Below are 122,034 nucleotides of genomic sequence, written 5' to 3'. Positions count from 1 at the left end.
TCTTTACTGTGGAGCCAGCGTCGTTAGTAGGCTGTAGGGAGGAGATATGGCCCACTGCTCCGATCTGCACTCATTAAAATGAAGCTGAAACGTTAAGAGAGAACCAGACAGATACCATTTTTTAACAGCACACACCTTAGTGCAGTAAACTAAGCACACCGCATAGTGAGGTGTTGGTGCTTGGATCAAAGCGATACCAAAAGAGATACCATATGATTGCTTATGACCTTATGACCTGACCTGACCTGTCTAGCCGATATGTAAGTTGGTGCTTGAATGTAATAGGTGCTCCTATCTGGCCTTTCCTGACCTTAAAAGTTTAGGCTAGTTAAGAACAAGTTCTCATTTACAACTGCGACCTGGCCAAGATAAAGCAAAGCAGTGTGACACAGACAACAACACAGAGTTACACATGGAGTAAACAATAAACAAGCCAATAACACAATAAACATGTCAATGACACAGTAGAAAAAATAAAGTCTATATACAGTGTGTGCAAAAGGCATGAGGAGGTAGGCAATAAATAGGCCATAGGAGCGAATAATTGCAATTTAGCAGATTAACACTGGAATGATAAATTAGCAGATGATGATGTGCAAGTAGAGATACTGGTGTGGAAAAGAGCAGAAAAGTAAAGTAAATAAAAACAATATGGGGATGAGGTAGGTAGATTGGGTGGACTATTTACAGATGGACAATATTCAGCTGCAGCGATCGGTTAGCTGCTCAGATAGTTGATGTTTAAAGTTGGTGAGGGAAATAAAAGTGTCCAACTTCAGCGATCTTTTGCAATTTGTTCCAGTCACTGGCAGCAGAGAACTGGAAGGAAAGGCGGCCAAATTAGGTGTTGGCTTTGGGGATGATCAGTGAGATATACCTGCTGGAACGTGTGCTACGGGTGCGTGTTGTTATCGTGACCAGTGAACTGAGATAAGGTGGAGGTTTACCTAGCATAGACTTATAGAGGACCTGGAGCCAGTGGGTCTATCGAATATGTTGCGAGGGCCAGCCGACTAGAGCATACAGGTCTCAGTGGTGGGTGGTATAAGGTGATTTGGTAACAAAACGGTTGGCACTGTGATAGACTGCATCCAGTTTGCTGAGTAGAGTATTGGAAGCTATTTTGTAGATGACATCTCCGAAGTCGAGGATCGGTAGGATAGTCAGTTTTACTAGGGTAAGTTTGGCGGCGTGAGTGAAGGAGGCTTTGTTGCAAAATAGAAAGCCGATTCTAGATTTGATTTTGGATTGGAGATGTTTAATATGAGTCTGGAAGGAGAGTTTACAGTCTAACCAGACACCTAGGTATTTATAGTTGTCCACATATTCTATTTCGGAACCGTCCAGGGTGGTTATGATAGTCGGGCGGGTGGGTGCGAGCAGCGAACGGTTGAAAAGCATGCATTTGATTTTACTAGCGTTTAAGAGACCACGGAAGGAGTGTTGTATGGCATTGAAGCTCGTTTGGAGGTTAGTTAGCACAGTGTCCAAGCAAGGGCCAGAAGTATACAGAATGGTGTCGTCTGCGTAGAGGTGGATTAGGGAATCGCCCGCAGCAAGAGCAACATCATTGATATATACAGAGAAAAGAGTCGGCCCAAGAATTGGACCCTGTGGTACCCCCATAGAGACTGCCAGAGGTCCGGATTTGACACATGCCCTCCGATTTGACAGACTGAACTCTGTCTGCAAAGTAGTTGGTGAACCAGGCGAGGCAGTCATTCGAAAAACCAAGGCTTTTGAGTCTGCCGATAAGAATACGGTGATTGACAGAGTCGAAAGCCTTGGCCAGGTCGATGAAGACGGCTGCACAGTACGGTCTTTTATTGATGGCGGTTATGATATCGTTTAGTACCTTGAGCGTGGCTGAGGTGCACCCGTGACCGGCTCCGAAACCGGATTGCACAGCGGAGAAGGTACGGTGGGATTCGAAATGGTCAGTGATCTGTTTATTAACTTGGCTTTCGAAGACTTTAGATAGGCAGGGCAGGATGGACATAGGTCTGTAACAGTTTGGGTCTAGGGTGTCACCCCCTTTGAAGAGGGAGATGACCGCGGCAGCTTTCCAATCTTTAGGGATCTCGGACGATACGAAAGAGAGGTTGAACAGGCTGGTAATAGGGGTTGCAACAATGGCGGCAGATCGTTTTAGAAAGAGAGGGTCCAGATTGTCTAGCCCAGCTGATTTGTACGGGTCCAGGTTTTGCAGCTCTTTCAGAACATCTTTTGTCTGGATTTGGGTGAAGGAGAAGCTGGGGATGCTTGGGTAGCCAGAAGGAAGGCATGGCCAGCCATTGAGAAATGCTTATTGAAATGTTGGATTATCATGGATTTATCAGTGGTGACCGTGTTACCTAGCCTCAGTGCAGTGGGCAGTTGGGAGGAGGTGCTCTTGTTCTCCATGGACTTTACAGTGTCCCAAAACTTTTTGGAGTTAGAGCTACACGATGCGAATTTCTGCTTGAAAAAGCTAGCCTTTGACTGCGTGTATTGGTTCCTGACAATGAAAATCAGGAAGCGATAGGAACTACCAACGACATGCTATTGATAACAGAAAAGTTTCAGACTATGACCTTCAGTGACTATGTAACCACTAGACTACACTATTTAACAATATATATTTTTTAACTATTGTACTCATTCTAATATTTTTCATGATGATATTTGCAGATGAAGATATGAATGAAACCACATTCCTTCTCTCACAGTGTTGTTTAAACATTCTACCCTTCGATAGGCCTACACCATGAATGGAAATAATCTTGAATAGGGCTGAATCCGGCCAAATCACTATAGAAACCTCAAATTCCACACGGTGGAAACCAAGTCGGTTTGTTTCCATGCCTACTGTACATACGAGCCTTAACTACCATAGAACTGAAATGGGGATGATCTAGAATGGTCATTCTCATTCATTGAATGCAGAGTTCCGTGTGGAAGTTAATAATTCAGTATGTTTTTCAGTGCAAGAATGTAGTTGGCTGACATTTTGGTAGGTCTGTGTTAAATCAAGTGGAATTTCTAGCCATGTCTGTTTTACCTATTTCTAGCCTCACTCTTCTCACCCCTCTCATTTTTGGCCTCTTTCCAGACCTGCTAAAGACCTGCCAGAAGCACCCCTGGGAGATAGAACTTCTTTCCGTAAGAATAATGTTTTTTTCACCTTACATTAAAGGATAGTTCACCTCAGTGGTACAAATCTTTCCTATTCATTTGAATCCTGAGACATTTACACAACAGATGCCGTGGGATATGGAGCTCGACTATAGGCCACATTTGAGGCATGACAAACTTTGGCTTTGGAGAATGAACTATCCCTTTAACTGGAAGCCACATAGGCCGTCCTATGAGAGTAAGGGAGGTGTGGAGATTATGCAGCACTGTCAACCCACACGCTGTCACGCAGCCTGTCCAGAGACGGAAGAGAGACATCCCACTCCCAAATTGTTTCTAGTTCATAAACAGTCAATGAACTAAGCAGACCCAGCTGCTATCATATTGGTGTCTATGGGAGAGTCACCCCTTAAGACTGGACTGTGACAAAAAAAATCTATGTTAAAGCCTCTTAAACATCTTCATTTATCCACCATCTTCTCCCAGAGATGAAGTCCGGTAGGGACGGACAAAACTGGACTGTGCACTGACACCCCAAGCTTGGGGATTGTGAGCTTGTGACAGATTTCTTTCCTTGTGGATGGGATGTTGTGTGCACTGTCGTCTCAAGCGTCTTCCACTCCACAGACAGACGGGATGTGAAATGCCTACTTTAGCAAGCTAGGTTCAATTGTAGTGTGCTCAGTCTGAGTGGGGGGTTATCAATGAAAAGTTCTGAACAGTAGGTAGCTTAGCTTCTTATTTCGATAAGTCTGGTTGCAGCTGTCGACAATGTAGCCTGCAGTAAGTAGATCTACATGTTCTTAGTTGACAATGCTGCAGAAGTGGTTGTTCCTTTCACAATTTCTATGGCAGGAACTTGAACTAGCGGTTAATTCTTTTTTAAACTAGGCAAGTCAGTAAAGAACAAATTCTTATTTTCAATGACGGCCTTGTTCAGGGGCAGAATGACAGATTCTTACCTTGTAAGTTCGGGGATTCGATCTTGCAACCTTCTGATTACTAGTCCAACGCTCTAGCCATTAGGCTACCTGCAGTGTGTTTACGTAGGAGGGATGTTCACAGAGAAATCAGGAGTTCTCCTTCTTTTGGACATGCCGTCAGTGGTACTAGGGGTTCACCACTTGTGGGTGGATATTTTTTTTTTATGTTTAGCTTCATTCCCAAACCTCAAGGGTAGGATATTGGATTAGGCATTCCATAGCTACTTTATTTTAGAACACCCACCCACAGGAGAGCATTGCTACTGTAAGCATTATACAGTGGGTTTGAATGAAATATACATATTAAGCCACAATGTTGTCAGCAGGATTTTTATACTCAAGTGCTGCCAGTTGATAAGTCTTGCCTTGTGCTTCTGATAGACGGTTGCTCTGACACAGGCTTGCTAGTGTGTGTAGTGTTTAATGTCAGGCAGTAGATGGATAAAGTGTGATGTGAATGGGTCAAAAGGTGAGATGAAATACAGTCTACATTCTGTACTACAATGACAGTGAACAACTAGCTGGTGTTCGTTGACTGCACACTGATAGCAGTGTTCATGGTTAAAACAGAGAGAGTAGAGAGACTCCAGGAAGGATAGGAAAAGAAGGACCTGAAGATCTGTTGATGCTGTGTTCATTCTGGAAAGTCTCCAAGTTGCAATGAGGAAACGTGCAAGCACACATGCACAAACCATACACACCAAAGTGGGAGCTGACTGAAAGTTTATTTATATTACTGTTAAAAACATGTATAAAATTGGTCCTGTTCCAGAAACAAGGCACACAATGTCAAATGTCTTGGTTCATCATCTCGATCTCAGTGTTTTAGTATCACGCATTCCCTATATAAAAACACATCCACATTTCACAGAACTTAAAATTCCGAGCAGCAAGACAACCATGCAAGAACTTGAGCGATGCAAACGGGATGCTTTCTAGTAGTACGTCTCCCTCTCCACCCAACCTAAAAGAGAGAAGATGGAAAACAGGATTTAGAGATCAATTACCTCTGGTAAAACAGGTGGACTAAGGAAGGCTGTAGCATACATAAACAATGATCATGTTAACTATCCGTGTGTGGTTCAGACGATCACGGAGGAAGACAGTCAAGTGACCGACGTCTTTAACATGGTCTCTGATAGCATACCGGTTTACTCACATCAAATGCATTTTATAAAGCCATTTTTACATTAGCAGTTGTCAATGGAGTGGACTAGACTCCCAAACGTGTCTGTGTCCACTGTCTTGCACATCTGAAAAATGTGCTGCTGCTTAAAGATTTACAGACTTCGCTTGTTTGCCAGATAGTAAGGCCGCATATTTAGGTAGCCTTTATTATCCTCCTGAGTACGAGGGAAAATCTTGTGGTTTTGAGAGCCAAACTGAGAACTTGTATGAACAAGTACTACAGATCGTCACAGTAATAACTAAAGGGATTTAGCCTCACCTCCTGGGCTGCGTCGGATGATCAGTTTTCGGATTTCATCATAAATAAAGATGAGGAGAGAGTATGGGAAGGCGCAGAACCACCAGCTGGGTCTAAGGAGAAAAGAAAAACGAAACATAAAACAACAGAACTGAAATGACTCCAGACCAGAATACACCAAGAACAGACCTTAACATTTTAAGCAACACATAGCTAAGCTTAATAGAAGTCCTCCAAGAGTTAAGTATTTTTGGTACTACAAATTATTTTATTAAGAGATGAAGTGTACCTAACTGAAGGGTCTTTACTTACTTGAGTGGGTACATTCTGAGGGCGATGCCCATTCCAGGACAGTAGGACAGGAAGGCGGCCAGGGCGGTCTCCTCAAACAGGCCGAAGATGAGAATCTTGTTCCTGAGGAGGACAGAAGCAGCATTTAAAATCAAGTCATTTCTTTGACAACAAAAACGAACAACAGCCGATGCTCTTCAAAACGGCCACTGTACTCACCTCATTCCTTGTTGGAAGACTGAGTTCCTCCTGGTCTTACAGATGATCAAATCAGCCCACTGTACAACCACGATACTGGCGAAGAATGCTGTGTGGCAGGTGAACTCCACAATCTTTCTCTGTTCATAAGTCTGATGGAAACAGTCAGCAACAGAGGGAGAAACCGTCAAAACACAGTCAGCTAATCATCTAGAATCAGACCAATCAACAAGGCTTGTGAAAACCACATTGGTGTCTGCATACTCACCCACTGCTGGCCATAGCTATCCTCCAGGTCGTTGCAAAATTTGTTGTCCCAGTCCACACGAATACCTAGCAGTCTGGAGGGTAAGAACCCATTCTCAGCAAGGATCACAAAGTATGTGAAGAACCCAGCCAAAGCCTGGATCATACCTATGGAGAGATGGGGAGACAGGATCAGATGGGTGCATTTGTATCAGATTCTATACATGTCATTCTGTCTGCTGGTTTTTCTATGTTGCATCAATCTCCATTAAAAAAATGTTTTCAAGTTTGATTGTCACATCACCAGACAGGTGCAGGAGAATGTGTTGTTTTACAGGGTCAGCCATAGTAGTAGGGTGCACCTGGAGCTTATTAAGGTTAACTGCCTTGCTCAAGGCACGGAGCAAAGATTTTCACCCTGTTGGCTCGGGTATTCGAACCAGCGACCTTTCAGTTACTGGGCCAACACTAACCGCTAGGCTACCTGCCGCCCTACAGTGATTCCCAAGGAGTATCACGTTGGTGGGAGAGGTTCGCAACCCATGATATGATGACACCGCAGTATGTGAATCCTGTCCATATCAGTGTTCCCTCTTAAGGAAAGTCCCGCTCACGTGGAAACCTCTGGTTTAAACCTATTTTTGGCTCCATCACCAAAGTGTGAAACATCCCATAATCACTCAGAGACCCCTTCTCTTATCACCAGGGAGGCTATTTCTGGCACATACCCCACTTCCAGCTGATCCCAAAACCACCCAGTCAACTTAAGAGTCTAGAATCCAGTTTGAGGTGTATGAGATGTTAATCTTTCATCTAAGAATGAAAACACTTTGTTTTGCGCAAGTCAGGCTTTGTGAAAAGCGGTCTTACCGATTTGACCGTAGGCTATGCTGATAAGTCTTTCATTCACCAGTTTGTCTGTTTTGGAGTTTCTGGGCTGTCTCTTCATGATGTCACTCTCAGCAGCTTCGTAGGCCAGGGAGATGGCGGGGACCTGCAAAGTTGAGGACGATTTCAACAATTAGAATTAAAACTGAACAGTTACCAGAGATTTAGAAAAGAAAAATCTTAAATGTACAAATTCCTCACCATGTCAGTTCCCAAGTCGATACAGAGGATGGTGACGGTCCCTAGGGGCAGTGGAATGTTGGCGATGATGAAGAAGAGGAAGGGTGTGATTTCTGGAATGTTACTGGTCAGGGTGTAGGCGATGGACTTCTTCAAGTTGTCAAAGATCAGACGGCCTAGGAAAGTGTACATACATAACGTTAGTGAAAATAATGCAGAATAGAAGGAACCCCAAACATTCTAAATCCACTGAAATGCTGCTTCTACCTTCTTCAACACCAGTCACGATGGAGGCAAAGTTGTCATCCAGGAGGATCATGTCTGCAGCCTGCTTGGAGACGTCAGATCCAGAGATCCCCATAGCAACACCGATGTCAGCCTTCTTCAGAGCAGGAGAATCGTTCACACCATCACCTGTCACAGCCACAATAGCACCCTGTGGATAAGGAGGAGAGGTGTTTGAGTCTATGGAGAGAGAAGTCTAGAGAGAGAAAACTGGTAAACACATTTTTAATTTGAAAGGAATTTATCTACGCTACAGTCACTCTGTTTACCTCTCGTGAGATAGGCCTAGTGTCTTTAAGTTGAGCTGAATATTACCTGGCGCTGGCAGCCCTCCACGATAATCAGCTTCTGCTGAGGAGAGGTTCTGGCAAACACAATCTCTGTGTGATATTTCAGGATGTCGTCCAACTGTTCAGCGCTCAGGTCCTTGAGGTCACCGCCATGGACCACACAGGCCTTGGCATCCCTGTGAAAAATGTACCCTTTATTTTATGGGAAATCCCATTGATATGAAGACATTTCTATAATGTCTATAAGCGCTCATGAGAAGGACCTGACATTCAAGCTTGAATAAGATCTTTGAAGAAGGACTTTAAAAATGAAAAAATGTAGAAACTGCAAGGGTTTTACTGTTGTTTCCAATAACATAACATTTAAAAAAAAAAAAAAATTAAAATCGCAACGTACCTAGGGTCAACTTCATTGACTGGAATGTTCAGACGAGCAGCAATGTCCTCAACAGTCTCGTTTCCTTCAGATATGATTCCCACACCCTTGGCAATGGCCTTAGCAGTGATAGGATGATCACCAGTGACCATGATAACCTAAGGGAAGGAAGGGAAGAGGAGTGGTCTGATCACAGTGGCTGCTATGTGGATTGACTGAAGAGTCGTGTCAAGTATTACATTGCCATACCTTGATTCCAGCACTCCTGCACTTTCCCACAGCATCAGGCACAGCAGCACGGGGAGGGTCAATCATGGACATTAGGCCAACGAAGCACAGATTCTCAGTTGGGAAGTTCACCTCTTCACAATCAAACTGGAAGCCCTCAGCGAACTGGTCATCAGGGAGCTGGAAATGACAGAAACCTAGACGGATACAAAATTGTGAAAATGTGAATTGAAAAAAGGAGCAAAAGCACAATTTTACACCTCACATTGGATCATTTTACAACACAGATGGAATAACAAAAATACAGTAGTATTGGCTAGTGATGGCTGAAATAAATGACTATTACCCAGCACTCGCTCTCCCAGACCACCCAGTTCCATGTAGGCGTTCTGGAAAGAGTCCTTCATCTCATCATCCAGAGGCTGTTCTTTGCCCTGAATCAAAATGGTGGAGCAGCGGTCCAGGATCCTCTCAGGGGCTCCCTTCATCACCAGCAGATGCTTGGACTCACCCTCATTCTTGTTTAGGTGAACGGAGAGCTAAGGGATAAAATTATAGGAGCAGCCATTTTGAAAACAGATTACCAGAATAGGCATAACCATATTGATCTCTGTGCCAAAGGGAAGGGTTTTCAAAGACTTCTTGAAAACTTATTTGCCCTTATTTCATGTGGCAGGGTGCCATTGCCCTACCTGGTATTTGTTGGTGGAGTTGAATGGGATTTCAGCAACCTTGGTGTACTGATCTCTCATGCCTTGCACAGACCCACAGCACAGCTCAATACACTTCAGCAGGGCAGACTCTGAGGCATCACCAGCCACATCTCTCTGTGAGAGGGAAACGAGTAGGCAGATGAAGTGGACGTGGTACGCCACTGGCGCACATTCTCTTTCACCCACTAGCACTTCCAAGTGGCCCAAGACATTAAAATAACCTCCATCAATTTAAACAGACTGAATGAAAAGGAAATCTTTGTAGATTGAGCCTGGTAGAAGACAAAGACCGTGACAAAGAGAAACTGAAAATAAGGGGTGAAATTAAGTGTGGTAATCACAGCTAGTCCAAGGTGAGATGATTAACGGAGGGAGAGGTTATATTCCAGGGGATTGCAAGGGCTGAGGCAATATGAGGCATTCAGGCAACAGGAGAGGAATTACATAAGGTGAAAGACACCCCTGTTGAGCCTTTTTAGAGGCATTACATGCTGAACTCCTGTCGATAGCTCCATGTGTATACGGTTGTCAATTCACTCTGGGGAAATGAGACACTTACTTTAAGGATAGGAATACCGCTCTGTTCTGCCAGGAAGACGGCACGGTTACACAGGCCAGCGACTCTAGCCAGGGCAGCCCAGGTGGCAGAGCTCCTGTCGAAGGAGGTACCGCTCTGGTTCTCTGTGGTGTCAGCCTCATGGATCTGGTTGTCGAACCACATGTGAGCCACGGTCATTCTGTTCTGAGTCAGGGTTCCGGTCTTGTCAGAGCAAATGGTGGAGGTGGAGCCCAAGGTCTCAACAGCTTCGAGATTCTTCACCAGGCAGTTCTTCTTGGCCATACGTTTGGCAGTCAGAGTTAAACACACCTACGGAGAAAGCCAAAAGTCACTCAACATGTCTGTCGAAACAAATTGGCAATGTACTGAAGTGTTTGGGGGGGAAAAAAGCACTCCCGAAAGACCGTACTCACAGTTACAGTGGCCAGGAGACCCTCAGGCACGTTAGCCACAATGATTCCGATGAGGAAGATGACAGCTTCCAGCCAAGAGTATCCGAGGATGAGGGACAGGACAAAGAAAGACATGCCCAGAAAGACGGCCACACCGGTGATGATGTGGATGAAGTGCTCAATTTCAATGGAGATTGGGGTACGTCCGACTTCCAGGCCAGAGGCGAGGGTAGCAATACGACCCATAACAGTGCGGTCACCAGTGTTGATGACAATACCTCTGGCAGTTCCTGCAGGAAATAACGTGCAGATTTCATTTAACAATCAGGACATCATATTGACTACTGTTTAACAGCACAGTTGACAGTGATTCAACCTCAGAAATGGTGGACATACTTTATACAGCAACAGGACTTCATCAAAGCTAGCCCAGTTATGGTTTGGTTTGGTTTGTTTTATTTGTACAACACGCCCTTGTACCAGATTTAGCTAGATTCCTAATTATTAATCTGTGGTCCCTGGGCAGAATTTATTTTTATTTGGTTTGTTTCTCATCTGAGCAACTCTGCTCTGTTAAAGTACCTTCAACACAGTTGGTAGAGAAGAAGGCAATGTTCCTTGTCTCCAGGGGGTTGTCATTGGAGTAGTCCGGAGTACGTGTCTGGGGCTCAGATTCACCAGTGAGGGAGGAGTTGTCCACCTACGTGGGGAGGGAATTAGATTAATACAATAATGAATGGCACGGACATGGGCGGAACGTGACGTATTTGGAGCAAGAGGATTTTAAAGTACCCACTTTGCAACCGCTGGCAGAGATGATTCGCAAATCGGCGGGAATCCTATCTCCACCTTTCACCTCCACCAGATCTCCAACCACCACTTGTTGAGCGTTGATGTTCATCTTCTCACCGTCACGGACAACCAGGGCTTGCTACAAGGCAGAGGACACAAGATTAATCTTTGAATGTAACAATAAGGGGGGGGGGGGGGGGGGGGGAACACCTTCAAAAGAAGTGTTTCTAAAACAGCTAGTACCTGTGGGACCAGGTTCTTAAAGGAGTCCATGATCTTTGAGCTCTTGGCCTCTTGGTAGTAGGAGAAACAGCCAGTAACAATGACAACAGCAGAGAGTACGACACCCAGGTACAACTGTGTGGGACAAAGATGCAGAACGTGTTAGAATTAAGTTAACCTCCCCCGCACAAACACCAGTACAAAAGAACTACAAAACCCAAGCATCATCTGCTTTCAATTCCATCACAATGTCAATCAAATCAACATTCTTCATCTTGGAATCTTACGTTATCATTGGCCGGCTCATCCTCCATGGCTGCCTGGATTCCGTAGGCCAGGAAGCAGAGGAGAGCGCCAGTCCACAGCAGCATGGAGAACCCGCCAAACATCTGCTTGCAGAACTTCACCCACTCAGGGGTAGTGGGAGGAGGGGTCAGGGAATTGGGGCCATCACGGGCAAGGTTCTCAGCAGCCTTAGCACTGGATAACCCCTGAGGAAATACAAAATTGGTTGTGTTACTTTACATGTTGAGACCTCAAATTAAGATGCTGTAGGAGGATACTTCATTTTAAAAGAATGGGTGCTTCCCTCCCACCCAATCTTTTAAGGGTATACCATTATCGACCCTTGCTTTTTAAAATCAAGTATATTGCTATATTCAGGCATATCTAGGTACCCCACCCTTCCCCATTCTTGAGATTCTCTTTCACGGCACGTGATAAGGAGAGAGGAAGCAAATTGTCAACACAATAATATCTCTCTGCGAGGTCTGTCAGTGGCAGACAGAGACACTGCAGGGCCAAGTCATAACTCTAATTTCACATCAGGCAGAGAACAGAGAAACAAGTCAATGGGGCTCTGGAGAGAGTCGAGGTGCTGACAGTTGCCAGGCAACTCGCTGCAAACAATGAAAACAGTGCCATCTCCTCTGCTGGGATTGAGCGCATCCTAAATCTGGGCTGAGGTGCTATGAGCCTGCTGCTTGTGAATTATTCAAAAGGACCACTCGGCTGCGCTGCTAGGTTTGGAGGCGGTAATCTACTATTCCCCTTGATCTCCCAATCATGATCAAGAGTCCATTTGTATGAATGTAAAAGAGGGATAAAGCATCTCTCGTATTGCCTCCTCCAATTGCCTTGTTTATTTGTCACATCCAACTCAATGATAACCCCCTTCTTCCACAGTTTAATAATTGGAAGAGATCCCAAGAGTCCGAAACCCATAACTTGAGCAGAACTTTGAAGTCCATCACTTGACTTAATTTTTCTATTCAATAATTGAAACTATTCGAATTGAGGAGAACCGAACTGAATTGCCCTCCAGCTGTGTTCGATAAGTAACTAATTTGTTAACAGAAAACAGTGCAGAGGAGATGAATGAATTGCCAACTGAAATGAAAATCAGTGAAGCTCCAGACTTACCTTACTAAGGTCGGTGCCGTATTTGCGGTTGAGCTCATCCAGGGTCAGTTTATGGTCATCCTATGGGACAGAGATTAGGAACATGTCACTCACAATCGTATTGCACTGCACTTCCGCACCATCGAGATAAACATACAGTACATTACATGCAGCGCCAAGCTTGACACCAAGTCAGTGACATCAACACACGAGTGACCAAGACTTGTGATTTAAAGATGAACTTCCCAGGTCCTGAAAGAGAATGAAAGTGAGAGAAGCCGACTCACCAGATCAACTTCCTTTTTCAACTCATCCATGTCCCTCTCCTTCTTCATGGCCTTGGCATTCTTCTTCTTGCCTCCCTGCTCAGAGGTCGCCGCCAGCTCATACTGTTCCCGTCCTTCCTACAGAGAGGGCAAGAAAAGATAGTTAGGAGCGATAAGAAATATATATACACAAACACATAATAGAATAGGTAGAAAGAGGCCCTTTAGAGCTCTGCCCGAAAAAATAAAATCATCACCCAACTCAAGCCCCTGATACAGAATCTGCTTATAGTATAGTTTCCCATAGTGTTTCCGAGGCATTAATAAAACCCAAGTCTGGGGGCCCAACTCTTGAAAAGGTAATTCATTGAGTCAATTAGAGAAGCACTCATTTGAACAAAGGATAAAAATGCTCATTTTTCAGGTACAAATGACTTACCAGAAGTCACCCAACAACTTGTGGGTTATTGATGTAGCATTGTTCTACTGAACGTAAGCCCAGTTATCATTTACAAAACAAACGTGACCTAGACAGGTATGGTGCAACCAGTACAAAGATAGTTGTGGCTGTCCCTTTTGGACTATCACCCAGTAGGCTTTCACCTTTTAGAGTCTACGACCTGTGCTAGATAGCACAATTACTTTCACTACTCAGCAGAAGAAACTCAGATGTTTGAAAATGGCATCTGTCTGAAGTTCATGAGGAATGCTTAATGAACAATCATGTCACAGACCATCACTTTGCACAACTGCGTCAATAAGGAGAGCTGTGGGAGGGGTGGGGCTGAGGGTCATTTCAACATACTCCACTGCAATTCAGTAATGTCAGAATATTAGGCCTTGAGGTCTTGAGTACACACAGAACTTTCTTCCTCTGGAGTCATCTCATTGTGAAAGTCCAAAATAACCCTGGCACCTCACCTTCTGCAAACACATTGTTCATTCACTCTTCCCTTTCTCCATTATCAAATCGGTCACTTTTGGGAAGAGGACAAAGACCTGTTGAAGAATGCGTGTCAGCTAGACGGCTGAAAAGGGGAGGGTGTTGGGACACTGCGGTAACAGGATAACGCACAGTACCAGATAAACATCGGTAAGGCAGTTAGCGATCATAAATGATTCAGGTTCTACTGGTGTTCAGAAGTGTTTTGGCTGTGGGGGAGAGAGCTCTACATGCTTCTCTTGATTTGACACTATGAGGTTACACAAAAGCTGCTTGACTCTAAGCAAGACAGTTCCTGGTTCAGAATGTGATCCCCAAGTCAGAGGGGCTTGACTGATAATTAAACTTTGTTGTTTGGTTACAACTGAATCCAACATTAGGGGTCCTACCAGTTTTTTTGTTGCTGTTGGAACAGTAAAGGGTAGAGGTGGAACGACAAGTCCTGCTGGAGTCCTCCGGGCCCTCAAGGAATCTGTTGTCGCAGTCCCCTGTGGTCTTTTTATTAGTTGACAGGCACACAGACTTGCCCTTCTTGAAAATGCACCCCCCCCCCCCCTACTAATACTATTTAGAAATATCCCTTTTACTTTCCCAATTGTGTACACATCCGTTATTACCACAATGAAGCAAGGAAGGGAGTTTTGGAAGTATTACTCAGCTGTCTCTCAAACGAAACAGGAAGCTACTGCACTGAAAACAGGAAAAAAAGTGTGGATGTCAGCAATTGTGTGGAATCTCTCACAAGACCAATCATGCAAAAACAACAGTTGTCCCACTACAAGTCTGAGAACAATGAGGCTTTGTACCTCTATAGAGAACCACGTAAAAACAATAATGAAAAATGGGGCAGAGAAATAGATCTTTAGAGTGACTTTATTTTGGACAAACTGTACAGTCATGGAATTTATTCAGACCCTCTTAGCAAAACACTTAAGATACCAGGCTTACCGCATTCTTATATGGGATTACTGTAATGGTTTGATCTGGGAGTGGGAGCAACACCACTGTGGTAAACATGGCTTGGGTCTGCATACCATTTCTCCCATAGTTTAGAGTAGTATATTCAACTGCGTAATCGTTGTTATCATGAACATTGCATATGGGAGTGAGTGTAATTAGTCAGGGACAGAAAGAGAAACAACTATGTGTGAAAGAGAGTGCAAGAACATAGGGTGGGTGGAGAAGGGGGTGAAGCTGGCAAGACATCCCTTTCCAAGAGGACAGAAAGTTTGAAAGAACAACTGTCCTCATAAAAACAACAGCAATAGACAGAACAGAGCCTCAGTGAGATGAGGGGCCTCTCACTTTTACGCTAAAACACCACCACCGCCAGATCAACAAAAGTTCATAAGAGACGGTCGAGCGGGTGCATATTTTACAGCCAGGGTCGAATTCCTGTGAACACCATTCCTGCTTCTGTACATGTGCCAAATACAAAAGCTGCTCACTCAAGCATATTGGCTCCTCCTCGCCCTGGGACTTTGCCCCGTTGCTACAGGCGACATAACCACACCTCTCAGATATCTGAATGGACCGAGTCACGTGTTACTCTCCTCCCCCTTTTCTCTCCCTCTCTTCAGTTCAGAAAAAAGTTCATTTATTCACAAGAAACGCATTTAAAACTCCCACCACGTCCACTGGAAGAGTCGGTTTTCCCACAGAACAAAAGATGGTGAATGCCTGTGTTTCTCCTTAAGACCCCAGGAACCACAGTTAAAAGCAGAATACGAATCAATGGGATGCAACTTCCTTTATTGCACTAGTCTGAAATGTAGGTTAGAACAGAATGCACGTGGCTATTGCGAAATGCCGATTGGGAATAGGCCTATGGGACAAACGTTTTTTTTTTACAATTCCCTCTGCAGTTGGAACAAATCGAAATTACAGTGGAGGAAACAGAAGGTGTAATAATGTGTGGAACTCTCCATAATGTTCAGGCAGCTAAGCCAAACGAGCAGAGGGAGATCGAGCAGGAGAGAGAAAGGGGCAGTGGGGGTGAGATGTGTTCTCTGTCACAGAGATGGGGTGGCGTGTGACAAAAGGGATGCCTAATACATAGTGACTGTCGAGCGGAAAGAATGTGAAATCCTCAGGAGAGAGAGCAACAAAAAATAATGTTTTAAAGAGCGCTAGAGAGCAGGTCTCTTGGTTCCACAGTGGACCCCTGGGGGGAAAGAATGGTCAGCTGAGGCCACAACCTGATAGTAGCTCAGAGATGGAACACTGGAGAGAAATATAATAACTCCCAAATTACTTCACCATATAAAAAGGCCTTGTTTTGGACATATTCTAGGCCTCATTTGTTTACAGTGGAGATTTTCCACAAGCCACTTTCCATCACACTCAGTGGTGGAATCTTTAAAACAATGACCCCCCTTGATGAAAGATGGCGAGAAAAGAAGTGGAAAAACGAAGAAAGAATGCGCCCTAATAACATTACAGGAAAACAGCCTTGTTTTCAGATCACAGTTTATTTTGAGAGATGGAAACAATAGCCATAGTATTCCATTTCAGGAAGGAACTTTTGGGCGTTTCAATTGGTTGACAGTGAGCAATTGTATACTATCATACCTCTTGATTTTCCATTTCATTACAGAAAAACTGAATTTTTCCTCCATCTGCCATTCAACCAGTTCAGAAAAATTATGCTAGCTCCCTCTGAACAGGAGCCTATGAACAATGATGACAATGCAGCAACTGGTGCCTCATCTTCACAGCGGTCTCATATACCTCACCACTCTAACCAACCCTTTGCTCCCGCCAGCCCTATGTCACCCTCATTCTCTCCCTGTACCTCTCACTCCCCCCTCTCTCATCCCTCTCTGCAGTCTCCTGGAAATCATTAGTCCGGCTGTCCAAGCATCTGTGCCTATTGTGCGTGTACTGGACCGGAGCGCGGAGAAGAGGACAGAAGAGTTGGGGGCAGAGCAGAGTGTTCACCACCATACAGGGAAAGAATCCAAAACACAGAGGTTTGCTGCTCTGCATTCACATCATACAACCAATCTGTCTCTCTAATCACCCCTCTCTTACTGTAGCTGTGAATGCATTTTATCACTGTGCCCGTGTGATCCGTTGCCCAGCAGGGAGTGGCGAGCGTTTTATATGATGCTATTAACCTCCCCGATATCCCACCAGTCTGCCATACAGTACCCAAATACAGGAGTCACAGGTAGGTAGCTGTAAAATATATATAAAACATCAAATAAAAATCACCCCAATAATTGATACATTTTCCATCACCATAAAATTGCAGGTAGTTATTTAGACAGGCGTGATGACAAAAACCCTATTGACTAAGGATTGCCCATAAAAAAAAACACACTTAATTCTACAAGTCTAGAACAATATGCCTCGATATGAGATGAATATACAACAAATCTAGTGTATTGAACAGCATTGGAGCAACTAGGAGATTTCATTTGTCTTGGACCGATTTGTATCAAATTGAATAAAAACGATTGTTTTTTGGAAAAGCGATTACTTTCATTAATACATGAGGGGGCTGTAGTTGACGTAGGTCTTCCCAAAGACACATTGTAGGCCTATCTGAACATTCGCAGAATGTGGGCTACACAAGAAATGTCATACACAACCATATGCCAAATCCATATACAACAATTAAGCCTTATGTGGAATACATTTATTTTTTAAATAGATTTTGCAGGTGCTCAAATGTTATCAAGGAACAGTTCTGTATTTTCCCCAGAGTCAGATGACCTCGTGGACACCATTGTTGGGTCTCTGCGTCCAGTATTAAGTTATTAAAGGTATTTTCGTGAGCCAATGCTAACTAGTGTTAGCGTGTTCCTATATACTTCAAGTCATTGCGCTAACGCTAGTTAGCAAATACCTTCAAACTGAACGTAGACATAAAAATGGTATCCACGAGTTCGTCTAACTCTGGGGAAGTAGATAAGGGCATCCTGCTCAAATCCAGAACTATCATTTTAAGCAACCAAAGTGCATTATTCCAAATTAGGCCATCTACATAAAAACTACGTTCAACGAGCATGACAAAAACAAATAAACACCGACGACGTTGGCGCATGGTTGAAATTGTGAATGGGGTGGACTAGGGTTATTATTCAATTTATGAAGAACAGACTTTTGTAACAGCCTACAGTCGCAACTACATTTAACCAATTGATTACGAATCTGAATATTACCTATATTTTTCATTGGGGAACAAAATTCAGTCAAGCGGGTTACAAGTCACCATGAAAGACTCATTGAAACAAAGACCATCACTTATATTCAGAAGTGGGCTGCAGGCTCTGTATGACCGTGTATCTCAAAGTAATACAAGTCACATATAGCATGTCTGCCTCCACTTCCCGCAACTCGAATTTAAACAGACCACGCCATATTTGTAGCCACTTTCCCGGCAGTTTACTTGGATGAAAATTAACATTGTATCAATCTTCAAACTTGTCTTACACCGCCAATTCTATCATCGTAGCGCTTACAAGCTTTTCTCCTTGGCGACTAGATCCAAGCTAACCAACCTGTGGATCTTCAGTATCAATGTAAAAAAAAAAAACATTTTTAACCCTAATTGACACTCGATCAAGACACGTTATGGAAGCAACTTTTGTTCAGCCTACAAAATGCGGAAGTCACTTTCCCATCGCAGGCATTTTGAAAGAAAAATGCGGCCATCTACGTACATGTGATCATTTGAAAACAACTTCGACCGTATTATCTTTTTTTAATTGATACCACTTTTGACAAGCAGCCTACCATTAAGAATTGCGTAAATTAGGCTACAGAAGCATTTCATGGAGGAGCTGGAATGTGAAGATGGAAAGAAAAAGCGCACTTACTCCACGTCCCATGTTTGCAGTTTTGTGGAGGAAAAATAAACTTATTGAACAATCAAATCCCAATTTACTTAAAAACTAATTGAAAAATGTATTGCCCCTGGATGTGCCCTTATCCACGCGTGTCACTCCTACCGGACACGCATCCAAGCTCCCGGTTTCATTAAAAGGTACAATACTTATATACAGTGTTTCTTTCGATCGTGACGTCTGCACTTTTTGCCATGGTAACATAGAATGGAGGGGCGGAGTCCCCATTATTGAATGTTTTACGATTATCGGCCTTCATAAAGTAGATTGAATCCATTGCGTGACAATGGACTTTAGTCTCTGTAACTTCAAATATTCATGAAGGAAAGTCACTTGGTCTCTTCTGTGCAGCCTTATTCATATTAGGATGAAATATCTGTCCATATCTCTCACCACTCATATTCATAATGGATACTAACCCATCCTCAATCCTCTTTAAACCTATCCTCAATCGTCTTTAAGAATACTCTGCGTGTTTTGTTTGTCCCCTTTCTCTTAATTTCCACATAGATTTAAGAATGAACATAATTTAAACACACACAAACACACTCTATTTCTGTCTCTCTCTCAATCACTCTCTCAATTCATTCCTTATTTTAAACTCATTTATGGAAAGCGATCATTTTTGTGTAAACTCCATCACTGGTTTTTAGGAAGTTTAAACTTGAACGAACCAGGCCGTTAAACCCTGTAGGATGTAAACTTCCCCTCCTGACCCTGTCATGAACACTTTGTGGACAATGTGACCTTCTCAGAAATTAATGGAAGCCTGGCAGCTTGTTGCATCTACAAATTATTAACTCTTTAACTTAGGGATCCTAACCATTAACCCCGTCTCAAGGTTCTGTTTTATGTCTTAAACTTGATCTAGGATCAGTTTGTCTTTTAGATCATAGAGAATAATATTATATGGACAGATCCTAGATCAGCACTCCTACTCTGAGGTACTTTGTGGATACGGTATGCAGGTATTTCACTGCAGAACCAGACAGAGGCAGATTCAACCACATGTCTAGGATTCAACCACATGTCTATAGGTCACTGTAATTAGTGTAGCATTCTACCTGTGTTAGATATAATAGAATGGTATAGAACAACACATCTTTATTGTCCACCCACATATCAACTTTTCCCTTTGGCTTCACCCTACAATAAGACAATTGAAAATTGTGTTAATAATGAGCATTACATACAAACTCTAATTAAAACACATTCACTCAGACACTGACTTTTCCCCCACCACTGACAGGTCAACTAAAGTAAAAGAAAACTATTTGAAATGCTAATTATATTGAATTTAATATTATTATACACAAGACTTTGCTTAATGATTCATGCCGATGTACAGTATCATCTAGGACTTGCTGTACCCAAGAAGCTGCTTGAATGCGTTTGCATGAATTTTACTTGGAGAGACTTGGTGGACAGATGGACAGACAGCGGAACACTTAGGCACAGTGTGTGTGTGTGTGTGTGTGTGTGTGTGTGTGTGGATGTTCAAAGACGGAACTAAAAATATCTCAAATTGTATATACAAGCTGTGAGCCCGATCCTATAAATGAGTTACCATGGAAACTATCACGTTCCTGTCCCCACAGAGCAAGGAGAGGAAGGGCCTCTCTCTTTATCTGCATAATGCCCCCTAGTGGGGAAGAAAAACCAGTCAACAAGTTGGTCTCAGAGTAGGATGAAGCTGTCCCTAGTAGGCCTATAGACTGATCTAAGGTCAGCTTTGCATTTGACCCATATGCAAACACAAGCCAAAAAATACAGGCTCTCTTTCATAGAACAGCACCATTGTTTTGGTTGAAGTTGCTCCCTTTTCACTGTATACATCAAACAGCAGGTGATAATAGGTTCCTTTTCAGTCGGTACCTTTGGTGAAACAACTATGGGGAGTAGCACTTTCGCGACTTCGATTGAAGAATTAAAATCACGGCTAACAAGGCCAATGAAATCCGCGCCTCGCTGGAAGCCTCGGCTTCCACAGATGATAAGCCCGAGGCTCGGATTCATTCCTTCAATTCTTCCGCACTTTACCTCGATGTGAGCAGGAACGATTCAAGCTACTAAAAACAAAATGTTTTGGAACACAAGACTATCTGACTTTGCGCCAACTAAACTGGCTGCTCACTGTGTGCGCAATAGATGTGGTAGAGAGGTCAATGGAACTCGACCAAAACAATGGAAAGTCATGGAAACGCATGGGGGAAAGATGCCGTGAGGAAAAGATCCTGAATCTCCTCATTCCCCCCTGGAAAATTTTGCCCACATTTGGGCTATTGTTTATATTTTTATTTCACACTATGTTGAGGTATAAATTGGAGTACAATGCTGTACTGTATATTTTGAGTCCTACAAAAAATGTAACAAAGCGCCTCTGCAAAGCCCTCACTCTGTCACTCAAACTTATTCCAGTGTGTGTGTGTGTGTGTGTGTGTGTGTGTGTGTGTAGGATACTTTCCCCTCCCCCTCTGAAGCATAGGCCATTGTAGCCTACTGACATTACAAGCGTGATTCAGAAATTGGGGAGAAAGATTTTAATTAGAGAAGAATGGATTCACTTTTTCAATGCTAGTTAAGGATACTATAGTTATCAGCTTTCACGTGTTTTTATTTGAATTCTGGTTCCACTCTGCACACAACAAGCCTGTTGGCTAGCTAGCTAGCTCTGGTCCAACGTTAAGCTAACTCTCAGAAGTTCAAAGACATTCAACGTTCCTTCATAGAAGCTGCTCGCTCCTCCGTAGGTATAAACGATTCAAGCTAAGCTTCCTTCTCCACCCTCTCTCGCTCTCTCCCAAACCGCAAAATTTCAGTCACATCTCGCACCCTACACTTGTCTGTCCAATGCATGTAAATAACTATAGCTTGCCCCCTCCATAGCAAGCTCCTCTATCCGCACTGATTGGTGAAGTAATTTAATGTTGAGCTAAATGTTTTTTTAAATCAATTGTAAACCGTTACTTTTTTGGGGTTTGAACCGGTTCAGAACTTTATTTTGCTGGTCGGAACAGTGAAACGGAACGGATTCTTTTTTTTTTTCAGAACCAAACGATTGGAAAATAATTTCGGGTTCCAACCACTACTTTTAATCCTACACTGTGATGTCACAGAGCATTTTCCAGGACCTTTCTTCTTATCTTTTTAACTGCAGATCATATAAATGTACCGTTTTCACATACAGTATGTAGACTCTGGTATGGTGCTGGAGATAATGAATAAACGTTCCATGAACCCATGTCTCATTCATAACTGGATAATAAAGCCTGTATCCAGTTTGGAGTTTTTAGTGAATACCATTCAGTCAGACAGGCCCTTAAGATAATTGAGGATAGGGGCTCAAACAGAGGAGAGAGGGTAATCAAATACGGCCAGATGGAATCCTTGACTAATAGCTTTGACATACCAATACCTTTTCACCATTGTGTGCATGTGTTCCGTATGACTCATTGTTTTGAAGCCATATTTGGCTTGACTTCAATGGATTTCACGTTTGTTTGCAAGTGTTTTCATATTTCCATTCTCTCATTGTTTGTCTGGCCTAGTAATCATATATAATCATAAACCTAGATCTACCTCACATACCCTCCCTCAACCTTGCTGTTGTCAGCATCAAAACAAAACAATTAATCCATCTGTGTCACAAGCCTTGTGTTTTCTATATATAACCATAAGGAGGGAGTTTTAGAATGTTATTTTAGGTGTTCTATTTTGGAATCCTACAGTTCAATAAGGATAACAGTGTTCAGCATTTCAACAGAGTATAAAATGTGCAATCCTAAATTATCAAGTGCTGAAAGGTCCAGTGCAGTCAAAAACTAGATATTCCTTGGTTTTATTCCTTTTTTTTAGGTTGGAATAATACTGTGAATTTAAGTTTAAGAGCTGTTTGAAAAGAATACCTGAAATGTCAGCCTGTTTTGGTGGTATGGAGTTTTGGCCTGCTTGGTGACACCATTTGGTAAAAAAAAATATATATATATATATATATATATATATATATATATATATATATATATATATATATATATATATATATATATATATATATATATATATCACCTTTATTTAACCAGGTAGGCAAGTTGAGTTCTCATTTGCAGCTGCGATCTGGCCAAGATAAAGCATAGCAATTCGACACATACAACAACACAGTTGCACATGGAATAAACAAAACATAGTCAATAATACAGTAGAACAAAAGAAAACAAAAAGTCTATATACAGTGAGTGCAAATGAGGTAAGATAAGGGAGTTAAGGCAATAAATAGGCCATGTGCGAAGTAATTAGAATATAGCAATTAAACACTGGAAGGGTAGATGTGCAGAAGATTAATGTGCAAGTAGAGATACTGGGGTGCAAAGGAGCAATATAAATAAATAAATACTGTATGGGGATGAGGTAGGTAGATAGATGGGCTGTTTACAGATGGGCTATGTACAGGTGCAGTGATCTGTGTGCTGCTCTGACAGCTGGTGCTTAAAGCTAGTGAGGGAGATATGAGTGACCAGCTTCAGAGATTTTTGCAGTTCATTCCAGTCATTGGCAGCAGAGAACTGGAAGGAAAGACAACCAAAGGAGGAATTGGCTTTGGGGGTGACCAGTGAGATATACCTGCTGGAGTACTAGGTTACTTCTCCCATAGATGCAACACAGTTTAAGCCTACATGTCTTACATTAAATCCAAACCAATAAATCAAAATAATTCAGACAACAAAACATGAATACAGTCTAAGCATTAGTGTTGAAGTGATGTTTATTTCAATTTGCATTATCACAATCAAGAACTCCTCAATGCAGCTGAGTGCACCATCACAGTGTTCATTGGATGTAATGATAATGTAGCATTTTGAAATGTAGTGTAATGTTGTTGGTTGAGATGTAGCAGCAGAGTGACATTGAGTGATCCTGGGGATAGCCTCTTTTTGTCAGTAGTAGGTCTCCTGTTCCACCCAACCTTAAAGAAGAGAACATTCAGAGAGAATAACACAATTAGTTAGATTTCATCTCGTCACTGAAAATCTCCATGAGTCAAATTAAATAATTTGTCCTTCCCAATACTGCATGCCATTGACATGTTATAACACAATAATTAACTTTGATGTAAAATTATCGACGCTATCTTAACAGCTTGTTTTCGTCCATAGTCCCTGAGAACTTACCTCCTGGGTTTCGTCGCAGGATGTATCTCCTACCCTCATCATAGAGGAAGATGAGCAGAGAGTAGGGTAAGGCACAGAACCACCAGCAAGGCCTGAGGAAAGAGAGAAGGAAAGAGAGAAGAAAAGAATAAAGAGATTAAGTTGAGCGTAAAACAGCGAGGTAATGCGCTTACAGGGCCCCTAAATGTCAAATGTCATTTTCTCTCTTGGTTGGGCAGTAAATGCCATTACACTTCAGTTAACTAGTCAACCCCAACTGATTCTGAGGCCACAGTAGTCTCCTCCACCCATTGTAATATCCATCCATTTTACCACTCATCCTTTAAAACGGGTGAGCTTTTGTTCCAAGCTGATATACAGAAGAGAATCAGAAGGGTCTACTCACTTGAGGGGGTACATTCTGAGGGCGACATCCATTCCAGGACAGTAGGACAGGAAGACAGCCAGGGCAGTTTCCTCAAACAGTCCGAAGATGAGAATACGGTTCCTGAAATGGGAGAAAAAAAAGGGGGAAGAAATCATGGATTTGATACCAACAGGGTGGATATCGATTTAGAAGTCAGTTGCAGGGCTGTATGCACATTAACTCCCCTCTGGCAAACAGTTCAGCTTCATCGTGACCAAAACCACCCCTGTGGCTGTGGCCCTCACCAACTGGCCAGTAGTGACCAAGGCACTATGCAATCTGTGATGCACACTGCATCAAGTATCCAACACTTAGTGACCTTGTCTAGAGGTTCTGGCCTCTTGGTGTAATGGTATAGGTGTTGGCTTGACAGTCACTGGACCTGGTTTCGAGTCCCGGTTGGGGCTACCCCCTGAATTTGCTACATTGGTGTCAGAAATGGGATGGTGGCCATGAGGTCACCGGAGAGGTGTGTACATGTCAGGGACATGCTATAGAGAAACGTGGGGACACACTCTCCCAAAGGAAGGGGGTAATGTAGCGACCTTAACCCAACACCTAGCAACCTCATCGAGCGGTTTGGTGTAATTATTAAGGTGTTGGCTTGACAGTTGCTGGACCTGGGTTCAAGTCCCCTGAATTCTCTACAATATATTTATACTGTAAATGTGTATATTCTCTCTTCCCTCTTACTCTTCAGTTCTATGCACATTTGATCAATTTTGTATATAATGCATTTAAACTTTGTGTAAATTGCTCTGTCTGTGTTCTGGCCTTTAATGTTGTCTATTGCTAGCAGCACCATATCACAAGTACATATCATATCACAAGTACAATTGTGAGTATGTGTAAATGTACTTGGTGAATAAAGGTGATTCTGATTCTGGTGATGTGTAAGTCAAGACCAGAGCAGTGAAGATCAAGTTTCAGAAAAAAACTCTTAGGACCCAGACCAAGACCACACAGATCAATGTGTGTACTCACTTCATTCCCTGCTGAAGGATGGAGTTCCTCCTGGTCTTACAGATGATCAAATCAGCCCACTGTACAACTACAATACTGGCGAAGAATGCTGTGTGGCAGGTGAACTCCACAATCTTTCTGCGCTCATATGTCTGAAGGATGCATCATAGACCATAGAGAGAGAGAGTGTGTAGAGAGATATATGGAAAAAAGAAGATTGAGAGAACATATGTTTATTACATTGGTACATTACAGTAGTGAAGATTACTGACTACTCTGTTACCAAATGTGTGGTGAACCTGTGTGCCGGCGGCAGCAGTGGCATTCACAAATGGTAGTTCTGGAGGAATAGTAGCAAGCTATTGACGAAGCCCAAAATAACGGAGAGGACTGTTGAGGCTACGGACCTGTATGTATGAATCCCTGGCTGTGACTGAGATGCTCCTTCTTTCTCAAGACCATCGATATTTCCTCTGCTGACTACCCGAAATGCAAGCTGTGCAACAACCCTGATCCGTGATCCTATCCATGACTTCTCAACGTTCTTGATACTGTATCAGATTTATTGATTTATTTTGTTATCTTGAATTTCCAGATATATACGCAATTCAGCTTTCAGCTGCCATGTATGCTGGAATAAACTAAACAAAAAAAATGGGAGAGAGATTGAAAAAGCTCTTATCGAGAACTTATCAGATCAAAACAAGGCCAATGCTAATCCGTTAGTACAACAAAAAGCAGAGTGGTGTTTGTGTACTTACCCACTGCTGGCCGTAGCTGTCCTCCATGTCGTTCATTATCTTGTTGTCCCAGTCCACACGCATACCCAGCAAATCCATGGGCAAGAACCCGTTCTCAGCCAGGATAACAAAGTATGTGAAGAAACCGGCTGTGGCCTGCATCATACCTGTGAAGAGTAAAAATGAGGAGAGTATTTTTGTCAGTGAAGAGACATTGATCAGATTGTTAATTTGCTATGAAACTGACTGGCCAACATACAACGCAACAAGACACGGTAAAGGCAGGCAAAACAGAAGAAGGGCCAAATTTACTCCTTACCAATTTGACCGTAGGCTATGCTAATGAGCCTCTCGTTCACCAGTTTGTCAGTTTTGGGGTTTCTGGGCTGTCGCTTCATGATGTCATTCTCAGCTTCTTCATAGGCCAGGGAGATAGCTGGGACCTTGAAGGTAATGATGGGAAAGATCACCTTGGTAACTTTGAAGTTAGTTCAAAGACCTTCCAAACAAACTCTAAAATGATCATGTACATTGTTCTTCATAACGCAGCAGAACACATGATCAGATTGTTCACAGAGGAGGAGTATCCACATCTGAAAGACCCACCATATCAGTTCCCAGGTCAATACAGAGGATGGTGACAGTTCCTAGGGGCAGTGGAATGTTGGCAATGATGAAGAGGAGGAAGGGTGAGATTTCTGGAATATTACTGGTCAGGGTGTAGGCGATGGACTTCTTCAAGTTGTCAAAGATCAGACGGCCTGAGGGGGAATAGAGGATGGGGGGAAGGAATAGTCAGGGTGATGAGAGAAGGATGGAAAAACCCAGCAGATTGATGGTCGTTGCCAGAGCTTCTCTTACCCTCTTCAACACCAGTCACGATGGAGGCAAAGTTGTCATCCAGGAGGATCATGTCTGCAGCCTGCTTGGAGACGTCAGATCCAGAGATCCCCATAGCAACACCGATGTCAGCCTTCTTCAGAGCAGGAGAATCATTCACACCATCACCTGTCACAGCCACAATAGCACCCTGTGGATAAGTAAGAGAGGTGTTAACAGATGTTAGAAACTCCAAAAGTGAGATGCAATCATCCTGACTGACTCATGAGCATGAATTATTTCAATAAAATAGTACCTGACGCTGGCAACCCTCCACAATGATCAGCTTCTGCTGAGGAGATGTTCTGGCAAACACAATCTCAGTGTGATGGGCCAAAATGTCATCCAACTGTTCGGCTGACAGGTCCTTCAGCTCTCCACCGTGGACAACACAGGCCTTGGCATCTCTGGAGGGTACAAATATAAGCTAAATATAGGGGCTTGTATTGGTCTGTTCTGATGATGCCCCAAAAAGGCTAAATAAATGTTGCTGTCACTCCCCTTTAAGTGTAGACGGTGTGATGACATACACTGAAATGATCCCAAACAAATTGCAACATACCTCGGATTGACCTCAGAAACGGGGATTTTCAGACGAGCAGCGATGTCCTCAACAGTCTCGTTTCCTTCAGAAATGATGCCCACACCCTTGGCAATGGCCTTAGCAGTGATGGGATGATCACCAGTGACCATGATAACCTAAGGGAAGGAAGGGAAGAGGAGTGGTCTGATCACAGTGGCTGCTATGTGGATTGACTGAAGAGTCGTGTCAAGTATTACATTGCCATACCTTGATTCCAGCACTCCTGCACTTTCCTACAGCGTCAGGCACAGCAGCACGGGGAGGGTCAATCATGGACATTAGGCCAACGAAGCACAGATTCTCAGTTGGGAAGTTCACCTCTTCACAATCAAACTGGAAGCCCTCAGCGAACTGGTCATCAGGGAGCTGGAAATGACAGAAACCTGAAAAAGACACAGAGTCAGAGACATGCCACAACAAATTCTTCATGTTCTAGACCAGTCAAACTGGATTGCGGTCACAAATAAATAAATTAAGAGTACAGATTATGATGGGACAATATACAAAATGTTTTAAGAAAGATAATTTTGTTATTGGTTTCTTTCAATTTTGAAAATGTCATGAATTGAAGGTTATTTGTTGATGTTAAAATTTAAAGTGGCAATCAGCAGTTGAAACAATAACAAAGCGGGCTCCCCACAGCTGGTTCGGTAAAAAGCTGAGGGATGGGGCTGGAGAAATGATACCCCTCATAGACAGAGCTATGGATGTAAGGATTGACCATCCATGATATCAAAATGATAGTTTAACCACGTTTTGAGGCTATTCAGTGTTGTTTTACATTTACTTTGTTTACAAACATTGGAGTAAAAAAAAAAGCTTATATTTCGGGTTATGATGGTTTACGACAGTTGAACTAATTAGGCATTTATTCAGTTATAATCTTCAAGAATCAATTGGTACTTATCAATAAGTCCAAAAATTGAGGATAAAAGATGTAGCAAATCCAGATTGCCTCATTAAGGTTATGTCATTAGATTTGAGGTGTGGTCGCAAGAAATTCTGGTTGAAGAAATGGGGTCCCCACTGAAACATTCTGAATACCACTGTTCTAGACTTTTCATTCAGTCCAATATTGGTGCCCTCTTACCCAGCACTCTCTCTCCCAGCCCTCCCAGCTCTTCATAAGCGTTCTGGAAGGCTTCCTTCAACTCGTCATTGAGAGTCTGTTCTTTGCCCTGGATCAAAATGGTGGAGCAGCGGTCCAGAATCCTCTCAGGGGCTCCCTTCATCACCAGCAGGTGATTGGACTCTCCGGCCACAATGTTTTTATGAATGGAGAGCTAGGGGCAAAATGAATTGGTTTTTGATCAGATGACACCATGAAGAGAGTTTAAATGTAAATTAGCAGGAAATGACCAGTAAGTAGCCCACAGTGCCAGGAAAACGAAAGTTCTGGCAACTTATTGGATGTCGATACAAAGTGGCCTTTCCAAGCTGATTGAGAAAAGCCATCCATCCATCCTGATTTTGAGTCTATCACACCACCTTCTACAACTCAGTTTAACCCGTTGTTAACCCACAGATACCACAGAGAGTGCATGTGGTTACCTGATATTTGTTGGTGGAGTTGAAGGGAATCTCAGCGATCTTGCTGTACTTTTCTCTCATGTCTTTGACAGACCCGCAGCACAACTCGATACACTTCAGCAGGGCAGACTCTGAAGCATCACCAGCCACATCTCTCTTGAGGATAGGTACGTTGTTCTGTTCTGCCAGGAAGACGGCGCGGTTGCACAGGCCAGCGACTCTAGCCAGGGAAGCCCAGGTGGCAGAGCTTTTGTCGAAGCAGGTACCACTCTGATTCTCTGTGGTGTCAGCCTCATGGATCTGGTTGTCGAACCACATGTGAGCCACGGTCATTCTGTTCTGAGTCAGGGTTCCGGTCTTGTCAGAGCAAATGGTGGAGGTGGAGCCCAAGGTCTCAACAGCTTCAAGATTCTTCACCAGGCAGTTCTTCTTGGCCATACGTTTGGCAGTCAGAGTTAAGCACACCTACAATAGAAAGCCATATTAGACAGTTACATAATCAACAAGTTTTGTTGTTAGGACTGAAGTTTTTGTTAAACATGACTTTTCATCAGTACTCACAGTTACAGTAGCCAGGAGACCCTCTGGCACATTAGCAACGATGATTCCGATGAGGAAGATGACAGCTTCCAGCCAACCATATCCCAGAATGAGGGAGAGGACGAAGAAAGACACGCCCAGGAAGACGGCCACACCGGTGATGATGTGGATAAAGTGCTCAATCTCTTTGGCTATAGGCGTCTTCCCACCCTCCAGACTCGTGGCCAAGGTGGCGATACGACCCATGACAGTGTGGTCACCAGTGTTGATGACGATACCTCTGGCAGTTCCTGACAAAACATGGAGAATATGGTTTAGAATCACAAAATGGCTAAGTGATACATTTCAAGTTATTTGAACTATTAAATCACTACGGCTAGTTACAGAAGTTATTTACCTTCAACACAGTTGGTAGAGAAGAAGGCAATGTTCCTTGTCTCCAGGGGGTTGTCATTGGAGAAATCCGGAGTACGTGTCTGGGGCTCAGATTCACCAGTGAGGGAGGAGTTGTCCACCTGAGTAGGAAAAGAGAATTGCATTAATACAACACTGAATGACACTAAAGGCGTCCGCATGCATCCCATCCGAAACAGTTCAGGACAGTTTGTCATAAAATATGACAACATTTTGTGCTGTTTTCATTAGTTTTGGTCTCCGGCAAGTTTTTTGGGGGCTGTTGGTGCACACACAAAAAACTTTGAGGCCAGCCGAAGTTCAGGAGCCGAAGTCTTTGCCCCTTCGTCTATCATTGGTCAACTAAGATCTCCTTAGCAAAAACATCAACATTTATGACATATTTCTTAAATTATCTTAGATTCATTCTGCCTATTTTGAGAAAGTGTATACTGGCTGTGGCATCTCAAAATGGACAAACAGTACTATTGTCACTTTTTCAAGCAAAGGTCTTTTAAGGGAGTAGGCCAGCCAAACTGAAGTATGCGGAACCCTTAGGCTACATATCTGACCCATGATCTTGGATTGTAAAGTACTCACCTTGCAGCCGCTGGCAGAGACAATACGCAAATCAGCTGGGATCCTATCTCCTCCTTTCACCTCCACCAGATCTCCAACCACCACTTCTTCAGCGTTGATGTTCTTCTTCTCACCGTCACGGACAACCAGGGCTTGCTACAAGGCAGGTGACAGGATTACAATCTGTAGACATGACAATACAATCAAGTTCTTCTCCGAGGTGTTTGAAAAGGCAGAAGTCTAACCTGTGGGACCAGGTTCTTGAAGGAGTCCATGATCTTTGAGCTCTTGGCCTCTTGGTAGTAGGAGAAACAGCCAGTGACAATGACGACAACAGAGAGCACAACACCCAGGTACAACTGTGAGGGACAGAAACGAAGAGGGAGAAAGACTATGAGACTATTACGTTACAGTTAAGTTAGAAAACCCTTTCATGCACTAGAGGCATTGTAGTTTTTGTTAAGTCTCAAATTATCTCAGAATTCTATAATTCTCACATTATCATTAGCTGGCTCATCCTCGGAGGCGGCCTGGATTCCGTAGGCCAGGAAGCAGAGCATTGCACCAATCCATAGGAGCATAGAGAACCCACCAAAGAGCTGCCTACAGAACTTCACCCACTCAGGGGTAGTGGGAGGAGGGGTCAGGGTGTTGGGGCCATCACGAAGAAGGATCTCCTTAGCCCGAGCTGAGGTTAGACCCTGGATGGGGGGGGGGGGGGGGGGGGTGAGAGAAAAGGAGAGAGGGAAAAGGTAGAGTGAAGAGAAAGGAGGAGGGAGGAAAGCAGGAAGAGGGAAGAGCAAGAGGCAGAGTAAAAGGCAGTAGAGTGATTACCTATGGAACTCAAAACCTTCCCCTCCCCTTTTGTCAGCAAGAAAATCTGTCAAACGAGCCCCCCCCCCCCACCATACCTCGCCCCGCCCCGCCCCTCATCACTACATAGTGCTTTCAATGTTCCCGTGTGAATGTGGCCCTTGTAGTGGAAATTCTGCTTAATCCCTGGATCAAATATCAACAGATCATTATCTGTGCGCCTTCACCAAAATAGTGTTTAACTGTTATCCTTTCCACACAAGACAATGTTTAGGCCTGTCCTAATTGTACTCCACACAAAGCTGATATTGCAGATATTGTGTCCCCTGCATTAGACCTACCCTATGGCTTGTTAAAAATTGTTCATGTGAATCTGACTTGCTGTCACACAAATGGAGAAAGTCTCATCCATGTGTTCTATGCAGCGTTTTAACTTCCACTCACTGGCATGTCTAATGTTGTGTTTTTATGCTGTGTTTACTATGTATGCCGCTTTTACGGCCAGGGCTCAGTTGTAAAAGAGATGTACATCTCAAAGTGACCTCTCTGGTTAAATAAAGGATTCAAAAAATAAAATGAAAAGAATGTAATGGGAGTCACACAATCGGAAAATATATATTTGACTCCAAACTCTGTGTAAACTTTAGGAAGACATAGATGTGTTTCATGTTCAAAGATTCAGTGGTAGATAGTGATGTGATCATGACTTAGAAGGCAGATGAAGTTCCACCTACGATATGACCTGGTGCCGTAACCTCCACGACCTCAATGCGCTTCAAATTACAGTCAGAAATCATCCGTAGGAGCAGCTGATACAACTGGTTTTAAAAAACAGAGGCACACACATATTCACTCACTCACCCTGGCTAAGTCTGTGCCGTATTTCCTATGAAGTTCATCCAAGGTCAACTTGTGGTCATCCTAAATAAGAGAGGGGGGGGGATAGAGAGATTGAGAAATAAAGAAACAGTTGCTAGTTGAACTAGGGAGTTCTCTCAACTTTTCCCCCATGGCGAAAGTATATGCAGCACATGCATAGTTATGAAACACATTCCTCTGACAATTTGAAATGATCCTAGGTATGATGAGGTTATGCTGCATCGGTTTCAACATAAACCAAAGATAAGTCATGTGTTTCTTTATGATGGATGGAATTGTCTGGTTCACATTTCTGCTCTGACACGTTTTTATTCTGCTCCTTGTATTTAAAAAAGCCGTTTCCAAAGATATGCTACTGTTCCTCTGAAGTTTAAACGCAGGCCATTGGGGTTTTGAAACTGCTCCCAAGGCTCACTGCAGAGTAATAGTAAGTCAATTAAAATGCTAATGAGCTTGATGCACATTTGAAACGTTGTGTGTTGTACCTTTTCTGATCCACAGAGATGAATAGGCTTACTGTTAACCTTAGTCTTTTCTTCCTGAAAATAGTTTTGATGCTATATCACACTATTTAAATCATCTCTGGGGCTACGGATTAACATTTTTGCAGCCAATTCCAGTGCTTTGATGTGTAAATTGCATTTCGATAAATGTGCATTGTTCATGTCAACTACATTAGATAAATATAGTTAGTAAATGAATAACTAATCAGTTTTCCTCACCAGGTCAACTTCCTTTTTCAGATCGTCCATGTCCTTCTTCTCCTTTGCTTTCTTCACCTCCTTTTTGCTCTTTTTATTTCCATTGTCCTCGGAGGTCGCCGCCAGCTTATAATCATCTTTCCCCTTCTGTATATCAGAAGGCACGTTAATGATGAGAGAGTGTGAACTATCGATGTGCCTCTTTCCTAATGAGGGCTTAGATAAGGAGTGCATTCAGAACTTTATCAAATATAGAACTTTATTTTAAAAACCAAGAAGCAGCCATGACCCGAGGGCTAAACTTTTAATATGAACTGCAAAAAAAGGACATATTTTTTTAAGTTGAAAGAACACAATATAAGTAAATCCTGATACTTAAAAGTGAAATCCAGACTTACTCCAAGCCCCATCCTTGCACTGCTGTTCTAGGACTCTCAATCCCAGTGGTTTGTAAAGAGAATATACTTGCTCCTTATCCTTAGAAACTCCACCTGTTACACGTTTACACTTCTCTCTCTCACTTTCTCAACGTCTCGAGTCACCCCAGAGCTCCCTGGATAGCTAACTGAGGTTTGAATATATTTATATACCCGACTGGTTTACCTGCCCAAGGGGAGGTACACAGGAGGAATGAGGCAGGTGAGTGGAGAGGGGGCTGAGGATGGGAGGGGTTGGGGAGGAGGAGGGGGATCTGTGAAATGTAATTTATTTATTTATTCAACCTTCACCTATACAGCTTGGTCATTTTGACGACAAGGCCCCTGAAAGAAAGAATCCGTCTGACGTTGACGGTAATAACAGTGTGTAGTGGAATGGAAAAGAAGTTGACAGTAATAACAGTGTGGAGTGGAATGGAAAAGAACGAGGACAATGAATGAATAAAGATCATTTTCTTTCTCTCTGCTGCACTTACTTTCTCACTTGTTGGTTGATTTGAAAGAAATCCTGCACCTTTGAAGCTAAATAATATCACGAAAAGCTGTTGAAGCGAGCATAAAGAACTGTGTTTGTACATTTATTCTCACATTTGAAACAGAAGTTGCCAGTATAGAAACCAAGGCCATTGGCCTTTGTTCGGTGGCGTGTTGGTTGTTGCAATTATAACAAACAATACTGACTTTGACCCAGAGGCCATCTTATCTGCCTTCCAACTGGACAACGTCACAGCGCATTCATTCCTTGACCTTTGCTGTCACATGTAAATCCACAGGTTAAGATGGAGGCCGTGGGGAAGAGTGCGTAACCTTGACACACTCAGGGAGAGGTTGTACTTCAGGAGGTAGGGTGGAGTGCCGCGGGTGTCTGTTTAGTAAATGTCTGGCTGTTTGTGGTTGTCAGTCTGTGGGGAGAGGCGGGTAAGAGAGATAGGGGGGGGGGGGGGGGGGGGGGGGGTGTAACACCAGTTTATTTAAATAATAGAAACATCAAAACTTTCATACTTTATTAAAAACCCAACATAATCAAATAGACTTGATTCATTTGACAAAAAAGTGTAAACCTTTAAAGTTGGTAAGCCATACTCTCTTAAATCGGCGATATGTCAATTCTTCCATAGTAGCTGTTATACCTTGTGGAGTGTAGATGGAGATTTAGAGAGGGAAATAATGACATGATAGATGGATAGATAGAAAATAGAGATGGGTAGACAGAAAAGAGAGATGGGTAGATAGAAAAGAGAGATGAGTAGACAGAAAAGGTGAGAGTTTCTGAAAGGTAGTGTGTGTTTTTAGAGATATGTAAACTGTACTGCGCCACCTTTATGTATACACGATGGGAGGTCCTCGGGACAAGTTAAGCACAGGTCTGTCAAATGATTGAGATGAACAATAGTTAACCAAAGTGCCAAGGTTTATTAACATAGAGGGCACAAACAATGGATTGACAGCAGGGCAAGAAATACTACCAAATCTCCAAGACTCAAACCTTGCATGTAAAATACTTCAAGGAGAATATCATGCAAACTTAGAGTATATTCACAATCATTGTAAGATAATATACTTGTGATTAAAAAATATTTGTAAGACGGCATACCTGATGAAACATTCTTTGTTAGATATCATACTCAATATGAAACATTCTTTGAAAGATAACACACTTGTGATAATTAGCATGCTAAAGCACACACATTAATTCTTAAGACTTGCCACTGCTCTCTAACCAAAATAACCCCCCAAAAGACAACAAGCCCTGGAAGGCTCTGGGGAAGTGGTAACAAAACAAGACAACAAGCCCTGGAAGGCTCTGGGGAAGTGGTAACAAAACAAGACAACAAGCCCTGGAAGGCTCTGGGGAAGTGGTAACAAAATAAGACAACAAGCCCTGGAAGGCTCTGGGGAAGTGGTAACAAAACAAGACAACAAGCCCTGGAAGGCTCTGGGGAAGTGGTAACAAAATAAGACAAATATACAAACAAAACATATAACAAAGAAAATTCAACTAGTTTGACTGCCAAAACAACACCAAATATTTTGCCTGAATACCAGCTCATTCGCTTCAGGCAGACTCAAACTTTTTTTTTTTATCCTACCTACCTAATATAAGGGACACAAACTAACAATAAGTAACGTTTTGCTAATACTTTCTTCATTCTTGATTCAGAAGTAAAGTCTATCTTATAAATGTCTGTGTTCAGTTGCACGTGGTTCTCCCAAAACCAGATAATATTTTTTAAGGTTTGTAGAATCCACGTTTTGCACCAAGTGAGGAGTTCCCTCGCCATAACAGCTGCCAGACATCTTGCATTTCCCAACATCTTTACAGGAACTAGTCATTTCTATGCGACGCGTCCATGGCCACGTGTAAAAATAGATGACAGCGCATCACACAGTGCGACCAAAACAAAGATCCAAACACATGCATGAGGCATTTCTCTCTCGATACGAAACTTCGATTTTTACTATCTTTCTGGATCTTCTCTGGTTTTTGGAGAACCACCTGCAACTGAACATGGACATTGATAAGATACACCTTTCTTCCGAACGAAGAAAGTATGGGCAAGAACAGGTCCTCGTTTCCCAGTTGCGATGTAACCAGATGCATCTTTATTTACGTTATTTATGAGCCAACTTTTCAAGTGTTTCCCCAAACAAGCACGTAGCGAACGTTCACTAAGTGCGTCGTTAGACCTTGTGTCGATACTGATAGGATCAAAAGAAAGGCAGCGCTGCTCTCGGGTCAGCTTTGTCCATTCAAATCTTACCTTAACATTAGAACTATTTCACAATAATGACGACAGGTCAGCTCCTAGAGAGAAATTACCACCTATGGCTGCAAAAAGGTTATTGAGGTGGTTTATTATGCTTCCCTAATAATAATGCACAAAATCACAGATTGGGCACGTTGTCACACATCATGAAACACATTGAGGCAAAACATTTTTTTTTACAGACAGTAGCCTAGTCGCAAAATAGAACTCCATTGACTGAACATGAAATAGATTTCAGTAAAACTGAACTAGCCTATAGAGGCCCGTGCAGCCGATATATCTTTTAATGCAGTCATCTCGGTTCTCATTTGAAGCATTCATTTATCCTTCACTTGTTCGTAACAACTGCAAATACTTTGGATACTTTGTATTTGTAGTCAACTTGGTTCTATAGTTATCGGCAGTCGCAGTCAGACAGATAGAATGTTGATTCTATGTTTAGCGGAGATCCTCTATGAAGACAGTGACGCGGAATGGCAAAAAAAAGCATCTAACGGTGCACCTTGGCTGCTCTACGAGTGGTCTGGATCACTCAGAGATGTGCAAAGGTTTTTCAGAGCTGCTTAACTAACGAAGGCTATGGGAAACACCTGGGCTACTAAAGCTACATCGTAAGAAGGTTCTAACGATGATATTAACGCTACAAAGGCTCTGGGAAACGAGGCCCTGGATAGTTGAAAAATTGCTTCCAACCCTTTCTACTAGCCAAGATATATTGGCAACTATGGACGAATTCACATATCGCTAACTCTGTCCAGGCCTACACAGCCAACAAAACGGTGTCAATGCTGTGTCTCGCAGACAGTGTTGATCGCGGTTCAAACCTGCGCCGAACACGTCACTGAAACACAAATCATTGTTTTACATGGCTGTCGTATACTTTAACAAGCGGTAAAACATCCACAGACCAACAAACAAAAGTTAGCTTACCCAAAGTTCGACTAACTTTGACAAACACAGCCAGCATGGATGGGTGAACAGTGAAGTGCACCGTCTCTTGTCCTCCGGGGTGGAAACAAAGATCCCAAACAAAGGTATTTATGGCATCGCTCACCTCATCTCATACCAGCCCATAGGTGCAACTGGCTACAGAGACAAGGGAGGAGGTAAATATGGAGATAAACTGTGTGTGTCTATGTGTGTGGTCCTTATTTAGAGCAAACATGACCAGTGTTTACACTTTTTAGAGGTGACCACTCCCTGCATTAAAAAAACGATTGTGGACAAACAAACACAAAATGGAACTGGCACCTGTATTTGAAATGCTTGAGCCCCATCCGTTCTCACCGTTTCATTTGTTGCTACCCAGATAACTGCAAAAGAGGTAAGTTCTTGGAAAACTGACAATCAAAGCGGAAGTGTATGATTCTGGGGCATTAGCACAGGGGCCTGTTTTCATATGTTTAATATCCCAATGGTGAATAGGTTTTGTTTTGAGAGGGAACTCATTGCTGTTGCCCTAAATTGACCACTGTGCCAATTGAATCTCAACAAGGAGACTGTAATAATCCCTCAACACCTGTGGAATTCCAGGACTCACTGACTAGAGAGAGAGGGGGAGAGAGAAAGGAAACACACACAACTGCACATAAACAGCCTCTTTGATTATGTGGAATCATTGTGGATTACACAAGGTTTAACCACCATGCATTCATACCAGTGTCAAATACCTAAACCAGGGTCATTCATATCCTGGCCTAGAGGTCTGAGCAATCATCCCATTGGCCATTCACAATCTTTCCATTCCTAATCCTACAGGGATACACATCTGATCAACCCAGATACAGTTTACTGTCTTGATCAGAAGTGAGTGAGGAAGAGGAGGGGGAATTAAAGGATGTGGGTAGAGTAGAGAGACATTCGTTAGGGAAGAGAGACTCAGGTGTGAGAGAAAGAGAGTGAGACTGAAGAAAGAGATGGTGGAGAAAACAAGAGAATGCGAGGAAGAGAGAAAGAATGACAGAAAGAAAGAGAAATACTACAGGTTTCATTGAATCATGTCTACTGGTCTCTGGTGGGTGTCCCTGTCTCCTGGTGAAGCTGTCATGTGACCAAGCTCAGCGCCTCTCATGTTTCTCTACCGCAGGATCACATCCATCATCACAAAGGGGCAGGAAAGGGAGGGAAATAACTACAGAAAGTTTAAAAGAGAACGGAAGAAGCAATAAGTGGAAAAACATAAAGAAAGGAAGTAAACAGGAAAGAGAGCGAAAGAGAAAGAACAAAAGTTTAGTCCAGAAAGTAAAAAACAGAGAATTAAATAAAGGAGAGAGTGTAACAGGGCTCTGCCAGTGCCAGCCTCCTCGCCTGAGCTGAGACTTGGCACACAAACAAAGAGCCTCTGTCCAAATCCAGAGAGGGCACACAAACAAACACACACACACAGTCACATACACAGTCACACACACACGCACACACACTTGGTGGCCTGCTGAGTGTATGGAACAGCAGGGGAACACTCTGGGGATGTCATGGGGAGTCAGATAGCAGAAGTCTTTCTCTTTAATCATCACTGAGTCCTGGGTAACACTGAGACCTCACACACACACACACACCTGCTTTTGAAAAACTAGATGATTACTTCTTGGATTACTTTTAAATTCAGAAACAACTGTAGCAAAAATTTCACACACGATTTAGAACACATTTGTTATTGTGCATGGCTAGTAAAATATTCAAAGTGTAACGTTTGGCCGATTGTGAAGAAGTATATCACTGTTTTATTAAAACAACAATACAAAACCAATATGAATAGCCGCTACCATCAGAGGTCTGGTCAAAAGGTGCTCTCGTCCCCACCCGAAACGCCGTCAGGCCGAAGCCCCCGCCCCCAGCCCAAAAGGGATTTTCCAAGGGCGGGATGGACCAAGCCCCGCCCGATGACCGGGTGAGCGCACGCATAACCAACAGGACCAGCACACACACTGTTCACACACACATCGCTCACAGTGTGAAACCAAAACACCAAACATACATAACTAAACACAAAACATCCCCACCCTCACTCCTGATTGGAGGACCTCCAACCTAAACTTGATACTGTGCATGTGTGTTTATATTTACAACCCTCATTAATTCCAACCTTCAGATCAACCCATCTTTCCCAGTAAATCATCATTCTACCATTTCCTCTTGCAATACATCCCTCCATTCTACCATGGTGTCTCACTAGTGACTTGAACCTCCCCATCTCCAAAACAAACATTTTTTACAACCATTCCTGGACCGGACTCCAAAAACAAGCCAGCGATGGACAGTACCAGAAGAGATGCTCTATTGATTCTGTTTCCACGTGGCAGTCTGCACTGGTCTGACTGTTCAATGCCCCATAAACTGAGCATTGTTTTTGTATAATAGCTTAAATTGAAAATAATGGATTGATGCATCAATTGTTGTTTTGTATATCAGTTCATAAACCCGATGCCATGGTATTGAGACGAGGAAAATCTTTAATTTTATGCTGCATAGTTGTCAAACCTCTTGACTGTAAGTGAAACTGATACATTTTACGATTTATGTTGGTCATTTTAAGACATTTTTAATTGGAGGCAAACAAACTAATTCATTACTTTCTCTTTTAAGTAATTGCATCTTCCATTTTTGTGGCAGAGCTCAGCTGAGTTGGTTATCATTTTGTATTGAGCACACATCTCCATACACCTTGATGAATTGCTTGTATGACATCATTTTACCATCGTTGTAAACAATGTCATTCATAAACATGATACTCATATACATTCTTTCTGGTTTATCTTCCATCAGTACATCAGGAGTTTAGCCATATTATTATATGAATATTAGGGGTGGCAGGTAGCCTAGTGGGCCAGTAACCGAAATATTGCTAGATCAAATCCTAGAGTTGACAAGGTAAAAATCTGTCGTTCTGCCCCTGAACAAGGCACTTGTTCCTAGGCCATCATTGTAAATAAGAATTAGTTCCTGACTTGCCTAGTTAAATAAAGGTTCAATAAATACAGATATTTGCAGTAATATATATTCTGCCTCTTCTGGAGGATAAAATTGGAAATGTAGCCAACATGGCTTCCTCCTTTAAGAAGGAGGATTATTTAAAGAAGGTTCCATTGTCAATCCACCGGAAATTGATCGTTTTAATCTTTATAAGAGCAAAGAGCCTCTGTTTAAACATAACATAGCCTCTCTTAGTAGACTACTGGAAAACCAGTTTGCATTTAGTTACAGTTTCAAAATAATAGAAGCTTTAGGAGACAGGTGTAATGCTTTGATATTGAATAGTTTTAGCCCTCCAAACTCATATTCATTATATAAATGTACTCGTTTAACTTTTACAAAAGTGTCCTCTGCAGTGGTGTGCCTTTCTTAATTTTCTGAAATCCATACTTTTCCAATAAATGTTAATCAAATACAACCACTCACTGTTTCCTTTTTGAGATTAAATTGGCACAGTTGCCTTCTTAGAGCAACAGCAATGAGCAAACAGTCTGGGGTTGTATTTGATTAATGTTTATTGAAAAAGTTTGGCTTTCAGCAATCAAAGAAAAGCAAGCTCCTGACGAACAATTGTTGTGCTGACGTTGCTTCCAGAGGCAGTTTGGAACTCCAAAATGAGTGTTGCAACCAAGGACAGACACATTTTACTGGCTACGCGCTTCAGCACTCGGCGGTCCCATTCTGTGAGCTTGTGTGGCCTAACACTTCGTGGTTGAGCTGTTGTTGCTTCTAGACGTTTCCACTTCACAATAACACCACTTACAGATGACCGGGGCAGCTCCAGCAGGGCAGAAATCTGACTAACTGAATTGTTAGAAAGGTGGCCTCCTCTCTGACGGTGCCACGTTGAAGGTGAAGGAGCTCTTCATTAAGGCCATTTTACTGCCAGTGTTTGTTTATGGAGATTGCATGGCTGTGTGCTTGTCAGCAACGGGTGTGGCTGAAATAGCCGAATCCACTAATCTGAAGGGGTGTCCACATACTTTTGTGTATGTGTATATCACAGTATATCACAAAAGTGAGTATACCCCTCACATTTTTGTAAATATTTGAGTATATCTTTTCATGTGACAACACTGAAGAAATGACACTTTGCTACAATGTAAAGTAGTGAGTGTACAGCTTGTATAATAGTGTACATTTGCTGTCCCCTCAAAATAACTCAACACACAGTCATTAATGTCTAAACCGCTGGCAACAAAAGTGAGTACACCCCTAAGTGAAAATGTCCAAATTGGGCCCAATTAGCCATTTTCCCACCCCGGTGTCATGTGACTCGTTAGTGTTACAAGGTCTCAGGTGTGAATGGGGAGCAGGTGTGTTAAATTTGGTGTCATCGCTCTCACACTCACTCATACTGACTGGTCACTGGAAGTTCAACATGGCACCTCATGGCAAAGAACTCTCTGAGGATCTGAAAAAAATAATTGTTGCTCTACATAAAGATGGCCTGGGCTATAAGAAGATTGCCAAGACCCTGAAACTGAGCTGCAGCACGGTGGCCAAGACCATACAGCGGTTTAACTGGACAGGTTCCACTCAGAACAGGCCTCGCCATGGTCAACCGAAGAAGTTGAGTGCACGTGCTCAGCGTCATATCCAGAGGTTGTCTTTGGGAAATAGACGTGTGAGTGCTGCCAGCATTGCTGCAGAGGTTGAAGGGGTGGGGGGTCAGCCTGTCAGTGCTCAGACCATACGCTATACACTGCATCAAATTGGTCTGCATGGCTGTCGTCCCAGAAGGAAGCCTCTTCTAAAGATGATGCACAAGAAAGCCCGCAAACAGTTTGCTGAAGACAAGCAGACTAAGACATGGATTACTGGAACCATGTCCTGTGGTCTGATGAGACCAAGAAACCTATTTGGTTCAGATGGTGTCAAGCGTGTGTGGCGGCAACCAGGTGAGGAGTACAAAGACAAGTGTGTCTTGACTACAGTCAAGCATGGTGGTGGGAGTGTCATGGTCTGGGGCTGCATGAGTGCTGCTGGCACTGGGGAGCTACAGTTCATTGAGGGAACCATGAATGCTAACATGTACTGTGACATACTGAAGCAGAGCATGATCCCCTCACATCGGAGACTGGGCCGCAGGGCAGAATTCCAACATGATAACGACCCCAAACACACCTCCAAGACGACCACTGCCTTGCTAAAGAAGCTGAGGGTAAAGGTGATGGACTGGAAATGCATGTCTCCAGACCTAAACCCTATTGAGCATCTGTGGGGCATCCTCAAACGGAAGGTGGAGGAGTGCAAGGTCTCTAACATCCACCAGCTCTGTGATGTCATGTGGAAGAGGACTCCAGTGGCAACCTGTGAAGCTCTGATGAACTCCATGCCCAAGAGGGTTAAGGCAGTGCTGGAAAATGATGGTGGCCACACAAAATATTGACACTTTGGGCCCAATTTGGACATTTTCACTTAGGGGTGCACACTTTTGTTGCCAGCGGTTTAGACATTAATGGCTGTGTGTTGAGTTATTTTGAGGGGACAGCAAATTTACACTATTATACAAGCTGTACACTCACTACTTTACATTGTAGCAAAGCGTCATTTCTTCAGTGTTGTCACATGAAAAGATATACTCAAATACTTACAAAAATGTGAGGGGTGTACTCATATATATATATATATATATTAGTGAACACAACTTGCTAATTAGACAGTAAGCTCCATTAATTTAATCATAGTCATTCTTTGTTGTGTTGAGCATTTCCCTTATCCATAGCTACTGTAGCTACCTAGCTACCCTACTCTGACCTCAGATTAGCTGACATAGCTTGTGAGTAGAAAATACATTTTTGCATTGTAATTTCAGAATGTCCATAATATATCTGCAGTAATCCTGGAACAATAGTGTTTGACAGTGTCACTTCAGTGTTGTGATTGGCTGTGATATAGGCCTGTCGACTTCCCCCACTGGCAAAATAAGCTGTTTTATCTCGTGGAAACCGGGGCAAGTGGCCAACGTAGGGCAAACGGTCAATGTAGAAATAAATCACTGTCATTTCCTGGTTGGTAAAATTCGACACCGTTCGCTCAATTTCTGTTTATGTAAGAAAACAAGCGCGGAATAGTGCAGGGAATCATTGTACCATCTGTGAAATATATTTTCAATAACAAGATAGTTTTTATAGCTGTTTGAAGCTGGTGGACCAAAACCGTAAGTTTCTGCCATGTTACGGGGGGGGGGGGGGGGGGGGGGGGATTTGTTTAGATTGCAACCTAGTGCTGATGCAATTCAACTAGCTTCCACAAACTGTAGGGGAGAAATTCTGAGAAATGATATGTATAACACCTTTAATGTAATCAGTCATGCACATGCTGCCTATGCCATTTATCTCGGGATACATTGCTGCTCGTGTGTTTCCGTGTGTCCACTTTACTCACTCCTGTCTTTCAGTCTGTCTTCCTGTTCGTCTTTCAGGAACATGAATCAGAGGGAGGTGATGAATGCAGCCAGAGTACTGTACAATTTCTAATCAGCAAAGGTGTGCCTCTGCTCCCTCCCTGTATAACACAGAACCACATGGAAGACATCTGACACATTGCATTAGTGATCTAATGTTGTCACTTCTGTTGACATCGAGTGAATGTTAAACAGGAAATGTCATTGTAGGGAAGAAGCACCCAGAGCATTGTTCATCATTGTTCCTCATGTCCACACACACAGGGCACCTGGACATGGTGCACTTCCTGTTTGTTAGAAGCTGGGGCTGATTAGATGCACACAACACTCATGGTGGCGTGTATGGTGAGTACACACACAGACACACCGGCTGCTGTTGGACAGCGGGGCACAGGTCAACAAACCTGCTGACTCTGCTGTGTCTCCGCTGACGCTGGCGGCCTGTAGGGGACATGCAGAGCTGGCTGCCCTGCTGATGGAGAGGGGATACGATGAGGGACACACTCCACACATAGAGGTTACACAAGAGGGCCAAGAGGAGATGGTGGCGCTGCTTTTGGCAAGAGGTATGGGCTTCTTCTCTCTGGGTATGAATTAAACCAGTGCCAGAGCTTTTGTTTAGAGACTATACCTACCATATTGACCATCTAAGCTCAGTGCTGATGCAAAATATGAAACCCTGCATATTAATTTATAAAGATTTTGTATCATTTCAGCCAGTAGTTCTGAAGGTAGTGCTCACGAGCCAAAAGGGGTCCCGAAAATGTTGCACAACTGTGTACAACGTCATCCATTTTCTGTGATATGTTACTTCCTGTATAAAACGTGTTTGTGCTTAATATCCCGTTCAATCTATCATTTGATGTCTCATTGTAGAGCCGTTAGAAGCATAACTCGAGGAGAAAGGGCTTTTTGATCTGTTCTTGTTTGTCACGTCAATACATCTAGCTACAGCACTCTCACATTTTATACAACTTGGTCTTATGTACAGAGTGGCGGTCACTCTCTCCTCAAGTCGTGTCATTACAGACTGAAAACCTTCCAAGATTTTAACGTCGGCAATTGGAAGGAAAATAAAAGTTGAACACAAGGGTAACTGAACTTTCAAACAGCCAATTTGGTCGGCAGCATGTCAAGGCCAAATTTGGGCATTTTACAGTCCATTTCCTGAATAACGTATAATTCTGAGGGTCTGGTTTGAGCATGCCAATTATTTCCAGATTGGCTCATGACATTAAAAGCTCGAAGAAGAACAGAAGGTGCCACAACATTTTAGGCCTCAGGTTGCTCATGTGGAATGGAATACAGTTGACTACTACAAGTAGTTTACAACGAATGGGTGTGTTTCTATGCGTGTGTCCGTGTTCATTTCGTCAACAATAACTATGACTAAAAATATGTGTCAATTACCTATTTTTCCTGACGAAAACGAATGATGAACATAAAAAAATGACATGAGAAAAACTGTGACAAATGAGTTTTCATTTTGTGATGTGATGACAAGAAATCCATAGAGACTAACGGACATTCAATTTGACCAGAAGCTCCTTTTTCATCTATTTAGTCCAATCATAAGCAAGCATGCAGAATATGTCATGCAATCCTCTCATTGGCAGAATGAACTTATTTCAGTTGGTTGTCTGATTAGGCTGACACAGCTCCCGAGCGGTCACTTCAGTCGCTCGTCAATCTTCTGAGAGATGTGAAGTTTGTCTGCTGTCCTGGATGGCAGGATACTTGAGAAATTGTTGGGCATTGTTTTGTTTGAGGTAAAATAAGCACCAAATCAGTGAAAATTGTCGTTAAATGTGTTTATAGACCGATTATACAGTAGACTATCTATAGACCAGTGAATTATAGACCAGTGACAAGGCTGGTCACATGAAGGACAGAGAGAGAGATGAAAAGAGAGAGAAAGAGAGTGAAAGGAGAGAGAATTGAAAGGAGAGGCTGAAAAGAGTGAGGAGACTAGCAGAATAAAGGAGAGGAAAATGAATGGGGAGAAGGAGAGAGAGAGAAAAAGAGTAGTGGAAAAGTTTGAGCTCATGAGCAGAAGGGGAGGAGGGAGAGGGCTGGCCTTCTCTGGTCACATGACCTGTCTGTCCTTGAGGAGGTCATTGCTGTCCCTTACAATCACTCTTTTTGTCTTTCTTCCCCCCTTTCCCCCCACCCCTGTCTCTCTGTTCCTCACCAGAACAAACTGAAAGGGAACTCTGTTTTCCTACCTCTCTCTTTCTCTCTCTCTTGCTCCTCTCTCTTCTCTCTCGCTTTCTCTGGTTGTTGGCAGAACTGAATGGAGGGACTCCGGTGTTACGCAATACTGCTTCCTGTAGTGCCCCCGCTCTCCTCTGTCAATGACACTAACTCAATTTCCCAATAGGCAGGTGTATTATAAGCCCCCCCCCCCCTCCTCTTCCCAAATTCCATTCTTTACCTCTTCTCTCCTTCCCTCCTCTCTGTGACTGGAGGGATTGTCCTTCCCTTGGGGCCCTGGTGTTCCCTCATGGAAAAATACTAGAAAACAGAATACTCTGAACTAAGACACACACACACACACACACACACACACTGTGACACACACACAGAAGAGAGAGAGATAGATACAGAGAGAGAACAGAGTTTTTTAACCTTTAACCTGATGTCCCCCTGAGTCAAACATCTGTAATCACACTGTGACATCTGCTCATGTGTTCACTTCATCACTCTCTGTCACGTGTGTGTTTACAGTATATGCTTTATCCTGTGATGATATGCCATTGAGGGGGAGGGGGGATCCTTAAGAGGTGTTGTTGATAGACATACAAAGGGCTAAATCCTGCTGTACAGTAGAGTAATTAAGAGGTGTTGTTGATAGACATACACAGGGTATTGCGAATGGCCATGACACACTTGAAAGTCATTTCTCATTCATGTCAAGCTGAAACAACACAAGGACACATCTCTCTCTCTCTCTCTGTATATGTATATATATATATATATATATATATATATATATATATATGTATCCCTCTTCATCTGTCTCTCTCTCTCTCTCTCTCTCTCTCTCTCTCTCTCTCTCTCTCTGTATATATATATATATATATATATATATATCCCTCTTCATCTGTCTCTCTCTCTCTCTCTGTATATATATATAACCCATGTCACACCCTGGCCTGACCAAAATAATAAAGAAAACAAAAAATACTAAGACCAGGGCGTGACAGATGCAAACTCTAAATTGACCCTGATTTAGCCGACTGCAGTCAATGAACAAGAAGTCACTGGTGTGTGTGTGAGTGTGTTAGGTTATGTTGCCACGGTGCTCTCTCCCCATGAGATAGAGCCCCTGATGATCAATGTGTGATCTAAAGAGGCACGTCTCAAATATCAACAACAAACACATACACATACACACGCATACACACGCACACACACACACAGAGCCAGAACATCCATCACCACCTCTCCATTCTATACATGAACACACACATATACAAGCAAAAATGCACATACATACACTCCACTTACACATGGTAATATATTTGCTATTGCTGTGCATTCCAGACCATAATCTCTAAAGCAGGGGCTTTGGGCATGGACAGAGGTTGCCTAGCAACAGTTAACAGTTGGTCAGGGTTGGATGGGCTAGCTTAGGTTGGTTTTTGGTGGGGATATAGAAATATACACACGTGTACACACACACACACACACATTATTTTTTTTAAATAAAAAAAGTTAAAAATATTTCACCTTTATTTAACCAGGTAGGCAAGTTGAGAACAAGTTCAATTGCGACCTGGCCAAGATAAAGCAAAGCAGTTCGACACATACAACAACACAGAGTTACACATGGAGTAAAACAAACATACAGTCAATAATACAGTAGAAAAATAAGTCTATATACAATGTGAGCAAATGAGGTGAGATAAGGGAGGTAAAGGCAAAAAAGGCCATGGTGGCATAGTAAATACAATATAGCAAGTAAAACACTGGAATGGTAGCTTTGCAGTGGAAGAATGTGCAAAGTAGAGATAAAAATAATGGGGTGCAGAGGAGCTAAATAAATAAATAAATACAGTAGGGGGAGAGGTAGTTGTTTGGGCTAAATTATAGATGGGCTATGTACAGGTGCAGTAATTTGTGAGCTGCTCTGACAGCTGGTGCTTAAAGCTAGTAAGGGAGATAAGTGTTTCCAGTTTCAGAGATTTTTGTAGTTCGATCCAGTCATTGGCAGCAGAGAACTGGAAGGAGAGGCGGCCAAAGGAAGAATAGGTTTTGTGGGTGACCAGAGAGATATACCTGCTGGAGTGCCTGCTACAGGTGGGTGCTGCTATGGTGACCAGCGAGCTGAGATAAGAGGGGAAGGATGCTTTGTTGCGAAATAGGAAGCCAATTCTAGATTTAACTTTGGATTGGAGATGTTTGATATGAGTATGGAAGGAGAGTTTACAGTCTAACCAGACACCTAGATATTTGTAGATGTCCACATATTCTAAGTCAGAACCGTCCAGACTAGTGATGTTGGACGGGCGGGCAGGTGCAGGCAGCGATCGGTTGAAGAGCATGCATTTACTTGTACTTGTATTTAAAATCAATCAAATCAATCAAATCAAATGTATTTATATGGCCCTTCGTACATCAGCTGATATCTCAAAGTGCTGTACAGAAACCCAGCCTAAAACCACAAACAGCAAGCAATGCAGGTGTAGAAGCACGGTGGCTAGGAAAAACTCCCTAGAAAGGCCAAAACCTAGGAAGAAACCTAAAGAGGAACCAGGCACTAAGGTCTAGGAGCACAAGGACAGATGCAGAGCCTCTGTCTGATGCCATTAAAAGGTCATTTACCACCTTCACAAGTGCAGTCTCAGTGCTATGATGGGTCTAAAACCAGACTGAAGCATTTCGTATACATTGTTTGTCTTCAGGAAGGCAGTGACAGCGTTTTCTAACATTTTTGAGAGGAATGGAAGATTCGATATAGGCCGATAGTTTTTAAAATATTTTCTGGGTCAAGGTTTGGCTTTTTCAAGAGAGGCTTTATTACTGCCACTTTTAGTGAGTTTGGTACACATCCGGTGGATAGAGAGCCGTTTATTATGTTCAACATAGGAGGGCCAAGCACAGGAAGCAGCTCTTTCAGTAGTTTAGTTGGAATAGGGTCCAGTTTGCAGCTTGAAGATTTACAGGCCATGATTATTTTCATCATTGTGTCAAGAGATATAGTACCAAAACACTTGAGTGTCTCTCTTGATCCTAGGTCCTGGCAGAGTTGTGCAGACTCAGGACAACTGAGCTTTGAAGGAATACGCAGATTTAAAGAGGAGTCCGTAATTTGCTTTCTAATAATCATGATCTTTTCCTCAAAGAAGTTCATGAATTTATTACTGCTGAAGTGAAAGTCATCCTCTCTTGGGGAATGCTGCTTTTTAGTTAGCTTTGCAACAGTATCAAAAAGGAATTCCGCATTGTTCTTATTTTCCTCAATAAGTTGGAAAATTAGTGTAATGGTAATGGCATTGAAGCTCGTCTGGAGGGTTGTTAACACAGTGTCCAAAGAAGGGCCAGAAGTATACAGAATGGTGTCGTCTGCGTAGAGGTGGATCAGAGACTCACCAGCAGCAAGAGCAACATCATTGATGTATACAGAGAAGGGAGTCTGTCCAAGAATTGAACCTTGTGGCACCCCCTTAGAGACTGCCAGAGGCCTGGACAACAGCCCTCCGATTTGACACAATGAACTCTATCAGAGAAGTAGTTGGCGAACCAGGCGAGGCAATCATTTGAGAAACCAAGGCTATCGAGTCTGCCGATGAGGATGTGGAGATTGACAGAGTCGAAATCCTTGGCCAGGTCAATGAATATGGCTGCACAGTATTGTTTCTTATCGATGGCAGTTAAGATATCGTTTAGGACCTTGAGCGTGACTGAGGTGCACCCATGACCAGCTCTGAAACCAGATTGCATAGCGGAGAAGGTGTGGTGGGTTTCGAAATGGTCGGTAATCTGTTTGTTGACTTGGCTTTCGAAGACCTTAGAAAGGCAGGGTAGGATAGGTCTGTAGCAGTTTGGGTCAAGAGTGTCCCCCCCTTTGAAGAGGGGGATGACCGCAGCTGCTTTCCAATCTTTGGGAATCTCAGAAAGAGAGGTTGAACAGGCTTGCAATAGGGGTTGCAACAATTTCGGCAGATCATTTTAGAAAGAAAGGGTCCAGATTGTCTAGTCCGGCTGATTTGTAAGGTTCCAGATTTTGCAGCTCTTTCAGAACATCAGCTGACTGGATTTGGGAAAAGAGAAATGGGGAAAGCTTGGGCGAGTTGCTGTGGGGAGTGCAGTGCTATTGACCGGGGTAGGGTTAGCCAGGTGGAAAGCATGGCCAGCCGCAAAAAAATGCATGTTGAAATTCTCAATTATAGTTGATTTATCGGTGGTGACAGTGTTTCCTATCCTCAGTGCAGTGGGCAGCTGGGAGGAGGTGTTCTTATTCTCCATGGACTTTACAGTGTCCCAGAACTTTTTTGAGTTTGTGCTGCAGGAAGCAAATTTCTGCTTGAAAAAGCTAGCCTTGGCTTTTCTAACTGCCTGTGTATATTGGTTTCTAGCGTCCCTGAACAGTTGCATATCACGGGGGCTGTTCGATGCTAATGCAGAACGCCATAGGATATTTTTGTGTTGGTTAATTAAGGGCAGTCAGGTCTGGAGAGAACCAAGGGCTACATCTGTTCCTGGTTCTAAATTTCTTGAATGGGGCATGCTTATTTAAGATGGTGTGCAAGGCAGTTAAAAAAAATAACCAGGCATCCTCTACTGACGGGATGAGATCAATATCCTTCCAGGATACCCCGGCCAGGTCGATTAGAAAGGCCTGCTCGCTGAAGTGTTTCAGGGAGCGTTTGACAGTAATGAGTGGGGGTCGTTTGACCGCTGACCCATTACGGATGCAGGCAATAAGGCAGTGATCGCAGAGATCTTGGTTGAATAACAGCAGAGGTGTATTTAGAGGGCAAGTTGGTTAGGATGATATCTATGAGGGTGCCTGTGTTTACGGCTTTGGGGTGGTACCTGGTAGGTTCATTGATAATTTGTGCGAGATTGAGCGTATCAAGCTTAGATTGTAGGATGGCCGGGGTGTTAAGCATGTTCCAGTTTAGGTCACCTAGCAGCACGAGCTTTGAAGATAGATGGGGGGCAATCCGTTCACAAATGGTGTCCAGAGCACAGCTGGGGGCAGAGGGTGGTCTATAGCAGGCGGCAACGGTGAGAGACTTGTTTATAGAGAGGTGGATTTTTAAAAGTAGAAGTTGAAATTGTTTGTGTACAGACCTGGATAGTAGGACAGAACTCTGAATGAAGGAATGAATGAAGGAAAGGAGACAAGGCGAGGAGGAATTGATTACTTCAGACCACTGAGATGCTCCCGCAACGAAGTCATCAGGGAATGGACATATGAGATTGTAACGTGTTGGAACATGGCTGTACTGTCTAGTCAGGAAGCCCTACAGGGCTCGATTTGAGGCAGAAATGAAGGCAATCCAATTTAATGGGAGTTTTCCTGGCGCCTGTTTTAACATTAGTGTGCAGAGATGAGTTAGAGGATCTGTCATGTACTGTCATGTTGTGTCTTGTCTCTGTCCTTTCCCTTCACCCTGTCTCCCTCTGCTGGTCGTTGTTAGGTTACCTTTTCTCCCCCGCTTTCCCCCAGCTGTTCCTTGTCTCCTCTAACTACCCATTCACCCCGTTTCCCACCTGTTCCCTTTTTCCCTCTGATTAGGTCCCTATATCTCTCTCTGTTTCTGTTCCTGTCCTTGTCGGATTCTTGTTTGTTGTGTTTCATGCCTGAGCCAGACTATCGTCATGTTTGCTGTAACCTTGTCCTGTCCTGTCGGAATCTGCCGGTCTATCTGAGCCTACCTATGTTTGGTTATTAAAGAAGCTCTGTTTAAGTTAGTTCGCTTTTGGGTCCTCATTCACTCACCGTAACAGGATCGGCCTGTCTTCTGTATCCCTGGGGGCTGAAGGTTACTGTGTGGGACGCAACACTAGCACTGACACATCTACTGCAGACACTTCTCCTCTCTCCCCCATCTTTTTCTCTCTCCCTCTCTCTCATCGCCATGCTCCTGCTGCCTGTCCCTAGGGTTCTCCTTCTCAAATCAAAATGTATTTGTCACGAGCGCTTACAGTCTAGACCTTACATGCTCATCAGTCTTGCATTGCCATTTAGTCTGTCTCGCCACCAAGGTCCTCCAATGCCCTCATATACTGTACCCCCTGGCCCACTGTTTCTCATGTGTAGACTCACACACACACGCATGCGCACACGCACACACACACACACACACACACACATACACACACACACACACACACACACACACACACACACACACACACACTGGTCATTTCACTATACACCCACTATACACCCTCAGGCACACTTTCTGTTGTGGGGAGAATAGGTTACGAGTCTCATACTTTACTGACTTTGTTTTAAAGCTCAAACACGCGCATGTTGTTCTGCTGTTCCACTCCCCCCCCCCATCTTAACCCTCCATGTCTATGTGGTACCCATAGTAACCAACTACACCACATCCCTTAGGTCCCATTCCATCACTGAAACATACCCACCCCACCCACCCTACCCACACACACATACAGACCACACTCAACAGGCACTGCACAGGTCCACTCATCTCTGCATCATTTGGATGTGCTAATCCAGCGACTCACTGAGCTGAGAGGAGATCGAGGTGATTTAAAGATCAGAGGTTTGGCAGAGACACAGGTGAACAAGTTGCAGCACAACACAGCAGTCGGGGTTAGGTTAGGAGGACGCCAGAGCAATCAATGTCTTCTTATTCACTGCTGCGACTCACTGGTTCACACACACACACATCCTTGCAGGCACCATGTGAATTGAACATCCTTGCAGGCACCATATGAATTGAACATCCTTGCAGGCACCATGTGAATTGAACAACCTTGCAGGCACCATGTGAATTGAACATCCTTGCAGGCACCATGTGAATTGAACATCCTTGCAGGCACCATGTGAATTGAACATCCTTGCAGGCACCATGTGAATTGAACATTCTTGCAGGCACCATGTGAATTGAACATCCTTGCAGGCACCATGTGAATTGAACATCCTTGCAGGCACCATGTGAATTGAACATCCTTGCAGGCACCATGTGAATTGAACATCCTTGCAGGCACCATGTGAATTGAACATCCTTGCAGGCACCATGTGAATTGAACATCCTTGCAGGCACCATGTGAATTGAACATCCTTGCAGGCACCATGTGAATTGAACATCCTTGCAGGCACCATGTGAATTGAACATCCTTGCAGGCACCATGTGAATTGAACATCCTTGCAGGCACCATGTGAATTGAACATTCTTGCAGGCACCATGTGAATTGAACATCCTTGCAGGCACCATGTGAATTGAACATCCTTGCAGGCACCATGTGAATTGAATGTGTGAGGTGTTGGTTACAAGCAGGGAGGCAACTAACCTTTTCCTAACCGACTGAAAACCAGCAGTCTGACAGGAACAAGGAGTGGTTGGGTGAACTATGAGGAGCCTAACCTGAGATATAAACACTTGTGTTGGCTCCCTGAGCCATTGGCTCAATGGGATGATAGTCTGGGGTTCAAATCCTCTGGGTCCCAGAAGAAGAAGAAGATGAGTGAGTATATTAAGAAGAAGAGTGTGTGGGAGAGACACCTGGTGATAGAGATAAAAGGATCCTCACATTGAGGAGGCTGCTTTTGGCGTTTCCACGGCGATGAGAGAGGAGGGACGACAGATGTTGGGGACGAGTAGAGAGCTCAATCAACTCTCCTCCTCTCTCTTCTCTCCTACTCTCTCTCTCTCACACACTCTTTCTCTCCCTGTCTCCTCTCCTCTCTCCTTTCTTTGTACCTCTTCACTTGTCTCCTCTCTTTCTCCATCCCTATCCTCTCTGCCCTCTGTCAGAAGCTTCTGCCTACTTTAACTAACATCGCTAGTTAGCGAGCAGTCTTCTACCTCAGTTAACACCAACCAATGACACATCCATGTCATTATATCACAGCTAATACACTGTGGCGAATGAAAGCTAGCATGTTGTCTCACACAGCTAACAACGCTACTAACTACTAAGACAACACACAGCATCAACAGCCTTATCTCTCCCACTGGTACTCATTGAGCTATGAGAGATCTAAGCCAGGCACATTAATAATGGAACACAAACAAGCAAGTGCGAGGCAGTGTGTTTGTGTGTGCATGTGTGTGAGCATGTGTGTGTTTGTGAGTGTGTGTGAGAGCATCTTTCCTGTGAACAGAAATCCAAAAAGGTTATGAACATCAGTGTCAGAAACATCTGGATTACTGTTCACCTGGAGAGGTTGGAGGTTGTTTTTTCACCTTTGACCTGCTCTTTTAATATCAGAGGCTTCGGTGCCTCAGGGATGGATGTAAATAGCCCAGTGTGTGTGTGTGTGTGTGTGTGTGTGTGTGTGTGTGTGTGTGTGTGTGTGTGTGTGTGTGTGTGTGTGTGTGTGTGTGTGTGTGTGTGTGTGTGTGGTTACTATTGACCCAACCAACATACTTGGCTTAAATCCATCAATATCACTGCTTTAGGAGAAAGAGTAAGATATATACATATGTACATCCACCTACATGCAGCTACCTACACAAATGCACTCAAGTACATATGTTCATATACAAGGATTCAGACCCCTTCACTTTTTCCACATTTTGTTACGTTACAGCCTTATTCTAGAATGGATGAAATCGTCCCCCCCCTTATTAATCTACACACAATACCCCATAATGACAAAGCAAAAACAGTTTTTAGAAATGTTTGCAAACTTTGAAAAATAAATGAAATGTGACATTTACATAAGTATTCAGACCCTTTACTCAGTACTTTGTTGAAACACTTTTGGCAGCGATTACAGCCTTGAGTCTTCTTGGGTATGACGCTACAAGCTTGGCACACCTGTATTTGAGGAGTTGCTCCCATTCTCCTATGCAGATCCTCTCAAGCTTTGTCAGGTTGGATGGGGAGCGTCACTGCACAGCTATTATCAGGTCTCTCCAGAGATGTTCGATCGGGTTCAAGTCCGGGCTCTGGCCGGACCACTCAAGGACATTCAGAAACTTGTCCCAAAGCCACTCCTGCGTTGTCTTCGCCCCAGTCTGAGGTCCTGAAAGCTCTGGAGCAGGTTTTCATCAAGGAACTCTATGCACTTTGCTCCTTTTATCTTTCTCTCAATCCTGGCTAGTCTGCCAGTCCCTGCCGCTGAAAAACATCCCCACAGCATGATGCTGCCACCACAATGCTTTACCGTAGGGATGGTGCCAGGTTTCCTCTTCAGGGCAAAGAGTTCAATCTTGGTTTCATCAGACCGGAGAATCTTGTTTCTCATGGTCTGAGAGTCCTGTAGGTTCCTTTTGGCAAACTCCAAGCAGGCTGTCATGTGCTTTTTACTGAGGAGTGGCTTATGTCTTGCCACTCTACCATAAAGGCCTGATTGGTGGAGTGTTGCAGATGATTGTCCTTCTGGAAAGTTCTCCCATCTCTACAGAGGAACTCTGGAGCTCTGTCAGAGTGGCCATCGGGTTCTTGGTCACCTCCTCGACCAAGGCCATTCTCCCCCGATTGCTCACTTTGGTGGCCAGCTCTAGGAAGAGTCTTGGTGATTCAAAACTTTTTCCATTTAAGAATGATGGAGGCCACTGTTCTTGGGGACCTGCAAAGCTGCAGAAATGTTTTGGTACTCTTCCCCAGATCTGTGACTCGACACATTCCTATCTCGAAGCTCTATGGTCAATTCCTTCGACCTCATGGCTTGGTTTTAGCTCTGACATGCACTGTCAACTGTGGGACCTTATCTAGACTGGTGTGTGCCTTTCCAAATTATGTCCAATCAATTGAATTTACCAGAGGTGGACTCCAAACAAGTTGTAGAAACATCTCGAGGATGATCAATGGAAACAGGATGCACCTGAGCACAATTTTGAGTCTCATAGCAAAGGGTCTGAATACTTATTTAAATAAGGTATTTCTGGTTTTATTTTATTTCTAAAAATCTGTTTTCACATTGTCATTATGGGGTATTGTGTGTAGATTGATGAGGAATTATTTTTATTTAATCCATTTTAGAATAAGGCTGTAACTTAACAAAATGTGGAAAAATTGAAGGGGTCTGAATACTTTCTGAATGCACCGTATAAAAAATACCTCTGAAATGTCTATGGGAAAAGGGCTCCACTGTATCCCCTTGTTCCTGTCCTTCTATGGTAAAATAACCACGTCTCCATGCTTCTTTGTATGAACAACATCCTAACACCCTTAACCAAACACCCCGCAAGAGCGTTACCATGGAAACTAGAGCCTCAGGGTCCGACCGTGGATCACAATGAATGTCTCCCCTGTAATTCTCTCTCACTCTCTCCCACTTTTTCTTTCTTTCTGATTTCCTTTCTTTTTCTCCCTATTTCTTCTCTCTCTCTCTCTCTCTCTCACTCCCACTCGCTCTCTCTTGCTCTCGCTCTCTCAAATAGAATGATTCTCCAGAGACTGATAAAACTCAAGTTGTCAAAGTACCAATGTCACACATCCATATCCTGCCCTCCTTTTATTCAAGTCTTTATTCACATATTCTCAGATGTAGCTTGCAGCACTGTCTGAGGCAGATACTGTGGTCCATATTCTCAGATGTAGCTTGCAGCACTGTCTGAGGCAGATACTGTGGTCCATACAGTATTCTCCTCTGCATATATAGACTCCATCCATACAGATGACAAAAACATTGAAAAGTTTAGATGTCAAAGCTCATGTGAAGGACAGGTCAACTTTACATGAAATCAATGCTCAATCATGCGGTGCAGACATTATCAATGGTTTTTCACCTCTCTCCAAATATGATCACTCACCACCATATGCAACCAATGTAGCATGCAGCGAACATAAGTACAGTGTGTACTTGTTTTACACTTCATTTCCATGTGACTTCAAGCAAGAAATGTAATTATCTCCGGTCCTATGATGCATTGCATTACTGCCTATTGATACACACGCATATCGCACACACACACACACGCACGCACCCACGCACGCACGCACGCACGCACGCACGCACGCACACACACACACACACACACAGCTGTTAAACAAGGTCAGTTTGTTATTTAGGTGAGTTAAAGTAGTATTAAAGTAGTAAAAAGTATTTGGCCCTGTATTCTGTCATTTTGTAGTAATTTTATTGTAAATAAGAATACAAAATGTTTCTAAAGACCACCATGATTACAGATAATCCTGAATGGATCGTCAATAATGATGAGTGAGAAAGTTACAGACACACAAATATCATACCCCCCCTATAAATGCTAACCTCCCCTGTTATGATTTAATGGTGAGAGGTTAGCACGTCTTGGTTGTATGATATTTGTGCGTCTGTAACTTTTTCACTCATCATTATTGACGATCCATTCAGGATTATCTGTAATCATGGTGGTCTTTAGACACTCCTGTGGTTTAGCTGAAGGTAGGTCAGAGTAAGTAACACTCCTGTGGTTTAACTGAAAGTAGGTCAGAGTAAATAACACTCCTGTGGTTTAGCTGAAGGTAGGTCAGAGTAAGTAACACTCCTGTGGTTTAACTGAAAGTAGGTCAGAGTAAATAACACTCCTGTGGTTTAACTGAAGATAGGTCAGAGTAAATAACACTCCTGTGGTTTAGCTGAAAGTAGGTCAGAGTAAATAACACTCCTGTGGTTTAGCTGAAGTTAGGTCAGAGTAAGTAACCCTCCTGTGGTTTAACTGAAAGTAGGTCAGAGTAAATAACACTCCTGTGGTTTAACTGAAGGTAGGTCAGAGTAACTAAAACTCCTGTGGTTTAACTGAAAGTAGGTCAGAGTAAATAACACTCCTGTGGTTTAACTGAAGGTAGGTCAGAGTAAATAACACTCCTGTGGTTTAACTGAAAGTAGGTCAGAGTAAATAACACTCCTGTGGTTTAGCTGAAAGTAGGTCAGAGTAAATAACACTCCTGTGGTTTAGCTGAAAGTAGGTCAGAGTAAATAATACTCCTGTGGTTTAGCTGAAGGTAGGTCAGAGTAAATAACACTCATGTGGTTTAACTGAAAGTAGGTCAGAGTAAATAACACTCCTGTGGTTTAACTGAAGGTAGGTCAGAGTAAATAACACTCCTGTGGTTTAACTGAAAGTAGGTCAGAGTAAATAACACTCCTGTGGTTTAACTAAAAGTAGGTCAGAGTAAATAACACTCCTGTGGTTTAGCTGAAGGTAGGTCAGAGTAAATAACACTCCTGTGGTTTAACTGAAGGTAGGTCAGAGTAAATAACACTCCTGTGGTTTAACTGAAAGTAGGTCAGAGTAAATAACACTCCTGTGGTTTAACTGAAGGTAGGTCAGAGTAAATAACACTCCTGTGGTTTAGCTGAAAGTAGGTCAGAGTAAATAACACTCCTGTGGTTTAGCTGAAGGTAGGTCAGAGTAAGTAACACTCCTGTGGTTTAACTGAAAGTAGGTCAGAGTAAATAACACTCCTGTGGTTTAACTGAAGGTAGGTCAGAGTAACTAAAACTCCTGTGGTTTAACTGAAAGTAGGTCAGAGTAAATAACACTCCTGTGGTTTAACTGAAGGTAGGTCAGAGTAAATAACACTCCTGTGGTTTAACTGAAAGTAGGTCAGAGTAAATAACACTCCTGTGGTTTAGCTGAAAGTAGGTCAGAGTAAATAACACTCCTGTGGTTTAGCTGAAAGTAGGTCAGAGTAAATAACACTCCTGTGGTTTAGCTGAAGGTAGGTCAGAGTAAATAACACTCATGTGGTTTAACTGAAAGTAGGTCAGAGTAAATAACACTCCTGTGGTTTAACTGAAGGTAGGTCAGAGTAAATAACACTCCTGTGGTTTAACTGAAAGTAGGTCAGAGTAAATAACACTCCTGTGGTTTAACTGAAAGTAGGTCAGAGTAAATAACACTCCTGTGGTTTAACTAAAAGTAAGTCAGAGTAAATAACACTCCTGTGGTTTAGCTGAAGGTAGGTCAGAGTAAATAACACTCCTGTGGTTTAACTGAAGGTAGGTCAGAGTAAATAACACTCCTGTGGTTTAACTGAAAGTAGGTCAGAGTAAATAACACTCCTGTGGTTTAACTGAAAGTAGGTCAGAGTAAGTAACTGGCTGCCAAGTGGGCGTCATATCACTGTTCTGTCTCTGGCATATCATGTTGCCAAGTACATTGCTAGTGAATGACCAGTCCTTTAGAGTACTGGTAGGGAGCGGCATGGAATCCTGGGTAGGGAGCCATGTTTGGCTGAATCTCTTTAACATTTACAAGAGCCATGATGATGCTATCTCATGACTGGTGGACCTATTTACCTTTGACCTTACAGCTGAGCACAGGTCATGGGGGATTGCCTGTCAGCATGGAACATACTTGACACCAGGTGTGTGTACACCTGGTTTACTTCTGTGTGTGTGTGTGTGTGTGTGTGTGTGTGTGTGTGTGTGTGTGTGTGTGTGTGTGTGTGTGTGTGTGTGTGTGTGTGTGTGTGTGTGTGTGTGTGTGTGTGTGTGTGTGTGTGTGTGTGTGTGCGTGCATGCGTGCGTGCGTGCGTGCGTGCGTGCGTGCGTATATCCATCCTCCCCCATCAGCTGTGTGTCCTCAGCAGGGAAGTGTTTCTCTCCTGCACTCTTCAGACGACTAGAAAGCAAACAAACACTTTCACATCTAACCGCTCAACAAAAAAAACATCTTTAAACAAATAAGGCCTCTTTGATACCCAGATATTCTACTGTATAAAGAGAGACACAGGTGGTGTTTTCATTAAGAAGAAAATACCTCCCTCTGCTTTTCCCAGAATCCTGTGTTGTTTCTCCCAGCAGGCTCTGCGCCCTGTCAGCCCATTGGGTGGCGTGGCCCGGGGAGAGATGGAAGGAGGTGGAGGAAGGGGTTAGAGGTTACAAGACTATTTCCTTTTCTTTCCACCTGTCTAGTTATTTTCAGATCAGTGCAGATGTGGAAAGGGGGTGATACATTGGCCGTGTTCAAGAGCATCAAAACGACTGCAGGTGACTGCTAATTGACTGATCTACAAATCACCTTACATCAGAAATAACACGTATTATTATTTGTATATCAGTCAGTCACAATTTACGGTTTTGATTCTCTCGAACACAGCCATTACAAATGTACATACACACGTGTGTTCGAGCGTTAAGCCTAACGAAGCCGACTGTAGACGAAAGTCGGAGAGTGAAGTTGGGGGTAGGTGCACCTGCGACACCCGAAGGTCATACAGTGTAAGGGTTTTCCAACAGCAAGGCTCATATCAATATGGCAGTGTCAACATAGCTTCTATTGTTTATTTAATTTTTAAAAATAAATATCAAAATAAACTTTTCTAACTCTAACACATATCACACACTCATAAAAGGAAAACATAACATGTTTTCATTGGTTAGAGAGACTTTCATTTGTATCCCCTGTAGCTTTAGAATCCTGGCAATGTTGGTTCCTGTTTCAGTCAGGTCTTTGGCCATGTTCACGTGGGTCAAACAAAAACATTGATTGACAAATAGCGCTTCCCAAAATCCAGGTGATGGCTGCATGGTGCAGTTGGTGAGAAGCAACTGCAGCGACTTGAAGGGCGACTTCATAAAAAACAGATTTTTGTCAAGTTAATTCAGTCGACATGTAGTCAAGTCTTTTTATAACCATAATGTAACACACTTTGAAAGGCCAACTTTGTTGGTCAAACAAGCACTCATTTTCTTTCCATCTAGTTTGCCACAGAATGGCTGATTTACGGCCTCCTGGGTGGCGCAGTGGTTAAGGGCGCTGTACTGCAGCGCCAGCTGTGCCACCAGAGACTCTGGGTTTGCGCCCAGGCTCTGTCGTAACCGGCCACGACCGGGAGGTCCATGGGGCGACGCACAATTGGCCTAGCGTCGTCCGGGTTAGGGAGGGTTTGGCCGGTAGGGATATCCTTGCCTCATCACGCACCAGCGACTCCTGTGGCGGGCCTGGCGCAGTGCGCGCTAACCAAGGTTGCCAGGTGCACGGTGTTTCCTCTGACACATTGGTGCGGCTGGCTTCTGGGTTGTATGTGCGCTGTGTTAAGAAGCTGTGCGGCTTGGTTGGGTTGTGTATGGGAGGACGCATGGCCTTCAACCTTAGTCTCTCCCGAGCCCGTACGGGAGTTGTACGGGAATTGGATACCATGAAATTGGGGAGAAAAAGAGGTAAAATTAAAAAAATTAATTTTAAATAAAAAAAAAAGAATGGCTGATTTATATTTTATAGATTTGTTCTATAGTGAATGAACCATTACCAACATTCATGAGCCTCTGTAACTTTTTCTTGTAGAACTAAACACACAGCACATAGCCTCATTCTCTCTCTCTCTCATCACCCTGCTCCTTTCTCTCCCTCCCTCCAGGCGTTGGACAATGTCCCTCTGCTCTTCTCCATCCTGGCATGTAGAAGAAGACACGGGCGCCTTGGTGCGGATCACTTTTGTCAGGGTGGTGACCAACAATGATCACTGCCCTGACAAAAGTGATCCGCTCCATACACTGATCTAAGGTCAGTTTGGTGTTTTGGTCGTAATGGTTAAGGTTTTGATTTTGGATTCATGAGCTGATTTGAGATCTGTGCCTAGGAGTATAAACGCCCTACGCAACAGACTGATAGAGAGGTAATTGATCGCCCTCTAGAGGATACTGAACAATACTGCATTGTCATAGTAGCTTGACCTCAAATAGCCAACATTGTTTTCCATAGAACACAGCATATCTTTAAGCAGTAAGGCCCGAGGGGGTTTGGTATTGGCCAATATACCCCCTTAAGCGCTGTTCTTACGCACAACGTGAAGTGGAGATCCTGGACACAGCCTTTAGCAGTGGTAGTATATACTGGCCATAGGCCTAAACCATAAACCCCTGAGGTGCCTTATTCATATTATAAACTGGTTACCAACATAATTAACAAGCATTTTGTGTCATACCCATGGTATATTGTCTGGTATACACACAGCTGAAAGGCTGTTTCTGTCAATCAGCATCCTGGTCCCAAACTACCTGGTTTATAATAGGCTATAAATATAATTTGAACTGTATGGCGGTGTCTATAGCTAGATGTTGGCTAGAAGTACAACAAAGTGTGTGAAACTCGAACGGTTAAATCCATAATTGGTGATGGAGTAGGTCTACATTTAATCTGATTCAGCAATAATAACATGGCTAATCAGATTAGCAAACCCCGTTACAAGGTTGTAACTTTATAGTAAGAAGTAAGAATATATTTGGAGTCACTTCTAGACGGTTCTTTTCCATTCGTCATAACATGTTTCCCGTGAAACTCTCAGCGCCCATTCATTGGCTAACCTACCGGTTTGTTCTACGATTTTTAGATGACGATTGATCGAAATAATGTACATCAAACAAATTGTGCGTTTTTATTGGTAGAATGTTTTAAGCCCCGCCTCTAAAAGTAACACATTATACTTTCCTTCTTCCCGGAGCAGTGCTACATATATCTGTGCTAGGGGAAACTTCACCCAAAGCCACTTTCTTAACACTGTTCCGTCCAACGTCACATTACAGCAGACATGGACCACATGATCAACTGGAAGGTAAGTCAGATATATTAATAAAAGTATATTCATTAGTAACAATTAACATATGCTGAGCATCCCATGTTGTATTGTGTTCTATAAATCGTCCCTTATTTCGCTACGAGGTCGTTGATGTCTGGCAAGCTGCCCATCCTCTCCAATGTTGTTGTGACTTGATAGTGACACTTGCTATTTGCATGGACAGTGCAGTGTTACGTTTTAAGATATTTTTTATTCTCTGTTGTTGGTTAGCTACATTGTTATGAGTGCTTTGTACAGTGACGCATATGCAACGTTTTTAGGATAGTCTTGCTATAAATACTGCAGCCTACGCAGCACCGTTTATGTGGTCTAGTTCACGAGGGTCGTCTTGAGCAGGCATTGCGCTGAGAAGCAGATGTAAAATGAGCTGACTTTTAGAAGTAACTGAACTGACAGGTTCTAATTATAGAAAGATCAGCTAATTTGTTTTGAGGTGTGTGTGAGAGACAGACAGACAGAAGACAGGCCTAGTATATGGATGGTTGCAGCTGTCCTGCCAACTATGGTGACTGTTTGGGTGTCAGCTGACTTCTAGTCTTTTGACTTTTTGGTGCGGGGGTACTTGAGAAGGGGTACAGGGAATCCCAGGGGGTACTTGAGAAGGCTCATGAGACCATAGGTTTACTGGTAAAATGCACGAGGGGGTACTTTAGGGGTACTCCGAGCAGAGCAAAATTCAGATGGTGGTACAGTAACCGAAAAAGGTTGACAACCGTTGTTCTAGAGTGTTCCTTCCTTGAGGGATGGTAAGAGGGGCTGGTGGAGAGTGACTTGGTCCTCTACTTGGTCCACTGTGCAATTGGGCATGACAGAGGATTATATTAAGTCGGACAACTTTGTTGGTCAAACAAGCACTCATTTTCTTTCCCTCTAGTTTGCCAAAGAATGGCTGATTTTATATTTTATAGATTTGTTCTATAGTGAATTAACCTGTACATTACCAACATTCATGAGCTTTCATGACCTAAACACACAGCACACAGCCTCATTCTCTCTCTCATCGCCCTGCTCCTTTCTCTCCCTCCAGGCGTTGGACAATGTCCCTCTGCTCTTCTACATCCTGGCATTGAAGACCCTGGTCTTGTGCCTGGGCTTCGCTGGAGTGAAGATATATCAGGCTAAGAAGGAAGAGGCCAAGCTGAAGATACAGAGGGCAGAGCAGAGGAGGATAGCGGAGCAGGTGCAGGAGCTCCTGGATAACGAGCTCCTGGACAACAAGAAGGATGACTGACCCGGAGGAACAAGGGAGAGTGTGAGGAGATGAAAGGTGAAAGTGAATACAATACAAAATGAGTCCATTTGGAAATCAGTCAGCAATATAGACTGGGAGATAACAATGGGTGTTTCAAAGGGTATGATGCCTTAAAGTACAGTAGTTATTGGTCAGTTTGAGCTAAACATTTCCCCTCTTTCTTCCCAGGAACTACAGTATGTCATCTGACCAGACTGGTGACCTACATGCTCCAAGGATGGGGCGGAACTCTGATTGGCTGGTCTGGGGAGGAAGTGTTGAGAATGTCTAGTTCCTGTTGGACAGTACTCACCCAGAACAGGCCTGGGGTCCTGGACATTGCTGCGGGTGTCATTCTTTTTTTTTTACACAAACTTTTAACTTCAGAGCCACCAGATGTTTCTGTTGGAGCGGCCTTTCTTTGTCACATTTGATGTATAGAGCTGAATGTTGGAGACAGTGGTGTGATGGAGAGGTGGTCAGTCTATTGACTACACATTAGGGGGCATTTCATTCGTCCTGATAAAGGAGATGAGGAAGACACTATATAGCACTAAAGTCATGTCGACTTTTTCCCCCTGGTTCGTCTGTATGATTAGTGTACTTTTGGTACTTATTTTAATGATTTTATAGCTTTTTTTTTTACTTGCTGATTATCTCCATTAAGTGAAAAGCACTTAATCAAATGTATTATTAGACTGAGAAGTCTTAGTGGCTGTACATGGCTCAGTTCCTTGCACATTGTAAATTTGGTATTGGCACTGACCCTGTTTATATAGCTTCCTCTTATTTCTGATGTTTTTCTTAATTATTAGTTATGATATTGAGCACTGCACTGTTGGGTAGAGCTTACAAGTTAAGCATTTCACTGTACTTTTGTGCCTGTGACAACTAACTTGTAAAGGTGATAGTTTGAAAGGGTGCACATCCAACTGTCACCATAGGGAGGCAGCAAAGTGCCACCAATTGGCCAGAATGTGAAGTGGCTTCAGACAGATCTTGCCTATGTTGAACATTTGATGAAAATAAACCAACACATAATTAAAACAAACCACACATTCACATGACTTTAGCGGTGAAGTCTTTATTACATGATAACTCACTAGATTATTATTCAAAGTATAATAATGAATGTCAATAGTTCAGAGTACAAAAGTAGCTAAATGACTAATGCAACTAAACTGCTGGGGTGGATAACTTCATTCCAGATGTGCTGTGATGGCGCATGCATTAAACATTTCACAGTGCATCTACACAAGCCTCCCACTACAACCTATGAACCCCCCCCCCCCCCCCTCTCTCTCTGACAGCAGCGCACACAACCAACCCTCCTACAGTAACTGCAGTTCAGAGCCCTAATGGCCCCCAGTCAGCCCCAAAATAGCAGTGTAAGTCAAGTGAGACCAGCCATACTGGCCAGGAAGATGTGCAGCAAAAATGTACAGTAAGCTATGAAGACCCATGCAGGAGGCCATCCCTGACCCATGTGATCAGCGTGATATGGCAGCCATTTCTGTCAAAGGAGGATGAACTAGGAGGGGAGTTTGTAGTAACATCTCAATGCTATGGAAGCAGATGAGTCATTATTGGAGACATATTGAACAATAAGTCCATTTCATAGCAAATTAACCTGTCAAGGAGTGAATTCCAAGAAAGTTACTCTGAAGTGTTCTGTTTACAAATGTTAGGCCTGGAGTAAAGACCATTAGGAATTAGAATATTCATGAATAATAATTAGGTTTGTGATGTCATCACATAGAATGTAATTTGTACTCCTGATGAGTGAAACATTGTAAATCGCTGAGCTAGTGATGGCAGCATTCCACAGGAGGTTGGTGGCACCTTAATTGGGGAGGACGGGCTCGTGGTAATGACTGGAGCGCAATAGGTGGAATGGTATCAAACAGTTTGACGCCATTCCATTCGCGCCCTTTCAGCCATTATTACGAGCCGGCCTCCACTGCAGCATGCGCACACATCTTATAGACAAGAAAAGGATGGATCCAGTACACAGTAGGAAATGAGTCTATAGACAGGGTTTGTTACGGGGTCCTGAATTACAAATCACAATGAATCCAAAGAAAGTTGATCCCCCGGTGTCTCTCTAGAGAGGACTACAACATCTCTCTCTCACTACCATGCCTGACCATATACAACGGTTACAAAGCAAATGAAGTAAAACGTTTTTTTTACAGCAAAAATATTCAAAACATCCCTTGCTCTTTATTCTCTGTCTACTTCTCTTTCTCTCAAGTGTCTAATATTGTTCCAAATGGAGGACGAAAGAGATATTAAATGTGAAATGATAAGAGATGAATGTCTCTCGCTCTCTTTTCCTTTCTCTCTCTCTCTCCATGAAAAGGCAGGGCTTTGAGAGGCGACTCCCCCTAGTGTTAGAGAGGATGTTTTACTTGTCCCAACAGCATCCTCCCAGGGCCAGGTTGTCATTGACTTCTGAGAGGCAGATGTGGGAGACATGCTTTGTGGATGTTAGAGCGCCCCCTCTCTCTGCCGCTCACTGCATGACGCCGGGGGTGATGTCCGGACGCCGTGTCTGGATGATTTTGGGGCGAGGGGGGCGGTTGCTGCTGCTGGTGCTTCCTTCTGTGTCGTCTTCGCCCCCCGAGCTGTCCTGCTCGTTCTCACACACGTGGACCACTACGCTGGGGGTGGTGGGGGTGCCGGTGTGCAGCTCGTACTTCTCACCTAATTTAGAGTTGGAGAGAGGACCGTTAACACTGTAGGACTGGCCACAATCAAACTGATGGCAATACAAAGGACAGCTACTGTAATTCCATCACATTGAATTAAAATCAATTCTAATTTTAGGTTCCCATCCTCATTGTAGCAAGTGTGTGTGTGTGTTGTACCTGGCCCTAGTTTGGAGATGGCACAGAGAAGGTCATAGTTGATGACGGGCACGGCGTCCGGGGCCTGCTGCCACCCCACCGGTGGCGAGGCTGGGGGGGAGATCAGGAACTGTTTGTCTGGTTTAGGGGGCTCCAGGCGGGGACTGCCTATGAGGACGGACTGCAGGGCAGACGGGGAGGGGAGGGGAAAGTGAGACAAGAGGCTCAATGTAGATCAATAAAATCAATCAGTGCCAACACTGCTGCTAGCTAAATAGTGATGAACATGTTTTTTAAATCATTTGTTTACCTTTATTTAACTAGGTAAGTCAGTTAAGAACAAAATCTTATTTACAAAGCCCCCCCGGCCAAACCCTCCTCTAACCCGGACGAAGCTGGGCCAATTGTGCGCCGCCCTATGAGACTCCCGATCACGGCGATACAGCCTGGGATCGAACATGGGTCTGTAGTGACGCCTCCAGCGCTGTGATGCAGTGCCTTAGACCGCTGCGCCACTTGGGAGCTATTATTTGTAATGCATAGCATATTTCCACTACCAAAAGATCCAAGTAACTGAAAGTATGGGGGCATTGGGTGATGTACAGAAGTCGTGTTTTTACCTGTGCGAAGTAGAGGCGCATCTCTTTGCCGTTGAAGTCGCTCTTGTGCAGTCGGAGCCGCGCCTCAGCGGCAGCCAGTGCATCGCTGAAGTTGATTCTCACACGCCGGAAACTCTTAAAGAACTGGAAGTTCACGTCCGGGTCGAAGGAGCGGAACAGAGACTCAAAACTGGCCTATAGGAGGAGAGAGAAAAAAGAGAGGGTGAGAGAGAGAAGAGAGAGAGAGGGTGAGAGAGAGGGGGGTGTGAGAGAGGGGGGTGTGAGAGAAATAGAGGGGGTGAGAGAGAGGGTGAGAGGGCGAGACAGAAAGAGAGAGGGTGAGAGAGAGAGGGTGAGAGAGAGGGGGGTGAGAGAGAGGGGGTGAGAGAGAAATAGAGAGGGTGAGAGGGCGAGAGAGAGTGAGAGGGCGAGACAGAAAGAGAGAGGGTGAGAGAGAGAGGGGGGTGAGAGAGAGGGGGGGTGAGAGAAATAGAGAGGGTGAGAGGGCGAGAGAAAGAGAGGGTGAGAGAGAGAGAGGGTGAGAGAAATAGAGAGGGTGAGAGGGCGAGACAGAAAGAGAGAGGGTGAGAGAGAGGGGGGTGAGAGAGGGTGAGAGAGAGGGGGTGAGAGAGAGGGGGGTGAGAGAGAAATAGAGAGGGTGAGAGGGCGAGAGAGAGGGTGAGAGGGCGAGACAGAAAGAGAGAGGGCGAGACAGAAAGAGAGAGGGCGAGACAGAAAGAGAGAGGGTGAGAGAGAAAGAGGGTGAGAGAGAAGGTACAGGGTGAGTTAGATAGTGATGTTGCCACACAGCATTAGTAATGGGATGACGTAATACATTAAATAGATAATGGTCTGTTTACCCAGAAATAGGCTATGCTTCTCAAAACTGCTCAGTCACCATGATCCCACAGATAATAATAGTCTAACAAACATTAACTACAGTTATGGGACTGTGGCCTGGGAGAGAACCAGCAGTGGGAGAGAAGCCCAACAAAAAGCCTAAAACCAAGGGGCTCCCGAGAGTGGCTCAGCAGTCTAGGGCACTGCATCGCAATGCTAGAGGCGTCACAACAGACCCGGGTTTGATCCCAGGCTGTGCCGCAGCCGGCCGCGACTGGGAGACCCCCGGGTTACGGGAGGGCTTGGCCGGCCGAGATGTTCTTGTCCCATAGCGTTTTAGTGACTCCTGTGGCGGGCCGGGTGCATGCACACTGACACGGTCGCCAGGTGTACGGTGTTTCCTCCGACACATCGGTGCGACTGGCTTCCGGGTTAACCGGGCATTGTGTCAAGAAGCAGTATAGCTTGGTTGGGTCGTGTTTTGGTGGACGCACGGCTCTCGACCTTCGCCTCTCCTGAGTCCATACAGGAGTTGCAGCGATGGGACAATTGGATACCACAAAATTGGGGAGAAAAAGGGGTAAAACATTGAAATAAAACCCAAGACCAGTCCAGGCACAATGACAATAAAACCAAACCGCATAAAGGCTAAATGCATTGTGATTTGAAAGGCACATTTCTCAAGTGTATGAAGACTTGTACTGTAAGTACCTTTCCCAAAAACACTGTCACCAACCTCGTTTCATATCTTCAGTCTTTCAGGCCTAACGTTACCCACCCCCGCCCTTCTAAAAATAGCTGCTGCAAAATGCTTGACTAAACTGTCCCCTTAAAATGAGGAACACTGCCCGGTTGTCATGGCAACCACGTTCAACTTGTGTGCGTGCCTGGACTTGGTGAGCGTCGGGGTCCGTCGCTAAAGAAAGACCCAGTGTGACAGGGGTCTGATAGGAGCTCAGCTCAGACCATGACGATCGCTGCATCTCATTGGTCTAAAGCAGTTTGGAACGATTAGTTCAGAGAGAATGGATCACAAGCTGCAGCCAAGCACAGATCTAGGAACAGATTACCTAACCATTACAATCGACCTCAAAGGCTACAGAATCTGACCCTAGATCAGTTTTAGGAGACATATCAGAGGCGACATATAAAGCCTTCTTACCCGGGACTCAGGCCTGTCAAACACTTCCTGGTTGGTCACCGAGGCAACCAGGCAGAAGGCGTTACACTTGGTGGTCTTGAGGTGCATGATGGGAAGGGCAGGGAGGCAGAGGCCTTTCCACCTGATAATGCGGGAGGTCAGAGTTTGTGAGGAGGGGCCGGGATGAAGATGACAGGTGTGGGGGGGTTGCGCCGCCTTCCCCAGCGTGAGGGTTGAGGGAGATCTCTTTCCAACAAAAAAATATATATATATATATATATATATATATTTTCCTGTTTCCCTTACTTCCTCCTCTTCTCTCCCTCTCTCTCTGTTTGTACAGTCCACACCCCTTTAAGAGAGCTGTAAAAGCCTGCAGTCCTGGACAAACGAAGAGCCAAAATGTCCAGTGACGTTCAAGCCGGAACCAGTTAGCTACTGAGCAGCTAGCCCAGATCCAGAGTTAGCTCTCAGGTTCCACCCTTGGCAGTGAGGTCTGTAGGACAGAGACAGGCAGCTACACGACAGCTGAAAACAGTCCTCCGTCTAGGCTGTAGAACATTCCAACGAGACTATGGGCTGCATTTGTAAAAGTCTCATATAATACAGCCTTCTGTCTGGTCTCCAGCTCTCTCTGCAGCCACTTATATGAGAGTCACAACTACTGACGTACACCACAGCCCCTCCCTCTCTCTCTTTTCTTCCTTCGTTCCATGGTTCATTCACTCCCGGCCAACCCGCTGACACAGGGGGTGTGTCCTTCCTTTCTTCCCTCCCTCTCTCCTTTGCTGACAAATTAGAGAGGCAGTGAGACACACAGAGAGAGCGAGACAGACAGACAGAGGACTGGAAAATAACGAAATCAATCTTTAGCAGACTGAAGTGTTAATCTCTTCACTCTTCTCTTGTTCTCTCTCTCTCACTCACACACACACAAAACATATGACAAATCTGTTGCTTAGTTGTGAATGGAAAATATGTGCAAATCAGAAACTGGGTCCATGACTCTGACACAATAAAACCACACACACACACTGAATCAGCTTATCGGGGCACTTGACTCTGGCCTGCTGAGCATCAGTCGTGGGTATAAATACGCCCAAGAGCTTCACTACAGAGAGACACAGACGAGAGAGAGAGAGATAGACTAAAAGAGAGAGGTGGCAGAAGCACAGAGTACATGTGAAAAAGGGAGAGAGACAGCCTGAAAAACCGAGGTCTGTGTGGAGAGTAAGGGAAGAAGAGAGAGAGATGAAGGACAACTGGTTCTTATGGAAAGTATGCAGCTGGAGGCTTGATAACACAGAAGCTTTTATGGGAGTGTTATTAATAGCACTGAGGTGCTGTGAGAGGAAAAATGTATGAGAGAGAGAGAGAGACTAAAGTAAAGGCTAAGCATGTGTGTCTATAATGTATGTGCTAAATGTAGTATACACTTGTTTGTGTGTTAGTAGTGAAGTGACAATCTCTGTGTGTGTGAGTTTGTGTGTGTGTGTGAGAAAGCAAATGTTCCAGTGAGGGAATGGAAAATAGGAATATGAAACCAAAACAGAGAGGACGGAAAGAATGGCTGAGAGCCGCCGCCCCCCCCACACACACACAATGAGTGTTATGCAAAGTGGCTCTGAAAGAGATAGTGTGGGTGTGTATGAGACTAACTAACAGGGTAGGACAACGGTCTGGAGATGGTTAACACACATACACCCTCACACACACACACACACGGTGGGATAGAGGTCTGGAGATGGTTAACAACAACAAACACTCACATTGAACCTCCCTGCAGAGCAGCTGAGGAAGAGGGAGGCAGGCACATGTTTCCATACAACACCCACAAACTTTAAAACTAGCCTACACATCCATTTTCTTAAGACTACACCCACAGGCCTACATGCAAGTTAACAGTATAGAGGTATTGTGTCTGGACCCTCGACTGACACTTTTTGACAGCACTACTGTCATTCTGCATGCAGAGATCATCAACTCTTGTCTGATATGTCGTCTCCAGCTGCTGCTACATGAAAGGTAGTGAGTAACAAATCATACTAGCCATTGGCTGTGATTGACAAGCCAGTCGGCTAGAAGACAGAACCTAGAACAGCAGAGTGTGACCTCAGACAGTGACAGGTGGAACCTCAGAACTGGTTGTATATTCTAGAACACTCCACCATTGTCTGATCTGAGTGGCAGAAACAGCAGGAAAGACCAAAGTGTCACTGATAGCTATAATGAGCACCAGAAACCAGACAGCACAGACGCATGCACACCTTTACATCAAAGACTAGACAACAAAGAGATTCTGTCCCCCCAGCACAGCGTAGAGGGAGACAAGTGCACAGAGGTTGTACTCAGGCAGAGTATTTAAAGGTGCAATATGCAGAAATCGCTCCAACATTTCCTGGTTGCTAAAATTCTAAATTGTTTGCCTAATTTCAGTTTGTGACAAAACAAGTGTAGAGAATCATTGTACCATCTAAACTGCTGAGAAATATATTTTCTATAACCAAAACTATTGGATTTTCAGCTGTTTGAAGCTGGTGTGCAAAACTGAAAGTAAAAGACGCAAAAACAATACTTAAGAACGGGAAGAATAGAAATAGCACACATAGAACAGATATACCGCTTCTTAGACTTGCATTCAATGTGAATGGCAGATCTATAACTCACATTTATATGTGAATTTGGTTGATTTGCCCCAAAAAGTTACATCATGTAGCTTTAAGTCTCTACCAGCTGCAGTCTGGCACTAGCGTGCAAGAACACACACACTACTTGCTCTGCTCTCTCTCCAGGCCTGAGGCTTTGTGAATCAAATATCTCTACCACACAAATCCCTCAGTGAGTACAGTAAGACAGTACAGGTCACAGTTTCCATGAGGTAACCTCTGGGGTGTCACGTGTGTGGCCAGTCCCTGGTGGTGACCTGTATTAAAATGACCTGTTGTAATAATGTGTGGCCCTTACTGCAGGAGGGAAGCCATTCTGATTTGGACAGGACAGTTTACGTGATTAAGGGCAGGGATGGGTCTTAAAACTAGATGAATATCTGAATAGGATGGAAACGGTGTGTGTCTTTGTCAAACATTCCTAAAGGAGAACACAGTGTTGATGCACACAGTGGAATATTCCATCACATGATCTCTCAGCTGACTCAAAGCTCCTTAAAGGACGTGACCCTCTGAAAAGAAAAACACTTTTATTCCAAACAGTCAAGTTTTTATGACCTTTACCCTGTTTCACTTCCTTCTAAGCCCAATTGATTATTCAATCATTGATCTGTGTGTGTGTGTGGCTTGACCAGCTGTTCTGGTTTGAGCACCTGTCTCACTGTTTCTGCCCCCTCCCTTCCATGGAAGAGGCCATCAGTAGGAAAATACATTTCAGCTGAATCTGACACTATTCACCAATGTCACCACACCAGCTAGGCCTCTATGTTAAACATACAATGTGTAAATTCCATACAGCATTGACTTCTGTTTGCCATTTCTCACAATAGTACTGTTTGTATGGCCCATAGTAGTGTGTAGTAGACCCATGGTGAGTTGACACTTGGTTCTCATGAACAAAAGCAACAGTGTGTGGTAGGGCTGACCCCAATTAGTTGACTGGTTGATGGTCGCCCGCGGCCAAGTTGTTATTTTCTCCTTTGTTTGGAGCGCTCCTGTCAACGTTGATTAAGGACGCGCACCTGATTATGCACTGAAGTAGGCCTATATGCTACCTGGCCTATGTGCAAATGTAGGCATATAAATGTGCCCATTTGGCGATCTGATTGTATTTCTGATTGTCTTAACGCACCACCACTAATGAGAAGTGGAGCTTCTCAGAGTAATGTTTACGTCACCTAAAACAGTAAGCAAACGAAGTCTGTTTTTACATTAATTGAGAATGACAATAGTTCCTCAATGTACACAACCGGTCAAAAGTTTTAGAACACCTACTCATTCAAAGGGTTTTTCTTCATTTTCACTATTTTCTACATTGTAGAATAAGAGTGAAGACATCAACACTATAAAATAACACATATAGAATCATGTAGTAACCAAAAAAGTGTTAAACAAATCTATTTTATATTTGAGATTTTTCAAATAGCCACCCTTTGCCTTGATGACAGCTTTGCACACTCTTGGCATTCTCTCAACCAGCTTCATGAGGTAGTCACTTGGAATGCATTTCAATTAACATGTGTGTCTTGTTAAAATTTATTTGTGGAATTTCTTTCTTAATGCATTTGAGCCAATCAGTTGTGACAAGGTAGGGTGGGTATTAGAGGCTGACCGATTAATCGGAATGGCCAATTAAATTAGGGCCTATGTCAAGTTTTCATAACAATCAGTAATCTGCATTTTTGGACACCGATTGTGGATGATTTTTTTTGTTTGTTTTTTGTTGTTGTTTTTTTTAACCTTTATTTAACTAGGCAAGTCAGTTAAGAACACATTCTTATTTTCAAAGACGGCCTAGACGGTGAGTTAACTGCCTTGTTCAGGGGCAGAACGACTGATTTTTACCTTGTCAGCTTGGGTTTTGATCTCGCAACCTTCCGGTTGGTAGGCTGACTACCTGTTATGCGAGTGCAGCAAGAAGCCAAGGTAAGTTGCTAGCTAGCATTAAAAACGTATCTTATAAAAAACAATCAACCTTAACATAATCACTAGTTAACTACACATGGTTGACGATTTTACTAGTTTATCTAGCTTGTCCTGCGTTGCATATAATCGATGCGGTGCCTGTTAATTTCTCATCGAATCACAGCCTACTTCAAACGGGTGATGATTTAACAAGCACATTCGCGAAAAAAAGCACTGTCGTTGCACCAATGTACCTAACCATAAACATCAATGCCTTTCTTTAAAATCAATACACAAGTATATATTTAAACCTGCATATTTAGTTAATATTGCCTGCTAACATGACTTTCTTTTAACTAGGGAAATTGTGTCACTGTGCAAGCAGTCAGGGTATATGCAGCAGTTTGGGCCGCCTGGCTCGTTGTGAACTGTGTGAACCATGTATTCCTAACAAAGACTGTAATAAATTTGCCAGAATTTTACATAATTATGACATAACATTGAAGGTTGTACAATGTAACAGCAATATTTAGACTTAGGGATGCCACCCGTTGGATAAAATACGGAACGGTTCCGTATTTCACTGAAAGAATAAACATTTTGTTTTCGAAATTATAGTTTCCGGATTTGACCATATTAATGACCTAAGGCTCATATGTGTGTGTGTGTTATTATGTTATAATTAAGTCTATGATTTGATAGAGCAGTCTAACTGAGGGGTGGTAGGCAACAGCAGGCTCGTAGGCATTCAATAGAACAGCGTTTGACAGCAGCTCTTCGTTGTGCTTCAAGCATTGAGCTGTTTATGACTTCAAGCCTATCAACTCCCGAGATTAGACTGGTGTAACCGATGTGAAATGGCTAGCTAGTTAGTGGTGGTGCGCGCTAATAGCGTTTCAATCAGTGACGGCACTCGCGTTGAGACCTTGAAGCAGTTGTTCCCCTTGCTCTGCAAGGGCCACGGCATTTGTGGAGCAATGGATAACGATGCTTCGAGGGTGGCTGTTTTCGATGTGTTCCTGGTTCGAGCCCAGGTAGGGGCGAGGAGAGGGACGGAAACTATACTGTTACACTGGCAATACTAAACTGCCTATAAGAACATCCAATAGTCAAAGGTATATGAAATGCAAATGGTGTAGAGGGAAATAGTCCTATAATTCCTATAATAACTACAACCTAAAACTTCTTACCTGGGAATATTGAAGACTCATGTTAAAAGGAACCACCAGCTTTCATATGTTCTCATGTTTTGAGCAAGGAACTGAAACGTTAGCTTTTTTACATGGCACATATTGTACTTTCTTCTCCAACACTTTGTTTTTATATTACTTAAACTAAATTGAACACGTTTCATTATTTATTTGAGGCTAAATTGATTTTATTGATGTATTATATTGAGTTCAAATAATTGTTAATTCAGTATTGTTGTAATTGTCATTATATATATATATATATATATATATATATATATATATATATATATATATATATATATATATATATATATATATATATATAAATATAAATATTCGGCTGATTAATCGGTATAGGCTTTTTTTGGTTCTCCAATAATCGGTATCGGAAACGGCTTTGAAAAATCATAATCGGTCGACCTCTAGTGGGTATACAGCAGATAGCCCTATTTGGTAAAAGACCAAGTCCATATTATGGCAAAAACAGCTCAAATAAGCTAAGAGAATGTGATGAAACTGACTCTCATGAGGACCGCCACAGGAAAGGAAGACCCAGAGTTTCCTCTGCTGCAGAGGATAAGTTCATTAGTTACCAGCCTCAGAAATTACAGCCCAAATAAATGCTTCATTTTTATTTTACCTTTATTTAACTAGGCAAGTCAGTTAAGAACAAATTCTTATTTTCAATGACGGCTTATGAACACTGCCTTATTCAGGGTAGGAACGACAGATTCTTACATTGTCAGCTCAGGGATTAGATCTTGCTAACCTTCGGTTACTAGTGCAATGCTGGTCAACTAACAGACACATCTCAACATCAACTGTTCAGAGGAGACCTGTGTGAATCAGGCCTTCATGGTCGAATTGCTGCAAAGAAACCACTACTAAAGGACACCAATAAGAAGATGAGCCTTGTTTGGGCCAAGAAACATGAGGAATAGACATTAGACCAGTGGAAATCTGTCCTTTGGTCTGGAGTCCAATTTGGAGATTTTGGGTTCCAACCACCGTGTTTTTGTGAGACGCGTGTGGAGGTGCTTTGCTGGTGACACTGTCTGTGATTTATTTAGGAATTCAAGGCATACTTAACCAGCATGGCTACCACAGCATTCTACAGCGATATGCCATCTCACCTGGTTTGGGCTTAGTGGGACTATCATTTGTTTTTCAACAGGACAATGACCCAACACACCTCCAGGCTGTGTAAGGGCCATTTGACCAAGAAGGAGAGTGATGGAGTGCTGCATCAGATGACCTGGCCTCTATAATCGCCTGACCTCAACCAAATTGAGATGGTTTGAGATGAGTCAGACCGCAGAGTGAAGGAAAAGCAGCCAACAAGTGCTCAGCGTATGTGAGAACTTCAAGACTGTTGGAAAAGCATTCCAGCTGTAACAGGTTGAGAGAATGCCAAAAGTGTGCAAAGCTGTCATCAAGGCAATGGGTGGCTATTTTGATTTGGTTACTACATGATTCCATATGTGTTATTTCATAGTTTTGATGTCTTCACTATTATTCTACAATGTAGAAAATAGTAAAAATAAAGAAAAACCCTTGAATGAGTAGGTGTTCTAAAACTTTGGACCGGTAGTGTATTTGAAAAATCTTTACAGCTCTCTCCCTTTCGATAACAACTCAGCGTGAAAGGGAAAAATGTCATGCTCTTATCCAGTGGAAACGTCATAAAATAGACCTACCTGATTACTTCTTATCCATTGTGCAAATAGCCTACAGCTGTGTCTGTCTGTCCAGAGCTCACTGGCACAGGAAACTGAGGGCCCAGAATATGTTATACAATATCGCAAGTTTGCTAGTGTGAGCTGGGCCAGACCCAAGTTAATAGTTGATACAATGTTTCAAGTTCATTGCAGACAGGCCATGCGTAGCCAATGTGATTTATAAGATATTTATTTTATCATGATATTTTCTACCTGCAGGCTGCAATGTTTTTATTTGTTGGCTTAATGTAGGCTGTTTTTACATAGTTTCAATGGCAATAGAATTTGCATTTTAAGTTTGTATAATTTTTATTTTCGATTTGGATAGAATTTTGATTAACCACATGACAATGATTTTGAGATACAAAGATGTTGTTCTAAATTAAATGAAACTGTTCCATGAAAAAGTGCATTTGAAAACCATAACTAGCACGCAAATCGGTAGAAATTGTAAGATAAATTGACATTGCTCATGAGAAAGGTTGTGGACTCCTTGTGTAGCCTATTACCAGCAACTACATGAGTATGGTTGGGTCAGGTTAAGGTTTTTTATTCTGGTTATGTTGATCTCTGGCTTCCTCTTGAGTCATCTGTGTCTTATTTCATCAAACAATGAGCTTAAAGCATCAGACAAGCTCAGCACATGTAATTGATTTTATTCAAACAAATAGAGTGCGTCTATATGGAAAAATAAGTTTAAAAAATTCCAATCACTCGAAAAAATATATATATACACCCAATTTGTTTTAATAAAATTAACTATATGCAGAACGGACGACTTTCGGTCAACCAATATAAATGTTTTTATCGGGACAGCCCTAGTGTATGGATTTATTCTATTTGCTTTAAACAAATTGCAAGGCATAAGGCTTAGTCTGTGGATGTGGGAATACTACGTAGAACAAAGTCTTTAATTTCTCCCCTTTTCAACTTCATCTCTTCCTGCGTATAACTGCTGTCCTTCCTGTTCCTTCCTTCCTGCCAGCTCCAATGGAAACTCTCTCTGAATCAAAGACTAGCCTACACAGAGCGGAAGAATGTTGTGTACACTGAAAAATACATTAGTCAGATTTCCAACGCAAAAACTCAGCCCCTGTGACACATTCACCTGACCTCAGGAAGGCTAGATGTTATCAGAGACTGAGATAATGGGAGTGTGTACCAGATATGCATTTTACTAAAGATACCAATCTTTGTTTATGATTTAGGCTATATCCTCAAAGTCCAGAAACGGTTTTGACTGAATAGGGCCCCTGCTTGCCAATTCTCTCCCTGCTGTTGTTCAGGAGGATCTCCTGAATGACATCTGGCCTAGTTAGAGCACACACACTTTTCCATTGTTCCGATTACAGTGTGTTATCACAGTCTACTTCCAGTGGCCTTCATTTGACTGACAAAGAGGTCACAGCCACCTCAGCCAAAACCCCTGACAAGAGATCGGTGAGAGGAGCAGCGATAACTAGACATGTTTGTGCCATATCACTTTCACTTATTGGCTAGCTAAGTGGTCATGAAGGAAAGAAGACAAGGAAAGGAAGCAGTAAAATAAACACTCTTAGGACCTTTGCCTGTGTGCATCTGTCCTTGGCTAAGCTCTCCCAGTTAGGACAGAATCTCAGTATTTCCAAGCTTCCTGTATTCTGGTCTGGTTATGGGGGAAAATCTAGTAATGTTCTTGCTGATGGAACTGTTCCAACCCCTATGGAATCAGGCAGGGGATGGAAGGGAACCATTTCCATGTGTGTGATGAGGGTGTGAGAGGTGGATTGGAACTACACAACTAGGAGCCTAAGACTCATCTTAAGAAAGATGCCAATTCTTTGGAGGAGTGGAATGTAATACTATCTTTGGATTGAACATGAGCCTGAGAGCGCACGCACGCACGCACACGCACCCGCACACACACACACATACATAAATAGGTTTAAGTTGTTTAGTAGGGAACCATTGTAATGTAATGCAAGCTTGCTTTGGTTGATTGCTTTGATCCACCATAACACACATCCTTACCTTCAGAGTTTGGTCATTGAAAACATCTTCAGTTACTTTGCATGCGATAAGGGCGTTGGGAAGGTCGGTAAACTGCACACCGACCGTTGCCTCAGCACCATCGCTCTTCTCTGATTTCTGCATCTTACTTGTTCTAGTCGCGCCAGGTTAGTTGTTTCAACTTGCAGTTCGGACCTAGCAGTCACTGTAGCTAAATATACTATGGTCCTCCGTTAGCTTTCAGCTAGCTAGCCAGCAGAAGCGCTTAGCTACTATCTCATCGCAAGCTCCTTAGATTCGTCATTAATTAATGAGCAAAAGTTAAATAACTAATGTAGCTATGTTGTTTTATGACCAAATATTTCTCAGTAAATTACATTCAAAATGCATATTTCACTAAAAACTGAAAGTACTGTTATAGAGCTGGTGGCACATCAAATAAAGGAGATGACGTCAAGGGGACGAAAAACAGCTGATGCGATTTTCCGGTTTAGAACTGTCGCAACGCAGCTTCACTGATCACTGCAATTCGGGATTGTCCAAGAGATTACATGATAACGAGTTTGACTCATACAGTCTGTTTTAGATCAGTGATGTCTACGCAGCGCTTTACCCCATTGCAAATTACTGGAACGCTCCGAAGGTGATGGCACATTAGCTGTCAGTGTTGAGTTTTAGTACACTGTCATTTTGCCCTGAACTGTTCGTTGCAAATGCCGTACTTATGTCTACTGAAGTGAAGTCTATTTACTTATACTGCCCTCTACAGTCAGTAGTAGATTATCTTTTTTATTTGAAGCGTATGATGGAAGCATCATCAATATGTTTAGATCGAAGAATGGAATTATAAAGAAAAATAATTACTAAGGTTATTCATCCTTTTGTACCAAAATTCTCTTGTGTGAATAATTACATTTGGTCAACAATGCAATCCTTTACATTCTGATGCCTCTACCTGTAGGTCTACCTCTGACTGTCAGACAGTGGTTTTATAGGTTTACTCTGCCTAAAGCCTGAAAGAGGATAAGGGATTGTACTAGGACAACTGTGGTTTACTGAAAAGCTAACTCAGGGCATCCTCACTGACCTCAGCAGAGGCTCAGCCTATGAGTTATGTTAAAGGAGAACTGAAAACTGCAAAGGGGTCAGGGGGGGTTAAAGATGGTTTGGGGTTGGGGGAAGTGTGGCAGGTTGGATGTGTTTTAGGATTGGTGGGGGGGGGGGGGGGGGGGGGGGGGTCCAGCCATGTATGGAGGCAGCCATTGGGAGGAGGAGATTGTTAGGGAAGTGGTTGAATGGATGGGGGTTGGAGTGGAGTAGAGGGGCCTGGGGTATGGGGAGGGATGTGGGATACTGGGGCTATGCTGGGCTAGGCATGGTTGTGGGGGTATAGGCTCTGGAGCTGGGCTGGGGAGATATGGGCTCTGGAGCTGGGCTGGGCTGGGCTGGGCTGGGCTGGGGGGGGGGGGGTATAGGCTCTGGGCGGATTTTAATTAGGCAGGCTGGTCATGTGGGGATCAACTTCTGAAACTCAGCCTAATCCTTGAGAGAGAGAGAGAGAGAGAGAGAGAGAGAGAGAGAGAGAGAGAGAGAGAGAGAGAGAGAGATTGTACTTTGACCAACTGGACACAGGCACTAATTACAGATTGGAGCCCCAGGCATCGACAACTAGAAGCTGTGTGTGCGTCTGTGGAACCTACAAACACACACTTATCTAACTTTCTCAAACTTGGCTTGAACTCCTGGACACATACTCGTTGGAACCTTGAACACACTCCTTCCCAGTGTTGGTCTTCCAGTAACCATGGAACAGTCTGAAGCTAATGGCCTCAGCCCGGACCTCTCCAATGGAGCCATCATCCACAGCCCTATAGGAACCTGTACCAACCCGGACAGACAGAGACAACGAGATGAAGAGGAGGAGGAGGAGGATGTAGAACTAGCAGAGGAGGTGTTAGAACTGGGGGAGGAGGTGGGTGAGGACATGGAGGACATTGGGATGGCAGGTGAGGGGGAAGGTGCACCTGATCATTTCGAAGTGACGATGCAAGCTAGCGGGAGCGGAGGAAAGGAGGGAGAGGAGGGGGAGAGGGGGATTGAAGAAGAGATTGGTTTACAGGAAAAGAGAGAGGGAGATAAAGGGGAGGGGGAGCTGACAGTGACAGTTGTTGTAATTGAAGAGGAGCAGGAGAAATCTGTAGAGGCTGTTGAAGAAGAGAAGTTCACTGAGAGAGAGGAGTCAGCAGGGGCGGACAAAAAGAGAGAAATAGTGGAGAGAGAACCTCCTCACCCCCCACCATCCCCTAGTTTACCTGAAACTGAGTCCATTAATGATGAGGTAGAGACAAAAGACGAGGACACATCTCCAGAGGCAGAAAAGGCACAAATCGTTTTGCCTATTGATGAGACAGAGAAGACAGAGGACAATGTTGGTTTGACGACAACAGAACCGCCAGCCCCGTCAACTAATGATGAGGTGGAGAGTAAAGAAGAGCTATGTAATGAGAGTCGAAAGCCAGAAACCACATCCACTACAGATGAGTTAGCGAAGGGAGAGCATAGTGGCGGTCAGGATGCAGAGATGTCCATCAGCCAGGTGACTAATGATGATGGCATAGTAAGAGTGAGTGATGAAAGTGGGAGTCAAGTGACTGAGGACTGTCAAACTGTGTCCACTAGTGATGAGGTCAGAGGGACACGACAGGAGGAAGGACAGGAAGAGGAGCCTAAACATCAGCCAGCCAATGACAATGAAGGAGAGAGTGAGGAAAGTAACAATAAATTGGCACAAAATCTACAGGTTTCACAAGAAGAAAGGGATGAGAACCAGCAGGGAAGTGAGAAGAGTACAGAGAAAAAAGAGGAGGAGGTTAAAAGCCCTGTTACAGAAGAACAGGGAGAGACAACTAAAGGAGTTTTAGAGAAAAAAGAGGAGGGGCATCAAGCGACAGAGCACCAGCCCCCGTTGTTCGTTACCAAGGAGTTCATAGAGCTTGGAGTCGTCAAGAGTCAGGCAACCACAGCTCAACAGCCACAGGATGTTGTCACTCCACCTGTTGAGGGAGGGAGCAAGAGCAAGCCACAGCTACTGATACAGCCCAATGAGAGTCAGGAGGGTGAGAACGGCTCTAAAGAGGAGGGAGGTTTACAACAGACAAAACAACAGCTACAGGTGGAAGAGGGTGACAGTGATAGGGCAGTGGAGAGAGGTGGTGGGGAGAGGGAAGAACCGCGACAGGTTGGGGATAATGCGGTGTTGGGGATGGACACAGGAGGCAGCAAAGTAGATGAGGAGCAAAAGAAGAAGGATAATGTAGACATAGCAGAGGAAGAGAGAAGAGGTGGCAGTATGGAGGAACAGACGGAAAAGGCTTTAGAGCCTGATAATGCTAACAGAGAAGAGGGGGAAGAGAAAGAAGACAAAGTTGTAGCTCAGCCACAGGTACAGATACTCAAGGGTTCAGCAGGAGCTACACAGGAGGACGATGACAAGGATTTAGAGCATGTTGAGGAGGCTTTCGAGCTTGAGGAGGAAGGAGACATGGAGAAAGAACAGAAAGGAGAGGTCATTCTGGATGAGCCCGGAGCTGCAGAGGTGGGAGGGGCTGAAGAGATGGATAATCTGGTCCCAGTCTCAGAGATAGGGACGGGAGGAGCAGAGGGAGGGGGTGAGTTGGAGGAACAGCCAGTGACAAACATTGACGATAATCTAGACTCACAGTCAGAGGGAGCGATTGAGATGGCGGAAGAGCCAGAAGATCTCATTGAGGATGAGTTTAAATCTGCATTAGAGGGATGCAGCGAGAGAGTAGAACAGCCAGGGCCTGCCACTAAGGATGAGCCAGTAAAGTTTGGGAAGGAATACACAGCGAAGGAAAGAAGGAAAGAGAAGAAAGAAGAGGTGGAGCTAGGGGTCAAAGGTCACAAAGCCTGGATAGAGAATGGGTTCCCTGGAACAGAGGAGGTGAAACGACAACTGCTGAATGAGATGCTGCTATCTCCCACAAGGCTGAAACAAGGAGAAATGAAAGAGGAGGTGACAGTAAAAAGAGTTAGGGTGACACCCCGCAGAGGGAGCAACGACTGGAACAAGAAGGCGGCCCCAGAGGAGGTACAGACCCGCAGAGGGAGCAACGACTGGAACAAGAAGGGGGCCCCAGAGGAGGCGCAGACCCGCAGAGGGAGCAACGACTGGAACAAGAAGGAGGCCCCAGAGGAGGCGCAGACCCGCAGAGGGAGCAACGACTGGAACAAAAAGGCGGCCCCAGAGGAGGCGCAGACCCCCTGGAGGAGGGAGGACTGGGCCAAAAAGGAGGCCCCAGAGGAGGTGCAGACCTGCAGAAGGAGCGATGACTGGATCAAAAAGGCCCCAGAGGAGGCGCAGACCCCCGGGAGGAGGGAGGATTGGATTAAGAAGTTGTCTCCAGAGGAGGCGCAGACCCGCAGAAGAAGCGACGACTGGAACAAGAAGGAGGCCTCAGAGGAGGCGCAGACCCGCAGAAGAAGCGACGACTGGATCAAGAAGGAGGCCTCAGAGGAGGCGCAGACCCCTGGGTGGAGGGAGGACTGGATTAAGAAGTTGTCCCCAGAGGAGGTGCAGACCCCTGGGCGGAAGGAGGACGGGATTAAGAAGTTGTCCCCAGAGGAAGCGCAGACCCCCGGGAGGAGGGAGGACTGGATAAAGGAGCTGAAGTCTGTGCTCAAAGAGGAGGTACTTTCCCCGAAGAGGAGAGAGGAGCAGGTGAAGAAAAATAAGAAGAAGGTGGTGGTCATGGACGAGGTGCCCACGTTCATGCACCAGAGGACAGAGGTGAAGATAGAGGTGAAGAAAGAGAAGGAGGCGCAGGGGGAGGAGAAGACGCCAAAGAAGTCTGTGAGGCTGCAGAGCCCAACTCCTCATGGGGAAGACAGCGACAGTTCGGACCCCCAGGAGTACGAGATCTCCCTCTATGTCAAGGTACAGTAGCACCAAGGGTTAACTATGGGTTAGCTATGACGTTAAGAACGTTGCAGATAGACCTGTGATGAATAAAGCTGACACAATTGCATCTTATGTTGCATCTTCCTGAACAGACCCCAGTGCTCCCTGGTCCTGTAGAGCTGTATCGATCAGCTGATTACCTGAATCAGGTGTGTTACCTTGCACATCCTGTGGGTGCTCTGGACCAGGACTGAAGAACACTGAGGGGTGTGGTCTAAGATGTACAGATCTCTCCGCCATTGTCTCCGTGTATTGGCATCTCCACTTGTGGCAGGATATAGTTTAGCATGTATTTAAAGTCAAGTGTAGCTTCTATTCAGGTAACGGCTACAAGATGTATCTGTCCACATGTCACAACAATACAAACCCACCCCTTCTCTTAGAAGAGGCTTTAATAAGGGACAATCTCTCTTCCTTCGCTCTCTATTTGTCTCCCTCTCTCATCTGGTAATCAAATCAGTGTTTCGGAATCCTCGAGAATTATCTACTTAGCTCGTAATGGAACTTTCCTGTCATCCTGTTCTATAGATTACAAATGGGGCTACGTGTACCGTGCTAGCTAGCATCATAGGAAAACCCATGCCAGCCACTAGCCCTAGCCCACATTTTAGCTTATCTTAGCTACTTAGTGGCTAATTATATTAGTGTCTGGTCTATGGTCATGTTCAGTTGGTCATAAAGGCTAGCTCAGACACTGTTCGCTCAAAGCCCCAAACATTGTTCTGTTGTTGTGGTTGATTCTCCTCTGGCTGGTTTAAAGTAATGCGATTTGACAACTTGAAATGGCCACCTGTCGGGAGTCGTTGAGAGAGAGAGGACGTTGTTGTTATCATTAGCCTACATTCTGTGGCCTGTTCTTCTTTACCAACTAGTGTAGCGACATGGCAACATACAATGATGTTGGCCCGGAAAATATACTGTAAGGGAGTAGTTAGCAGGTAACTTAATTTACGTCGTAATAAAGACACTGTTTGGCCCTGCAGGTCAGAGGTGGTGTAGTAAGGAAAGAAGAGGGTCTGTGTGTCTGGCCAGTAAAGTATTAGCCTGCTGGACACACTGCCATTTTGAAAATTGGTTGCTAAGGAAACATCAAGCATACTTACGGTTTGGGTGTGAGGCATGTTGTGTAATATTCCCTGTGTTATGATTGCATGTGAGGTGTTTTGTTGGGGTTGTGTGTGATTGTGTGTGGGAGTCATGTGGGAGTCATGTCGCTGGGTTGCCTGTGATCCCACTGTGATCTCCTTATCTCATCCCATTAAGAGAGTGATATCCTACTGTAATTCTACCCCTCTTTAGCTGATTGCACACACACACACGCACAGACTCACAGACACACATACGCACACACACACGCACACACATAGTTACACGGAGGCACACACACACACACACAGTCTTGCCGGCCCCATTGTCCCATGCGTGCGTGTGTGTTAGGGCATTCTAGTAGTGTTGTTGGTGAGTGTTCTGGTGCAAAATGGCTGCCGTAGCATCACCTGTGGCCCACTATCAATGTAAAGTGCTTTGAGGACTAGGTGGAGAGCACTACATTGAGCCACTACATCATTACGCTCCATTCTAGCCGCAACTGTATTGCTTTGAGCCATGCATTTCTGGTCAGAAGTCTATAAAAAGCCTGTATTAAAAAGTTACCTGACATGGTACCTACTTTGGCTCAATTGGTTGGAGTGTGGCTCTCTATAGCAACCCCAGGGTTGTGGATTTGACTCCCACATGTGCTACATAATATGTGTGCCAACCATCAGATCTCCTAGATAAAACCCCGCTAAAAATAGGCATGTTGTTATGGCGTTGTAGGTCTGGAGGGCTGCATGCCATGGACCCAGGACGTGACCAACACAACAAAGGCACATTCCAGTGTTTGATGAAGGTGCCCTGGCGCCCAGCTGAAGGATTAAGCCTTGGGGAAAATGTCCTAATATCCTGGCCTGTTCTCCTGGGGCGCCTGCTCACATAATACAATAGACGCCTTTGTCTTGCTCTTGGTGTGAGAGCAATTGTAGGTATGCTCCATGGCCAAGGTCAGGGGAGGCAGGAGGCAGGAGCAAGCTCCAACTGTGGCTTTCACCAGAGTTAGAGAGTCAAGGAAAACATGGAGGAAATTATTTTTACATTCTCTCTCTTTCTCCCTCCTCTCTCTCTCTCTCTCTCTCTCTCTCTCTCTCTCTCTCTCTTTCTCTCTCTCCCCTCCACTCTCTCTCTTTCTCTCTCCCCCCTTCTCCCCCCCCTCTCTCTTTCTCTCTGACAATAAGCTGATTATCAGGCCTGCTGGTAATGGAGCTGACTGGGGTGTCTGGGGACAATCTGGGGACAAGAGGGGGTGACAGGGCCCACTCCGCCAACACACATGCAGATATTTGACTTATTGGTCCGCTGTTGTTGTCACTATGGTAACAAAGTCACACAGCACACCTGAATGGTCACCTATTGCCATGAGTTTTGGGGTCGGAGTTGAAGTGTGATGAGTCGGACTTGGTTGTGTTTGTAATGATCTCAGTAGAAATATACATGATCAAACGATCCTCTTTATGTTGTTGACAACTTTCTACCCAATGAGGTACTTCTATGATATGCATGCACAGTATGGTTGGCTGCCTACGAGGAGTACGTTTTCAGTGTGTGTGTGTGTGTGTGTGTGTGTGTGTGTGTGTGTGTGTGTGTGTGTGTGTGTGTGTGTTTGTGTGTATGAGTGCGTGCGTGCGGGCGTGTGTGTGTGAGCGTGTGTGTGTGTGAGAAACACATTGCCCTTTTCCAACAGGGTCAGAACAGGCCTGAGGATTCCATCAACTCCCACACACTGACCCCAGAACAGACCTCACACTGTTCCGCCAGCCTACACTGACACCATACCCACAGACTCTGGGTCAGTCAGTTGGGGCCTATTGTTGCTGTTGTTTGAGGATTGATAAAAACGTATCCTGGTGTACCAAAAGAAGCTGAGTTTCTGCATTGTAGGTTGTTAGGGCAGTGAATGAGATAATTTTACTGGAATCATAAACTGAAACTTTTGCATCAGGAAGAAATTATTGTAGAGGGGCACATGGACCTGATTACGTATCTAAACAAGTTTACACGCTGTTCTCTGTTTGGCATGGGCTATTATTCATTCATTATGTCAGTACCTGTAGCTGAAATCAACACATCAGAACTACAATCTATCAAAGTAAACGAAAGACACCCACCAGACAGGGAAAACACCCAAACAGCGTGTCTATTATGCTAGCCGTGTGTGGCTAACAAAGAGGGATTGTGCTGTGCAAAACGTCTCACTGTCCTGCTCTTCATATCTAAACCCACCTCCCATCGATCTTACCACCCCAATCATGGACACCCACAGCTACAGAACCCTCAGACCCGGTCTGGTCTCAGTCAGCCCAGACAGAGACAGTAACTTTCACGAGTTTCGCTGACAGAACCTGACTGATTGGAGGCAGATTGATTTATGGATCGGGCTGTGTCTTTGGACCTCTAGGTTATGAGTCCATAAACTGATACCTTGACTTGTGTTGTCACCATGGCCTGGTTTGACATAGCAGCCAAAAAGCTGGGGTTCCCAACTATCGAGCTGTTTGTCAAGGTAAGAGTTGAGCTTGAAGTATGAAGGAATTTGATGCTGCTGGTGCTGTTGTTGTTGCTGGTGGTGGTGCTGTTGTTGTTGTTGCTGGTGTTGGTGCTGTAGTTGTTGCTGGTGGTGGTGGTGCTGTTGCTGGTGCTGCTGGTGGTGGTACTGTTGTTGCTGGTGGTGATACTGTTGTTGTTGCTGCTGCTGGTGGTGGTACTGTTGCTGCTGCTGGTGGTGGTACTGTTGTTGCTGCTGCTGGTGGTGGTACTGTTGTTGTTGCTGCTGGTGGTACTGTTGTTGCTGCTGCTGGTGGTGGTACTGTTGTTTCTGGTGCTGGTGCTGTTGTTGCTGCTGCTGGTGGTGCTGTTGTTGCTTCTGCTGGTAGTGTTACTGTTGTTGTTGCTGGTGGTGGTGCTGTTGTTGTTGTTGCTGGTGGTGATATTGTTGCTGCTGCTGGTGGTGCTGCTGTTGTTGTTGCTGCTGGTGGTGCTTTTGTTGCTGCTGGTGGTCGTGCTGTTGTTGTTGTTGCTGCTGCTGGTGGTGCTGATGGTGGTGGTTCTGTTGTTGTTGCTGCTGCTGATGGTGCTGCTGGTGGTCCTGTTGTTGCTGCTGCTGCTGGTGGTGCTGATGGTGGTGGTGGTGCTGATGGTGGTGGTGCTATTGTTGTTACTGGTGCTGCTGGTGGTGCTGATGGGTGTGGTGCTGTTGTTGTTGCTGGTGCTGGTGCTGCTGGTGGTGCTAGTGTTGTTGATGATCTCTCAGGTTTGTTGAGGACCTTTAGTGGCAAGAGATCGTCAGGGCCGATTCAACGTGTTGTGGTAGTGTGTTTTACCAGACAGGGAATAATGACCAGGGCATTTGTGATTGGGGCCTGTTGTATGTACTGTATGTATTTGAACTGTGTGTGTATGAGTTGGACTGAACCTTTTGTGTGTCTCCTACTTAGGCTGGCAGTGATGGTGAGAGCATCGGGAACTGTCCGTTCTCCCAGCGCCTCTTCATGATTCTGTGGCTGAAGGGAGTTATCTTCAACGTCACCACAGTCGACCTCAAAAGGTATGGATCATCCCATCGGCCAATACATCTATCAATCAATCAGTTGTGTTCTATATCAAGATCAACAGGGTTTTAAATACTTTCTAAAGACATTCAGCCATCAATGCTGGATGATGTTTATGTGGGTTCCCTGACACAGGAGCCCTGTAAGAACCTTGTAATAATGTGTTACCCAGGAAACCGGCGGACCTGCAGGACCTGGCCCCGGGGACCAACCCTCCATTCGTCACATTTAATGGGGAGGTGAAGGTCGACGTCAACAAGATAGAAGAGTTCATTGAGGAAAAACTCACGCCACCACGGTACTCACTCACCACTTCCTGTCTATTGCCTGTCAATCAAACAACCACTTCCTGGATTCAACTGACCAATCCTGATGTCTGATATATCTTTCTCAGGTACCCCAAGTTGGCGACTAAACACCCAGAGTCAAACACCGCAGGTATAGATGTGTTCTCCAAGTTCTCTGCCTACATCAAGAACCCCCGCAAAGATACCAACGACGGTAAGGCTTGTGTTTGTGTGTGTGTTTGTGTGTGCGTGCGTGCAAGTTTGTTTGTACTGCATGTGTGTACTGTGTGCTTGCGTGTTTACACTGTAGCCTGTGTGTCTCTGACTGTGATTACAATGTCTGTGTGTTTGCATCTCTGTCTGTCTGTGTTCACTCACTGTATACCCTGTGTGTGTGTGTGCGTGGGGGGGGGGGGGGGGGGGGTGTAGGCCTGGAGAAGGCCCTGTTGAAGTCTCTCAGGCGACTGGATGAATTCCTGAGGACCCCCCTGCCGGAGGAGATCGATGCCAACAGCACAGAAGACCCTCAGGAGTCCACACGCTGCTTCCTGGATGGACCTGACCTCACGCTGGCAGACTGCAACCTGCTGCCCAAACTACACATTATAAAGGTACTGCTTCCCAGACTACACATTATAAAGGTACTGCTGCCCAGACTACACATTATAAAGGTACTGCTGCCTAGACTACATATTATAAAGGTACTGCTGCCCAGACTACACATTGTAAAGGTACTGCTGCCCAGGCTACACATTATAAAGGTACTGCTGCCCAGACTACACATTATAAAGGTACTACTGCCCAGACTACACATTATAAAGGTACTGCTGCCCAGACTACACATTATAAAGGTACTGCTACCCAGACTACACATTATAAAGGTACTGCTGCCCAGACTACACATTATAAAGTTACTGCTGCCTTAACTACACATTATAAAGGTACTGCTGCCTTAACTACACATTATAAAGGTACTGCTGCCCAGACTACACATTATAAAGGTACTGCTGCCTTAACTACACATTATAAAGGTACTGCTGCCCAGACTACACATTATAAAGGTACTGCTTCCCAGACTACACATTATAAAGGTACTGCTTCCCAGACTACACATTAGAAAGGTACTGCTGCCCAGACTAAACATTATAAAGGTACTGCTGTCTAGACTACACATTATAAAGGTACTGCTGTCTAGACTACACATTATAAAAGTACTGCTTCCCAGACTACACATTATAAAGGTACTGCTGCCTAGACTACACATTATAAAGGTACTGCTGCCCAGACTACACATTATAAAGGTACTGCTGCCCAGACTACACATTATAAAGGTACTGCTGCCCAGACTACACATTATAAAGGTACTGCTCCCCAGACTACACATTATAAAGGTACTGCTGCCCAGACTACACATTATAAAGGTACTGCTGCCTAGACTACACATTATAAAGGTACTACTGCCCAGACTACAAATTATAAAGGTACTGCTGCCAATAATACCCACCTTAATGCCCAGACTACACATTATAAAGGTACTAGTACCAATACAACCAGCCTGCTGCCCAGACTACACATTATAAAGGTACTGCTGCCCAGACTACACATTATAAAGGTACTGCTGCCCAGACTACACATTATAAAGGTACTACTGCCCAGACTACACATTATAAAGGTACTGCTGCCCAGACTACACATTATAAAGGTACTAGGTACCAATACTACCAGCCTGCTGCTCAGACTACACATTATAAAGGTACTGCTGCCCAGACTACACATTACAAAGGTACTGCTGCCCAGACTACACATTATAAAGGTACTGCTGCCCAGACTACACATTATAAAGGTACTGCTTCCCAGACTACACATTATAAAGGTACTGCTGTCTAGACTACACATTATACTGTTACTGCTGCCTAGACTACACATTATAAAGGTACTGCTGCCCAGACTACACATTGTAAAGGTACTGCTGCCTAGACTACACATTATAAAGGTACTGCTGCCCAGACTACACATTATAAAGGTACTGCTGCCCAGACTACACATTATAAAGGTACTGCTACCCAGACTACACATTATAAAGGTACTGCTGCCCAGACTACACATTATAAAGGTACTGCTGCCTTAACTACACATTATAAAGGTACTGCTGCCTTAACTACACATTATAAAGGTACTGCTGCCCAGACTACACATTATAAAGGTACTGCTGCCTTAACTACACATTATAAAGGTACTGCTGCCCAGACTACACATTATAAAGGTACTGCTTCCCAGACTACACATTATAAAGGTACTGCTTCCCAGACTACACATTAGAAAGGTACTGCTGCCTAGACTACACATTATAAAGGTACTACTGCCTATACTACACATTATACTGTTACTACTGCCTAGACTACACATTATAAAGGTACTGCTGCCCAGACTACACATTATAAAGGTACTGCTGCCCAGACTACACATTATAAAGGTACTGCTCCCCAGACTACACATTATAAAGGTGCTGCTGCCCAGACTACACATTATAAAGGTACTGCTGCCTAGACTACACATTATAAAGGTACTGCTGCCCAGACTACACATTGTAAAGGTACTGCTGCCTAGACTACACATTATAAAGGTACTGCTGCCCAGACTACACATTATAAAGGTACTGCTGCCCAGACTACACATTATAAAGGTACTGCTACCCAGACTACACATTATAAAGGTACTGCTGCCCAGACTACACATTATAAAGGTACTGCTGCCTTAACTACACATTATAAAGGTACTGCTGCCTTAACTACACATTATAAAGGTACTGCTGCCCAGACTACACATTATAAAGGTACTGCTGCCTTAACTACACATTATAAAGGTACTGCTGCCCAGACTACACATTATAAAGGTACTGCTTCCCAGACTACACATTATAAAGGTACTGCTTCCCAGACTACACATTAGAAAGGTACTGCTGCCCAGACTAAACATTATAATGGTACTGCTGTCTAGACTACACATTATAAAGGTACTGCTGTCTAGACTACACATTATAAAAGTACTGCTTCCCAGACTACACATTATAAAGGTACTGCTGCCTAGACTACACATTATAAAGGTACTGCTGCCCAGACTACACATTATAAAGGTACTGCTGCCCAGACTACACATTATAAAGGTACTGCTGCCCAGACTACACATTATAAAGGTACTGCTCCCCAGACTACACATTATAAAGGTACTGCTGCCCAGACTACACATTATAAAGGTACTGCTGCCTAGACTACACATTATAAAGGTACTACTGCCCAGACTACACATTATAAAGGTACTGCTGCCAATAATACCCACCTTGCTGCCCAGACTACACATTATAAAGGTACTAGTACCAATACAACCAGCCTGCTGCCCAGACTACACATTATAAAGGTACTGCTGCCCAGACTACACATTATAAAGGTACTGCTGCCTAGACTACACATTATAAAGGTACTGCTGCCTAGACTACACATTATAAAGGTACTGCTGCCTTAACTACACATTATAAAGGTTCTGCTCCCCAGACTACACATTATAAAGGTTCTGCTGCCCAGACTACACATTATAAAGGTTCTGCTGCCCAGACTACACATTATAAAGGTACTGCTCCCCAGACTACACATTATAAAGGTACTGCTGCCCAGACAACACGTTATAAAGGTACTGCTGCCCAGACTACACATTATAAAGGTACCTCTGCCCAGACTACACATTATAAAGGTACTGCTGCCCAGACTACACATTATAAAGGTACTGCTGCCCAGACTACACATTATAAAGGTACTGCTGCCCAGACTACACATTATAAAGGTACTGCTGCCCAGACTACACATTATAAAGGTACCTCTGCCCAGACTACACATTATAAAGGTACTACTGCCTAGACAACACATTATAAAGGTACTGCTGCCCAGACTATACATTATAAAGGTACTACTGCCCAGACTACACATTATAAAGGTACTGCTGCCCAGACTACACAGTATAAAGGTACTGCTGCCCAGACTACACATTATAAAGGTACTGCTGCCTAGACTACACATTATAAAGGTACTGCTTCCCAGACTACACATTATAAAGGTACTGCTGCCCAGACTACACATTATAAAGGTACTGCAACCCAGACTACACATTATAAAGGTACTGCTGCCCAGACTACACATTATAAAGGTACTGCTGCCCAGACTACACATTATAAAGGTACTGCTGCCCAGACTACACATTATAAAGGTACTGCTGCCCAGACTACACATTATAAAGGTACTGCTGCCCAGACTACACATTATAAAGGTACTGCTGCCCAGACTACACATTATAAAGGTACTGCTGCCCAGACTACACATTATAAAGGTACTGCTGCCCAGACTACACATTATAAAGGTACTGCTGCCCAGACTACACATTATAAAGGTACTGCTGCCCAGACTACACATTATAAAGGTACTGCTGCCCAGACTACACATTATAAAGGTACTGCTGCCCAGACTACACATTATAAAGGTACTGCTGCCCAGACTACACATTATAAAGGTACTACTGCCTTAACTACACATTATAAAGGTACTGCTGCCCAGACTACACATTATAAAGGTACTGCTACCCAGACTACACATTATAAAGGTACTGCTGCCCAGACTACACATTATAAAGGTACTGCTGCCCAGACTACACATTATAAAGGTACTGCTACCCAGACTACACATTATAAAGGTACTGCTGCCTTAAATACACATTATAAAGGTACTGCTGCCCAGACTACACATTATAAAGGTACTGCTGCCTTAACTACACATTATAAAGGTACTGCTACCCAGACTACACATTATAAAGGTACTGCTGCCTTAACTACACATTATAAAGGTACTGCTGCCCAGACTACACATTATAAAGGTACTGCTGCCCAGACTACACATTATAAAGGTACCTCTGCCCAGACTACACATTATAAAGGTACTGCTGCCCAGACTACACATTATAAAGGTACTGCTGCCCAGACTACACATTATAAAGGTACTGCTGCCCAGACTGCACATTATAAAGGTACTGCTGCCCAGACTACACATTATAAAGGTACTGCTGCCCAGACTACACATTATAAAGGTACCTCTGCCCAGACTACACATTATAAAGGTACTACTGCCTAGACTACACATTATAAAGGTACTGCTGCCCAGACTATACATTATAAAGGTACTACTGCCCAGACTACACATTATAAAGGTACTGCTGCCCAGACTACACAGTATAAAGGTACTGCTGCCCAGACTACACATTATAAAGTTACTGCTGCCTAGACTACACATTATAAAGGTACTGCTTCCCAGACTACACATTATAAAGGTACTGCTGCCCAGACTACACATTATAAAGGTACTGCAACCCAGACTACACATTATAAAGGTACTGCTGCCCAGACTACACATTATAAAGGTATTGCTGCCCAGACTACACATTATAAAGGTACTGCTGCCCAGACTACACATTATAAAGGTACTGCTGCCCAGACTACACATTATAAAGGTACTGCTGCCCAGACTACACATTATAAAGGTACTGCTGCCCAGACTACACATTATAAAGGTACTGCTGCCCAGACTACACATTATAAAGGTACTGCTGCCCAGACTACACATTATAAAGGTACTGCTGCCCAGACTACACATTATAAAGGTACTGCTGCCCAGACTACACATTATAAAGGTACTGCTGCCCAGACTACACATTATAAAGGTACTGCTGCCCAAACTACACATTAAATCAAATCAAATCAAATCAAATCAAATCAAATTTTATTTGTCACATACACATGGTTAGCAGATGTTAATGCGAGTGTAGCGAAATGCTTGTGCTTCTAGTTCCGACAATGCAGTAATAACAAGTAATCTAACTAACAATTCCAAAACTACTGTCTTGTACACAGTGTAAGGGGATAAAGAATATGTACATAAGGATATATGAATGAGTGATGGTACAGAGCAGCATAGGCAAGATACAGTAGATGGTATCGGGTACAGTATGTACAAATGAGATGAGTATGTAAACAAAGTGGCATAGTATAGTATAAAGTGGCTAGTGATACATGTATTACATAAGGATACCGTCGATGCTATAGAGTACAGTATATCCGTATGCGTATGAGATGAATAATGTAGGGTAAGTAACATTTATATAAGGTAGCATTGTTTAAAGTGGCTAGTGATATATTTACATCATTTCCTATCAATTCCCATTATTAAAGTGGCTGGAGTTGAGTCAGTGTCAGTGTGTTGGCAGCAGCCACTCAGTGTTAGTGGTGGCTGTTTAACAGTCTGATGGCCTTGAGATAGAAGCTGTTTTTCAGTCTCTCGGTCCCAGCTTTGATGCACCTGTACTGACCTCGCCTTCTGGATGATAGCGGGGTGAACAGGCAGTGGCTCGGGTGGTTGATGTCCTTGATGATCTTTATGGCCTTCCTGTGACATCGGGTGGTGTAGGTGTCCTGGAGGGCAGGTAGTTTGCCCCCGGTGATGCGTTGTGCAGACCTCACTACCCTCTGGAGAGCCTTACGGTTGAGGGCGGTGCCATTATAAAGGTACTACTGCCTTAACTACACATTATAAAGGTACTGCTGCCCAGACTACACATTATAAAGGTACTGCTACCCAGACTACACATTATAAAGGTACTGCTGCCCAGACTACACATTATAAAGGTACTGCTGCCCAGACTACACATTATAAAGGTACTGCTACCCAGACTACACATTATAAAGGTACTGCTGCCTTAAATACACATTATAAAGGTACTGCTGCCCAGACTACACATTATAAAGGTACTGCTGCCTTAACTACACATTATAAAGGTACTGCTACCCAGACTACACATTATAAAGGTACTGCTACCCAGACTACACATTATAAAGGTACTGCTGCCTTAACTACACATTATAAAGGTACTGCTGCCCAGGCTACACATTATAAAGGTACTGCTGCCCAGACTACACATTATAAAGGTACTGCTGCCCAGACTACACATTATAAAGGGACTGCTACCCAGACTACACATTATAAAGGTACTGCTGCCCAGACTACACATTATAAAGGTACTGTTGCCTTAACTACACATTATAAAGGTACTGCATCCCAGACTACACATTATAAAGGTACTGCTGCCCAGACTAGACTGGAGGGGGTGTGGCGCTATCTGAACCACGCCTACAAGAGGGAAGAGTTTACTAACACCTGTCCTGTTGAGCGCGAAATCGAATTTGCCTACATAGATGTGGCCAAACGAATCAAATAGCGAGAGGGGGAGGAGAGAGAGACTGAGAAGGCCCAATTCCAAATTGTGTGTGTGTGTGTGTGTCTTTGTACACTCACCAGTTGGGTTGGACGGCACTCATATGTAGTGCCATGGCTGCTGTGAATGTAAGACCACTAGACAGAGGTCTGCACCCATTTCACATCCATTCCTTTTGGCGAAAGCCCTCTGTGGTGCACTATAATACAGCTGTATGGTGTCATTGAAGACACAGACACTGTTAGAAACCTAGAGTACGAACTCTAACAGCGTATAGTACTATCTACTATCTGCAACATTGTAAAACTGTCCTAAAGCAGCCATAAGCATTCATTAGAGTGTTATAACCTCTGTGTCTTAGAGGTATAGCAGAGCACAGGTAGACACGCCATACTTATATGAATATGCAACACTTTGGCCTTGATCACAGTATTAACCTATGTCTAAAAATTAACATACATATCCTTTATAAATTCACTTTTCATTAGTTTCTCCCCCGTCTTATTTTGGCTATCTATGGGTGAATAATAATCAATAGTAAAAAGCTTTTTGATGTCAAGGTCTGACTTATCTATTTGTGCGTTTTGTAAAAGCAAATCTGCTTTAATACCATTTATATCGATTTCTATTGACCATAATAGGATTGTGGGTGGGGCTTCCTGTTGAGAAGCTCACCTGTTTGGGCCTTCCTGAACATGCAGGTTGAATCGGAAGCCATTTTGATTGTGGCGGAAGTGTGTACTGTATCTCTCTATGCACCAAACAAATACTGACACAACCCTGTGTACTCGCCTTATAATCCTCACCAGAGGAGACTTTATTAAACTGATTTCAGAACAGTGATTTGTCTTTGATATTTTTGTTACCTTGCTTTGTGTATCTTTTGATGTATGACAACTGACAGACTTTTGAATATGGGGTGAACTTTCCCTTTAAACCTCAACCCAGTCACCCACAGTCACCAAGGCAACGGTACAACTGACTCTTCTGTGGAACCAAAACGTAAAAGCCCTAATATCAACAAACGTAGTTTACAGTGCCACCATGGGTTACCATGGGGACATCCTCTCCAGGAATTCTAGAGTTTTGCAAGAAGTGTGTAAATCTCTTATGTAAATCTCTACCACCAATGTAAGCAGTCCAGTAACATTACATTATACAACCAATGTGTACATAACCTTTAAGACAATAGTCTCTCAGCTTTGCGATGATGCCTCGAACCCTTTCAAATGATCTTGTGAGCCCCTCAAAAAACAGCAATACATCTGCCCTCAACATCATCTTTAGCAGCCAGCTGCACACAGTTTCAGTAATTTTGGTTATTTTGGACATATTGGTCATTCCATAATGAACAACTGAGAGAGCGAGAGAGAGAGAGAGGGAACTGTAGAAAAATAAACGTGTCTTTATTGTCCTATAGTTTTATCATGCTCGGGTCATCTTTATTAGAGATCACACACAGCGTTTTCTCTTCTATAAACGGTTAACAGACTTTCGTGCACATAGGCACAAGTACACACGTCGATGATGGGGCAACCTGATTGGTCAGTACTGTTATTCATGAGCCAATGAAAAGGTCAGTGGTGGCGCCAGGCATCCGATGCCTCGCCGCATTGGTTGCCTAGTGCCCGGGTGCAGGGTGGGGGGAATGTTGGTTTGGAGGGTACCATGGATGTTTATAGGGGTGTTTGTCAGGGTCGTGTGGAGGATCAGTTTTGGGAGCAGTACTTCCAGAAACACACTGTTGGAGAGAAAGAGAAGGAGATTAGGAAGTTGAGCAGTATCTTCAGATATTAGTAAACATGACAAAACATGAAACCAGTGACAAGGACTTCCTGATTGACTTTTGACCCCTTGCTGTCACCTCTCTTGTTGTTGGGCTTCTTGGGTTGCTGTGGGAGGGACTTCTTGAAGTTTCGGCCACTCAGGCTGTCTATGCCGTCAGTGCTGGGCCGGGATGCAGTGACGCTACCTCCAACATCCACAGGAAGCACTGTGGTGGTTTTCACTCTATCCGCCTCAGCTACCTTCAGTACAGGAATAGAAGAAGTCACACTTTAGTTCCAAGCAGACAGGAGGATCCTTTCAAATGATGTATCACAGGTACAGTATTTAACATTTTATAAAGGAGAAGATTAGGTTCACAACTTAATGTAAGATGGTTCCACACCCTGAAAGTAGTCTACGGGCAAAGACAAACTGTATTCCATGGTTACTTAATCTTTAAACAGCCACTACAAACATCAGGTAGCTTTATCCAATCGCTAGCTAGCAATCAATGGAGGTGACAGGGGCAAAAGTGCAATGTAAAAAAAAAATAATGGCCAAATCACATTTAAAGTAACATTAAACAAAATATTGAGTTGATTTGGCCGTAGAATTGAGAAAAGTTGCACTATTGCCCCTGTCACTCCATTAGATGTATTACTTTCTAAAACACATCCTGGTGTGAAAGTAACTATTCTATCCCAAGGCAGGTAGGAATATCACAAACACAAACAGCATTGATTTACCGCTTTCTTCTTCTTTCCTGAATTTCTGCCGTTTGCTGACCCTCTGGGCATCATGGTCATCCGTGTGCTCAGAGTGCTGTTGATCGCCCTGCTGAGTTCCTCCAGCGCTGACAGCATCTTCAGGATCTGGGCTCGTCTATCTGGACTGCTCGTCACCGGATCCATCTTCAATCGTCTATCCAGACTGCTGGTGGGTGTGGATGTCTTTTCTCGACCAACAGGGATGGTGGTCATCAGTGTGGTCTTCAGTGGTTTAGAAGCGTTGACCGTTGACGGTTCCGTTCTCTCTTGCACATTTGAGTCGACTCTAGCTGGACCTGTTAGCTTTATGTCTCCTGAAAGACAACATTACAGACACACATGAACATTCTGTGGTCTCAGAGTAATATTCAACACCTGGCTGAATGCCATCCTCATTCTATAATGCCTCCCATAATGATTCTGGATGATGACACATTGACCTTTCTCCTCTGTGTGCTCCATGGTGGTTCAGGCCAGGGTTGCTATTCGTAGAAAGTGTCCTACAAATAAAATGTGATTGATTGATTCCACCAAACTCCAGCAGCTCAGAGACAGACCAAGTCTCAGCTCTAGACAGTCTGTTGTGTAATGTAGACAAAATTCCCAGCCTTTCTCAGCTTTCTGTCTGTCCACGGTCTTCAGAGGGTCACTGTGTCAACTGAGCCGTATTGTTGTGTGGCCACCTTAAAGACCCTCTGAACGTCACAGCGGTCCCATAGCAACGCCATGGAATCACGCAGTACCAATGTCAGCTAGTGTCGAAGTGGAGAGTGGACACGAGCAGCTTTGAGTGTGTGTGTGTGTGTGTATGCTTGCTTGCATTTGTTTGTGTGTGTGTGTACATAGGACAAACTCAAAGGATAATTCGTCATTGTGTGGGCGAGGAAAGTATTCTAGGAAGAGAGGAGTGTGAGCCACAAATTCTTAATCTAATACTTTAATTCAGCCATCTTCATCCTTAACCGTGATCTCTCCATCCTTCTCTTCCTTCACCTTCTCCATCCCATCCCTTCACTCTCCCTTCAGCCACTCATTCTCTCCATTCCCTTCCATTCTTTTTGTCCATCATATTTTCCCTCCATGTTCCCTTTAGACCTCGACTCTCACCCATCTTCTATCCTCCCTCAATCCCTTAAGTCTCCATCCCATCCCTCCATCCCTCTCTCCTTACCTCTGTCAGTCAGCAGGGTGGGGGCTGTGTCCACTCCAGCCCACAGAGTCACCAGCACCGTCAGGACTCCCACCAACAGGACCACAGATACTTTCTGCATGACTGCACCTTCTTACCGGAACTTCTGACCGTTTCTGAACCAATTCTGACCACAGCTTCTGGGCTTCTACCACAAGTACTGGTCTGGTTCTAAAGCTCAGGTCTTCGGGTACCAACAAGGTCTCGTTTTAGTCTCAAAGAGCTGAGTTAGCTCTGTCGTCTTCTTTAGCTGCACGTTGAGAGAACATGTATGTCTCCTGGGGGTCAGTGTTCAGCCAATCATTTGGGTGTCTGTTAGTCTTCTTGTCCAAAGTCTGTTTCTTAATTTCTGTCACTGAAGTCACTAACTTGTTTGTCGTACACACACTTGTCGTTCAGCAGCGATGCGCCTCTGTGAAGAAGGCTTGTCGAGAGTGTGTGTGTGCAGAGGTGCGTGTGCAAATTTAGCTCTTGTCGCTTCTAACGTAGACCTGTCCCATCCTCTCTTTATAAACCCAACGGTTCCTTCAAGACGGGCCAAACCAACACCTCGCCGTTGCCCAATTAGGGGGCTGCTAATTTCTTGTAATCCCGCCCGCACCTTCTTAGCGGAGTGATGACATTTGGCGTGTTTGGCGTCAGGCTCGCCATTGTGTGTGTTTGTGAGTGTGTGTCAGCTCGTCGCTGTATAAGCAGTGATAAGATTCTTCTTAATGTGTTTGCTCAGGGGCCCACAGAGAAAGACTCTCTGACGCAGGAGGGCCAAAAGCCTGTCTCCAACACAAAGTTGGCCCAGACCACGCACACACACACACACACACACAATGAAAACGTTGCAGACACAAAAACACACACACTCTGATAATAATAGACATGAATTGATAACGGCACACACACACTACTTCTTTGCAAAAGCAGAGGTTAGCTTGAATCCGGCCAACAGACTGACCCCCACGCACAAATAAATACATATAGCAACAGTCACTCACACACAGCATCACCAAACACACCCACACACAATCATCAGATGCAGACAGACAGTGTTGTGTGACACACGTCAAAGGGAGATGCAGTCAAAGAGAGTCATGTTCAGTCTATAAAAGAGGGGTTTTTCTGCCTGTCACTAAGCTTAATCACACGGGAAGATGACGGTCACACTGATTGACCTTCGCTGTGATGTCAGAAAGACGTTTTGAAATGACGGGTGAGGAGAGGAGAGGAGGAGTTGAAAGAGGAGAGGAGGAGGGAGAGGAGGAGTTGAGAGAAGAGAGGAGGAGGGAGAGAGGAGAGGAGAAAGGGAGAGAGGAGAGGAGAAAGGGAGAGAGGAGAGGAGAAAGGGAGAGAGGAGAGGAGAAAGGGAGAGAGGAGAGGAGCAGTCGAAAGACATGGGCAATTTTTTTTTTTTTTTTTTTTTTTTTTTTTTAACCAGGAAGGGCTCATTGAGATTTAAAATCTCTTTTTCAAGAGCGTCCTGGCCAAGATAGGCAGCACCAAGTCATTACAAAAATGACAGACAAACAACATGAAAAACTACAAGTAATCTAGTAAAAACCATAGAATTCGAGAAAAAAACATAAATACTGAATGTTGTCGAGATGATACTGGTGAGTGTGCTGAGGAGTTTACAGCGCATCCAGAAAGTATTCAGACCCCTTGACCTTTTCCACGTTTTGTTATGTTACAGCCTTCTTCTAAAATTGATTCAATTGTTTTATTTCCTTCAATCGACACCCCATAATGAGAAAGTAAAACCAGTTGTTTATTTACATTTTAGCAGTATTCAGACCCTTTACTCACCTTTGGCAGTGATTACAGCCTCCAGTCTTCTTGGGTATGACGCTACAAGCTTGGCACACCTGTATTTGGGGAGTTTATCCCCTTCTTCTCTGTTGATCCTCTCAAGCTCTGTCAGGTTGGATGGGGAGCGTCGCTGCACAGCTATTTTCAGGTCTCTCCAGAGATGTTAGATCAGGTTCAAGTCCGGGCTCTGACTGCCACTCCTGCGTTGTCTTGGCTATGTGCTAAGGGTCGTTGTCCTGTTGGAATGTGAACCTTTGCCCGAGTCTGAGGTCCTGAGCACTTTGGAGCAGGTTTTCACCAAGGATCTACTCTGTATTTGCTCCATTCAACTCTCCCTCGATCCTGACTAGTCTTCCAGTCCCTGCCTCTGAAACACATCCCCACAGCATGATGCTGCCGCCACCATGCTTCACCGTAGGGATGGTGCCAGGTTTCCTCCAGAAGTGACACTTGGCATTCAGGCCAAACAGTTCAATCCTTGTTTTATCAGACCAGAGAATCTTGTTTCTCATGGTCTGAGAGTCTTTAGGTGCCTTTTGGCAAACTTCAAGCGGGCTGTCATGTGCCTTTTACTGAGGAGTGGCTTCAGTCTGGCCACTCTACCATAAAGACCTGATTTGTGGAGTATTGCAGAGACGGTTTTTCTTCTGGAAGGTTCTCACATCTCCACAGAGGAACTCTGGAGCCTTTTAAGAGTGACCATCGTGTTCTTGGTTGCTCTTCTCCCCCTATTGCTCAGTTTGGCCGGGCGGCCAGCTCTAGGAAGAGTCTCGGTGGTTCCAAACTTCTTCCATGTAAGAATGATGGAGGCCACTGTGTTCTTGGGAACCTTCAATGCCGCAGACATTTTTTTGTACCCTTCCCCAGATCTGTGCTCCGACCTCATGGCTTGGTTTTTTCTCTGACATGCACTGTCAACTGTGGGACCTTATATAGACAGGTGTGTGCCTTTCCAAATCATGTCCAATCAATTGCATTTATCACAGGTGGACTCCAATCAAGTTGTAGAAACATCTCAAGGATGATCAATGGAAACAGGATCCACCGGAGCTTTTATCTAAAATTTCAAAAAAACAGTTTTTGCCATTTTGTCATTATGGGGCATTGACAGTCGTGAAGAGGGCACAACAAAACCTATTCCCCCTCAGGAGACTGAAAATATTTGGCATGGGGCCTCAGATCCTCAAAAGGTTTTACAGCTGCACCATCGAGAGCATCCTGACGGGTTGCATCACAGGCTGGTATGGCAACTGCTCAGCCTCCGACCACAAGGCAAAATCAAATCAAATCAAATGTTATTTGTCACATACACATGGTTAGCAGATGTTAATGCGAGTGTAGCGAAATGCTTGTGCTTCTAGTTCCGACAATGCAGTAATGACAAGTAATCTAACTAACAATTCCAAAACTACTGTCTTGTACACAGTGTAAGGGGATAAAGAATATGTACATAAGGATATATGAATGAGTGATGGTACAGAGCAGCATAGGCAAGATACAGTAGATGGTATCGAGTACAGTATGTACAAATGAGATGAGTATGTAAACAAAGTGGCATAGTTTAAAGTGGCTAGTGATACATGTATTACATAAGGATGCAGTCGATGATATAGAGTACAGTATATACGTATGCATATGAGATGAATAATGTAGGGTAAGTAACATTATATAAGGTAGCATTGTTTAAAGTGGCTAGTGATATATTTACATCATTTCCCATCAATTCCCATTATTAAAGTGGCTGGAGTTGAGTCAGTGTCAGTGTGTTGGCAGCAGCCACTCAGTGTTAGTGGTGGCTGTTTAACAGTCTGATGGCCTTGAGATAGAAGCTGTTTTTCAGTCTCTCGGTCCCAGCTTTGATGCACCTGTACTGACCTCGCCTTCTGGATGATAGCGGGGTGAACAGGCAGTGGCTCGGGTGGTTGATGTCCTTGATGATCTTTATGGCCTTCCTGTGACATCGGGTGGTGTAGGTGTCCTGGAGGGCAGGTAGTTTGCCCCCGGTGATGCGTTGTGCAGACCTCACTACCCTCTGGAGAGCCTTACGGTTGAGGGCGGTGCAGTTGCCATACCAGGCGGTGATACAGCCCGCCAGGATGCTCTCGATTGTGCATCTGTAGAAGTTTGTGAGTGCTTTTGGTGACAAGCCGAATTTCTTCAGCCTCCTGAGGTTGAAGAGGCGCTGCTGCGCCTTCTTCACGATGCTGTCTGTGTGAGTGGACCAATTCAGTTTGTCTGTGATGTGTATGCCGAGGAACTTAAAACTTGCTACCCTCTCCACTACTGTTCCATCGATGTGGATAGGGGGGTGTTCCCTCTGCTGTTTCCTGAAGTCCACAATCATCTCCTTAGTTTTGTTGACGTTGAGTGTGAGGTTATTTTCCTGACACCACACTCCGAGGGCCCTCACCTCCTCCCTGTAGGCCGTCTCGTCGTTGTTGGTAATCAAGCCTACCACTGTTGTGTCGTCCGCAAACTTGATGATTGAGTTGGAGGCGTGCGTGGCCACGCAGTCGTGGGTGAACAGGGAGTACAGGAGAGGGCTCAGAACGCACCCTTGTGGGGCCCCAGTGTTGAGGATCAGCGGGGAGGAGATGTTGTTGCCTACCCTCACCACCTGGGGGCGGCCCGTCAGGAAGTCCAGTACCCAGTTGCACAGGGCGGGGTCGAGACCCAGGGTCTCGAGCTTGATGACGAGCTTGGAGGGTACTATGGTGTTGAATGCTGAGGGTAGTGCGAACAGCCCAGTACATCACCGGGGCCAAGTTTCCTGCCAACCAGGACCTCTATACCAGGTGTCAGAGGAAGGCCCTAAAAATTGTCAAAGACTCCAGCCACCCAAGTCATAGACTGTTCTCTCTGCTACTCCATGGCAAGCGGTACCGGAGTGCCAAGTCTAGGTCCAAGAGGCTTCTAAACAGCTTCTACCCCCAAGCCATAAGACTCCTGAAGAGCTAATCAAATGGCTACCTATACTATTTGCATTGCCCTCTACCTACATGTGTACATATTGCCTCAATTACCTTGACACGTTGACTCTGTACCGGTACCCCCTGTATAGAGCCCCTCTATTGTTATTTACTACTGCTCTTTAATGATTTGTTATTCTTATGTCTTACTTTTTTTTAAGGTATGTTCTTAAAACTGCATTGTTGGTTAAAAGGGCTTGTAAGTAAGCATTTCACTGTAAGTTCTACACCTGTTGTATTCAGCGACAAATATGATTTGATTTGATTTTGATATTGTATGTCGATTGATGAAGAAGATTTATTGAATCCATTTTAGAATAAGACTGTAACGTAACAAAATGTGGAAAAAGTAAATGGGTCTGAATACTTTCCGAATGCACTGTGTGTGTGTGTGTGTGTGTGTGTGTGTGTGTGTGTGTGTGTGTGTGTGTGTGTGTGTGTGTGTGTGTGTGTGTGTGTGATTTGTGGTTTAGACTTGTTGCTGGGAGGAGAACATTCAAACTTAGAGCATCAAGCTATTCACTACTCTCTTTCTCTGTCTGAACGGAGTCTCTCGACCGAGACTCTGTGTGTGTGTGTGTGTGTGTGTGCGTGCGTGCGTGCGTGCGTGCGTGTGTGTGTGTGTGTGTGTGTGTGTGTGTGTGTGTGGTGAGTGAGGGACAGTGTGTTCCTTTCCTATCCATTCATCATTCCTGATGGTCCTAAAAATCCAGACTGTCTGTCTCTCTTTGTCTGTGTGTCTCTCTTTCTATCTCTGTCCGTCTCTACGTCCGTCTGTGTGTCTTTCTTTCTCTCTCTTTCTCCCTATGTCTGTCTGTCTTTGTCGCTTTCTGTCCCTCTCTGGCTCAGCCTCTGTGTTTGTCAGTCTGGGTCAGAGCCTCTGCTAAAGGAATCAAATGTCAAATCTAATCAGTCTCTGTTTGGTCGTCAGAGGCAGTTCTAATTACTAATGACTAATCTACCATGAATAATGCGTAGGCTCAACATTTCCCCACCTCTCTCTCTCTCTGACGCCTATTTCGCCAGAAGACCAATGATTATTTAAATGCTGATGATATTCAATGGCAAATTGTTCTGTAACCATTATGCAGTGACCGTTTAATTATATTTCAATGACCATATGAATCAGAGGCGCAACTTTCACTGGGGATGGGGTGACATGTCCCCCCTACATTCAGAAGTTTCATTTTTGTCCCCCACAGTTTTTAATTTGGAATGAGATACAAACGAGGCAACAGTGTGCTTGAGGACCATGCGGGTGCTTCCGAGCGGTCGGGTAGGCTGTTTGGAGTGTTTATCCTACTTATTCTACTGGATTAAATATATATGAAGTGAATATATATATATATATATATATGTCAGTATATATATATATATATATATATATATATATATATATATATATATATATATATATATTTATGCCCCCACCCCCACTTCTAAAACTAAAGCTGCGCCCCTGATATGAATATCGTGCTGTAAGGTAAAGCATAACAAGGGACTTTTATAGTGGGATCTCTCTCTGCTGTTACACCCTGTGGCCACTGGGAGGCAGTGTTGCTCCTCCATAGGACAACAGCAGGTGCTTCCACTGTAGGGGGCTCCATCTCCAGCCCTGGGGAGCAACTGGGTGTAGGGCTGTGTTAGCTTCTGAAGATAATGCCTAGGGCTTTAGCTCAGCAGGCCTATAAAAAAGAAAGATACAGATTCATACTCTGTTTTAAGCCCCCAAATAGGGACATTTGGTTTCAAGGTGAGCATAGCTGACAACATTTCTGCCATTGTTTTTGCTCACATTCTTTGTCAAGCTTCCCTTTAAGGTGGTACAGAGATCTGTGTACAGCCTCTCTTTCTGCATTAGTGGTGAATCTAACACGTTCTAAAGTGATATGAGAGGAATGATTCCAACAGGAAAATAGAGAAATAGTGAAACTAAGGGAAAACGAGGGGATGAAGTGAATGACTGAGAGGAAGAAGAGAGGACCCGAGGGAACGAGGTGAGAGGGGAACTAGGGGGTTATAAAGGAGTGTAAGGGAAGAGACAGGATGGACAGATGAGGAGGGGGAGGTAGGGAAGGTCAGGGCTGAGAAGGAGAGGAGAGAAAAAGAAAAGAGCGATTTGTTTTCAGTGAAACTTGAGCGTTCTCCCCCACTTAGCAGCGCCGCAGCCCTACAGCGGAATCTATTACCATGTGTCAGGATGAAACCAGAGACTGAGAAACACAATAAGGGCAAGGCCTGAATGTTTGTGTGTGTGTGTGTGTGTGTGTGTGCACATGTGTGCTGTGTGTGTGTTGGCTATGCGCTGTGATTGAATGGAAATTACTCTATGATCATGTGTGTGTGACTGCTTGTGTGTGTGTGTGTGTGTGTGTGTGTGTGTGTGTGTGTGTGTGTGTGTGTGTGTGTGTGTGTGTGTGTGTGTGTGTGTGTGTGTGTGTGTGTGTGTGTACTGTATGTTAATAGCGTGTGTGATAGAATCAGCTGTTCATACTGCAGGGATAAAAGCTTTTAGACTGATGGAAAGTGATGGAATGGAAAGCAAAGCAGTTTGGGACGATTTAGTCTGAGAGTGATGTGTGTATCATTATCTGAGCTTGTGTGTGTGTGTGTGTGTGTGTGTGTGTGTGTGTGTGTGTGTGTGTGTGTGTGTGTGTGTGTGTGTGTGTGTGTGTGTGTGTGTGTGTGTGTGTGTTCTGAGGGCAGTTCAGTTGTCACTCTACACCCCGCGGACGCTGTGGCTCACCAGAGGCCAGTGTGGTTCAGAGGGGTTTGGAAACCTCTAACCACAGCGTGTGTGTGTGTCTGTGTGCGTGTGTCTGTGCCTGTGTGTCCAGTGTGGTTTGAATCACAGCCGCAGGCCACCGGCCTTCTCTGTCACGGTGTAGGATGGAGCCAACCGACCAGGAACACCAGCCTGCCTGCCTGCTCCCCTTGCCTTCAGACAGCCACTGATATAGCTACACGATTTGGGAAACTAGCTTCTAGATACCAGACTCCATGATAATGGAGGAAACGACAGAAGGAAAATGAGAGCATGTGAAAAGAGGTAGGACAGAGAAAATGTAAAAGATTGGAAGATAGGAGAAGAGATAGAGATGAGTGGAGAGAGAAAAGTTGAGAAGCGGAGAAGAGAGGAGAGATAAGAGGACAGATCGAGACGAGAAGAGAGGAGATATAGAGAGAGGAGCGAGAGAGAGGAAAGATAGAGAGGAGAGATGAAGATAGGAGAGATGAGGAGAAGAGAGGAGAGATAGAGAGGAGAGATGAAGATAGGAGAGATGAGGAGAAGAGAGGAGAGATAGAAAGAGGAGAAGAGAGGTGGAGGAGAGATGAGAAGATGTATGATAGATAGATAGATAGATAGATAGATAGATAGATAGATAGATAGATAGATAGATAGATAGATAGATAGATAGATAGATAGATAGATAGATAGATAGATAGATAGATAGATAGGGCAAGAGAGAGCAGAGGTCACGATCAGATGAGCTCCTGCATTTTTCAGCATTTTCTTTAAAAAACATAGATTTAGAGTTAGATAAACTTAGATTTTTTGTCAGGAACATGTACAGGATGCTACCCTCTACAACATAACCCTCACTTCAAATCAAAACTCAAAACCGACAACCTGATTTTGGACGGAATTACGGAATCACCTGGAAGATTCACAACTACCAAGGATTATTATTCTATACAGCTGTCGTGTCTTTGGCTATGCCGGATTAAGTGATATGACATGCTATTCCATAAAATAATTTCTCTGTAATTAATATTACCTGATTGAGCAAATCATGTAAATGTAATTAACTAGAGAGTCGGGGCATCACAAAATAATATTTATAGAGCTGTTATCTTCCCGAATAAACTCTTAAAGACCTAGTAATATTTTACATCAATAGCAGTCAATATTAATCGTCACCTTAATTCAGTCTCATCTGAAAGTTGTAAATTCTTGGTTATCTTCACGAACCCTGGCTAACAAGTTGAATCAGCAATACAAAATTGGGTTTAATTATTTATTTACTAAATACCTAACTAATCACACAGAATTGCACATACACATAATTAATCATAACTTGATTACAAATTACGTTATAAAGGAAAACGTCCCTAGCGGGCAGAACAGATATGACAGCTTGTTACACAAAAGAAAAGGGGCTGGGTTTGAGTGAAAGAGCGGGAAGACTGAGGAACAAAGGAAGAAGCTGTGCTATCGTAAATACAGTATCTTATGCGTTCTAAATTACCGCCCATTTGGAAAAGGAAAATGCAATAAATATTTACTCTGAGCTGTGCTTCAGTAGGTTGGTGGTAGATGGAAGACCGTGTTGCCAAACCGAGTCCTTTGTCATTTGAAGAATGTCTCTGGTGGTCAATTGGATACGTTGTAGTAACGTTGTAGTGTGATAGATGGGATACTCTGTCTGTTCCTTCCTAACCCTCGTTTGCAGCTGCTGCTGTAACTCAACGGCTAGGAGGTATCACTTCTGTAGTGAATAAGAGTTCAAAGTTCATACCATTCGCAACCAAAGCTCACGCTGATGTTGGCTTCGTTCTGTAGTTATTATCTGAACCATTCTGACATCAGACCGTCGTCCTCACATCCTCGGAAAAAGGAGGTTATATTGTCGTCAAGGCTTTATATGGGAATGGAGAGGAGGGCGTGTTTGAAAATTTTATAACCCATGACTCTTCACAGGGTTGATTGAGCAGAGCCCTAACCTTAAGAAAACCCAATTCTCACATGTTAGAAGCTAAAATCACATTTCATCCCATCACGAATAATTTCATATTCAAACATTTGAATTGAACAACAATTCCATGTGAATCCGATAACTCTGATGTGTAGACTTTCCACTGTAGAGTTTATGTCATCTGATCATTGATGAGAATATCTCAGATGACAACCGAACTGACATCATATTCATTAAGTACCACCGCATATGTTCAATTGGTCAGATTACCAGAATATAGTTCCTTTCCCCCCACCTTCTGATGTTCCCAGAATCTCTATGTTAACCAAGGGGTTTGCAAATGTAACATCAGTAGGGTAGAGAGAGGAAAAAGGGGTGAAGAGGTACAGTGGGGCAAAAAAGTATTTAGTCAGCCACCAATTGTGCAAGTTCTCCCATTTAAAAAGATGAGAGAGGCCTGTAATTTTCATCATATGTACACTTCAACTATGACAGACAAAATTACAAAAATAATCCAGAAAATCACATTGTAGGATTTTTAATGAATTTATTTTCAAATTATGGTGGAAAATAAGCATTTGGTCACTTACAAACAAGCAAGATTTCTGGCTCTCACAGACCTTTAACTTCTTCTTTAAGAGGCTCCTCTGTCCTCCACTCGTTACCTGTATCAATGGCACCTGTTTGAACTCGTTATCAGTATAAAAGACACCTGTCCACAACCTCAAACAGTCACACTCCAAACTCCACTATGGCCAAGACCAAAGAGCTGTCAAAGGACACCAGAAACAAAATTGTAGACCTGCACCAGGCTGGGAAGACTTATCTGCAATAGGTAAGCAGCTTGGTTTGAAGAAATCAACTGTGGGAGCAAATATTAGGAAATTGAAGACATACAAGACCACTGATAATCTCCCTTGATCTGGGGCTCCATGCAAGATCTCACCCAGTGGGGTCAAAATGATCCCAAGAACTGTGAGCTAAAATCCCAGAACCACACAGGGGGACCTAGTGAATGCAGAGAGCTGGGACCAAAGTAACAAAGCCTACCATCAGTAACACACTACGCCGCCAGGGACTCAAATCCTGCAGTGCCAGACGTGTCCCCCTGCTTAAGCCAGTACATGTCCAGGCCCGTCTGAAGTTTGCTAGAGAGCATTTGGATGATCCAGAAGAAGATTGGGAAAATGTCATGTGGTCAAATGAAACCAAAATATAACGTTTTGGTAAAAACTCAACTCGTCGTGTTTGGAGGACAAAGAATGCTGAGTTGCATCCAAAGAACACCATACCTACTGTGAAGCATTGGGGTGAAAACATCATGCTTTGGGGCTGTTTTTCTGCAAAGGGACCAGGACGACTGATCCGTGTAAAGGAAAGAATGAATGGGGCCATTTATCGTGAGATTTTGAGTGAAAACCTCCTTCCATCAGCAAGGGCATTGAAGATGAAACGTGGCTGGGTCTTTCAGCATGACGATGATCCCAAACACACCGCCCGGGCAACGAAGGAGTGGCTTCGTAAGAAGCATTTCAAGGTCCTGGAGTGGCCTAGCCAGTCTCCAGATCTCAACCCCATAGAAAATCTTTGGAGGGAGTTGAAAGTCCGTGTTGCCCAGCAACAGCCCCAAAACATCACTGCTCTAGAGGAGATCTGTAAGGAGGAATGGGCCAAAATACCAGCAACAGTGTGTGAAATCCTTGTGAAGACTTACAGAAAACGTTTGACCTCTGTCATTGCCAACAAAGGGTATATAACAAAGTATTGAGATAAACTTTTGTTATTGACCAAATACTTATTTTCCACCATAATTTGCAAATAAATTCATAAAAAATCCTACAATGTGATTTTCTGGATTTTTTTCTTCTAATTTTGTCTGTCATAGTTGAAGTGTACCTATGATGAAAATTACAGGCCTCTCTCATCTTTTTAAGTGGGAGAACTTGCACAATTGGTGACTGACTAAATACTTTTTTGAACCACTGTACATATTTATGTATATATATCTAATATGACATTTGTAATGTCTTTATTGTTTTGAAACTTCTGTATGTGTAATGTTTACTGTTAATTTTTATTGTTTATTTCACTTTTGTATATTATCAGATAGATAGATAGATATATAGGTAGGTAGGTGAGGGGAGGGCTCCCCTGACATGTAGTTAGCTTGGAGATGTGTCGTGTCCTGAAGGATATGGAAAGGGACAATCCTGTGATCACTGTCTATTAGCAGACACTAATGGTGGGTCCATCGATGGGTTGGGTAACACAGTCGCCTGCTTTTTAGTGCTAACTGCTGCATTCCCGCTAGCACATCAATCATTCTCGCACTCTCCCCATCGCCCCCCGACGCACAACTCTAAATATTTAATCACCCACCCCCGAAAAAAAGAGAAAAGAAAGGAAAAAGGAGATGGAGAGAGAGAAAAGAGATTGTCTCAGTTCATCCTCTCACACTGAACCACCTCTCTCTCTCTCTCTCTGTATCTCTAGTTGTCTGTTCCTATTCTCTCACCATCTCATCGATACTGAAAGGAGGAAAACTGTATGACCTTAAATTGGGGAAAGCAAACATTAATTTATTTGTATGTGTTCCGCTGAAAGTTAGACTGCACAGCAAAATGTTTCACTATATCTGGTTCCATTATGAAACATGAAAGGAAATCACACACAGGCTTCAAATCTCCTCAAAAACAGTTGACTTTGACAAGCTCCCACCTTCTTCACCCCTCCTCCTCTTCCCCTCTCCCCTCCTCCCTTCTTCTCCCATCCCCTCCTCTCCCCTCCTCCTCTCCTCTCGAGGTCAGTGGCTACCTGAGCTCTGGGCTCCAGTTGCAGCTGTAATTAAAGGGTATGTAACATCACATGGAGGGGTGTCGAATGTAAGGAAGGTGAAACCCAACTCCCCTCCTCCCTCCCTCCTGCTCCCCAGCAGAACCCTGCTCCCCATTAACGCGGATAAATTATACATACACACCCTCACTGGAAGGAGGGAGGGACAGGTGGGTGGGAAAAAGAAGGAAGGAAAGGGTGAGAACACTCTAGGACCTAAAAGGGTTCTTCCGCTGTCCCCATAGGAGAAGCCGTTGAAGAACTCTTTTGGTTCCAAGTAAAACGCTTTGAGTTCCATGTAGGACCCCTTTTTATAGAGGGTTCTACATGGAACCCAAAAGAGTTCCATGTGGAACCAAAAAGGGTTCTTCTATGGGGACCCTTTTGAAACCCTTTTATCTAAGATTGTAGAGGGAGAAAAGAAAAGTTGTGTGAGTGAAACAGTCTATGGTGATGTGTAATGTACTCAAGCAGGGTGACAGGAGGTAGGGAAAGAGAGATTGAGGGAGACAGAGGGGGGAAGAGAACCCCTCTTTTCCTTTGCTCCATCCCATAATTATCTGGCTAAATTCCCAATCTGACCCTCAAACCATCACGGTCACCTAATAATCCCCAGTTTACAATTGGCTCATTCATCCCCCTCCTCTCCCCTGTAACTATTCCCTAGGTCGTTGCTGCAAATGAGAACGTGTTCTCAGTCAATTTCCCTGGTAAAATAACGGATAAATAAAAATAAAAAATAAATAAAAATCTACAGGGTCAGAGGTCTCAGCAAGATGGGTTACTATGACAATGACAGGCGATGTCTCGGGTGATGATGTCACAGTGGGACAGATCTGGTGTATTGATCGCCTCAGAGTCCTACTGCAAAAATGACAGTACTCTATTTCTCAATTTCTCTCACTCTGTCTCTCTCTCTCATTTTCTCTATCTCTCTGTCCCACACACTTTACCTCTCTCTCCATTCTCTTTACCATTCTCTAAATAACTCTCCCCTTCTCTCCATCTTTTCCCCTCTAGCAGAACTCTTTCTCTCCCTCCTCTCTCTCTCTCTCTCTCTCTCTCTCTCTCTCTCTCTCTCTCTCTCTCTCTCTTTCTCCATCTATTCTCCTCTTTCCTTCTTTCCTTCTCCCCACAGTATGAGTGATGCTGTGGGTGGGACAGTAATACCACTGATTGGCTCTATGGTTGATTGATGGGTGCTTTAGTGGACTGAGGTCTGGCTCATACAGAGCAATAGAGGACAACAGTCACAGGGAAGAGACAAAGGCACAACGGCCTTCTACAGTCTCTGTAAATGCTATCGGTTATGCTTCAATTTACAGACCGCTATACCTGGTATTTTCCTAAAGACATATTAAAATGACAATTCATTGATGAACATGTACAATCTGGCAACAGATACATTAGTTACCAATTGATATGAATAACCCAGGAATTTACAATAAATGCCTAATGTTTTTTAATAACTGCACTCACTATCATAAATATCTGCTATGTCGAACTTAAATGACCTTAGTGGATCAGGTCTTAGACTTGCTTCCTCCCAGCTATCTATTAATAGTGTATCTCCATGGCGATATGAGAGGAGCAGTAATACCCAGGAAGTATGAGGTTACCTCCAGGCTCAGAACAGAGATGACCCACCTGACAATACCTGTAGACATCACACTGGCCAATGATATATTCCCCTACAATACCTGTAGACATCATACTGGCCAATGATATATTCCCCTACAATACCTGTAGACATCCCACTGGCCAATTATATATTCCCCTACAATACCTGTAGACATCACACTGGCCAATGATATATTCCCCTACAATACAGAGCCCTGCTCGGCACTAGACGGCCATGCTAGAGGACAATGGTGGTGATTGTTGACAAGGTAAAGGTGTGTTCTGATTAGGGTTAAGGGTCATATGTAAGGTTAGGGTTGGTGATTGAAATAGGATTAGTGGTTAGACAGCGCTATACTTCTGTCCTTGACGACCATAAAGTCACAGTGAACTTCATCCCTCTCTCTATCTCTCCATCCCATCCCTCTCTTTCTGTCTCTCTCCGTCCCCTGTCTCTCTGATTGGATATCAGGAAGAAATCTGTTTAGGGATGTCCATGTTTCCATGGTGATGGATGGCTGTATAGGACGGTGTGTGTGTTGTGTGTGTGTGCGATCAATCAAGTGTGTGCGTGCGCTCATGAGGGTTAACTTTAGCGACCCTGAGTCTGAACAGAAAACATTTCCAGAAAATAATACACTTTAGCCGGCCAGGTCTGAGAGAGAGACTGAGGGAGGAGACACAGCGGTGGCTTAATTCAACCACAAAGGAATCCAAATCGGGCTGCTAGAGATAACTTTCTCTCTCATGTTTGTATTTACAGTAAGTTATGTTCTTGTGTCTCCAAATCTTCTTCTTTACACAATTAGAACTTACTGTAAGCTTCATTGAAGACCAATCCTGGGACGATTATATGATTATTTTCTTCTATTATTAAAACGTTCTCTCTCTATGTCTCTCTTCATCATCTCCCCCCTCTCTCTCTCTCCCTCTATCTGTCTTTCTCTCCTCCTATAAGTGATTTCAGATTCCCAGTGACTTTCCAGATACCTGACCAGGCAGATCTGTAGTAGGCATCAGTAATATTGAACGTGCAGGTGTAGTTTTGGGAAGCAGGGCTGTGTTCAGCTCATGCAGTGCTTGAAGTTTACTGCTATCCAGGTCATTTAAGGGAAAGGGCTCCGGAGGGACTTAAAAAACACACCAGATGACTACATAATATCATATTATCCCATCCAGTAATAAGAGCTGGAATCATTAACAGACCTACAGGGTCCACATACATCTCTCTGGAGCATTTCTCAACTCCTCTCATATTCATATCAGCACTTTGTTTTGTTTACTTAACCTTTAAGTGTGTGTGTGTGTGTGTGTGTGTGTGTGTGTGTGTGCGTGCGTGCGTGCGTGCGTGCGTGTGTGTGTATTCCTCTGCTCCGTTTGATTACCCCTCACCAGCCCATCGTTTTGGCATGTTTGTTTTTCCGGTCGTTCCGCCGCATCGCACCCTTGCCGGTGTGTCATGGCCAAACGTCGACCGGCGAGTTAACGTGAGGTCTCACAGGACTGCTCCCGGGATCTGAGTGTGTTTGTGTGAGTGTGTGTGTTGGGTGGGTGAGGGGGTAGTTTAGGACCGTTACCACAGGAACTGAACCGTATGCCATGTGTGTGCATTTGTGTAGAGGTTCCCGGGGGTTCATAGTGTGCTGGATGAAAGTGTCAGATAAGTAAATACCCACCCACATGAGGATTATTCCTTCCACCCTCCCCATACTCTGGCCCTGTCCTGAAACCAACAGGGTGAGACCAACAAAGGACTGTGGGGGTGGGGGTCAGTGGTGATTCAGTGTTGGATAAACACAATATCTATTTATTTCAGAGGAGGGAAATGTAAATATACACACAGGAAAATTGCAATACTGTCTCCCTGCAAAACATCTTAACTGAGTCAATACTGTCTCCCTGCAAAACATCTTAACTGAGTCAATACTGTCTCCCTGCAAAACCTCTACACTGAGTCAATACTTTCTCCCTTCAAAACCTCTACACTGAGTCAATACTGTCTCCCTGCAAAACCTCTACACTGAGTCAATACTGTCTCCCTTCAAAACCTTAACACTGAGTCAATACTGTCTCTCTTCAAAACCTTAACACTGAGTCAATACTGTCTCCCTGCAAAACCTCTACACTGAGTCAATACTGTCTACCTTCAAAACCTTAACACTGAGTCAATACTGTCTCCCTGCAAAACCTCTACACTGAGTCAATACTGTCTCCCTTCAAAACCTTAACACTGAGTCAATACTGTCTCCCTGCAAAACCTTAACACTGAGTCAATACTGTCTCCCTGCAAAACCTCTACACTGAGTCAATACTGTCTCCCTGCAAAACCTTAACACTGAGTCAATACTGTCTCCCTGCAAAACCTTAACACTGAGTCAATACTGTCTCCCTTCAAAACCTTAACACTGAGTCAATACTGTCTCCCTTCAAAACCTTAACACTGAGTCAATACTGTCTCCCTGCAAAACCTCTACACTGAGTCAATACTGTCTCCCTTCAAAACCTCTACACTGAGTCAATACTGTCTCCCTTCAAAACCTCTACACTGAGTCAATACTGTCTCCCTTCAAAACCTCTACACTGAGTCAATACTGTCTCCCTTCAAAACCTTAACACTGAGTCAATACTGTCTCCCTTCAAAACCTCTACACTGAGTCAATACTGTCTCCCTTCAAAACCTCTACACTGAGTCAATACTGTCTCCCTTCAAAACCTTAACACTGAGTCAATACTGTCTCCCTTCAAAACCTCTACACTGAGTCAATACTGTCTCCCTTCAAAACCTTAACACAGAGTAAAGCAATTCCTCACACAATCATAGTCTAGTTAGTAATACAGACCCCAGAAGTCAAGAACATCTTCTCACATCTTTAATCAAATTAGATACAGTACATACATAGCACAGTACAGGAGAAGTGTAAGCAGTAAAATAACAAACGTGTGTGTCTGTGTGTGCGTCTTCGTGTGTGTGACGGAATGTGTTTGTGTGAGCTCTCTGTACCCTCACCCCCAGCAACAGAGATTCCCTGCTAGTTCAGAATACAACAACAGGATGAATCCTTGTTACTGAAGGTGGGAGGTCAGAATCTCTTTGTCCAATCAGAAGCTCTCTTTCTCTAATCCCTCCAATCACCTTTATGTCTCCGTCTTGTCCATCCAAGCAACTCCTCTGGAGAGAACGGTCCCTTCCCTCATCCATTAAAGAAAAATCTCCTCCAGGCTTTCTAGAAATACAGACGGACAGGCAGACAGGCAAACAGACATGTCAGTGGGTGAGTCTTGACTCAACAGAACTTCAAGTACAACTCACAGATAAAAGATAAAGCTTCAAGTGCAAAGTCCGAACTGAGTGCAGTGACATCATGATTTGGGCTAGGGAACAGCTATCCATATGAAAAGGTTGCAGTTTTCATTGATTGGTTTTTACAATAAGCATTTCCTAGTGTCCCTGAATCGTGTCATTGTACCACACACAGATATCTGTTAGTGCCAGCTCACGCCCATCCATTACAAGGTTCATTTCGACACTATCAAGTTTATTGATCAACGTTGAGTACATGAGCTAATCTGTCATGGATTCTTGGGTATGGGCTTTTAACTCATCATATCCCCAACAGCCTTAACCTTGAACCCTACCACCTTCATCTAGCCCTAACCCTGTACCCTACCACCTTCATCTAACCCTAACCCTGAACCCTACCACCTTCATCTAGCCCTAACCCTGTACCCTACCACCTTCATCTAGCCCTAACCCTGAACCCTACCACCTTCATCTAGCCCTAACCCTGAACCCTACCACCTTCATCTAGCCCTAACCCTGAACCCTACCACCTTCATCTAGCCCTAACCCTGAACCCTACCACCTTCATCTAGCCCTAACCCTGAACCCTACCACCTTCATCTAGCCCTAACCCTGAACCCTACCACCTTCATCTAGCCCTAACCCTGAACCCTACCACCTTCCTCTAGCCCTAACCCTGAACCCTACCACCTTCATCTAGCCCTAACCCTGTACCCTACCACCTTCATCTAGCCCTAACCCTACCACCTTCATCTAACCTTGAACCCTACCACCTTCATCTAGTACTAACCCTGAACCCTACCACCTTCATCTAACCCTAACCCTGAACCCTACCACCTTCATCTAACCCTGAACCCTACCACCTTCATCTAACCCTGAACCCTACCACCTTCATCTAACCCTAACCCTGAACCCTACCACCTTCATCTAACCCTGAACCCTACCACCTTCATCTAACCCTGAACCCTACCACCTTCATCTAACCCTAACCCTGAACCCTACCACCTTCATCTAACCCTGAACCCTACCACCTTCATCTAACCCTGAACCCTACCACCTTCATCTAACCCTAACCCTGAACCCTACCACCTTCATCTAACCCTAACCCTGAACCCTACCACCTTCATCTAGCCCTAACCCTGAACCCTACCACCTTCATCTAACCCTAACCCTGAACCCTACCACCTTCATCTAACCCTAACCCTGAACCCTACCACCTTCATCTAGCCCTAACCTTGAACCCTACCACCTTCATCTAGCCCTAACCCTGTACCCTACCACCTTCATCTAGCCCTAACCCTGAACCCTACCACCTTCATCTAACCCTAACCCTGAACCCTACCACCTTCATCTAACCCTAACCCTGAACCCTACCACCTTCATCTAGCCCTAACCTTGAACCCTACCACCTTCATCTAGCCCTAACCCTGTACCCTACCACCTTCATCTAGCCCTAACCCTGAACCCTACCACCTTCATCTAGCCCTAACCCTGAACCCTACCACCTTCATCTAGCCCTAACCTTGAACCCTACCACCTTCATCTAGCCCTAACCCTGAACCCTAACCACCTTCATCTAACCCTAACCCTGAACCCTACCACCTTCATCTAACCCTAACCCTGAACCCTAACCACCTTCATCTAGCCCTAACCCTGAACCCTACCACCTTCATCTAGCCCTAACCCTGAACCCTAACCACCTTCATCTAGCCCTAACCCTGAACCCTACCACCTTCATCTAGCCCTCAACCCCACCACCTTCATCTAACCCTGAACCCTACCACCTTCATCTAGCCCTAACCCTGAACCCTACCACCTTAATCTAGCCCTAACCCTGAACCCTAACCACCTTCATCTAGCCCTAACCCTGAACCCTACCACCTTCATCTAGCCCTCAACCCCACCACCTTCATCTAACCCTGAACCCTACCACCTTCATCTAGCCCTAACCCTAAACCCTACCACCTTCATCTAACCCTGAACCCTACCACCTTCATCTAGCCCTAACCCTAAACCCTACCACCTTCATCTAACCCTGAACCCTACCACCTTCATCAAGCCCTAACCCTGAACCCTATCACCTTCATCTAACCCTAACCCTGAACTCTACCACCTTCATCTAGCCCTAACCCTAAACCCTACCACCTTCATCTAGCCCTAACCCTGTACCCTACCACCTTCATCTAACCCTAACCCTGAACCCTACCACCTTCATCTAGCCCTAACCCTGAACCCTATCACCTTCATCTAGCCCTAACCCTGTACCCTACCACCTTCATCTAACCCTAACCCTGAACCCTACCACCTTCATCTAGCCCTAACCCTGAACCCTACCACTGTCACCTTCATCTAACCCTAACCCTGAACCCTACCACCTTCATCTAGCCCTAACCCTGAACCCTACCACCTTCATCTAGCCCTAACCCTGAACCCTACCACCTTCATCTAGCCCTAACCCTGAACCCTATCACCTTCATCTAACCCTAACCCTGAACTCTACCACCTTCATCTAACCCTAACCCTGAACCCTACCACCTTCATCTAGCCCTAACCCTGTACCCTACCACCTTCATCTAAACCTAACCCTGAACCCTACCACCTTCATCTAGCCCTAACCCTGAACCCTACCACTGTCACCTTCATCTACCTAACCCTGAACCCTACCACCTTCATCTAGCCCTAACCCTGAACCCTACCACCTTCATCTAGCCCTAACCCTGAACCCTACCACCTTCATCTAGCCCTAACCCTAAACCCTACCACCTTCATCTAGCCCTAACCCTGAACCCTACCACCTTCATCTAGCCTTAACCCTGAACCCTACCACCTTCATCTAGCCCTAACCCTAAACCCTACCACCTTCATCTAGCCCTAACCCTGAACCCTACCACCTTCATCTAACCCTAACCCTGAACCCTACCACCTTCATCTAGCCCTAACCCTAAACCCTACCACCTTCATCTAACCCTGAACCCTACCACCTTCATCTAGCCCTAACCCTGAACCCTACCACCTTCATCTAGCCCTAACCCTGAACCCTACAACCTTCAGCTAACCCTGAACCCTACCACCTTCATCTAACCCTGAACCCTACCAACTTCATCTAGCCCTAACCCTGTACCCTACCACCTTCATCTAACCCTAACCCTGAACCCTACCCCATTCATCTAGCCCTAACCCTGAACCCTACAACCTTCAGCTAACCCTGAACCCTACCACCTTCATCTAACCCTGAACCCTACCAACTTCATCTAACCCTGAACCCTACCAACTTAATCTAGCCCTAACCCTGTACCCTACCACCTTCATCTAACCCTAACCCTGAACCCTACCACCTTCATCTAGCCCTAACCCTGAACCCTACAACCTTCAGCTAACCCTGAACCCTACCACCTTCATCTAACCCTGAACCCTACCAACTTCATCTAACCCTAACCCTGAACCCTACCACCTTCATCTAGCCCTAACCCTGAACCCTACCACCTTCATCTAACCATGAACCCTACCACCTTCATCTAGCCCTAACCCTGAACCCTACCACATTCATCTAACCCTGAAACCTACCACCTTCATCTAACCCTAACCCTGAACCCTACCACCTTCATCTAACCCTAACCCTGAACCCTACCACCTTCATGTAGCTCTAACCCTGAACCCTACCACCTTCATCTAGCCCTAACCCTGAACCCTACCACCTTCATCTAGCCCTAACCCTGAACTCTACCACCTTCATCTAACCCTGAACCCTACCACCTTCATCTAGCCCTAACCCTGAACCCTGCCACCTTCATCTAACCCTAACTCTGAACCCTACCACCTTCATCTAGCCCTAACCCTAAACCCTACCACCTTCATCTAACCCTGAACCCTACCACCTTCATCTAGCCCTAACCCTGAACCCTACCACCTTCATCTAGCCCTAACCCTGAACCCTACCACCTTCATCTAGCCCTAACCCTGAACCCTACCACCTTCATCTAGCCCTAACCCTGAACCCTACCACCTTCACCTAGCCCTAACCCTGAACCCTACCACCTTCATCTAACCCTAACCCTGAACCCTACCACCTTCATCTAGCCCTAACCCTGAACCCTACCACCTTCATCTAACCCTGAACCCTACCACCTTCATCTAACCCTAACCCTGAACCCTACCACCTTCATCTAGCCCTAACCCTGAACCCTACCACCTTCATCTAGCCCTAACCCTGAACCCTACAACCTTCATCTAACCCTGAACCCTACCACCTTCATCTAACCCTGAACCCTACCACCTTCATTTAGCCCTAACCCTGTACCCTACCACCTTCATCTAACCCTAACCCTGAACCCTACCACCTTCATCTAGCCCTAACCCTGAACCCTACCACCTTCATCTAACCATGAACCCTACCACCTTCATCTAGCCCTAACCCTGAACCCTTCACCTTCATCTAACCCTAACCCTGAACACTACCACCTTCATCTAGCCCTAACCCTGAACCCTACCACCTTCATCTAGCCCTAACCCTGAACCTTACCACCTTCCTCTAGCCCTAACCCTGAACCCTACCACCTTCATCTAACCCTGAACCCTACCACCTTCATCTAACCCTAACCCTGAACCCTACCACCTTCCTCTAGCCCTAACCCTGAACACTACCACCTTCATCTAGCCCTAACCCTGAACCCTACCACCTTCATCTAGCCCTAACCCTGAACCTTACCACCTTCCTCTAGCCCTAACCCTAAACCCTACCACCTTCATCTAACCCTGAACCCTACCACCTTCATCTAACCCTAACCCTGAACCCTACCACCTTCCTCTAGCCCTAACCCTGAACCCTACCACCTTCATCTAACCCTAACCCTGAACCCTACCACCTTCCTCTAGCCCTAACCCTGAACCCTACCACCTTCATCTAACCCTAACCCTGAACCCTACCACCTTCATCTAGCCCTAACCCTGAACCCTAGCACCTTCATCTAACCATGAACCCTACCACCTTCATCTAACCCTAACCCTGAACACTACCACCTTCATCTAGCCCTAACCCTGAACCCTACCACCTTCATCTAGCCCTAACCCTGAACCTTACCACCTTCCTCTAGCCCTAACCCTAAACCCTACCACCTTCATCTAACCCTGAACCCTACCACCTTCATCTAACCCTAACCCTGAACCCTACCACCTTCCTCTAGCCCTAACCCTGAACCCTACCACCTTCATCTAACCCTAACCCTGAACCCTACCACCTTCATCTAGCCCTAACCCTGAACCCTAGCACCTTCATCTAACCATGAACCCTACCACCTTCATCTAACCCTAACCCTGAACCCTACCACCTTCATCTAGCCCTAACCCTGTACCCTACCACCTTCATCTAGCCCTAACCCTGAACCCTACCACCTTCATCTAGCCCTAACCCTGAACCCTACCACCTTCATCTAGCCTTAACCCTGAACCCTACCACCTTCATCTAGCCCTAACCCTGAACACCTTCATCTAACCCTCTGTGTGTGTGTGTGTGTGTGTGTGTGTGTGTGTGTGTGTGTGTGTGTGTGTGTGTGTGTGTGTGTGTGTGTGTGTGTGTGTGTGTGTGTGTGTGTGTGTGTGTGTGTGTGTGTGTGTGTGTGTGTGTGTGTGTGTGTGTGAGCGAGACTCTTTGACCTTAGAGTTGTTGGCATTCTCCCCTCCCTTGTGTCT

General features: G+C 44.2%; 6 protein-coding genes across 15 annotated transcripts; 2 read left to right on the top strand and 4 right to left on the bottom strand.

The window, feature by feature from the left end:
• Window positions 1-4,851: 4,851 nt before the first annotated feature.
• LOC100136183 (Na/K ATPase alpha subunit) lies at window positions 4,852-18,767 on the bottom strand (the record flags this gene model as incomplete). The annotated part of the gene is given in 22 exon segments (NM_001124459.1): window positions 4,852-5,061; window positions 5,545-5,636; window positions 5,836-5,937; window positions 6,034-6,164; window positions 6,281-6,426; window positions 7,129-7,252; window positions 7,348-7,502; window positions 7,594-7,762; window positions 7,927-8,077; window positions 8,299-8,435; window positions 8,527-8,702; window positions 8,852-9,044; window positions 9,198-9,332; window positions 9,778-10,086; window positions 10,191-10,459; window positions 10,752-10,869; window positions 10,966-11,100; window positions 11,205-11,318; window positions 11,471-11,674; window positions 12,606-12,665; window positions 12,872-12,988; window positions 18,620-18,767. Coding segments are annotated over 22 exon segments (3,078 nt in total).
• A 4,620-nt stretch (window positions 18,768-23,387) lies between these two features.
• On the bottom strand, window positions 23,388-37,176 carry LOC100136184 (Na/K ATPase alpha subunit). 5 transcript variants are annotated; one of them, XM_036981849.2, is made up of 23 exons: window positions 36,953-37,149; window positions 33,936-34,156; window positions 33,731-33,796; window positions 32,839-32,964; window positions 32,099-32,158; window positions 30,922-31,125; window positions 30,670-30,783; window positions 30,446-30,580; window positions 29,850-29,967; window positions 29,474-29,742; window positions 28,934-29,377; window positions 28,473-28,665; window positions 27,590-27,765; window positions 27,362-27,498; window positions 27,056-27,206; window positions 26,782-26,950; window positions 26,527-26,681; window positions 26,240-26,363; window positions 25,942-26,087; window positions 25,202-25,332; window positions 24,197-24,298; window positions 23,812-23,903; window positions 23,388-23,606 (listed from the first exon to the last, which is right to left on the bottom strand). In XM_036981849.2, exons 4-23 carry the CDS (start codon window positions 32,866-32,868, stop codon window positions 23,578-23,580), a joined length of 2,979 nt encoding a protein of 992 aa, XP_036837744.1. In that variant the 5' UTR covers window positions 32,869-32,964; window positions 33,731-33,796; window positions 33,936-34,156; window positions 36,953-37,149; the 3' UTR covers window positions 23,388-23,577.
• A 24,594-nt stretch (window positions 37,177-61,770) lies between these two features.
• On the top strand, window positions 61,771-64,360 carry smim11 (small integral membrane protein 11). Of its 2 annotated transcripts, none has more exons than XM_021608242.3 (3): window positions 61,771-62,039; window positions 63,091-63,330; window positions 63,484-64,356. In XM_021608242.3, exons 1-2 carry the CDS (start codon window positions 62,016-62,018, stop codon window positions 63,292-63,294), a joined length of 228 nt encoding a protein of 75 aa, XP_021463917.1. In that variant the 5' UTR covers window positions 61,771-62,015; the 3' UTR covers window positions 63,295-63,330; window positions 63,484-64,356.
• Window positions 64,361-64,362: 2 nt separating this feature from the next.
• Window positions 64,363-78,927, bottom strand: rcan1b (regulator of calcineurin 1b). Of its 2 annotated transcripts, none has more exons than XM_021608527.3 (4): window positions 78,216-78,927; window positions 66,764-66,937; window positions 66,165-66,324; window positions 64,363-66,000 (listed from the first exon to the last, which is right to left on the bottom strand). In XM_021608527.3, the coding sequence occupies exons 1-4, from the start codon at window positions 78,336-78,338 to the stop codon at window positions 65,810-65,812; spliced, it is 648 nt and encodes a 215-aa protein (XP_021464202.2). In that variant the 5' UTR covers window positions 78,339-78,927; the 3' UTR covers window positions 64,363-65,809. The 2 variants fall into 2 exon arrangements, with proteins under 2 accessions (XP_021464202.2, XP_021464203.2); XM_021608528.3 differs by lacking the exon at window positions 78,216-78,927 and adding an exon at window positions 68,745-69,436.
• An 834-nt stretch (window positions 78,928-79,761) lies between these two features.
• On the top strand, window positions 79,762-96,244 carry LOC110497060 (chloride intracellular channel protein 4). Of its 4 annotated transcripts, XM_090240126.1 has the most exons (7): window positions 86,516-86,773; window positions 87,705-87,814; window positions 87,991-88,116; window positions 88,213-88,319; window positions 88,535-88,716; window positions 89,638-89,643; window positions 95,255-96,244. In XM_090240126.1, the coding sequence occupies exons 1-7, from the start codon at window positions 86,711-86,713 to the stop codon at window positions 95,408-95,410; spliced, it is 750 nt and encodes a 249-aa protein (XP_090096252.1). In that variant the 5' UTR covers window positions 86,516-86,710; the 3' UTR covers window positions 95,411-96,244. The 4 variants fall into 4 exon arrangements, with proteins under 4 accessions (XP_090096249.1, XP_090096250.1, XP_090096251.1 ...); XM_090240123.1 differs by lacking the exons at window positions 86,516-86,773; window positions 95,255-96,244 and adding exons at window positions 79,762-83,151; window positions 83,268-83,324 and having other exon boundaries at window positions 88,535-90,423; XM_090240124.1 differs by lacking the exons at window positions 86,516-86,773; window positions 95,255-96,244 and adding an exon at window positions 79,762-83,151 and having other exon boundaries at window positions 88,535-90,423.
• Window positions 96,245-96,794: 550 nt separating this feature from the next.
• urp2 (urotensin II-related peptide) lies at window positions 96,795-99,827 on the bottom strand. The gene is made up of 4 exons (XM_021608525.3): window positions 99,113-99,827; window positions 97,921-98,255; window positions 97,272-97,434; window positions 96,795-97,148 (listed from the first exon to the last, which is right to left on the bottom strand). Exons 1-4 carry the CDS (start codon window positions 99,210-99,212, stop codon window positions 97,117-97,119), a joined length of 630 nt encoding a protein of 209 aa, XP_021464200.3. The 5' UTR covers window positions 99,213-99,827; the 3' UTR covers window positions 96,795-97,116.
• Window positions 99,828-122,034: the final 22,207 nt, after the last annotated feature.

The sequence above is a fragment of the Oncorhynchus mykiss genome, chromosome 7 (assembly GCF_057628025.1).
Source record: "Oncorhynchus mykiss isolate SJ-2025 chromosome 7, ASM5762802v1, whole genome shotgun sequence".
NCBI classification, from domain to species: domain Eukaryota; kingdom Metazoa; phylum Chordata; class Actinopteri; order Salmoniformes; family Salmonidae; genus Oncorhynchus; species Oncorhynchus mykiss.
This window is presented reverse-complemented; position numbering and strand designations above follow the sequence as displayed.

Bases quoted from the DNA above. Each gene is read 5' to 3' on its own strand.
- LOC100136184 (XM_090239489.1), bottom strand. From the start codon at position 33,832: ATGTACAAACACAGTTCTTTATGCTCGCTTCAACAGCTTTTCGTGATA. The intron at 32,159-32,838 runs GTGAGGAAAACT...TCTCTTATTTAG, and splicing joins TGAAAAAGGAAGTTGACCTG to GATGACCACAAGTTGACCTT. The intron at 29,968-30,445 runs GTGAGTACTTTA...TTTCCTACTCAG, and splicing joins TCTCTGCCAGCGGCTGCAAG to GTGGACAACTCCTCCCTCAC.
- urp2 (XM_021608525.3), bottom strand. From the start codon at position 99,212: ATGCAGAAAGTATCTGTGGTCCTGTTGGTGGGAGTCCTGACGGTGCTG. The intron at 98,256-99,112 runs GTAAGGAGAGAG...GTTGTCTTTCAG, and splicing joins CACCCTGCTGACTGACAGAG to GAGACATAAAGCTAACAGGT. The intron at 97,435-97,920 runs GTAAATCAATGC...CCTGTACTGAAG, and splicing joins CAGGAAAGAAGAAGAAAGCG to GTAGCTGAGGCGGATAGAGT.
- rcan1b (XM_021608527.3), bottom strand. From the start codon at position 78,338: ATGCAGAAATCAGAGAAGAGCGATGGTGCTGAGGCAACGGTCGGTGTG. The intron at 66,938-78,215 runs GTAAGGATGTGT...CTCCTCCTATAG, and splicing joins TCAATGACCAAACTCTGAAG to GCCAGTTTTGAGTCTCTGTT. The intron at 66,001-66,164 runs GTACAACACACA...ACTCTAAATTAG, and splicing joins CATCTCCAAACTAGGGCCAG to GTGAGAAGTACGAGCTGCAC.
- LOC110497060 (XM_090240123.1), top strand. From the start codon at position 79,999: ATGGAACAGTCTGAAGCTAATGGCCTCAGCCCGGACCTCTCCAATGGA. The intron at 83,152-83,267 runs GTACAGTAGCAC...CTTCCTGAACAG, and splicing joins AGATCTCCCTCTATGTCAAG to ACCCCAGTGCTCCCTGGTCC. The intron at 83,325-87,704 runs GTGTGTTACCTT...TCTCCTACTTAG, and splicing joins CAGCTGATTACCTGAATCAG to GCTGGCAGTGATGGTGAGAG.
- smim11 (XM_021608242.3), top strand. From the start codon at position 62,016: ATGGACCACATGATCAACTGGAAG. The intron at 62,040-63,090 runs GTAAGTCAGATA...CTCTCCCTCCAG, and splicing joins ACCACATGATCAACTGGAAG to GCGTTGGACAATGTCCCTCT.